General features: G+C 32.9%; 4 protein-coding genes and 1 non-coding gene across 6 annotated transcripts in view; 2 read left to right on the top strand and 3 right to left on the bottom strand.

The window, feature by feature from the left end:
• The window catches only part of LOC128188599 (iroquois-class homeodomain protein IRX-6-like), a 5,128-nt gene extending 222 nt beyond the window's left edge, over positions 1-4,906 (bottom strand). The window contains exons 1-5 of the mRNA XM_052859749.1: positions 4,586-4,906; positions 4,086-4,316; positions 3,552-3,670; positions 2,213-2,562; positions 1-561 (exon numbers count right to left, since the gene is read on the bottom strand). The exon at positions 1-561 is cut by the window's left edge and continues 222 nt beyond it. Coding sequence (XP_052715709.1) covers positions 1-561; positions 2,213-2,562; positions 3,552-3,670; positions 4,086-4,316; positions 4,586-4,639 — 1,315 coding nt within the window. The 5' untranslated portion in view covers positions 4,640-4,906. The remainder of the gene's footprint in view (positions 562-2,212; positions 2,563-3,551; positions 3,671-4,085; positions 4,317-4,585) is intronic.
• Positions 4,907-43,625: 38,719 nt separating this feature from the next.
• LOC128189103 (5-oxoprolinase-like) lies at positions 43,626-77,926 on the bottom strand. The gene is made up of 35 exons (XM_052860566.1): positions 77,809-77,926; positions 73,572-73,738; positions 70,108-70,299; positions 69,865-69,990; positions 69,650-69,756; positions 69,371-69,486; positions 69,068-69,147; positions 67,575-67,627; positions 67,190-67,302; positions 66,412-66,500; positions 64,940-65,057; positions 62,482-62,624; positions 61,854-61,979; positions 61,147-61,259; positions 60,735-60,823; positions 58,051-58,132; positions 57,442-57,579; positions 56,372-56,510; positions 55,452-55,564; positions 55,076-55,139; positions 53,703-53,803; positions 52,949-52,985; positions 51,617-51,727; positions 50,881-50,982; positions 50,162-50,336; positions 49,849-49,958; positions 49,472-49,546; positions 49,192-49,338; positions 48,354-48,488; positions 47,852-48,001; positions 47,499-47,573; positions 46,794-46,876; positions 46,195-46,355; positions 45,201-45,298; positions 43,626-44,445 (listed from the first exon to the last, which is right to left on the bottom strand). The coding sequence occupies exons 2-35, from the start codon at positions 73,731-73,733 to the stop codon at positions 44,266-44,268; spliced, it is 3,903 nt and encodes a 1,300-aa protein (XP_052716526.1). The 5' UTR covers positions 73,734-73,738; positions 77,809-77,926; the 3' UTR covers positions 43,626-44,265.
• Trnat-ggu (transfer RNA threonine (anticodon GGU)) lies at positions 71,065-71,137 on the top strand. Its single transcript has one exon. It is a non-coding gene; the product is annotated as a tRNA-Thr (tRNA).
• Positions 77,927-78,118: 192 nt separating the features above from the next.
• Positions 78,119-102,097, top strand: LOC128190350 (zip homologous protein 2-like). Of its 2 annotated transcripts, XM_052862373.1 has the most exons (19): positions 78,119-78,196; positions 78,347-78,458; positions 81,291-81,355; positions 84,612-84,686; positions 86,523-86,579; positions 86,810-86,877; positions 87,761-87,818; positions 89,846-89,886; positions 91,309-91,363; positions 91,462-91,516; positions 93,233-93,314; positions 94,459-94,501; positions 95,301-95,358; positions 97,309-97,363; positions 97,749-97,781; positions 97,983-98,031; positions 98,865-98,892; positions 100,855-100,885; positions 101,988-102,097. In XM_052862373.1, exons 2-19 carry the CDS (start codon positions 78,347-78,349, stop codon positions 102,013-102,015), a joined length of 993 nt encoding a protein of 330 aa, XP_052718333.1. In that variant the 5' UTR covers positions 78,119-78,196; the 3' UTR covers positions 102,016-102,097. The 2 variants fall into 2 exon arrangements, with proteins under 2 accessions (XP_052718333.1, XP_052718332.1); XM_052862372.1 differs by lacking the exon at positions 98,865-98,892.
• Positions 102,098-104,152: 2,055 nt separating this feature from the next.
• LOC128190085 (GTP-binding protein GEM-like) lies at positions 104,153-105,785 on the bottom strand. Its single transcript, XM_052861993.1, has 4 exons — positions 105,257-105,785; positions 105,069-105,154; positions 104,775-104,958; positions 104,153-104,626 (listed from the first exon to the last, which is right to left on the bottom strand). Exons 1-4 carry the CDS (start codon positions 105,759-105,761, stop codon positions 104,433-104,435), a joined length of 969 nt encoding a protein of 322 aa, XP_052717953.1. The 5' UTR covers positions 105,762-105,785; the 3' UTR covers positions 104,153-104,432.
• Positions 105,786-144,179: the final 38,394 nt, after the last annotated feature.

Genomic DNA, 144,179 nt, shown 5'->3' with positions numbered 1-144,179 from the left:
GAGAGGACAGGATGTAAGGGTACGACAATGGCGGATGTGCCAACGACAAAGCACTGGGGTAAGGGCCAAAACCGCCGTACCGGCCGGCCCTCATCATGTGACTAGCTGTGGAGGTAAGGTAATACAAGTCCGAAGCACTATGAGGGACAAGGGAGCCTCGACTTGACATCGATGACGTCACAATAGGTTTTTTCACTTCTTCGTCCTTTTCGTCATCGGATGAGGACGAATTATTCAGAAACTGGGTCACAGACCAAATTTTGGATCGATTGTCCTGATTTTGGGTAGAATTTGTGTCAGTTTTAATAGGTTGGGGTGAACACGTGACAGCGCTGGAGCACCGAGGAGAGGCCAAGTCGCTACATCTTGAATCTTCGCCAATGCTGAGATTTGGAGAAGGCGCATCTGCTTCCCTTCGAAGAATTTTATTCGATAAACTTTCGCTTTCTGAGCTCAGGGAATCCACTCTTTGTCGCGTGTCTCTCTCTTCAAAACTCAGATTAGAATCTTCATCTTCGTCCACGCTGATAATTTTCTCATTTAGTTCTCGATCTTCACAGTCTGTAAAAATAAAATAAATTTTGATTAAGAAAAAAAATATTTCAACTTTTCAATATTATAAGATTTTATTTTTCCTTCTTAACTGTTTTAATTTTTTTAAATTTAGACCCTTTCATTGAATGAAGTCCTGCTTTAATGCTTATAAATATCAGGTCAACGTGTCGAAGTAATTTTATTCCTGCACAAAATATTGTGTAAGTTAGAGCAACGTATAAATTGCTGTTTTGGGGTCGTTAAGGGTTGTCTGAAAATTTGTAAAATGAGTAATTATTGAGTGTAACCTCTACACTCACACTAAAAACTTGAATTATAAAGTTAATTAGTCTTTACATAGAAATATCTTGTTACTCATTAAAGCTTCTGTCATCGCATATTAATGATGAAATAAACTTGAAGTTAATTGTATTCAAAATATTATTATACATGTTCTACAACAGATATTTGCATAATGTGGTTACAAAGTTTAATGCAGTGTCGAATAAAAATAGAAAAGAGACTTGCTTTTTTTTTAAATTTCTGACATTTTTTATGCTTTTTGAATACAGATTAGAAATGAAATTTTTGTGGATTAAACTAAATTTTCCGATTGACAGAAATCGTTAATTAATATACATAAATAAAAATTTTCTGTAGGAAAAATATTTCAGAATATTTTAGAGTCATTGGGATGTTATAAATAAACGCGATTGAATTTATTTTATAACGACTGATTAGTATATATAAACAAAGATATCAATTGTTATCCTGGAGGATAAACCCTTTAACGGATTTAACTCTCACTTCATTAACATCAATACTAATGATAGTCAAAATTTCCTTCGGGGCATCTCTGATTTAAATCGGATAATACATAGGCACATAACGTGGAAAAATTATCATTGGAAAAAATCTCCCTTTCAAACTTAAAAGTCTCGTTGGAGGAAAAAAAAAAATATCAACTTTATAAATCTGGGATTTTTGTCTCTTTATTTAGGCTCCTATCTTATTTTGATCGGCTTTTATTGTTCTAACTAAGAGACTTTATGAATTATGTATTTTTCTGACAGAGACTCCGTGAAGCCGTCTGTTCAAAAGGAACTCTACATTATTCATAATCCAGGTGAATTTCATGGACCGGCTCGAGTAACTCCTACTTGGCCATCATCATAGATCATTATAATCGAAAAGAATCGTCATTTGGAGAAATAAACAAAGGATGTGAAAAAAAGCTTAAAACTCCATTATTTTTATTTTTTTTTTATTTTAAAGGGAAATTACTTTTTTTGATTAATCCATTGCTCATTTATTTAAAAGAACATTATCTGGTCGTTAAACCAGCTATAAAGTTGACTTTAAAAATGTTTCTTTAGGGAATGGGTGAGGTTTTCTGAATGGTCGGTTTATAGAGTCAGTGCATTAATATTGTCTGCCTGTGGTTTTAAAAAGATCATTTTATATTTAGAAAAACATTTGTTTAATGTCAAATTATTTTGTATAATACACCTGAGTAAATGCTTACGTTAATTAATTAAACTATTTATCTTCTATATATGCAATTCTGCATTCAAATATTATAACGATTTCGGGGGTTTTGGTTTTCTTTTGATTTTCTCCATTTATTTAACATTGTTCTTCGTCAAAAAAAATGAATTTTAATATTAACTTCAATTACCTTTTGACGACTCTTCAATTTTGTTGCTGGATTCTTTTTTATCGACGATACAGTCGTTTTTCCGCAACAAATCGTCCTCCTCATCATTGTCCAGATCATCGTCTGCATCGTCCTCAGATCTATTTCGCGGGGACCACGTCATCTTATTTTCCTTCTTCAGTCTTCTTCTGGCGTTAGCGAACCAGGTGGAGACCTGTGTCAGAGTCATTTTGGTGATGATGGCCAGCATGATTTTCTCGCCCTTTGTGGGGTAGGGATTTTTTCGGTGTTCATACAACCAGGCTTTTAATGTATTCGTGGTTTCACGTGTGGCGTTTTTGCGTCGTGCGTTTAGGTCAATTCCACCATATCTGTAATTTTTAAAAAAAATCGTGAAATAAAACATAGGGAAAAACATTCATTGTTTTGTTTCTTTGAATAATAATTATATATGAATGATAATTCTTTGTTTAAGAATAGTTATTATTTTTTTTAACAAAATATAGCAGACATTGAAGGGAAAATCGAAAAGGACACATTGTGATTTTCTTTCCTCTGGCGATTTTAGTGGAAATTGATATTCACCGATTGTCTTTCTCATCCGAATCATAACATTGAAAGGTTGATAAATAAAATTTAATCAAGCGAACGCGGGCCATTCTCTGCTTTCAAATCTAGATTATCAGGCTTAACGCCCGGTTTAACATTGTGGTTATGAAGACATCAGCCGTCGTGTTAAACTAAATGGGAAGCGCCGATGAAGCGTACAGAGCCAGTCTTTATGAATAAAGAATAGCAATCACCCAGGTCTTAATCACTTGATTTATCTTTACAATTAAACTCACGAAAAAGGCGATAATTGAATATGATACATAAAAATATCATCATTTAAAGGATAAAAAATAATAAAGATTGATGGCATGAAAAATATGCAGGAGAAAAAAAATACTTGAGAGAGAGAAGAAAAGAAAAAAATGAAATGAATGCAAAATACTTGAAATTATTCTGGGCTTGTTTTTCACACCATATCACCCGATGAAATACAAAGCACATTTTTTAGAGGGACAATTGTGGCTCAGTTATCACGACCGCACATAGGAAAAGAAATCTAATCTTGACCGAGATATCGACAGATACAGGTGTGCAGTTTAGGCTCTGTCAACGATTACACCCTGTTTCACCTAGTGCATTGTTATCCAGAGCTGTACATTTTTTTCTTTATATTTTTTTTTTTATATAATTTTTTAAAAGATAGATAATAGACATCCAATTTTACCATGAGCATTTTTATCTAGAGTTTTTTTCTCTAGATTTTTTAAAAGTATTTTTATTTAATTTTTGAAAGATAAATAAAACCTACCCAGGGCCATAAGGGTACACTGACATGGTAGGGTCGTACGGGAAACAAGCCCCGGGTTGAGCTGCAGCGAGGCTTCTCCAAGCCTCCGTAGCTTCCTTAATATCATAGGGACCACTGGTCTACAAAGGAAGAAAAATATTATAAAAATTTAACATCAATATATATTTGCATATTTTTTTTATTTTTTGACTACATGCCTTAGAGATAAAAGGGATTTTATTGAGTAGGTTATTAGAATTTGTACACTCAAATTATTGCCAAATCAGCATTATAATTATCTCTTTTTCCTATTACATATAATGCTTTTAAGAACTGGTTTTTTTTTCCTCCTGTTCTTTGATTTTAAACTCTGGTTCAGATACCTACACTTTCGTTGAAATCAACATTTAAGATATTTAATTCTTATTCAAACTAGATGGACATTTTTGTTCAAAATCTCAAAGTGAAATTGAAATAAAAACATATCTATTTCAAGCCCCTAAACTATTGGTGACAATTTTTCTAATTATTCGAATATTTTTGCAGAATACTTACAAGAGGAGAATAAAAAGCAGATCCTTCCGAAGCAAAAGGGACTAATCCTTGGGCAGTGTAGGCAGGGCTTCCATAGACGCCCTCGGGAAGTCCAGCCAGCCTGGAGTAGCCCAGGAGGGCTGGGTTGTACTGGCATGAGCAGATCGTCTGTCCAGTGTGAGGGTCTGCCATGATGGGCCGACCATTCTCACAGCAGCTCCTGCTGGAAGTTGGACTAGGGGTCTTGGTCATCTGAGAAAAAAAATATTCCCAAAATATTTCAAAATTCCCAATTTTTATATAATTTCATATACTGGGTGAAAGTATAAGTTTGAACTAATTAGTCGTTAAATAACTGATTATACAAGGAGAACGTTAGCTTTCCTTCATCTTGGATGAAGATGAGGATGAAATATTTACACTTCGTCCAGAGATGAAACCGCGGTGCAACAACAACATCAAAAGATAAAAGATAACAATATGAATGAGAGAAAGAGAAAAAAAAATCAAAACGTATTTACCTGTGTTGAAGTTCCAGTAGGAATTGGAAAAGGAACAACTTGGGAAATAGACATAGTCAAATAATAATAACAAACTCGTCCGCTTGAATGGACTGGCAAGTCAGGTTTATACAACTCTTGACTTTTCAAGATAATCACTAGATAGAAAATGAATTTGTATCCCAGCTCAGCACTGAACTATCCGCCAACAAACTAACACATATTTACATCCGCTCCGACTTGTCATATATGCAGGTGATAGAGTCGGACATAGGGCTTTATGGATTTTTTGCTGTAAAAGTTTTTGACCCATAAACACTTTGTAAACCTGCTAACTTCCGTCTCATTTGACTATACTTTTGAAGAAATTTGAACCGTGATTGGTCTTTGTTTCACTTAGCATCAACCCTCCTCCTCATTTAAATATGAAGCCCCGCCCACTTTTGTTGATCAATGAAAGACGGGCGTTGCGAGTCGCCGCCCACATCGTTAGTATCATTTAACATTTTCACACCTCGGTTTGAACAGCCGTGTTGCGTTTTTAATAATATTACAATATTTTCTACACTTTTTTCATGAAGATTATTATTGTTGTGAGATGTGCTTATACTTTTAACGTTTGGACTTAAGTTTTTTATTGGTTTTATTAATTTTCCCATTTTTTTCAACAACAAAGACTTGTAATCGTACATTACTGTTAAGAGTTTAACGATAAACATTATAAATGTTTTTATTTCATAAATATACTTGTGGAGGTATAAATGAAATGTATTATAGATCGGAATAATTTGTTTCATTTTTGCAATGATAAAAACTAACGTGGAGATGAATAGAAATCACCGATAGTCTCGTCATTTTTCTCTCTCTCTTTTTTTTAATCCCAGGTAAGCCTCGCTTGTCTCTCGTTTACTCTCGCCATTTTTAGCTGTTTGCATCTCATTAAACCATTCTTTAACAAATGGGAAGCGACACATTGAATATGTAATTATGTAATTACATGACAAAATATAAAGTCATAAATTCCGAAGGTAAAAGTACAACGACGATGTCATGCATGCGAAGCCATTATGAATGACTGTTGGGTTATGATGGTTCTGGTTTGGCGCACGGTACTATTTTTTAATGACCACCAGTTTAAGACTTCATCATCATCTAAAGAGAGAGAAAAATGTTGTAAAAATCTAAAATTAACATACTATGATTTCTTGATATTGCACTGAAATAACTTTTGAATTTATTTCAAAATAGAAACAATTATTCTCAGAGAGAGAGAGAGAGAGAGAGAGAGAGAGAGAGAGAGAGAGAGAGAGAGAGAGAGAGAGAGAGAGAGAGAGAGAGAGAGAATGTTTGCATAACTTACCGGTTTTACATAGATTTAAGTATTTTATTATTCCAGGTTTGTGGATGAAAAGGAAAACATTAGACTTATTATTGTTATAAATTTAAAATGCGCTGGGCTCTTAGAATTTTTATGGCTACTGCTGAGTAAAACATTCCATGCTATTAGTCATTATGGAAAAAATTCTTGTTTAAAAAAAAAGACATATTATACATTTCGAGAGAGGTGTTATTGTGTTAATTTTGACCTATAAATTCTTTAGTATGATTTTCTAAGTAACTTTTTGGTAACTATTTTATTAATTCATTTACATGTATAAGAATGTATGTATGTATTATTCAAAGAAACGGGGGTGTTTTTATATGGAGGCAAAAGTTCTTTGATTATAATGAAGAAAAAAAATCCCTCTACTTCTTTTATGTATCTAATCGAGTAGACATAAATGCATCTTGGATGTTCATTGATTCTGATTGAACCTGAAAAACATTCACAGGTGTGCGAAAAGAGATTGACGGGAGGGGATGATTGATATAAAATATAGAATTATACATAAAAAGGTCGATACTTCGTTTGTCATTTTTATCTCCAAAACAATTATTTCTTTTAATTTACATCAATCAACATTTTTTCAAAGATAATCCATGCATCTGAGGCTGAAAGACGAATTTAGATATTCAATGTTTCAAAATATATTCTCAATCGGATTTTTTTTTTCAAATTCATATAACAATTTTTTTTTACCTGAATTAATAAATCTTCATTCATTACGTAAATGGTAAATATTATTTGACTATTCTACATTTTTTTTTCAGCAGTTTTTTTTTTTAAATAACAATTTAAATTGCTTTCCTTTATCGCTTCGCCCTTCTATGATTTAACATTTCCTTAAAACAAAGGTTAGGCACACTTGTATGGAGCATTTTAAATGATGTTTGATTTTTCTATCAATATTTTTATTGTTTTCCAGTATGTTAATCGATGCACATTAAAAGATCCGGTGTTGTGGGCGGAATGACATTGAGATAAAGGTAAAGAACAAGGTTACACATTTACAACAAATAAACATTAATCAGCTAATTTTTGATTTGTAATGTTGCATATATTAGAAGATTCCACAGTTAACGCTATATCTGAAAACAAAGGAACATTGTATTCATTTAAAAGAAGCTGTCATCTACAAGCCATGATATGTTTACTAGTACTTATTTACATCAAATCAAGCCAGCTTAGGTACATGTATTTATTCCTCCTCTCTATTCTTCTCCAGACCAAACTTCTCAGCATGGTAGTCATTTTTTCGGCCCAATGTTGAAACAATTGTTACTCTGTAAGCAAAGTTGTATCAGTTATTTTAATTTAACTTTCTGTTTTATAAAAAAGAATTAAATAATTCCCTTTTCTATCGTTTTTTTTCTTCATATGTTTGTTGATATCTGTTAAGTAATACTCAACACCCACTGAGAGGTAATATAAAATTCATATATAGATGGATTCTGAAAACAAAGAGAAATAGATCAAAAGTTTAAAAGGCAGATAAGTTTGTGAAGAAGAAAAGAATTGAAAGTGATCCGGAAACATTTTGATGATCTTGACTCTTGATACTAAACAGAAATCGGTGACGTAATCAGAAGTGTCGTCCTGTGCGGCAGAAGCTTGTAAAACGGAAGTAACACAATGCTACGTGCGCTGAAAGACAATAATACTCTGCAAAAAAGTGTCAGCATCCATAAACAGGCGTCATAGGCCTATTTCAAAGTCAAAGTTAATTTCCGGTTGAACCTAATCACAAATTTTATTTCTCATAAACTATTCCAAAGTGAGAACTGATGTTTTCTGGGATGGGTAATACACTACGCATGTCTATATGATTGTTTTGCCGGTGAGGATGCGAAAGACTTGCGCATCAATGCATCTCTATAATTGAATGGAATATCTGTTCAAAAGCAGCCAGTTTCCATGTACTGACTTCTTTGTTGTGTCTTATCAAGATCGATCTTTCCTTTTTAAAAAAAAATGAGGCAGAACAAACAAGAAATCTGCGCAGTGCTTGTTTAAGTCTTAGAAGAAAAGAAAAGGGAAAAAAAAGATTGTCAATGTCATTTGCAATGCAGAAAAAAAAATATAAATGAGCTCCTCGTCACTAGAATGGAAGGACAAAACATGGGCGATTCACATCTGTTTACTTGTCAATTAGATACATATTTTTCTCGCCTATTAATGACGAATTAATTTATTTTTTTGACATATCAAATTGAACAAATATGAGACGTGCACATGCCCCATAACAAAGTCACGCGTTTTTTTCTCACGAGTCCTAAACCAAAACTGACAAAATCTCGTTGTATGTACATGACTCTGTTCAATCAAATCATATTTAATGCTTGATTAAGGTTGACGGAAACAAATCGACAGAAAAAATATGACATGTCAAAACCCCACTCTTTGATATAATTAACAAATGCTTCTTTTTGACAAGTATGTCATGAATATTGCTAGTCAAGACTCCAATTCTTTCTTTTTTTTTTCAATAAAACATTTCGACAGGTGTAAGACCATGGTCCCTCGTGGAACCAAATAAAACATCGTTTAAAGTATAAGGGAGGAATTCAACAACGAAAGAAATGGTTAATATGAATCACCCTAGGAGTGCAGCTGTATATATATATGTGTGTGTGTGAGAGAGAGAGAGAGAGAGAGAGAGAGAGAGAGAGAGAGAGAGAGAGAGAGAGAGAGAGAGAGAGAGAGATTTGACTGGTATTCTTCCACAGTAGGCCCTATAGGACATAGGGTACATGTATATTCAATCAACGAAAGAAATCTATTAATTTTTTTTTACTTATGTTAGAAACAAAGGTACTATCTTTACTGCTTTGTAGATTTAATAGTCGCATTGAAAAATTTCTTATAACATATGTAACGATAATAAAATGATGCATATGCGAAGTATGTTAACAATTGTTTTATATCGGTATCAATGCATGCAAAAGTTGAGAGAATATACCATTTTCATATATTTTACCGTTCCCTTCATTTATGTCCATTGAAACACGTAGGCTGGCCAACATACATACATAGGCAATTTAGTCACATATGATTCTTATGTGTATTGCCTTTCATATGAGAATCATATGCGTATCATATGTGCATGTATATCGAATCATATGAGTATCATACATGTAGATGGCGAAGTTGGCTGTGTACAAAATTCAATGAAAAAGAACGGAAAATTTGAACTGTGATCGATGTCACGTACGTTTGCTGCATGTAAATGATAAATACATGTACATGTACATATACTATAACATTTCCGAGATTGCATTGCACATTTTACCTACGGAAAAAAACCCAACTGTTACAAACAATTCTGATAACTGTTTTAAATTTATACAAAATGTTGATGGCAAAAATCTTACACAGAAGTGGCTAAAATTATGGAATCGGATTTTATTTATATTCATTTATTTATTGAAATGTAAGGACAAATCTATTCTATGTACAATTTCGTCCCAGTATTTACTCACATGTATAAAATACGGAATGTGATAATTGTCTTCCAATGTCTTTATCGCTTGTCTTACATGTATGGGAATTAATTAACTTGAATTTAGAAATATAAAACTCCAGACATATGGGGTCGTAAATTTGAAAGATACGCGGATGTAGGTTAAATTCTAGATGTGAACGTCGTAATAAGACTGCAGAATGCTGTGGTTATTAATAAGTATTTCAAAATGATGGGCTGATTGGTTTCAATTTGATTTAGTTCGGTTGCTGCACGTTTAGAACGCCCATGGCATTTCTTACATTTCTACACGATGAAAAATACCAATCGTAAATTTCAATCAGCGGAAATGTAACGTGAAAAACCTTCAGTTAAGTCTCAAATGGTAATGCAAAATATTGTATAAACTATTCATTAATGAAGGTATCTTTTAATATATAAATGAAATATTACGTAAAAGCATATTTATAGTTATGGCCTTGGCTAGGCTATAAATATATATATTAGTACTTTAAACAAAGGTCATTCATAAAAAAAATTTAAGACACTGCTGTATAGACAATGAAACTATTTCATTCATTCAAAAAAAAATCTTCATGGAATTCCAATTATACATGTCGATAGTTAGATAGTGGTGACGAAATGCCCGATGTCTCCAATAGAAAACCTCGTCTGAACGAGGTGGAACCTAGAAAATTGGAGCGTAAATCACCGAGCCTGATTTATTATTATAGCGTTTTAGCAAATTGCATTCTTAATAAAGTGATGGGATCAAGTCCAATCGTAATTTAGTGACTTATTAATAGTATGCACAATTTCATTTACGTTAACATAAGTATTCTTTGGTTGTTTTTTTTAATGTTTTTTTTTATTTTACATTGACAGACGACTGTTTCCTGATCCCCGGGATAGTCATCCATCTTGCTGGATTTTGCAAACTCATGTGATTTGCGGTATCACTGGTATATTGACATTGAATTGACATCAAATCAATCAGATCTCTGCTAGAACAAATTGGACTACCATTTTCTCAAAACAAAAATCAATTATGACGACATTTTCTTCCAGATTGTACCATTACAAAAGGGTTACATTTGTATTAATGATGTTATATAAGTTATTAAAGTCCTTTAATTTCAAATAGTGTTTTGGAATTCCTTTATCGATTTCAACGCGTAATAATTTTGTTGAAAAGAATACAGAATTTATGAAACATTAATTCGATTAACATTTATTATAATTAATTCCACAATATCAGTTTTAGAAATAAACAAATAAATGTACATTACAATGTCGAAACATCACATTTCACAGGGGAAAAAAATGTAAATTTCCAAATTTCAAGGATGGTTTCTTTTTTAATGATACTTCAAACCATTGTGCTACAGAAAGAAAAAATAAATATTTCTTAAACAAATGATTATTTTTGAATTTCATTTGATGATCCATATTATTTTTGGCCAACCTTCAAACGTCTTTGTAGCTGTAAAGGTGTTTGAGCTTTTTTTTTATATGTTGTCCAATGTAAACATGTCACACGACCTTTTCCACCATGTTTCATTCATCAAACACGACGCCTTCACAATATGCAGTTAAGCGGTTTACTCGTCAAAATGACGGCCTAATGCACGTTAATAAGCACCCTAGTAGCGCGATACCATCATTAGCGGATAATTTAGCGGAGACTGTGTAAACATTGACGGCGCGATTCCTGCTACAAGGCAGCTCTGTAGCTAAGCGCATGGCGGCCACTGAGGATACAAAAGACAACGACATGCAACAAACAAAAACAAACGAAAAACCAAAATCAAAGCCCGAACGAACGGACGGAAGGACATTGATTCGCTTCTGTGCTGAAAGCGTCGTCAATCAGGAAAATCGACACTCGGTAATCTCCCCTGATTGAGAACTTGATACGTGTCGGCTAATCCCTGGGTGTTCGCGTGGACAGTTGGAGGTGCGAGGATTTCGATTTATTTCTTGTGAAGACAATTAACATATCAAGTTTGTCGTCGTCAAGTGACGTTAAACTCGACAAAAATTCTGTTTCATTTGTCCACTGTGCTAATTACCATTGCAATCTTCTCCATATTTGTCTGGACAATACCAGAACGACAATCCGTGACCTTTTGACATTAATATGCCTTTTCCCGCTGTGGCGGTTTGGTATTATAGGTGTATCCTGAATGTCAAAAGTACCACACTGCAAATACTACATGAACATCGTTGTCGTAATACTAATTATTAATAAACCATTTTTTTTTTTACAAGAAGGAAGTTTTGCAATGCATCAATTAATTTTTATTAATTGTTTCTCATAAACACAAGCAATTAAATCAATTCCTTATATGGTCAACCACAGCCTAGGCACAACAGAAGTTGTGACGTTGCAGGAGTGATTTGAAGATTTCATTTAGACATGCATGTTGAAACAAAGTATTGAAAGTACTTTTAACACTATCACCCCCCTCGCAACGATGAATACATGTATTTAATTTATCGGAGGCTGTGGAAACATGTTTCTATTTGAGTGGTATATGTGTAAATTCTTTCTACATGTTTCAAGAACAATAGCAGTTCATTGTCCTTAGTTTCAGCTTCAAGACAAAAGTTTGATTCAGAATTACAAGTAAAGAACGATCTCCTTAATTTGTGACAGAAGAAGACAAGATCCCAAATGAAATGCCTCCCATAAAAGGTCGTTTGTTTTTATTTATGCGCGCTGTCAAAGGGTCTCTGGACTTGTCAATTTCTAGATTGGGTGTAACATCCAAGCCCGTCTTGAGGGACTGAATTCAAAAGCAATAATAGAGGGAACTTGCGCAAATCTAATGGAAGGTGTAAAAACTTCATATCGTATTCGCGACTAATTAGCATAGCCATTTCGGTCTTACTATCCGAATTGGATTAAGAAACACAGTTATTTTATCATCTGGGAATTTGGTCTTGCAAATATCCGTGGATTGTTCCAGCACTCCAGCAATAAGAACATGATGTCGGACAATTAGAAAAATTGTAAAACCTCAATTTGTCAAACTTGTCAGACCTTATTGAAAACTAATATTGAAAAAACTTAAACTGTCCCCCCTCCTTTCGAGAGTTTAATTGTCAAGAGAAATAAGGATTATTAAAAGCTAATGAAATACATGAAAAATTCATGAGTTCCTAAATATGGCCTTATTGATAACAAACACAATGAGGGAACGAATTAAAAAAAACTTGGCACAGAAGGAAAATTAATGAGATTGTGTTTAATTCCTTATCTCCATACACCTTTTTTTCTTTTCTCTTTTTTTTTGGGGGGGGGGGATTCATTATATCGTTGTTTCATACTTACCTCAGCCACGAAACCAATTAAAAAACTGGGAACGGTGTCACTATAATAATTTAACAAGTACATATATGTCTTATTAACTTGTGCATCTCTAATTACAATGTAGCATTCAAATTCAATTTAAGATCAACAATGCATCGATAAATTTCAAATATGGAGATTCGACCATCAAGAGAATATGCAACGTGTTCTACTGGCGAAAGCCCCGAAAGACTATAAAAATTATAAAATAACATGAAGCTTTGCTAAACATATGTCTGTTAAAGTCTTTCTTTGAGACCTTGGCCCCTGTACATTGTACGGTTTTTTTAGAATAATATTGTCTGATAAAGATCTTTATATATATTTTTAATATTTCAATAATTGTGATGACCACTTAACCTAATAAATTAGATATGTAAGACTTTGACAGATTTGCAAATGTTAATGCATAATTTGTCAAAAAGAAATCCCACAGTGAAGGTAGTACTTTTTAGTCATGTTGTCAAACCTGGTACGTATTTGTGTGTTAAGACCTCAAGAATGCTTCGATATTTTTTAAAGCATATTGTTACTGATTTCAGAAAACCAAGCTGGTTAATCTGTACAAAAGTGTCATCGATAAACATCAGATATAACCTCCGCTGATGTTTCCTCGTTGTAAAACCATGCCATATTCGACATGAAATATACTTTAAAAGTTGTACTTTAATTTATTGATTTTTTAAAATCTTTTATTTTATAAAATGATAGGATCAACTGCAATTAAAACAGAAAAAATGCATAATTATAACAACGATTTCCAAGTCCACATTGCTTATAAAATACTAGTATAATGGGTTAACAAAAATAAACAAACGAGCCCCGTATCGATAAACAAATATGTATATTTACATACCCTTTTAATGTGTTTATCATATAATGTACTGAATGTTACATATTTTTTTTTAGGATTAAAATTAGAAATATCGAAATACAATTTTTCATAATATTAGAGATACATGTACAATATGACAAACTGAAAAGGAAGGTTGATGAAATTTTCCTCATCAAATGATTTTAAAGCCTTAGAAAATCAATTTGAAAGAAAAATTTCACATCATACCAGAAAATTTTAACCTGCATTTAAAGATGCTTGTATACTGCATTAATAATATCAAAAGAATTTTTAATGAAGAGTCTTCTGCAAGTCGTATTTTACCATTCCAGAAAATCCCCTTAACTTAAGACAATCTATTGTAATTTGAAGACAGCTCAATTCTTGGTATGCAAATCTTTCAATTGGTATTAACTTTTTTTTATTTATCGGTAGCTATTATATTTTATGCCATGAAGTACAACTGTGAAGTACTGTTTTCAAAACATCCCCATTATCACTGATTAAATACATATATATGACATACTATTTAAGCATTTTTTCAACATCATAAAACCCCAGAAAATATTATATTCATCAATTTAATTTTCTTGTCACGAGTATATTGAATAAAGGATACGAGGAAGTGTGAATGTTTTAAAGATCTTTCTTTATTTGAAAAAAAAAATTGGACAACCCCTGCTTTCAGACAAGCTTCAAACTGGCGAAAATATTTCCAGTATTTTTCGATGGCATTAATTATTCAGGAAACAAAAGCGATTTCCTCATCTTGATTCTATCGGCCTGTGGCATCCATCCTATATGTTAGTATTTAAGCCATCATAAATCTGTTAAACGTCAAATACAATATTTCATAGCTTTTGTTTTTCTTTTGCTGAAATCCGGCACTTTCGTAGACAATCGCTGAAAGAAAAAAAATTTGACATCCATGCATGTGGTTATTGCTTTACAATGCACCACATGTTAAGATGTTTTAGATCACATTCATTTATTATTTTGGAATTCATGATACGTTTCCACAAATATACAAATTATATATCTAAAGACTAAAGAATTCAACGAGAGATATGCACATTTTTTCTTCTGTATCAAAAGAGGAAATAAGAGAAAGGACAAGCACGTAGCATCGGTTTTTTGAAAGGGGACAAACCTCCCCCAGATCTTGACAAGCAAAATTTTAAAAGACAAAACAAACAAACAAATACCCAAACAAACAAAACAAACTTACGTGCATGAATCTATCTTTAAAATTCTAATAATTCATTCGGGGAGGGGGTACGTTGTATTTAACAATTTCCATCTAGTTTTAGTTTTCCAATAAATTTAAACTCTGTCCAAAAACGTAGATGGCCGGTTATTCAAAATTCTTGTTAATTTAAGTAAGATGTTTGTTTTGAAAAAAAAATGGGATGGGACCAGCCTTCCCCCTCCCCTTCCGAGGCTTTTTTATTTTTAACCCCTCGGTAATTTACATGTACTACACACATTTTAAAATTTTATTATTGAAATGCGATCTATCGTTTTAACATTAATTTATTAGTTAAAATTCAAACTGGTAGGTTATATTTCAATTACGTTATTCAAGAAGAATCATTTCTGATACATCACTTTATCATTTTTATGATGAATAATCAACAATTATATCCATGCCAAGTAGATATACAGGCAGGAAATGGTTGATGAAAACTAAAAGCCAAAAGTACAGCTGGTCTAATTTTTGGACTTCAAAATCATTTTTTTAATCACTCGCTTTGATTTAAATGTATTATGTTCTCCTTTGTAGACGGTTTCAAGCCAAACATTTCACCTTTCATTTAGTCATATAACACACACCTGTTAATTATTCCATAACCATAATCAAGTAATGAATAAGAACAGAATTTAAAACGTTTTTTTTATATTGACGGAATCACATATACATAACATATCGCCACTCTACCTTATCGATAGATTTTTTTCATTATACATAGTATAGTTCCGAAGCTACATCACATAAAATCCAAATTTCTTAAAAAATTTTCAGTTATTAAACAATAACTACATCACATATATCCTCGAGTTACTTTTCCTGCATGTTAAACATTCCTGTCATGTGATGACAGTCATTCTGTTAAAAACAAGTTCATATGATTTGGAATGCCTGTATGTTTAACAAATATAAGTGATTAATGTGTACCAATTTTGAATTATTGATAGTTGCTGCTTAAACATCCAGTTGAGCACAATTTGTTGCAGACATTTTTTAAAGCAGGCCGAACTACATTTATACCAGGTATATATTAAGTCCCATTTCGTTTTATTTTAATTTCAAAATATCTATACGCTCTAATATTACATTAAAACAATTAGTACATTTATTTTGTACATGTACTTCAAAGATATTACTAGTAATATAATGTATGTTGTCAAAATTACTTTGATTATTATATGAACTTTTTAAAATTCCATTTGTAAATAATATGGAACCAAATATTTATATAAAGAAACCATTTCAGTGAGTGGGTTTTTTTTTACAGGTATTCTGCAGAGGCAGCATTGGATCCATATCGTGCTGTCACCTACTGCAGGACGGACATTGCGCTCGGTGCCATGTTCCAGTCGCCTTAGCTGCAACTACAAAACCAAAGTGACACTATAATTACTGTCTGGAATTGAAACCACAAATTTAATGGTTTTGATAAGACAAATGTACCAGATAATAAAGGTATCGTTGACATTCAAATGTATTCACCATCAAAATGATTATATATATATACATGTATGTTATATATACAATTATGTTCTTAATTGCTTATCACAATGCACAATATATATAAAATTGATGACCGGTGTTCGCAACACCTACCATTAATTTTGTTCCAGTACATTCAACAAGCAAACAAGAGATGGTTCTTGAATGATCTTTCTTTTTTATGAATATTTTCGTTATTTTATTCAATCATTTTGTGGGTTTTTTTCATAACTTCAAATGTTACTCAACAGTATGCACTGTTCAGTATAGTTTATGTATTCATTCCGTTCTGATTTGGTCTTTGGCATTTAAGTCTAGGTTTTGTCAATGGGAACATTGACCTAAGTTTTTAAATTACAATTAAAAAAGTTGATATGGAGTCAGTATAATTACTTTGTAATTATCCTAGAAGCTACATCTCCTTTTGTTTTCCTTTTTCTCTTATATTCTGTACATTTTTTATAATCTCTTTGATATGAACACCTTTTTAACATATGCATAGAAAAATCAAACAGTTAATGTCGTCTGCCATTGGCAAAAATTATATAGAAGTTTTGACATGAATGAAGCATACAAAAACTATGTAACGAAAATGATATCATGTTCTAATTATTTTCTGAATTAAGCGTCATTTTGCTAATTCTTTATGCATAAAAAAGGAAAAGGTGATTGACAATTATGGGCCAATTAAGCAATTCATACCTATTTCTAGATGCATATTGCATTTAGACGAGCGCTTTTAATTCTGGCTGGATATTAATGTTTGTTTTTTGGCATTGAAACATTTAATTGATATGTATTCTATCACGACTCTTAAGCTGGTCTGGGAGAGGAGAGTATAGGGCATTTTTAATCCTTGAAATATTCCTTTTTCGTGTGTATTGCTTTTTTTAAAACTTAAGTCACAGAATCTTTGGTAGCCTGTGAATTGCCCAGACAGTTGAACACGACTATGACAAAGTAGAGGAAATTGTAAGATTACGCAAAATAATATTGGTCAGATCGTAACATACAATTTCAAATTGTCAACAATTATGTTAATTAAATGCTTTATAATATGTTAAAAGTTACGTGAAAGTGAGATTTCAAACTTTAATGATTAAGAATCTTTTAACAAGTAACTCGCAGAAAAATATATAGCCAAAATTTCTTGTTTGGATGGAACCAACGTAAATTCATTTCCCTTATTTTTATGTATAGTGTGTCATTGCTCCTACTTGGCCTTTGTTGATCAAATTTGTTGTGTTTCATCAGAATAGACCTGTAACAAAAGTTAGATTGTAGAACCATTCTATAAAATGCATGTAAAAGGCATAGTCCTGCGATTGAAATATTTTTGGATGCGTAGACAAGCATCATACTGTTGCAAGAGTTAAAATGACATGTATTTACATGCTAAAAATTGACATTTTTAAAAAAGTATCGTTATTTAAGAAATATTAAGAAATATAAGTTCATTGTTGATATTTTTTATTTTTTCTGTTTCTTATCCGCTCCACTACAGGCATTTTACCCGTCTTGTTCGCCCATCTTCTTTATGTAAGATGAAATTAAACTGATATATTATATGTAGCAACTCCTGGTTAATGTTATGCTGGTAAGAAGTACCTTAAATTGAAAGAGAACCATATTGAACTTTATCTGTGTGTTGCAAAGCTAATGTATTCATAAGATTTTGTAGCAATTTAATGAAATCATAAAAAATCATAAAATTGAGCTCTGGGTTTAACAATTATCGCCAGTGGTTCATGAAAAACAAAACAAAACCAAGTAAGAAAACATTTTTATTCATCGAAGAGTAAAAATGGAAAATGAAAGCTGTGTACCATACTAAGGAAAGAATGTGGTCCATTCTCAAACAAGATGGTGGTCCGGGTACCCACTCTACTACTGCACCTAATTCTATTTGTGTTGACTGTTACAAAAATTTAACGTATTGCTTCAACGAGCAAAATCATTTCAATTTCATGTCCAGTTGCATATCCATTCATGTGAAAAATTAATTAAATGAAGCAATACGGATTTGAAACACCAACAACGATCCAGATTTGAAACTACAGCCACTATACGTACATGGAGCCGAAAACCTTAGTCCTCTTTGTGCTGGTCGGAAACTCAGACCGTCACTAGAGACTCCCATGTTGGTCTGTCTTGTATCCTCCCCTTTTCTCTACTGATCTCCTCCGGCTATATGTCTCCTTTGCTCTTCCTCTCATCTTTCTCAAAACTACCAATGGGATGAATTTCGGGTGTATTTACAAACGTGTCATATTAACAGCATCTCTTTTGAATTATTTTGGATAAAGGGTGGTGTTAGGTACAGTTCTTTCATTCGATATGGAATTTGGCCTGAAAATGTTTAGTAATTTGCAAAGACAACGTATCTAGCTTGTTTGAACTTTGTTTCGCCTTTGTCATTTCCAAGATTCAGCACCATATACGAAGACCTTAAGCATTTGAAAATCTCTTATAAATTGAATATTTTTATTTATAGAACATAGTTTGTCTTGTGTTAATTTGATGGCAGATTGGTACAAAATTATGTCAAAGTGATTTAATATATACAAAGTATTTTCCTTGATATATATAGTAACTTAATTATATTGTGTTAAGATGTAAAGAAAAAAAATGTTAATCTGATAAAAAAGACTCGTACTTTGTACGTCATTAGTATATTTGTTAATTACTTTTTAATACTAGAAACCTTAAATTTTCATTAAATGTGAATTAAAGTAATAGTTTAAACATGCAATTTCAATGACTGCATGTCTAATTGACGAATGAATTTTTTCATAATGCCCTACATAAAAACAAACCTAAGACCCAAATTTTCAATGTGAAGTATAATTATAGGTACATGTATTTCCTTTTCAAAAACAGTAACTGTTTCTATTACACTTCGCTCAGAATACTTTACCAGATTTCCTAAAGGTGAATGACCAATGCTATCGATAATCATTTTTTTAAAACGTTGGTTAAAAAATATATTGTAGTTTCTTTAAATTATTTCATTGTTCCAATTCTTTTTCTTTCGTTCCGTTCATTCATAGTTCCAATATTGTAACGTAGACAAGTGAACATATAGGTTACAATTCAAATGTGCTTATTTGACTTTGATTCGTCGGTTCATGTTTATCTTTATAGTCTCAGAACTTTCATATTTCTTTGTTATAAAATCGTCATGTTTAAGAGCTAGGGCTCGATGATCGTGGCTATTTTTAGACTGTAATGATCTCCTTTATAAGAAGAGCTCTATATAAAAAAAATATAAGAGAATAGCCAAATTTGAAAGTTAAAATATCCGGATTTTTTCTTTGCCAAAAAAAAAGTTTATAGCTAAACAAGTAATATCGTAAAATAATAAATCTGATGGTTAGTTTGTTGACCGCCGAGCCTTCTTAATTGAAATTAGATCAAAAAAAATATTAAAATACTTTCTCTCTGATTAGTACCAATTTTAAGTTCCCACTAACCAAAATACTATTGCAGGTAAATAATTAAAACCTTTTACAATCCATTACCATTAATCTGATAAAAACAAAAAAAAATCTGTGATTAATGGCAAGGCGTAACTGTTATAAATGAAGACAACCAATTTGTGCCTTTGCCGCGTGACGTTATATCATACAATAACATGTATATATTTATTTAATATGAAGGGTCTAACATAATAACAATATCAAAATATGAATTAAATTTTCAATTGTTAATCATCCCTCTTTTTGAAATAAAATGCAAATGGGCCTTATTCATCGCCACTTGCATTGGGTCGGGTATGGGTGTCCACCTCACGGAAAACAGACGAGACGCCCATAGTGCTGAACAGCTAGCGACCGTGCCCTGTCTCTTGTTGCAGGAAGTCTGTGAGCTGTTTTGCATGATTTTTCAATCAATCTTGTAAAATTGAGATGATTTAAGGGCCATAAATCTCCTATTCTGAATACTTTTATAAGCTAACAGACAGATTGAGGGGGAGTATTCAACATGCTGTCACTTTGCCTTGTTGCTTACAATAGTCATATGAATTCATTACAGTATGTTAACGCTTAAAGGTCTTTCGTTTGTGGTTTGTCGTTGTTGGGGAAATTCACATCAAGTTTCCCATTGAATACTTATCGCTTTCAGTTTTTTTGTCATAAGGACTTTGAAAGTTCTTTTTATTATCTTACACTTTTCAAACTGAAAGTTGCAATTGATTGGTGATTGTTAATTAATAAAATTACATAATTATATCTTTAGATTATCGTTACGGTAATCAAAATGCATGAAAATCAAATCACCAACAGACAGTGTCTGTTTGGCCAGTGATACCAATTGATGGCCGACAAAGGGTAATCACAAAGTAGTTATTGCGAGCAGACGACACTTTCACGATAATCAGACTCCGTTATTTGATTTACTTAAGATTTTCATTGGCATCAAGGTTTTACTGAAAAGGATATGAGTTTCATGCCAAGCCGGTCGGCTTTGTCTTGCAAATGTTCAATTTGTTGATTAGTGATAGAATTAATACCATCTAAATTCTATTTCTGTTAACTCCTGTTCCCGTCCTCGTGCTCGGGATGACAAATGCGTACTACACGTGCCGGTAAATGTAATCACACAATGATGCCGTCGCTGCAAGAAGTCCAAATCCAATTAAGCAGAAACTGTACATGTCTCAATCGAAGCAACGTGATTAGCCAGCAAAGACAATTTTGAGCCAAACGGACGAAAATTTCAATAAATTAACGCAAACATACAGCCGAGTTCTGTATGGAGATGTAAATCGACCAGATTGGGGGAAATCTTTTATTTTTTAATGAAATTCATTTGTTCGTAGAACACCCAAATACAGAGTTCATATTCTTGGTGATTTTAATGTTTTGGGTGATTTTTTTTACCCGGGGACGAGTTTGTGTTAGTTTGTACGCCCTCTTTTAATCAAGCAATGTATGTGTATAATTTTATCGGTACAAGAAATGTACGGTAATGCATGTACTATGAACATCTTAGAAACATCTAGAAATTTTTCATTTGAATGTATTTCATCATTTACTATTTTCAAAATGATGCTTAATGTTTTATTTCCTTGATGTTATTATCTATTTACATGTATTAATTTTTATATATTTTTTTTTTTTTGGGGGGGGGTTATTTTTTGCTTTTATTTGGTCGAAATATTATCTTCGTATTTTTTTTACTACCAGCCACACATCAAATGAAACCGCTAAACTGCATGTTTGATTTAGCAATAAAAAATACACGGTATAATATATTAGACTGGTATCTCTCACCTCACAAAGAATATTGCAGAGCATAAAATAATGATATTTTTATCTTACAGAGCCTCTGTGATCTGGATGTATGATTTTCACATTTAGCACGTGCCTACAGGCGTATGAGCTTTGAAGTCTTAACTCCCCGTGAACGCTGAATTAATTTCTTGATTGGTCATGACAGGGGTTTGACCCTGAATGACCTTTCAACCAATAATATTGGCACAGTTTTCATAAACTTTCCTTAATGAACAGCGTATCGAATCGAAGCCTTTCATGCCATATGGAAATGATTTGATAGAGGGGATTTCATTGGGGAAACAGCGGTAATCTATACTCCAGTATTGGTGTAATTATCTAGTTATGTTAATAGACAAAACTCCCTCCTTTTTTTAACGATGAACATTATGTATTAATTGATTATCAAATCACAGAGAGCAAAACCATGAAACATTTAAAAAAAACTCATTGGTCATAAATAAATCGAACTTTGTACATGTATTTTAACAATATTTAGAAGATCGGGCTTGAAGTTCTAAATCTATCAGCCTTCTAAATTTTGTTTTTTCTGACAGGCTTTTTAAATATATAAGCATGGGCGGCTAAACTCTGAGTTTAACATGTACCGGGTTGAGATTAAATCATCTGACAATTCTATGAATAATGTTTTCAATCTTTGAGAATTTGTTATTTTTTGTATATTCAAAATTCTAAGATTATGTATATTGCAGTTAAGTATGACACTTTTCATTTTTCGTAGCTTTTAACATGAAATAAAAGTCAATGTTTTGATGTCTTGTACTTGATGTTAAATTTTAATAAAGTCATAAATAAGTCATAAATAAGAAAAAAGAAGTTTAATACAAATGCATGGGCTTTAAATTCAATCTCTTGACACTCTTAACAAATCTTTCAACATCTTAAGAAATATAAATAGAAAAGTTTCTAATGGTTTTGTGTTTGAATTGTCTTTCATCCTATATTATAATACTTGATTTATGTCGCAAGGACATGTACACTTGAAATATTATCCCCCGTGTATTAAATAGGTCTTAGCAACTTGTATGCGTTTTTCTGTTTTCGGAAAATTTTTAATTGGTCCTCATGCATTGCAAATGCAGTTGTAACATTCAGTCATTTATAGCACGATTTAATGAAATATATTTGAGGGTCAATGACAAACATGCATAGAAATTCACCTCTTAAAGGAAGATAGTGAACTTTTATTTTATTTCAAATGCCCTAGCTTCTGGAGAAAATAATATGAGAAAGGGTATAAAAAGGGCATAAGGATCTTTAAAAGGGACACTTCGTTTTAGAAAAAGAAATAATTTTTAAACTTACCAAATTACATACATGTGTATATATATACACACATATTAGTACTTTTTAAAGTAATAAGTATGGCGAAGTTGGCCATTATTCAAGCTCATGTGTAATTAACTCTTATAATGGAAATGTATTCGTATAAAAACGTGGTACCCCACGCATAATGTTTATAGTAACTTATATGTTGATGGACCATACTCTTGTACACGTGTTTTCCAATAGGTTAATACAAAAATGATGAGAGTAAAAATTTGTGATTTTAATGAATTAACATGAATGGAAAAGCCACAACTACATGTGGACAGGATATTCTGACATTTATGATGTCTTTTATGTAAAAACGGCAGTTATAACTGTTGGTGATATTATTTACTTTTTTATATGCAGCAGCATCTTTTAAAAAATTATACAAATTCAAGAATCTCTGGTGGTGAAATTTATTAAGAAACATGACATTCATATTCATTATCTTAAACTTCATGTTTGAACAAGTAATTTGGAGGCTAACTACCGTTTTGGTGTATATAAATGGAGATGTGTTGTACGTGAAATGGTATGGTGTAAATTTCAGAAGAGTGTTGGATTAATGAGCAAAGAAGGTGTATATACTTTAGGAAATAATAGATTCTGGCATATATACATTTTTAAACAATGCAGAAACATCTTCCACCAAAGCATCAATATAAGCATCGTTTAACCCCCAGCCTCCCCAAGCTAAACTATATAAAAAAAAATGCATAGAGGAAGGTTACCTCACATGAAGCATCAAATTGTATATTATATAATGTGTATTATATTCCGGTTTTGGTGTAGAACTGATATGCTTATTCAGAAGGCATTACAGCCACTCAGTATATATACTATAGTTCGTTGGGGCCAATTTTCGTTGTTTGTGGGTTTTTCCCTTTATTTGTGGGGATCTAATTTCGTAAATGCGTCGGTTTCCAGTTAAATTCAGAAAACTTACTCTTTCAAAATTTGTATTCGCCGAGTATATAAATTCGTAGGGGAGGGCCACTCACGAAAACCACTATAATTGAGCTATTACGAATTATAATGATTTCACAGAAATAATTATTACTCTATGTTACAAATGTACAATATTTAAACTCCCTTGAGGTGTTGGTGGGGGTGGGGGGTTAACCCTTGGTCTCCAATATCTGTGTGATAGATCTAGGCACAATTCATAAGTAATTTTTTTTTGTGCAACAAACAATTATATACATGTTTAGATAGCCCCCCCCCCCCTCCCCGAAAAAAACATGTTCACAACTTCCCCTAAATTGAATCAATTGACTGTCTTCTTTCAATGAAATATTTAATGAAAATAAGTCAAACGACCAAGAAAACTCTAAACCATTTTTTATTTGCGAATAATTTATTTTGAGATTTACGATTGACAAAAATGATTTGCGGTGGCGGATTTTTAGCGACCAACCCAACGTTTACCATCTTTTAAACAAAAACAATTGTTAATCGTGACGACCAAGAGTCCGTCGTGGTTCTGGAAATATTTTCTTGCACTGTTTTCAATATATTGGTTTTCAGGATGAGTTTATTTTTTTTTTCTTCACGTTACCTTATCTGGGGGAATCAAACATTTTTCTTCTAAACGCCACAGTTGTATGTGATTACTTTTGTTTGATTTATTATTTTTTAACGTTATCAAATCACCATATGTGCTGCCTTTATTTTCAGCTGTCTTATAAGACTGCAAAGAAAGAATTGAATATAGAGTTTATTTATGGTCTATTAAGAACTGCAGTCCCTGTATTTTTTGTTTGTTTAATTGGTAGCAGAAGGATATATTTTCCATAATGCTTGAAAAGCGACTTCTAATTAACTCTAAAGGACATATTTTCATTAAAATATGGACACTTTAATGCATAGCAATGCTAATGTTTGACAAACATTGTAAAACAAAGTCTTGTTAATTATATATAGGACAGCTGATAAAAACAAAATGTTCATATTGAAATGATGTTGAAGATATGTCTTTATTAACATTTATACTCTATAAATTGTTTTTCCATGTTATGACATCTAAATTCAAAATATATTCTTGCTCTCTAAGCGTGATGTTAGTTTTTATTTCAAAGAATTTTTTATTTCAATACAAATTATTATTTAATACGAATTTACTATAAATGCATGCGTTGCGTATCTTTTGCGTCTTTGCTTTTTTTCTTTTGAGAGTGATTGGTGGAGGGTTAAGTAAGAATGGATTATTTACTTCGACTTAATATTTTCTTTGCTTTTTTCAATTAAAGACAAATAAGCAGTTTTGTACGTGAAATAAAAACCGAAATATAACCAGTTTGATCAATGATAAATTAAGAGCAATATTCCGCTAACGTGGGCTACGTATTTTTTCCTGCAATGCTTACTACATTCATACCCGCATAAACAAAAAAAACCCATTATATTGTTTTGATGGTCATAAAATAGTTGACGGAAAAATATGTTTAATCTTAAACCTTTAAGTGAGAGCATTATTCCGCTAACGTGAGCTACGTATTTTTTCCTGCAATGCTTACTACATTCATACCCTCATAACCAAAAAAAACCCATTATATTGTTTTGATGGTCATAAAATAGTTGACGGTAAAAATATGTTTAATCTTAAACCTTTAAGTGAGAGCAATATTCCGCTAACGTGGGCTACGTATTTTTTCCTGCAATGCTTACTACATTCATACCCGCATAAACAAAAACAGAAAAAACATTATATTGTTTGGATGGTCATAAAATAGTTGACGGTAAAAATATGTTCAATCTTAAACCTTTAAGTGATAAACATGTTAGATTGTATGAATTTTCTAAAGGGTAGGTATTTATAAATCAGAAGATTGTCAAAATAAAAACAATGTTGCAGCTTGTTGTTTTTTAATGTGATGAAATTTTGAGAAACGAGACAAATGAATAGATGTAGTTATTGGGATGCCGTAGATGATTCCATCGACGACGACAACGACGATGATGATGGCGGGTTTCTGTGCATTGCATCAATGCGTGAAGAGAATAGTATTGCATAATAACACATGCAACTAACTTGGAGAAAATACACATAAATTTTACGTTTCTTATGATCGCAAAATTTCACAAAGTTTAAATGGTTAACCAAAAAGCCTTTAAATACACAAAGTGAATGCAACATAATCTTTGTGAACTCAACGTGTTATTATCGAGACTTATTTGTTATCTAGCTAGAAATGTTGGTCATGAAAACACATTTATTCGCACAAAGAGTAGAAGCAATATCTCGAAGAAAGAGTGGAGCAATATCTGTCATCTGCATCCCGATCCCGACATTTGTTACCCCTCGAACACGTGTTAAAGAACTGACACTGCAGCTATTTTGCTGTGCCATAGTGTTTCTGTTCTAATCCTCTGCGACGTTTAAATCCCTTTCTGCGACCTTCTCCTCCACGTAACCTTAATCTCTAGCGCTACAACAAGCCCGCAAACACTGTGAACACGTCTTTGGGACAAGATATTTGGTACTGATATTGTAGCTGTGGGATGTGTTGCACACATTGCTGAACAACTTGTCAAACCGCCAAATAACTGAGCGTGTACTGACATGTTTGGAGGGGGTTATTTGTCGTGTAAATCGGCCTCTTCTGTCTCCAGTCATCAAGATCAATCTCCATCCGAAAAGGTTTAGCTTTGGGAACTTGTACATGTAATTCTTATATGAATGCATGCTCTGATGGTTCTCATGTAGTATGCATCTTTTTACTACAATGTATTTTTGATTGCAACCATACAGTGTGTATTTATATACAGAAATTGACCTTATTTATACGATTCCGTTTGCCCAAAATTATAATGACAACCTTCTTGTTTAAGAGACTGTCATTTTTGAGACAGTATAAATTTATCTCATTTGTACTTGTGTTATTGCGTCCTTGAAATAATCGTATTAAAAACACAAAAATATTCACGTAAAAGACATCGTCGTTTTAATTATAAAGTCGAACGGCGACAAAAAAATGCCAGAGAAATATGCCGTGCTCGAGTGCAGTCAAGACATCAAGCAATTCTGAATCTACTTGTGCGAAGTCCAACTTTCAGTGTTCTCGCCACATGTAACATTTTCTCCTAATTAACTGACCCCCAGACTAGTTGTCGACTGCCCTGTCACAAACAACACTGGTGTCCACAACAATTACTATATTTTCCACACAGAGTGGCCTCTGCAATGAACTTGCACCAAAACATGCACTTTTGGCGAAAATAGAATCTTGACTTAGGTTAGTAAAAACATCATGCGAGCTTTCAGCAAAACACGGAGATGTGTAGATATTATTTAAATTGATATTGTCAGGCACCTTTGTCTTATTCTTTTTTTAAAAAATTTTTTAAATATCAGAATAAAAACAGCGTTATTTTCTTAATGCAAAATATATACATAGGAATCAATATACAAGAGTCTTGTGACATAAGTATTCATACCAAATATCATAGCATATGCTTTTTCCTATAAAAATAAATACTAAGAATTCATGTAAAAAAAAATAATGTCATGTTCGTTAGTTTCATTAAGCACCAATAAAAAAAAATTGGTCTACTGGCAAAAACTGGAGATAATCCGAGATATGTATTTTGGAACACCAAGAGAAATATTTAAACTTCATGGTTGAAGACGAAATAAATCTTACGACACATTTATACATGTATCATTAATTTTTTTTCTTCATTTAAACATGCTAAATAATATTTTATTATTGAATAGCAAATGAAAGGTCAAATGAAATCCAATTTAAAGATGATCTTGAATTATATTATCACATCACAAGAGGACAATTGCAGTACATGAACCGATTAAAAATGTCCTACACAAGTCAAATGAATTCTTAGCAAACTTTTGAAAATAAACTTTCATAGATTACCTCGTTCTTAGACTTGTTAATAATCTTTATTGATTCGTACAAAAAAAACTAAATAAAGATGTTTAAAAATATCCGATCGTTCTTCAACATATATCGGATACACAAGTACATGTACACATGACTGTATAAAACAATATAACCTTTTGTTCCAATATACTTGTTACAATGAAGATATTTTGCAAGGTCAGACAACTTTGGAAATATCGTTCTTATACAATTTTCGAAGCTACATGTATATCAATAAATCCCAAGTTTTTAAATTTGATGATATGATACTTTTCACCTTTTAAAAAAAATAAGTTTTCAATAAAACTAAGTGAACGGCAATCTTGAAAAAGAATCTCTCTCTCTCTCTCTCTCTCTCTCTCTCTCTCTCTCTCTCTCTCTCTCTCTCTCTCTCTCTCTCTCTCTCTCTCTCTCTCGTAACAATCATCATAGTATCAGTGACTGGCAAAGGTTGGGGTTTTTTTGTAACGAAATTCTGTAAAAAGCAACATAAACATGCTTGCAGATTACACTATACTTATTATGTAATTATTCATATGATTCATATCTGAATACAATAAAAGTTGTTTAGACACAGATGTTAGCTTGTAATAAAGATCAATTTAAACATTTCACCATGCTAATAGTGATGAATTATGTTTCACTGACTTATCAAGTGTGCTCCAGCTTTAACAGCTTCTCTCTTTAGCCTTGCATGCTTTTTGTAGCATTTAACTAATTATCCCAGTGTCATTTTCTTGAATGGATCAGATCTGAACATCATCTTGCTTTTACTGCGATGTAATTTACGCGCGAGCCGACAAATGTTACCGGAAGTGGAATCGCTGTTTGTGAAACGCTTTGTCTCTCATTTTCCTCCCTGTGACAGATGCGTTTGTGACAATTTATCAAAGAATGAATCCAATTTGGCTGATATTAAAAGTAAAGACGTGTTTTTTGCTTAGTGTAGTCAAAAGCTCTTTTGACCATATCTCGTAAATACGAAAATATAAACGTATGATCTATGGAGAAAAACGTTTACGATGAAATGCGTTGTTACATTATTTAAAACTACAAAAAATCTGAATTTACAAACTGCTTGAACAGTTTCTCAGAGAGATGCAAAACTTTTAAAAATAAAATAGATACTATAAAGCTTTATTAATAAATTGGTGTAAAATATTTCCTTAATACACATAAGCAAGATGGATATTATTTATTACAATAGCATTTAAAAATGATATTTAACAAGCAAACCCATGTGTTGCGTCATTCAAGGTAATCATTTTTGTCTGTTTCTTTCTTCAGCAAATGGCCTAACATACTTCATAGATATAATGATGCGTTTCAAAACCTCAAAAGTTGCAGTTTAGATCGTTAATTATTTGATAAATTAATTTTACCAACAGTCATTTGGATTCATTATCCAAACAATTGTAAAAGTTATGTTACTTTTTCGTTTAAAAGAATCGAGATTTTTTTCTTCAGTATGTTAAATATTAAACATTCATTTATTTTTTTATCAATAATTTTTGCGATACTTCCTTTATAAATCAGTTTTATTTTAAAACTCATGATTTTTTTTCAACAAAAAATAATTTCTACATGCGTAAGCTGATGGTTATAAATTATTAATCATTTAAAAGGAGGAATTTTCTTTGCATGATAACAATTACTTAATGCATTGCATAATTATATTTGAAAATATACATATATTACATGTAAAAAAAAAACAAGCTTATCGATACTTGCTACATTTCAACATATAAAAAAGTATAAAAAGAAATCCGATATGAAAAATAAAATCGACGAAAAAAAAAGCATATGACAGTAATTAAGAGAAGAAATACACAGCTAAGTAATTATAATTGGATATTGATGTTATCTGCCCTACCTCGTAGAAACATACTGACTTTTACTGCTTCCGGTTAAGACAACTGTTTCCTGTGTTTTTACACAATTTTTTTTTGACAGCAGAACACCCGCTTTGGAAGGAATTCTGGCACGATTCCCTGGGACGGAATGAAGGTATATCATCGGAATAAAATAGTTGTATAATCCGTTGCAATACTCGCGATAATCCTCACAAGGATTATCCAAAAGTCAAACAATTCACGGAATCAGATGTCAGTTGTACAATATTTTTCATCTGAGATGGTTGTCTTGTTGTTGCTATTACAATTGTACAGCACTGAATAAGCTAGCTACTTTTAATGGCCTGTCAAAAATAGTTTTTAAAGAAATTCTAACGATATTCATTATCGTTATCGAGAAATGCGCGCAATTTAATGATTGTTTTTTAACGTGCAAAAATGAATCCTATCAACTCATTGTGTTTTGAATAATGAGCAATTAACTGACCTAGAAAATCTCCATGCAAATATTTGCTTTTCTTGCTAATGTAAAAAGCATTAAAATTGAAATAATTGTATGCAACAGACTTGTTGACTTTATAAACTTTTTTTTTTTTCTCATTTTATATCGTTTACTAATCATTTCTATGGTGTGAATAATGAATCTATATAGACTTCAACCTTGGGGTACTTATTTGTTTCCAATTAACTTTAAAATACTGTTAGAATTTTGATTTTTTATGTTTGTTTCAGAAAGGAATGACCTTTTTCTTTATTCTCCTAAATGTAGTACTTTGTTTTGTGGTTTGATATCGCTAGTGCTAGTTTTAAGTCAATTTTGATTGTATTTTCAACAACAGAACTCTTATAAAAGCACACATACTTGTATATACATGTATATATATATAATAGAGGGATTTAAGCGATCGAGGTTTTGGACAATACGGTCATTCCAAGAAAAGAAACAGATGTTTTATTATCTCCATGGTTCTTTGTTCTGTCAGTCACGTTTTATAGACAAACTCAAACAACAACTGTCTGATATTCGGGAGATTCCTCCGATTGGTTTATGGCACATTTCTTTATAATATTGCAAGGAAACTGGTCAGCACTATCCCAGTCTCGGACAACTTTCAAACGTTTTGTATCTAGCAATAAATGACTTCTTTCTAAACAAATCATCTATTCTTTCTTTCCTAAGAGTTTTTTTCTACTTTTTTTCCACATAATGTATGTGTCTGACAAGATACAAAGGACCAAACTATTTTTATTCGTCCATTAATTCTTTGAAAGATTCTATCCATGCATGTTTTCAAACGTGCACAGATTTCCCATTTTATAAGATCTGATAATAAATTGTGTGCAAATGCATAGACATTATCTAAAAGAAGAAAAAAATACACAAAGCAGATTGTCTTATAATTTCTTGCAAAAGAGTTTGTTATAATTACAGTGTTGTCTTATTTATTTTTTACTTCGTATCAGTTCGAGACTTGAAAAGAAAACCATGGAATATTCATCGAGCATCCAAAATAGAAAATGGAAAATATTTAGGAATTCTTAATTAAAAATTCTTTTTTAATTCATCGTCCATTTAAGAGGACATGAAGCATCAAGTTGTTTGACAAGGGACGACCTCTTGTTTTTCACTTAGACTGAGAATGATAAAGACAAGGTATTTGATTAGTTGGAAGAGGACTTCTAAAAGATGCGTTGTTTTGTAATTTATGCTAATGAGGCCAAACATTTTTTGATTATTAGTTGCATGTAGATTTGACTACAGTGTTAATCACGTAATCAAAATATCTAAATGACGTATATTTGTGGTGAAGAAAAAAAAAGTGAGACACTTTTGTAAGAATGAGTCAAGCTGAAGCTTTAAAACGATTAGGTTTCATCGTCGAATTTAGGGTTATGTAACATTGACATTGAAAATGATTAAGAACTGATTGAGTAATGTATAGGTTCGATTGATTTACATATTAGGCGTATGAAGCACGTAGCAAACTGAAAGATTATGAAAAAAAGTCAATAGTACAAGACACCTTTCCACACTGAAGATTTACACAAGGTTTTCAGAAATAGAGTTAAATTAAGTGTGCTCTGAATAACAGCTCACCATACTGATTTCATGCTAGAAATTTCTCATTCTCAAAATATATGAATTCATTTAAGGTTATGTAATCTATAAGTAGACACGTGGATTTCCTCATATAAAGAACACACTCAAGCAGAATAGTTTTCTCTATAAAATCCAAGAGAGTGTTTATATGTTAGCAATGCAAAAAGAATATACTTAGTTCTTAATAATCATTGTTCTTTTTTAAAATTCAAAATAGCACTTTTCTCTGATTCGTTGTTAAGTATTCTGAAAACAGAATGTTAAAGGTTATTCAAAGACCAAACTGACTCAGTTGTCTAATGTAATTGTCGTCACTAACCAATTCATCAACTCTTACAAAATGAGAATTAGGGTTATAAGTATAGAAAGTCTTCTCTATTCTTTGTAAGAAAAGGTTGCGAACAGTTTCATCAGTTCATGATATAGTATGATAGCATGATGTACTTTTAGTATGGTCATGAAGTATTTGATGATAATTGCACATTTATTTAGCTGCGATTGGATTGAAAACAAAACTTTTTTAAAGAATAAATCTTGACTCTCGGCATGTATTGTCTCCAAAACCACAACATTGTACCACCATATGATGAATTCTATCTGTAAATCAGGCTTACGACAAAACAGCAAAAAATGAAATGCATGAAAGTGTCAAATTAAAGGATGTTGAATATGATGCAATGAAACCCATCTATCAAAATCTTTCCGCTATGGTGGTACCATGTTGCACTGTTAAAAAAAGCAAAGATGATCGTTCTTATTTCAAGAGAAGGTTGCGGTATAAAAAAAATTAAATTTCTTGAATCATTCTGTATATTTCTCTAACTTATTTTCATTGCATTGCTCAGTATTAGCTTATTGAAGGAAACTATGTTAGGCATGATTTCATCAAATTATGCGTTTATCGGGTTAAGGTAAAAAATCTCTTTTAACGAGTCTTAGATGATCAACAAATTAACCATCAGATCTACTAGTACCTAAGATTCCAAAATATATTTAACATTTAGCTGTAAATAACATTTAGAAAAGAAAAAATCCAACTATTTAACCTTTTAAATTTGAATATTTTCCTATATTTTTAGATAAAGCTCTCCTCTAAAAGGAGATCAAAACAGTCTTAAAAATTGCCACGACCATCGAGCCCTCTTAAGTCCCTGTCACATCGTCACGGTTTATACTGCGATTGCCAACGAATTACTAAAAGTGAAAAAAAAATCGCAATTGTTCGTCTGGCTATTCTTGCAATAAATCTACTTACGGTGGGCATTTTTTCGAATCTACAATCTAATACGACACGACTTCAATGTCACTCGGCTTTGCACGATCTTTTGTGCGATGACACGACGAGTTGTGGCGATTCATGTACGAATGTGGAAGATTAAGTAACGAACGCTTTGAGATCTCCTTACGAGCAAGTAAGATGGAAGACGATTTTCATACGATGCATTTAATTAATAGTTCGGAGTTTTGGTTATTAATAAAATTATGCAACATTAGAAAAAGAATGCAATCGGAGTAATATTCCTCTAGAATATAATAAGTATATGAAAACGTCTACAGGGAGATGTTTATATGTGGGTAAAGACGAATCACGAAACCCATATTGTGACTATGTTTGCAACTGGGAATAAAAATTGTTTTAATAATTTGCTAAAGGGCGTTTATTATGATTGTAAATATATCATAAACGAATAATCATAATATTATTAACAAACAAGAAGATAGTATTATTGTTTTAGTTCATAAATCAAATAAACATGAAACCAACAGCAATAATTATGTTTTATATATTCCCTGGATAAAGATGGTCAATAAGTAAACAAATTTCAGCTTTTTAAGAATAGAGAAATTACAAATGAATGTAAACTTTCAAAAGAAAAGGTTTTGTCGAGTAAATGTAAAGTAAATGTAAACAGAAGAGTACTACATGTATTGCAAAACACTAACCACTCTTGTATTATTTTCGTACCACCTCGTAGTTCACTAGCAAAATTCTTGCCCCTAATCGCCTGTTTTCGTATTGTATTCGCATCAAATCAAACTACATCCTACTTATCTGCAGGACATGCACTCGATGAAGACTCGAGAAACAATCGTTACCCGTAGGATATTGGGGTAGATTATAAGATATTTGTAGAATCTCCTATAAACATTTCTTTTCTTCGTTCGAATATTTCGTTCGTATGGATTAGTATCTCGTTCGTAAGATCAAGCTAGTACCTCGTACATAAGACTTGATGTAATATCTCTTAATTACGACATATTTTCTCGTTACAATAACTTAGAACCATTTTAACAAGACTTTCAGTAGGGCGTAACTATCTACTGATTGCGTCAAAACATTAAAAATGACGCGGTTTTAAACGAAATATGCATCGATTGCGTAGTCTTAGCTCAAAAGCCAGGCAAATCTTGTTGATTTCAAAGAGCCATGACTGAGTGGCTAGCAATGAAATAGACAGGCTACGTCACATTGCTGCTTGACACAACTACCCAAAGTCCAAGCTCTTGTTAAAATGGTTCTAAATTGCGGATTTTGAGAGGGAGCTTATCCGCTTTTGTGTTCATAATTTTAAATAATGATTAGTAGTACTCGGACAAAGAATGTCAAATCAATTTGCTGTAATTTATCAATCTTATAGTTTGTTAATTATAGCTAGAATAGAACTTAAAAATGTCCTAACAGCCTAAACCTAGGATATCTAGGGAGCTTCGTGTATACAGGACGACAAGAATGTAATTTATTTCAGTCATTTTATTACTAAATGAAATTTTCACATTAATTTCCGACATTAAAATTATATCTCTTTATTGCACCACTTTAAATCTCGATTTTATTTTTCTATTTACTAGTATTTGTTTTACGTATTCTTACCAAAACTAGATACAAATTAATTGTCTGTCATATCAAGAGATTGACAATAGTGTTGTGTTGTTTTTTTACCTGTAATGCATTTAGTTTTTAATATTATACAACGAAGGTCTTTTTTTATGGTTCGCTTATTAACGTAATATGAATCAGATAAAACATCCGTAGATTTTTTAGATGGTTTGATTAGTAATCTGGATCATGTTTTAGAGCAAATAGAAATGAAAAAAAGAATCCGTTCGTGATTTGTTTAATAATTATCTATTGTGCATGCTGCGTCATTTCTTTAGGAAGTTGAAATATTATCGACGGCATTGTCTTAAACTTTTTTTGTTTTGTTTTTTAGATTATGACCTTTAGAAGAACTATATAACCAAAAATCACAATCTCTTTATCTATCAAATTTTTAAAAACTTTTATGATGTCAAATGAAGAGGGGATTTTATTTTGCAAAGAATGGGACTCGAAAGTTGACTATCTGGAAGTCTGATGCTGTACTTTTAGGGCTGGCGTGAAACTTTGATGATTTTTTTTTGTCAATGAATAAATAAAGATCAATATACAGGTGTGTCTGCAATTGTTATATCATTGGTAGTTCTTGCTCAATAATATTCATGTTTTTTTCTCTGAGTAGAACAATATTTCATGTTAATTTTGATAAAAACTGTTTTTCTCAAGTCAAATTGTTATTAAAAAATCATCAAAAACTTTTTTTTCGTTGGACGCTTTTATACTTCTACTGCATTTTCGAGGAGATCGGAAACTGCCGACATACATGTATAGAATTACATATATGATGTCCGGTAACATTGAATCTCGTGTAAATAAAATAGAAAACAATCTCTGTAAAATTCTCTGTAGATAATGTTAATTTGAAGAAAATTATTGAAAACCTTTTGAAGTATTTTATAAGCTATGTAAGAGGTAAAATAAAAGAGTACAGAATTTCAGTATCTAGTATTGTTTTTATTTTTAATTTAGTACACTGAATTTTATCGAAACAGAAAATCGTGTGTGTATACTATTAATTCCTTAACCATATAATGTGAAAATGGGCTAAATGTATGTTATGGCTGGTATGGCGTACACCAGTCAAGATATGGATATAATATATAGAATAACAAGAGGCCCATGGGCCACATCGCTCACCTGAGCAACACTAGGAATGATAAAATCAACTTAATGGAGTCATAATAAAAAATATGTGGACAACGTGGTATATTACATGTAGAAGCTGTATAAATAAAAGTCCATCCCTCCTGGATATTCTTGTGTTTATGATCCAGTTCCAGATGATTTTATAGTCATATCACATGTTGAGCATTGCAGTTCTCAAAACGATCCAAAACAATTGTTTATAAACAGGATATAAAGCTACATCACACTCTGAACCCCTTGTGAGGCCCAAGAATCGTCCAGGGGCTTAAGTCTAAACAATGTTAAAGAATCAGCAATATGTAAAAATGCTTGCATATAAGTAAAACCATACATGATAACATTTCAGTTTTTGTGAATAATTATGATGTTTTCCTTTGTACAACTAGATCCCCAATGTGGCCCCACCCTACTCCTAAAAGATTTGATGTTAACGAATTTGAATCCACATTATCTGAAGTTGCTTTCACCTAAGTTACAGCTTTTCTAAGCAAATGGTTTTTAGAAGATTTTAAGATTTTTCTTTATGTATTCCTATGTAAAAATTTGTCCCACCTCTCTTGTGGCCCCATCATACCCCCGGAGTCATGATTTTCACAACTTTCAATCTACACTACCTGTGGATGTTTCCATATAAGTTTCAGCTTTTCTGGCCGAATGGTTCATGAGAAGAAGAAGATTTTTAAAGATTTACTCTGCATATTCCTTTGTAAAATTCGACCCCCCCCCCCCCCATTGTAGGCCTGCACTACCCCCGGATGTCATGATTTTCACAACTTTGAATCTACACTCCACATAAGTTTCAGCTTTCCTGGCTGATTGGTTTCTGAGAAGAAGAATTTTGAGGACTTACTCTGAATATTCCTATGTAAAAATTTGAACACCCCCCCCCCCATTGTAGACCCGTCCTACCCCTGGTAGTCATGATTTTCACAACTTTGAATCTACAATACTTTAGGGTGTCTCCATATAAGTTTCAACTTTCCTGGCTGATTGGTTTTTGAGAAGAAGATTTTTAAGGATTTACTCTATTTTTTCCTATGTAAAAATTTGACCCCCCCCCCCGAATTGTGGCCCCACCCTACCCCTGGGGGTCATAATTCTCACAACTTTGAATCTACACTACCTGAGGATGCTTCCACAAAAGTTTCAGCTTTTCTGGCCAAATGGTTCTTGAGAAGAAGATTTTTAAAGATTTCTCAAAATTTTCAATAATACCTATCTCCCCATGTAAAAAGGTGTTATCCTTAATTTTCACAACTTTGAATCTCCTTTGCCTTTGGGTACATTGTGCCAAGTTTGGTTGAAATTGGTCCGGCGGTTCTTGGGAAGATGTTGAAAATTTGAAAAGTTTACGGACAGACGGACAGACAGACGACAAACAAATTGTTATCAGAATAGCTCACTTGAGCTTTCATCTCAGGTGAGCTTAAAATAGACACCCGGTGAGAATTGGTGTTATCAATGCCACAGTCAACTGGAGGTTTATGTAGATCTGCCAAATGCACAGTACATTTCCCTATCAAGAAATATTTTCGTTAAATTAGATTTTTTTTCTTTCATAATCGATATTATTAATTGCTATATGTCATTCTAGATCATGATCATTATCACATACACTTTTCCTGGAAATATTATTAATTATAGCTTGCACATAAGCCCTAGGATATTCTAAAAGTGCAACTATTCTAAATCATTTTATGACACATATTTCACACGCGCATGTACATCAAAAATTGCAGTCAATTTCATTACCCAAAAAATAGTACTGTCAATGAATTTGAGTTACGTAACTGCACAAGCGTCAAAATTGTAAACCACATTTTGATGGCGAAATCAAAAGTGCCAATAACTGGTCGTTGTTCTATTTCTGACGAAGGTAGGTCGTCATCTTATACGCCCATTTATTGTCGTCTGCTATGGTCGTCTGCTCGAGACAAACCCAGGCCTGGCGCGGCCCGGGAGAGACATGCCATCGATACAACAATACATCAAACCCAAATCTTACCCTTCACACATCTCCACTGCTAAATACAGTTTTCAGAAAATGTACAGACAAAGGCAATATGTCATGATCATACCGATTATAAAAAGACTATTTGTGTGAGGCTTGTTGACTGAATTGTTCACTTTTCACATGTCTCAATTTCTCAGGAGAGAGAAAAGAAAAAGACAGACAGACAGACAAAAGAGAGGGGGGGGAGAATCGATGCTTCGCGTCTTGGCCAATACAACAATGTTATTTTTGGTCACACCAATGCAAGTTTTATCCAATGACAATGCTTTTGTACATTGTTTTGTATATTGTACTTATTTTGTCTAATCATGAGTATTTGAACTCAATGGTCCATGGCCGTGTTCTTTTATTACTGTAACATAAAAAGGCACGGTGGTAAATAATAGTAATGCTTAAAAAATGATAATATGACTTTACTATCAATGAACTATTCTTTCGTATATAGAGACCCCTTTTGATTACGTCTTAGACTTTGTGTAGTTGCGTCAAAAAGCAATGTGACGTATGCCTATTCATTTCATTGCTGGCCACTCATCCATGGCTCTTTGAAATCAACAAGATTTGTCTGGCATTTATGCATCTTCATTTTTCACTCGGTTTGATGCAATGAATAGATTGATTTATTATACCGAATATCCAAGATCTTGTTAAAATGGCTCTAAATATACTATGCGCATCTTCCTGTCCAAGAGGTAAGAAAAACGACAGTAAAACCTTTCTAGAGATGAGTTTACCTCATTGTAATGAATGATGCTTGGTCAATAATAACAAATGATAACAACTTTTTACTGATACTTTGGGTAATAATTACAAAAACTCTTCACTTCTGACAATGTACAGTAGACAGAACTGACAGATTGTTCCATTTTAAATGTAATTAGGTTCATGAAAGTATTTCACTCTTAAAACACGGTAAAAATCTTTTTATAGTTCCTATCATTAAAGACAAGGTTAATATTTACAGTTTGACCATGGTTGAAAATTTACAAAAATAATGCATCTTTTCATTTATTTTTTTTTTTTGAAAATGTAAAATTACATGGGTACATGTAAGTCTCTATACCATAAAAGTCTCGAAGTCAGATCAAAAAGAAATTGTTGTGTCTCTAATTCGATAGGGACACCGAATAAAATTAATTTTTCGTGTAAAGAATACAATTTACAGCTTTTTTCTGTCGATGACAATTAGATAATTAGATGAGCGTTTAGCGATAACCCAACCAAGATTTTGTATTGAAGAATGAAAAAAAAAATATTTTCATCCGGTAAGAACCACCCACCCCCCAAAATGAAATTAAAAAAAATCTTGATAAACAACTTACTTATTTTTAAGGTCTTCCGTTTCCAACGGAAGACCTTATAGTTTTCGTACTGTTTCTTATTATTATTATTTTTTTTTCCAAATTTTGTGCACGCGATTTCTCGAAAACTATTCGGCCGATTTCAGCCATTTTTTCACAGATGATGAGTCATGATCTGAATTTTATATGTTTTTGAAATTGTTGTTGTCGTCACTTCCGGTACCGATTTTTCGGCCATTTTGTAGTTTTTTTTACGACCTATTTTGTGCAGAGCTGATCTCCGAAACTATCAGAGATATGACTATGAAATTTTCAGGATAGGTAGTCTATAGTCTGAAGTTGTGCACTATTATTTTGTTTTACGCCAGTGGCGCCATTTCTTGGAGCTCGCTTAGGCACGAAAATTGGGTACGAATTTTTATTCAAAATTTTCATACGTTTTGATCTGTATCTTTTTATCAGTTGATATTTTGTTAAGACATATATAACAAAAGTGGTAGATAATCAAAAGTTCTTTCCAACAAATTCAAGAAAAAGGGGCTGTCCCCTTTATTTAGGGGCCAAGGCACTTGTAAACTCTATTACAAATAACTTAAAAACGATACATATTTTGTAATGCATTATAGAAGCAAAGTTGTTGACCGTAACAATATCTATCAGGAAAAATCATGGCCACGCCCATTTATTACGTAATTAGGGATTTTTAGGGGCCAAAGTACTGAAACTTTGACGTAATATATCTAGAGAAGGAGACATATTTTGTTAAGCTTTGTAGGAGAGAAAATGCTTGCGTTGATGATTCTAATCAATTCCATCAATCAAAACACCAAGGTCTGTCCCCATTAAGGATCTAGAGGGCAGGCCCCTAAAATATTCAATAATTTGTATCTAAAAAATGAACAACAATTGTGGATACGTGTAAGAACAAAATATGTTAGAATTTGTGAGACCTTTTGAATGAACTCAAGAAAAAGGGGCTGGACCCTTACATTAGGGGCCAAGACACTCGTAAAGTCTTTTACATATTTCTTAAAAACGATAAAGATTTTGTTATGCATTATAGAAACAAAGTTGTTGATCGTAACAATGTCAGTTTGTGAAACTCATTGCAACACCCATTGATGACATAATTAGGGATTTTAGGGGACTAACATCTTAAATCTTCAATGTTTTGTATGTGAAAAAGCAAAACACTTTGTCAAGCATTTGAAAGGATATTGACAATCGTATACATTATCAGGAAATGGATCGGGGGGGGGGGGGGGTTCTGAAATTCCATTGATATTTTAATCGTATCGTTTAAAAATTGAACGGAAGACCTACTCGTTACTCGTAACGAGATCGTATCTAGTTTTTTAATATTTTTCTCGAATTGATGAAAAAAAATACATTCTATTTTTTTAATATATACATATACACACATTAATTATCATAATGTACATGATCTCTAGCACAGTATACATAACGTAGATGATTGTTTGTTCTGACAGCTCACCGTTATTTGTCTTTTCTCCTCATCTAGCACTAAGATGTCATTTAATGTGTAAATGTGTAAATGTATCCTTCTAAATGTCTCCACATTTGTCATAAATTATATCTTTAAAGTGCGACTGGCCATTATTTTAAATGGAATATGGGCCATTAAAAAGTAGAATTGAATGGCTGGGATCAATGAACTCCATGTTTAATTTTTTTTTTTAAACATTTTTTATATACATTTTGTCGCAAATAAATGTCTCGTAGGCAATTGTTTTTCTTTCGCTGGCAAAAGAATCCAAGTTATGCATTAATTAATTCAAATTATATCATACAATATTAAAACTACTGCTGTTCTGACGGACCGGGCCATGGCTACATCAATTTTTCATCTCGAAGACGGATATATAAATACTAATTCATATAATAATAAATATTTTAAAAGGTTGCCTTTAGTTTTAGTCTTCAGTATTGTAAATTGAAACTCAAAGCGGAAAGAAAAAGTAATACGGTTAAATTAGCATTAAAGATACGACCGCATCTTTCAAGTTTTTATATACAAATTACAAAGGAAATTACTTTCATCTACTGTGTCTACATTAAAGTTAATTTCTTTTACTTATCAATTGCCATATTCATCGAGTACATGTATTTGGTTTGTCAAGTAAGTTGGTTTATCTATCCGCGTGTAATTTCTAGTCAAAAATCAAACGTTCTACACTTCAAAAGAAAAGAATCCCCAGCTAAAGATAACTATAACTTAATATAGGATTATTTTATTAAAATATGATTAATAATAGATTCATCGTGAATATTAAAGTAAAATCAATTCTAACAATTATTTCTAACATTGAACCCCAGTGAATGTCTCTCTTTAATACAGCAAAAGTAATTTTGACTTTGCTTTTTTTACCCTTATTTTTTTTAAAATTTCAACTAATTGCATGCCGGAAATATATATTTCATGGTCGTTTATTTTATGCAATATACATACTTGCAACGTCAACCGATTTATTTCATGGATATTTACGTCAAGTGAATTTCAACTGCACCAAAAACCTGTGCTTTTTTGCCTTTTTGCAAGTTCAGATAGTTTAAAACGTTTATATGAAGGGCAAGCATGGAACTAATTTCAAGGTTTATGCACGTGTATTTCTACTTCATCTCTTTTATTACAATGAATAACAAACTTTCAAGAAGATGCTTTCTAAAATACATAAACCGTTTTTGAGAGTAAATATCCTTATTGATTTGTTAAACTTGGTCATCTCTTTGAAGATTTGAGTTTCAGATGCTCGAGAGATTTTTAGGCCGGGAGGCGAGAAGAGAAACACTTGGAATATTTATCCCCACAATAATAAAAAAGAAGAAGAAATATCACAAAATCTAGAGGAAAACATGCTTTGAAAATAATTCTAGTATGAACACGTGTAACTGCGTCAAGAAACCCCTGTTTGACATAAAAACACCGTAGAGAAATAACCATCCCCTCGGCTGGGGTCTGTTTATTTAGGTGTTTGCCCAAAGTTTTATCCAAATTTCACAAGATATAGAGCCGATAGAGTTGCCGGCAACTTCGCAAAATTATATTAATTAGAAAGAAAAATATCTCAGAACTTGGCGTTTGATGGGAATTCAATATAAACTTATCGTGGAAACTTCACTTAGTTTGTATGTAAGGCAGGCTCAAACAACAGGTGTCAACACGGAAAGACAGGGTCTAGCAAACTTAATTCGTGTTCAAACAGTTTTTCTTGATTACTTAAAATAACATCATCTGGTTAAGTTTCATTGTGTTGTACTTTTAGTTTTTTACCGAAATAAAGCCCTGCACTTTCTGGAGTATCAAATTTTCTTCTTAGTTAAACAAATTCTTATCTATGAGCGATTTTAAGATTTCAAACGAAAGCTGTCAGTTTAAACCAAAAAATTCCACCAATTTAAGAGACTTATCATTCATTTGTTGGTAGGTTTGGGTTTCAATTGATTTTTTTTTTCTTCAATGGCATTGCTATTGCGCATTTTGCATTAGTCAGTGTTAGGGAAATAAAAACGTTGATTCAAAGAGAATGTTCAAAATTAGTTCAGTATTGATTTTTTTTTCGTGTTTCATCAAAATGTAACTTAATCACACATTTTTGCACAAAACGTTTAGTATAGATCCAAAAGTTTGCTGATTATAATATCTTATGTCAAAGTTTGAATCGAACTTTGACAATTATATGGAAAGCAGACCCAATCCATAATTTAGTAATCTTTACATGTACTATTTTTTCAGGTATTAAACTTATGACAGCGCTTTAAATCGATGTTTAGTGAAATAAATATCATATAAAGAAATATTCAACATATTGGTAATTTCAAATTTCAAGTCGAGAAAAAAAACCCTTGACTTGACGGAAAAGGCCGAGTGATGCTCCGATGGACGGAAAAGGCCGAGTGATGTTCCGATGGGTATACCACAGTGTATTGCACACCTTAGACACATCGGAGAGAATCAAATCACAGCATATAATCAGATTGCAATTTCAAATACTTATGGTTGTCAATTTACATATTGTCAGAAGTAGAGCTGTCCTACTGTCCTTACAAAAAAATAAGATTATTTGTACATGACAATAAAGTAGTCATAATGCATATTTTTCTTGTTAAAATTTAAAAGATGTCAAAAGAACAGTGTCGTTTCATAATATTGATACAGTTTAACTCCATCGCTTTTATATGTGCCTCATGAAAGAACCATTCATCGATTTTATGACGTCACAAAGAAGTAAAATAGTCTAAACAGGACGCAGATCAACAAACATCGATAAGATTCTGTTATTTGATCAACATTTTTGGCAGTAACTGTTATTTTCATGACAGAGTACTAAAATTTATTCTATGTACTTATAGTGTAGTTAACAGTAAGAGTGTTGCTAAACAGAGTACTAGTTTTCAAAGGAACAGGATAAGTACTAAGTTATCATGGATCCACGTGTTTTACGCTGTGTTGATCAGGCTATCAAGACAGGACAAAAGAAAGACAACTCCATTATCGGGAATATGAATTTTATTTTTCATAAAAACATAATAATGTTATTTATCATTTGATAACATGGAAGACTATATAAAAATGCATATAACATTGGTTTATGGTCTCTCTTGGGTAGAAACTGGTTAAAGGAACCCTAAGAAGAAGCTATACATGGATAAATATTTTCATCAGTAACAAATAACTATACAAAAGCACATTCAAACATTAACAACTTTGTAAATCTCTACATGTATCTACTACACGTACCCTATCTCCATATTAGAGTTACAATAATATAGCACCTGCTTTTAACTGTTGATATATAAAATGCTTGATAAATTAGATTATACTAGATCCTAGAAAAATCAAGGAGAAGGAATAAAAGATTGAAAAAAATCAAGTAAGCCAATTGTAAATGACAAAAAAAATAAAAATAATAATGTCTAAATCTAATGCTGCGTGTATACATTAAAAATTCCCCACACCTTTTGTTTTCACCCAGTTCACCCCTCATTGTCTGAAGGTATATACAACATCGGGCAACATAATAACATTGATAATTTGATATCTTCATTGTGATTGGTTGAAACTAACACCATTCCCATAATATTATGCTGGAACAATGTCTAATTAAATCGTCTGATTAATTCAGTAATTTTCTTTAATCTATGCAGATTCTTGAGACTTCTTGTATTCGAAAACACTCCCTCGACCCACCAGTGAGTGACCTTTTTTGGCCTTTGACCCTTCCTCACTTGACCTCTGTTTTCGCTTCCTGGTTTCAGTTTTCAATTCCTGTTCACTCCCATACCCTCCACCCCCAGGAGTTTGAAGATAAAACACATCCTGAAAAGATAGTCAATATAAATCTTAATTAAATTATGAAATGTATAATGCCAGGTGTACATGTACTATTTGTCATCTTCCAAAATATAAGGATTTCAATGTCTCAAAGTGAAAGCTATTTTTTGCATGATTGTGTTAAGTGAATGTTTCTATGGAAAAGAAATGTTTGAATATTAAATGAAATTAACTAGTAAATGATCTGCAAATGACAAAAATTGCTTCAACTGATACATAATTTTTTAATTTCAAGAAAAGCTGGAATAAAAAACTTTTCTGAAAATGAACCTGAAAACACTTTAGACAACATTAAAGACATGTAACTAATTGAGTATGTTAATTATATGTACTTTTAAATCTGTAAAATGAGTTTGCCATTAATGAGTTTGTACTGAGAAAGACAACTTGATCTTCATTTAAACGATTAAACATGTTCAAAGAAAAAACAACACATAAAGTAAGTGGAAAACCTTGGAAGTTTTAAAAGTCTAATTAGCTAATTAAGGTCATAAAATATACCTTATAAAGTCTAATTAGCTTATTGATGTACTAAAATATACTGTTCCTACTTGTACATTACAAAATGATCTTAAAATAAATTTGAAATTAAATACCCGGCAATGAAAAACAAATGCTAAAGTGACTTTTATTAATGAACATGCATATAGTTATGTGAATCTCTTTTTCCCTCTAAATCCAAAGATGTAAGTTTGAGTGAGGGTGAGGAAGGGGGGGGGGGGGGGGGGGGTTACACATACCCCTGCGTGGCATTTAATTGAAGTCTTTGAACCCAAGAACACCACTCTCCCATCCTTGTAATAGATGAGGTTAACTCCCTTAGATCCACATTCTCCACCTTAAAGCAAGAAAAGCACAAATATTAAGGTATTCAATGTATAATGAAGGGATATTGAACAATTTTGAATCATTTTCAACTAGTTAAATATGTGTTGCTAGATAACTATAAAAGTGAAATGAACCAAATTCACATGACAGACAACATATTAGGAACAGGTCATTTTGCACTTTAAGATTTTTTAAAGAGTTATCTCCCCTTGATGAAAAAAAGAAAATTTTAATTTCGTCAAAATATCTGCGGTAAATTATTAATTTTATTTCATATTTTAATAAAGAGACAGTTTATGCAGGTAATAACCAAAAGAGTTTTGCAAATTTTAAGTTACTTTTTACAATATCTTAATAAAACATATGTTGCCCATAGACTTCAATGCAAAATTCAAGCTTTAATTAGTTCGATCATAATCAAAATTTTGAAAATTCCTTTGGTGGAGTATTTTATTTTGATAACACCTTCAAAATGATATCATGATGAAGAATATCGGACCATTCATTTATTAGGTACAAAATGTGGTCGTTATACATCGAATACCTTAAAACAAGTATATCTCTATCTGAAAGTCACCTGGCATTCAAAACACATTTTATGAAAATAATTCTTTACTTCTGCATTAAATTAAAAAAATAAATTTATTGTATAAATGACAAGTTTGCCATCATTTTTAGGTACTGTAGACTCCTTATTTTCTGTGAGATTTTAAAATCTGCAAGATGTGCTTCTCACGACTTTATGAGGACATTAATCCCCCAAGCTTAACTAAACATCTACAGTACTCCTCAATGACTCTAATAAACTCTTAAAAAATATAAACTCAACTGCATGAAAAACAGAAAAATGGAGACAGATTTTACTGGTAAATAAATGTTAAAATCATAGACACAAGGAGAAAGTACCATTTAATCCATAAGGGGAGAAAACCCTCCTCTCTGTGAGAATAGAGAGTGTGAGATCTTTCCGGAACAAATACTCTCGGATGATTCCGTCCCCTCCCTTGTGTTGGCCGTGTCCTCCTGTCCCGGGATTCAGATGGAACTTCTTCAGAATCACAGGATACCTGACGTATCAAGATGCATGAAAAATTTGAATTTTTGGGGGTGGGGGGTTAATTTCCGTAGAATAATCAAAACGTTCAATTAAACAAAACTGATTCTTGACTTCGATCGTCACATCAATGATATTCATTCATTCCCAATCTTCTAAAGATTTGACAAAAAAGGGATTCTCAATTACTATACAAGAACTGATTTGTTGGCTTTTTAATTTCAATTTCGTCTTATATTCATAATTATTGTAATTGAAATACAATGCTTTTCCTAATCATGAACTTTAGATTAGAACTCATGCATTGTTACAATATTCTCTATTATATGCCCTGAAGAAAACCCCAGAAAATAATTTTGGTCGAATGTAGTTTTTTTTTTGTGTACATTGAACTACATTGTTTTATTAAACATGAATTTGTTACCGAAGTGTTAGCAGACAATTACCATACCTCCTCTCCAGTATTTCTGGGTCGGTGATTCTAGTATTAGTCATGTGACTGTGCACACCACTTCTGCCGTTCCATGTTGGGCCCTGTCAACAACACAAAATTTCACCCTTATAAGGAAAACTGTGAAATTGTTATCGTAATTTTTGTGGGCTCGAATTTTCATGGATTGGACATTTTTCCGCGATTCATGGGGATTAATTTTGTGGATTTACTTAAAATATTAATGGATGTGTGTTTCATAAATTGTTAAGGATACTTTTATGATTTATGAGTTAAAACTGTTTTTTATAATTCATTGTGGATGTTATGGGTAATTTATGATTGAGTAGGACCTTTGAAATCCATGAAAACTGAGCCATTGTGATTTTTCTACATTTCCACAAAATCTACGAATTGCTGCATTATCAATAGATACTTATACATAATTGTGCTATATATATATATATATATATATATATATATATATAGCACAAGCATGAGATATCAACTAAATTGTATTTCAAATTCAAATTAAATCGAGATACAGTTGAACTTCTATATGCTGAACACTAATATCTCGAATACAATGGATATGTCGAAGTGATTTGTAAGTCCCAACCACTTATTTTTTAAGTATTTAACCCTCGATATCTCGAATACTAGGATATCTCGAAGTTTTTAAACAGTCCCATCTAGTTCAAGATAACGAAGTGTGACTGTACTTACTGCTCCAGCTCCGCCTGCCACTGTCTCGTAATGACCAAAGGCGTCGTCTCCAAAAGTGATATTGTTCATGCAACCCTACAAAAGAAATAAAAACCCACTCGAACTACAATTTGTCTCATCTTTGTTGAAATTCTAGAATCATTATTTAACTACCTACTGAAAATATGGAAAATATAGTGAATTTGATTTCACTACATGTTCCCTACTCAGGAATTTTCCAAGAATGTTAAGGGTAAAGCCCTTTTGAAGATTGTTTCACATTGGAATAGTTAATTGATTCAGTTAAATCATGAATTTAAAATAAGAGAGTGGTGATCATCCAGCTCCTCTAGCCCCCTCTGTGTGTGTTGTACCTGAGAGGCAGCACAGACTTGGAAGGCTCGGAAGATGACGTCCACGACTCTCTGGGAGGTCAGGACATTCCCTCCCACCACCGCTGCATTCTCCGACGGGTCCAGGATGCTCCCCTTGGGAATAATGGCAGTCACAGGCTTCAAACATCCCTGCAAGGTACATCAATTTTTAAAGAATAAAATGCAATTGGTATGTTAACAATCTACAACAGATTAAATGAAGGCAAAGAAACACAAAGTATAATTGCAAGAATGTCTATTGACATCAACATTATTTATTCTATGCAATCATTGAGTATAATATATAGTCTCAACTGAGCAAGCAAATTCTTTTGACAAATGTGTAAACACCTTAAAACAATACAGCAGTTCATATAGCAGACAAAATTCCTTTAAAAATCAAAAGAACAGCAATATAACATAAAGTAGTATGTACACCTGAGACAATGAATTTTCTCTCAAAAGTTAATCAAACATCTATTTTCTATCTTGTATTGCTTACCTGATTGAGTGGCACATCATGTCCAACCATGCACCTCAGACAATAGATCAGAGCAGATAGAGTTACTGCCCTTGGTGCATTACAATTGCCGTACACTTCACAGGTTGAACCAGTAAAATCTACCACAGCCGTTCCCTGTAATTAATAAATAAATCTTGATCTTTATGCATTCATTGTCATTAATGTTTTAATATCTAGGGAAAATTATGACACAGTGATCGATATACAAATGTGTGATACAATGCCCATGTCAAAAAAATAGTGCTTAGTTCTTAGAGCACCTTGAGTACATATACACTTGGATGAACATGTATCTGAAGAACTGGAGCTCAACAGAGATTTTACCCAATCAAATTTTCCCATATAGATACAGTTCTGCAGCTAGATCTTAATGAAAGTTCTCCGAATTGATTCCTTAAAAATCAGAGATGAATTTCACTGATTATGTAGAGTTTGTGCTAATAACAGTTAAAAATAAATACGAGTTTGAACATGCACTACCAAAAAAGAACTACATGTATTAAAGCAATTTTGCACGTAGTCCAAATTGTTCGACACGATGGTAATGTAATACGGTATACAGGGAAATATTCGTCCCTGTTTTATTTTTGCCTGTTTTGCCCTATTTGCCAATGGGGGAATTAAAGACTGGGCAAATTCCCATGCCTCATATTATCTCCCTTTAACACAACCTTGGCTGGGCAAATTCAAGATGGGACAAAACCATTTGCAAGTGTAGAAAGGTGAAAATAACACGGGGCGAAAATAACTCAGTATACAGCAGTTTCCTAAAAAAAACATATGCTCAAGAAAAAAATTTGAGATCATTGACCATTACCTTTTCCTCATCAATATTGACCGTCAAACAGAGCTTAGCTCCATCATCCATGTAATCTTCTGCTGACAGCTGAGTAGTGCCAGTTCTCTCCCTTGTGCGACGGGCTATTTCCTTTAACATTTCTTGAACAGCAATCTCAGCATTATCCTAAAAACACCAAAATTTTACTAGGCCTAAGATTTCTAAATTAACTTTAGCTTTGGGGTTATTTATGTTTATTAATAAACTTAATTCAATTTGTGACTAAAATATATCTCTTAAGAGATACAACTGTAGTTACCTGTATGTGAGTCATATAGGCTATCACCACATCCAATCCATATTCCTCAATCAGCTCTTTGATAAGTTTTATGCCCTGAAATGATACATATTTATCACCCAGAACCTCAGCATTTTTATCTATTTCGTCTATATGCATATTCATGTATAAAAAAACATTGGATAAATAAATCTTTTTTAATGGTGTAGGTGCTTCTTCAAAACAACCTCTACATAAGAAATATTGTTTGTACTTTTTTCCCATGTTCAATAGTATTCTAAACGACTATAATTCTTGATCTTGGAAATAAATCAAAAGTCCTATAACTCAGTTGCAAACTTTTTTAATCATTGATGTCTTTGCAATTTCACAGTAGCTTAAATTAAAGTTGCAAGTACCTTCTGATTGGCTGCAACCTGTGCTTTAAGGTCACTGAGGTTATCGCTAAGGTTACGTGTTCCACTACTACCTGGATATTTTCCGGGCTCCATAAAAGCCTGGGTGACAGCTTAATCAAAATCAAACATTGCCTGCTTTACTGAAATACTATTGAATTCAACAACTATATAACATTATAAATTGTGTAAAATATCTATATGTATGAACATTTTAAAGAATAGAAGTATTTGGGTAATTTAAGGTACATGTAAACAGAATACACATTTACATGAAGATAAAGGTGCATCGCATCAGTGAATGTGTAATTGTTACCTTCCTCTTGGAATATGCCCTGTTCCACCAGCTTAAAAGATTTGAACACAGCACCCTCTTCTTGGATACACTTGGAATGTGGGGGCATGGATCCAGGAGTTATCCCCCCTATATCAGCGTGGTGGCCTCGACTGGCCACAAAAAACACTGGTTTGGATTCACCGGGCCAAAACACCTACCAGTATAAATAGAATTGCGCTCACTTCATGCTACAGAAACTGAGCATTTGGTTAAAATCCACCATGTGATAGATGAAGAGACAAATGTACATCTTAAGGAGGCTCGATGGACAACAAATTAACCATCAGATCTACCATAAACTTTCAGAAATAATTTTTTTATGGTACCTATAAACTATTATTTAGAAATGTAAAAAACCCATAAATTTTAAATTTCAAATTTTGGTATTTTCCAAATGTTTATATGGTCTTTTGGAGCTCTTCTTTAAAAGGAGATCAATTCAGTCTAAAAATAACCATGACCACGGACCATCGAGACCTCTTAATGTGTTCTATCCAAAACCTTGAACTTCTTGCATATGTTTTCATCCTTTTATACAAGATAGGTGAAATAAACTGTACCATTGTTCACCATCTCAATTTAACCAAAGACACCATACCAAGTAATGAATCAGGAAAAAAGAACATGTCGACATTGAAATAAAATGAAAGAAAATTTTAAAGAGATACGTGTATTAGGAGAGGAGGAAAAGTCTGTACCGGTGTGATGACAGTAAGGTCTGGGAGATGACTCCCTCCTGCCTGCGGGTGGTTGGCCAAAATCACATCTCCTTCTCTAAAGTCCTTGCCTCTCTGCGTCATCTACAGAATCAAAGCATGAAATAAACAATATCAATGAAATATAGCTATAATATATTGCATAATTTATCTATGATCACTCAATAGGATAAGCATCAGCAACTTATCTGATAGTCATGGGTTCAAAACTCAGTGGGGCTTTGAAAATTTTACATTTCGAACAATTTTCATGCTGCATCCTATGGTCAAATATTTAACAATTTAAAAATATCTTAAAGCGATGCAAATATTGATCAATCTTGATTATAATGTACTTTCATCAATGTTATTATCTCAAAGTGCCCCATACCACCAAGAAAAAAATTAATTCAGTGTAGGGAGAGTAAAATTTCAAAACTTTTATGAGGCCTAAAAAAAAAAGTTGTGTGTTTCGGGTAACCCGACCTAACCTACAATAATGGCCCGATCCTACCATTTTTAGTAAATAGATGTCTGATTTTATCCGATTGTGAATTTTATCTTATTTCCAATAAAATATACATTTTTAAATATGAAACAAAAACACATTCTTAGGATTGATACAAAAAAAATATGATAAAATAAAAAAAAATCCCTACCTACCTAACCTAATTTTTTCATCAGTGTTACCCTAAACACACAATTTTTTTTTTTAGGCCTGATCAGAATATACAAGTACCTGGAACTGGACAGTCTCCTGCATGGCTCCGAGATGGACAGGGATGTGAGGGGCATTGGCCACGAGTCCCCCGTCAGGACCAAACATTGCACACGAGAAATCAAGACGTTCCTGTGTTCAATTAAATGAGAAAACACATAATTGACCATGACCATTCAAGATGAGTGTTGAAAACACGATAACTGATTGTGTATTTATAAATAGATGAAAAACATATGTTCGAATGAAATCCCTTAACTACCTTTTGTTTCAGAATAATTATAATGTTGAAGTATCATCATAATGATTATAACTTTAAAGCATCAGCATGTAATGAAGAACTATCAGCATATGATGATAAATTTAGTATCATCATAAAGTAAAGATCGAAGTATCATCGCGGCATTAGTATCATCCACATACAGCAGTTGAGGTGTTCCATGTTTTAATATTTGTTTTCCCTCGGACTGGAATATGTCACTGTTTCATTGGTTTAAACATAGCATACCACTGCCTGATATATTTCTATATCTCTTTGGTGAGAATTAATATTCGGCAATATGGTCATCATTGGCCGAAGCTTCGCTTCACCATCTATGAGACTAGTCAACCCGATATATTTTTGTAGTCAGACAGTAACAAACCTAATAAGTAATATTGTTTTCCCTCGGACTGAAATGTCACATTTTCATTGGATTAAACATGGCACGTGATTGCCTCATATATCTCTATGTAGGTTCTTTGAGGATTAATATTAGGCAATATGGCCGTCATTGGCCGCCGCCGCACCTACTCATCTCGATATTTCATATTATTTAACACAGAAATCGTGTTCAGTAAGTCATTAAAATATTTAGAGTAGTGGCCCTTTGAAATTATTTTTAAATTAGAGTAGTTGCCCTTTGAATATTGACGTCACATTGTTGTGTCTGGAGCAGAACAAAATGGCAGCGTCTAGGCCTAAATTTGCTCAAATCTCTGCAGAGGTTTAAAATTGAATAGCAACAAAACATTGTAAGTAATATGGATGAAGCGAAGATTTTTAAAGCGCATTTGAAAGGTGGTATTGATAATTTTGAAGAGTTTAAATGAGTTTAATTGGACGAGATATAAGGCATCTTGTATACATGGCTTTGCGTAGATCACCGCTATTTGTGAATGAATATGTCGCTTGATAGTCCTCGGGAAAACAAAACACTTATTAGGTTAGTTACTGACTCACTACGGAAATATATTGGGTTGATCAATCTCATAGACGGCTCGGCTTCGCCTCGCCATCTATGAGATTGATCAACCCAATATATTTCCGTAGTGAGTCAGTAACTAACCTAATAAGTAATAATATTTTCTTACTTTAATATTTGTTGATATAGCTGTTCTTTGTAAAACTCTGAAAAAAAATGAAATATATTTTTGTGTAATAGTATAAAAAAATAATATCACATTTTTTTCATGGCATAAACATCACCAGCTCCAATATTTCTTTTTTTTCTGGTGACAAAGATAAACACTAACATTTCAAGTTGTATTATTAATCAATGCTTTGAAATCTTATTATCCTTTTAAAAGTAGAAATGATTATAATATACAGCATTAAGGTCAGACAACACATTCCTCAATTTTATTTAACTTTTTCATGTATTTGTTATTGATTTAATACTACTTTGACAAGCTTTCTTGCAAAAAATTAGGATACATTACCACACGTTTGTGGAAGATTACTAGAGTATGCAATTTCCTATATGATCTTAATGAATATACACTTGAATTGCTGATATAAAAAATTTTGGTATAACTATATACACTTTTTAATGATAATAAACAATAAATAATCATTTTATATGGTTTATAATCAGGACGTTGAAAATTTAAAAAAATAATTATCATTTTTCGAGGAATGTGTCGTCTGACCTTAAGTACTTCTTGTCGAGAATAACGTCTTGGAAAGAATTTTTTGAAATTAAAAAATTAAGACAAATCACAATTTGCAACCTTTACAGTGCAGCGCAATCAACACCTAGCTGCTATTACGTACTCAGAATAAAAAATGAATGTCGAACAAAAAATGTATTTTAAAAAAAAAGTAATGCTCTACATGTTGACATACCTTCCCATCTGCTCAGCAATGCTCATAAACCTGTGGGAGAATATGGAGAGCTGGATGGCATCAAGATCTGGACCCACTCGCTGAGTGCTGCCACTTCCTACCTACAGAAATAATGATATCTATCCTTACACTACTCAAGTGGTGTTGTCTGCAAATTAAGGACTTTTGTCCAGGGCTACTGTAATACAGGGTTATTTTCGCCCCATGCTTTTATTTACCCTTCTACATTTTCACCTATTCTTTTTTTAGCATGGTTAATAAATATTCTGGTTTTAATATAATAAATCAGGTAAGCAAAATTGTGAGTCAGAATTGTCATTTAAGCATTGAATGCTTATACTCATATTCTTGAGATGAAGATTTTTAAACATTTTCCCTATATACTTTGAACCACTATTGGGATTCTTTGAGGATGCTTGCATAGTAATATCAGATATTGCAGCATAGTATTTTTTAAGAAGATTTTGAAACATTTCGTTAGATATTTTTATATTAAATTTTGCACCCCTGTTGGGGGCCCCAGTATTAGTACAGGGGTCATGATTTTAATTAATAGAATTTACACTATTTGAGGATGCTTGCATAGTATTCTCACAAATTTTATCATTGAAGTTCTTGAGAAAACAAGTTTTTAAACATTTTTCCTAAATATCTCTATGTTAAAATTAAACCTTTTGGGGCCCCAGTTTTAGTCCTTGGTCACTATTTTAAATTAACAATTTATTTATTTAATCTACATTATATGAGGATGCTTGCATAGTCATATCACATATTGTAGCATTGTACTTCTTGAAAAGATTTTTAAACATTTTCCTATATACATTTATGTTAAACTCTGAACCCCTCTTGGGGCTACAGTTTTAGTCCTGGGGTCATGATTACTATAAAAACAAGCTTTGGTGTAAATTTGGCATTTCTGGTACAGTGGTTCTTGAGAAGAAGATTTTTAAAGACATGCAACCTATTTGCACTGTTTTACAATTGTCTCCCCTTTAGAAAAGGTTGAGTCCTAAATAATTTAGAATCCACTTACCATAAGGATGATTTGTACCAAGTTATGTTAAATTTGGCCCAGTGGTTTTAGAAAAGAAGTAAAAAATGTGAAAAGTTTAGAGACGGACAGATAGACGGCGGACAACGGGTGATCGGAAAGCTCACTTCAACCTTCGGTTCAGGTGAGCTAAAAACCTCAATGTTTGAAGGAATGGGTGACGCAATCATATACAGAAAATCTTTAATTGGATTTTTTAGCAATTGCAAGTTATTGGCGCCAATTTTTTACGTTTAGAGGATTCATTCTTTAGTTGCACAAGTTAAAACAAATATACAAATCTGAAAATGCAAATACGATAAAAATATGAAATTTTCATTACCTGTATCTCTATATCTCCACACTTGGTTATAGAGGCTGTACAGTTTGGCTCTACTAAAATTGTACTGAAAGACATCAAAAAATAAATTTCATGTAATTCATTCTAATGAATATGAAAAGTATTTGCAGTCCCAGTGTTAAAACCATTTTCTTGTCCGTTTTTGGACTTTCTAAAAAATTTGAACAGCGCATTTCATTGTGACTAAGGATGAAATTGTAAGAAATAATTTTCAAAAAAGGTGGTATATAATCTAACATTCACTTTTTTTTTTGTCCATGCAAGACCTTGTGTGCTGGATTTTATGGTAATAAAAAAGTTCGTACTGAACTTCTGTACAATTATCAAGATATTAGCAGCTTATTATTACATTTCTCACCTATTGCCATTCATTATGATAGCCGGGCCTTCCACAGAATGACCAAAGGACAGATTTTCCAGCAGGTACACGTTAGTTTCTCTGTAACCTTTATCAAAATAGCAGTTGGCTGTCTGTTATAAAAAAAAGGTTCTAATTAAAGATTTTGATTATTAAAGGTTTTACTCACACCTGGGACACAAACTGTGAATTTCTAATCATCATACTCTTTACAGTCTGAAGAATCAATGATTTTTTTTTTAACAATGCTTATTGTTATTTTTAAAGATCTAAAGATTGTGTGCACTTTGGTTTTTGAGACCTCTCTACATTTGTTACAGCTAGACTTCATTGAGATGGAGACCATCTCTAAGGGCCCTGCTTAATAAATGATAAAAAGATGAAGAGAATGCAGAGGACTTTGCTTGTCCTTATTCTCTTAATCAGAAATTAAGTTCTAGATCTTAATATACCATGATACAGGCACTATAAAGTTACACCAACATAAGATAAAATACACCTTAATTTACCATTTTTACTCTCTCTTTCTCTCTCATTTCAGTCATGAGCGGTAAAGTGTCAATTTTGCCTACTACGATCTGACTGGACAAGGGTCAGTCAAAACAATACATTTTTTTGGAGTTATTAATAATAGCTTCAGTGAGAAAGAAATTTCAAAACTCTTCAAAGTCACATCAATATAGGATATAACAGACCTTAGTTTATTTGCCGGTTTTGACGCGCTCTCTCTCTCTCTCTCTCTCTCTCTCTCTCTCTCTCTCATCATGAGTGGTGATGCCTCAACTCTGCCTACTTTGATCCGATTGAACATGGGTAAGTAAAACAATTGTGTTAAAATTTTTCTAGAATTAATGCCTATTAAAGTCTTCTACGTGCACGTTGTTCACTATATGGTAAAACAAACATATAAATGTACCTACCAAAGTTGCTACAGGGGGAGAGCTCGTTGCAGGGACCTCCTTTTCTTCACGGACCAGCGCCTTCCCCACCCCACGGACTCTGATGTCATCAACTAAAATTGGTCGATCAGGAATGGTGAATCCAAATTCCGTCTGGTATCTTCATGCAATACAAAAATTTCTTATTACATCAAATTAAAGCATATGATAGTATTACTTTATATGAATCACAGTTAGCTACTATAGATAGATTCATTTAATTTATACAATTCTAGCTAAAAGTGTTTGGGTTTTTTTCACTATAATACTGTACAATTAATATGTCCACAAAAAGCTTAAAAATGGACACTGCAAGTGCAAAGACATATATTTCAAGGTAAACATGAAAATCAGAAGTGAAATGACTCAATATTTCACTCTTTTGTGGTTTACATTAATAACACATAAAGAAATCTCATTCCAATTCTAATATTTACATTCAGTGTATGTTTCCCCTTATGTTTGTATTGGAAATCTACAACGTTCAATTTTCTGTGAATATACTTAGCCAATTCATGCACCAAAAATATTGACCTCATCACCCATTTTGAGTATAACTAATATTGTAAGATGACATAAAATATTCAAACTAATATAACCAATTTGATATGTACTTATAGAAAATAATCGCCATGTCTACGGTATTCGTCAATAAAAAAGATTTTTTCGACGAAGTTTCTAGCTGGCACTATATTTTTAGTAATGGAAGCAAACTTTATAACATGTTAATATGGCTTTTCCATGTATGTTTCATAACCCTGACTAAGAGCGTACATAATGGCTTTAAAGCGATGATACAAAAATATTCCATAAAAATAAATATTTTCACGAATATAAATAAAATCAGTGAATGCTTATTTTGGACGTCATTGGTCCTTTAACACACCAAGCGTTGCAGACAAATTATCATATTGCGCTAATGTGCGGCATTCAATCTGTCTGCGCTGCTTGGTGTGTTATAGGACCAATGATATCCAAAAATAAGCATTCAATGCTTTATTATAATGCTACAATGTTACAGGTACTTGTATGTTTCTGGTTATATCCATTACCTCTCCTGGAATGCGGATTTGAAATCACCAGATCTGCAGGAGTTCTGGTTGGCAGGGTGGTTATCGGGTGAAATCATTAATGCGCAATCTGTTCTGTCATACCGCATGTGTAGAAAGGGCTGTGTCTCTATCTGCTCTCTTTAAATTAAAACACAAAAATTCAAACATCAACAAAAAGTTTTAAAGAAACACATCTGCCACCAATACTGATATTTGTCAACTTTTTCATAAGGTACTATCATTTTATGTCTGGAGTTACTGTTAATAGTAAACCAACAGGAGTTTTCCATTTCTTAAAAATTACCACTGTGCAAAGTTTTATGCCTTTGAAGCAAAGAGTTCTCAAGAATTTGCAATTTGACCCTTGACCCTAAAAATCAATAATCTGCCAAAATTCCTTTGGAAGTACATGTACTTGTGTACCAAATTTAAAGTCGACTTTTAGATTAAGTTAGAGTAGATCCAGTGTTCTGTGACGTCATACGTACTTTATTGTAAAACTTTAAATTCTTTAAACTTTGTTCGAGATAGTTTTATATATTTTATGTGAATAGAATCACATGGAAGTAACTAGCTATAATTTAATTCAATTGTATTTTATCATGTTACCTTTGAAACCCTTGTTTCATCAGTTCTTCCCTACATTTGTTTTGAAGATCAGCAATGTGTTGGTCAAAATAATCATAGAAATCTAAAATAACCAACAAAACAAAAATAGTTTATTTTTCCACATCATAATTAGCTTTATAAATAAATTCTTGATCCCATGGCCACATTGCTCACATGAGCAACAATGTCTTTTGACCCTAGTATACTGGTTACTGAAATACTTTATCAAATACTGTAAAACAAGAAAATGTGGTGCACTACAAATGTTAGCGCCTTTGATGCAACTGCCCCTGAGCGCTAAATTCAGCAGTGCTCCAACATTTTCCAATAAGTATTAAATTTCGTCAAATTAAAAAACAATTACTTCAGTCCTTTTTAAATACTAGATGAGTGTACTTACATAATTTCAGATGGTCGATTCTGTTTTCTACACAGCAGGGTTGCAAATAACATTTTTAAACCCAGGGGCCATGTGGGCTCCCAACTTTTCAAAGTATACAAGGCCACAATAATTTTTAGGGCCCCACTGATATTCACATTGAAGTTAGTTTATAAAATAATCTATATAGAACAAGAGGCCCATGGGGCCACATCGCTCACCTGAGCAACAATAGGCGTTCAAAAGATATTGTGCCATATGGTCCCTCGGTAGAATAACAAGAAATAAATATTGTAAAGTATTCGAATTTTACACTTATTTTTGCATACATTTTTGACATTGTACCTTCATGAAATACTATTTATTACCAGAATAAGAAAATCCCACGCAAGATATAAAACTAAACATTTGGTAGGGGTACACTGTTCAGTTGTTAACTTCCAATTCCCTATATTTTCATTTCCCCCCCCCCCCCCCACCCTTTGTAAAGCGATCAAAATCTATGAGACCATATAGGTACATTTTTTTCATCAACTATATTAATAGTGGTGTGCAACCTTTGGAAGTATCAAATACGAATCTTGGTAAAATGGGTATGCTAACCCGGGCCGTGGCAAAATAAAAGCCGGGGCAGATCGGCAATCGTCAATTCCAAATACGCATTATTTTGCAGCAATAATTACAGCGAATACAAATATACAGGTCGATTAAATATCCTGAAATTTTAATAAGATTGGCAGATTAATGACTGCCAATCTTTTGTTTTGCCCAGGCCAAGTCTTGCCTACCCATTTTACCGGATGCCGAACCCGATGCTATTAAACTGATTGAAACACGCCTTTCCTTTATTATTATTTTCATAATAACTCAGATTTGAAACAGACTTATCACTTAATTTTTGCAATTTATATTTTCCTTCCAATAAGGATAATTTATGCTAAACTACGTTGAATTGTACCCAGTAGTTCTTGAGAAGAAGATTTTTAAAAATGCACCCCCTTTTTCTACAGTTTCAAGGTTTTCTCCGCTTTGAATATAGATTGGGCTTTTTTTTCTGCAATTTATATTCGCCCTCCCATAAGGATGCTTTGTGCCAAATTTGGTTGAAATTGGATAAGCGGTTTTAGAAAAGAAGTTCAAAATGTAAAAAGTTTACAGACGGACAGACAGACAGACAGACGGACGACGGACAAAATGTGATCAGAATAGCTCACTTGAGCTTTCAGCTCAGGTGAGCTAATGAAAACTGTTAAGTGCCAATATTAATTTAAATTAGATCCAATTTATTTAATTTAATTTTTAGGGGGTATTTTTTAAATAAATTTTATAGATCAAATAATTGTAATTGTGTTAGCTAAATGACAAATAAAATCAGTCTCTGTATTTCTGTGTATTTTGGAGGTACATGTATTAGTCCAACCCTCTGACCCAATTACAATTGTTATGTACATGTTAATGATCTTATTTACTGTAAACAAACAGTTTTATTATTATTTAAGCATTAATTTGGCAAATTTATTCACTTATTACAAGTAACCAAATAATCTTAATATCAACACAAAAAGTAATAAACATCAGTTGCACAGTATGTGGTTGCTGGTTGCATCGATATCACCCGTATTTATAACCCCTAAAGATAAGACAATCTTGAGTTGTTATTTACAACATGGGTTAACTGAGGCTGTGAAAACATCTTCAGAATTAGATAATTATCATTTGATTGTCTTCGGGGTTAATTTACACGACTTTGAAGTCATAATACAGGGTGACTTCAACTTCTCTTTCGTAGAAAATTCCAGTGAAGTTATAGATTAAAAAGCGACTACCGTATTTCGCCCATGTCACCCTCTAGGGCCAATAAAATTTACACTCACCATGTGGGCAATTAAATCTTTGAGAAAAAGTCACCCACAGTAAGAATTACTCGCATTTGCGAGTGGGCGAGTGGTTATTTGCAACCCTGACACAGGAAAAACATTAAAGGTCACTGAGTAAGTTCTGCCAAACATGGTTTAAATAGTTCAGTTCCATTGCCTATTAGTATCTATCATTAGCACCTCCAAAATTGGGCTTCTCTCCATGTCAATTCCATTTAGCACCTCAAGGTGAAAATGAGATCAAGAGTTGAGATTCTCCATGCTAACAAATTTCAAGCTGTCTCATTAGCAGACATATAAAATGGCAATTACAGCAATGGTGCCAATGACAGAAAATAGATGAAAACTTGATAAGAAAAACTCACCAAAGTCTTTGGTTCAGGTGAGATAAAAAGTAACAGAATTTTGTGTGTAAGGTCCTGCATTACCTGGGTTGTATACTTTTGCACATGGTTCTTGTGCTTCATACACCACATCAGCCAGAGCCATCCCATAGGCAGAAAGGATGCCAGCATATCTACCAAACACACACGTTTGAGTGAGAGTGAGTTTGGTGCAGTGTTTTTAGCTCAAAGAGCAAGTTCATAAATTATTCCATTAAATTTGCTCTCTGTTGCCATTTCTTATTAATTGTTATCAATAGTTGTTTATTTAGAGAAGTATACTGAAATTTTCGGTAACAATTAGTTTACGTTAGAACCGAATCTCAAAATTCAAAGAAATATGAGATTAAAATCTGCAAGCTTGTGGTTACAAAGTAATCAAAGACGACATACCAAGGTTACCAAAATTTCTGTAGAATTTGTACACTTATGTATGTTGTTTTCCTCTTAAAAATACCTGTGCACAAAGACCTTTGACATTCCTAAGGACCGTGCTATAGCACAAGCGTGCTGTCCTCCAGCACCACCAAAGCATGCCAGCACATGTTTGGAGGTGTCATATCCTTTTGCCTATATGAAATTAAAAAAAAACAATCCTTTGAAATATTTGGTAAGGGCCATCTCAATTGATTGTAGAACACCATGTTACACATAACAAAATCTTCTACTATACTCTGTCCCGAGTTTTTGCTTCCACCACTTTTTGCTTGATATTTCAATAATAGTATATACCTTTGTGTTCAAACTACGTTCATCCACTAATATGAAAAATGTCCAGATTATCTGTTTTGAAATGCCCCCTCTACCGCTTCAGGTTTCAATACACATCCAAAAATTGAAAGTCTACGGATAATTTGCATTGCATCGACCATTAAAATGTTAAAAAATTGCTCGATGTATTCCGAGTGTATTCCGAATGGAGAAAAGATGTAAACATTTGCCATTACAAACCTCCGTTAAGAAAATTGTTTTCGTTCCTGTGAAATTTTATGAGTGAAAAGGGATATTTGTTCAATGAAGATATCTTGGATATATTCCCTTTCATTGATTTCAATTGTATTTCTTTCACAGGTATGTGTATTTTTATTAAAAATCATCAAAAATTGATGGAAGCAATAACTTGGGACAGACTATAATTGGTGTTACACACATGAATTGTCTGACCTGTGTAAGGGCTCTAATTGGTCGACACATGGCCTCATTGGCCACTTGTATAAACCCCATGGCTACCTCCTCAGTCGTCATCTTCTGCTTAGCTGTGCCCTCTTGAGAGGACAAAAACTCATTGACCTGAAAATCATTTCCATTTTTCTTTAAGAACAAAAAATAGCTGAAAAGTGTCATATAGCTCTGACTATCACCACTTAGGAAGATAATTAGACATAAAACCTTTGTATTAAAGCCAAAAGTTCAAAAAACATTGTATGGAAGCTAAAATTTCAAATAAGATTATGGATGATCACGTTACTCTTGAACAGTGACTGTAGTTGATGATACATGTATTTCATCAGATACCAGTAGGTAACAGACAAGGCTATGCTTTATATGAAGTTGACAATTATCAAGCAAATAGTTCAATAAAAACTTGTCAGACAAGATACATACTGTCTACAGACTAACTAGCTGATTTAAATGAGCAAAATTATTATAAGTATGCTAAATTATGTGAAAGATAACATTTTTATTAGAGATACTGTATGTACATATGTAAATGAATCATTTAGGAATGTGATATGGTGATATCCATGCAACTCCCCTCCAACCCAAAACTTCAACCTTGTAGCATTCTTACCTCTCTTGTAAGTTTCTTGAAATATTTATCAGTTGCAGCTTTGTCTAAAGGACTTTTTTGATTTTTGCCAAATATTTTTGGAAAATACTCTGGAAGAAGCCTTCCCAGGCAAAGGTTGGCATCAGTAATTGTTAGAGGACCCCCTGAAAGAATTTTAAAATAATAGTAATAAACAATTGATTCAAATTATTAGATCTATCAAATGTGTAAAAAAATTCACCTTGACTATAGTCAAATTCTATACTGAAAATGTTATTAAAACATCAGACATGTCTATGTATGTTGGAGATATACAGTACTGTAGATATCTAATTAAACCTGTAGAATTAATATCCTCGTAAAATCGCGAGAAGGACATCTTGCGGATTTTATAACCTCACTTTTATTTTTTGGACACATGTAAACTAAGTGGAACTATAATAAGAATTTGGTGTTCGCAATTTCATTATCTGGCAATATGATGCAAAACGGTTGAATCCAAGAATTAAGTACTCGCGTTAAATAGTGAATTTACAGTATTGGATTGTTAAAATTTGAGGACTTTTCTTAAGCATTCTATAGTTCTGGATGGTCAAAAAATTAACCATCAGATCTACCTAATACGATATGATTTGTTAAGCCATACATTATCATTAAGAGAAGAAAAAATCCTTATATTTTATCTTTTAAATCTAGGTATTTTCCTATTTTTTTTAAATATAGAACTCTTTTTCTAATGGAGATCAATAGTCTAAAAATAAATTGACACCATCATCAAGCCCTGTTAAGTATTTAATCTTGCAATTAACCTGAACTGGTTAATAGCAACTACTTTTTCGTATTATAATAATCAAACCTTAGTGTTTAAAATTTAAATTACCCGGTAAATACAAGAGATATTTAAGAACAATCCAGGTTCACTAAAGCAAAAAATATTTGCAAGTTATTAAAAATATCAAGACAACAAAAATAAAATTCTGTTTGTAGAACTGAATTGAAATGAGCTTAGATCCAGGGTAAAGTTCTTTGGTTTTTGAGTCATTGCTTCTCTTATGCTCCAAAATGAAATCAACTGAACCCTTCTAGATATATATATATATTAGAGATAGAGAGAGAGGGAGAGAGAGAGAGAGAGAGAGAGAGAGAGAGAGAGAGGGAGGGAGAGAGAAATAAAATCTACTGAAAATTGCAACAGAGTAATTAATGTTTCAGAAAATCCCAATAAATTCTTGAGCTATTTACTGTTGGATATACTGTTGCTCAACTTCTATTCACTATGAATTTACACTGAAAAAAAACTGGCTCATGGCGACTTATTTTCTTGACCAAGATTTATTTTGAGAAAATAATAAACCAGAGACAAAATGTATACAGGAGAACTCTTTCTTGGCAAGAAATATACACAATGACGACAAGCCTCTCATAAATCTCACAAAATTTTCTCGCATGCAAATAAAAGTGCTCTATAGTATACATTCACGATTAAGGTAGGATTGATACACGATACAATATGATACAATGTAATATATTAATATGCTGCTTGTATGAACTTTTGATACTTAAAAATTATTTAGGTCAGATCTAACTTATGAGGATCTGGTTGCCAAATATCAATCGTCATTAAATTATAAAACTATAAGGACTAGAAAAATGATTCATGCTCATAAAGCTTAAGTCAGACTTTTACATCATCGATGGGCTAAATACATTCAAATAAAAGAAAATGAGACATAGTACGGCAGGAGACAAGGAATCAATATGCTGAACATCATTCTACGTCATTTTCTTCACTTTTTTTAATAGTACATATATTACCGTACTAAGTATAGGCCATACACCTTACATTCTTCTTTTTATATAAGTGTCACAAAATTTGTGAAAATGGGTTAAATACATGTACATGTACGTAAACTTTATATTTGTGTCAGTCATTTATTGTATGTGATTCAAAGGTTTCTAACAGCATCAATATTGGATATAATTTCTGGCTATTGTATTTTGAGTGATCGCGAAAAAAATGAAAATTAGATCATCATGAAAATAAATGGATACATGGTACAGGGCCCGCAATGTTACTTTTCACAATGCTATCCTATCGTATCGTGTATCGTGAATCAATCCTACCGTTATCGTGGATGTATACTGTCCTATCGTGCGTGAATCCTCTCCTATCATTTATCTTGTAAATAATCACATTGCAAGTACTGTAAATATGTAACTTTTTAAAATATCAAATAACATTTTTTTGGCAATACATCTTATTTAATGAATGACAAACACAGAATAGACATTACCGTAGGCTAAATTATGTTGGTTAAAGACAATTTAATTTAATTCTAGTACATGTATATACACATCTAGAACCATAATGCCTTTACATACACAGAATTATACCAGCATAGTACATGTACATGAAATACATGTAAATTGAGAGTGCGTATATATGGCCTTGGCTATAAGGGTAGTGACAGGGGTATACCTTTCTTGTAGCATGCAGGGCCAGGGTCGGCTCCTGCTGATTCAGGGCCAACCACAAACATCCCCGCCCGGAAAAAAAGCATGGATCCACCTCCAGCTGCCACTGTATTTATGTCCAGCTAAAAAAAGGGCAAGTTAAAGAGCTATAGTTCATGTGACTTTATATATCATACATGTGTTCACTTTCGACTATAAGAAAACATTTATATTTGTTGATGAAACTGTGATCCAAAAATATATGTATAACATAACATATTATCTATCAATGTATCAACTGAAAATACCTGTAGTATTCAAAACGATTTGCAACAAAAAATTGTATGGAAGGTATGAGTTACAGTCAATTAGTTGTTGAAATCATTGATTCTGTTTTTCAATCCATTTCATGCACTGTGCAAAATATCCCTCAACAGTAAAACTCGATCATTTAGTACCATATAACTCGGATACAGTCAAATCAAAGATACAGGTAAATAATGTTTTGTGGGGTCTTAATTTACAAAAAATTCTGAAACTTAAAAAAATTAACACGATGTATGAATTATTGGGTCAACAATACTTGTTCACAGCCTTTGATTTGTAACTTATTTAATACCTTTACCCAAAATATCCAACAATTTCTCAGTTTGTACAAAATCTAGGTAAAAACAAGAATATCCATGCAAACATGCTAATGTAAACATGACTATGCAATATTCAAAAATTTTTCTACAGTTAAAGATTATTACAGTGAACATATACGCCTAAAAAATGTACACTAACCAGTACACTGAGGTCAATAACATTCCCCTTTTCCTCAAAGTTTACTACACTCTTGAAGTTATTTTGAATTGTGTTAGCAACAATTCAAATCAATACATCCCTTGGCATTGGCTTTTAACCATGTTTTACTTATATTCCTTTCTAATTTCAAATTTTCCATGTCACTCAGTCAAAATTGACTAAATGGAACCTCAAATCATATTTTTCATGAATACAGATATTAAGGTTTATTTTTTGAAGGAGACTATATTGTTTCAATTTTCTTTTACTACCTAGCTGCAGTCACATGTACATGCAGTAAAAAATGTGCATGTCAAAGAGGCTGGATGGTCAACAGATTACCAATCAGATATGGCTTAATTAATAATTAAGAGGGCTTGATGGTTGTGGCCATTTTTAGATTGTTTTGATCTCCTTGAGAAAAAGAGTTCTATATAAAATGTAGGAAAATACTCAAAAAAAGAAATATTTATGAAATTTTTCTTTATTAAATATAAGATTACAGCTAAACAAATTTTAGGTTGATCGGATGGTCCTTAAAATGGTATATGTGATATTTTTGGCCATTTCCTATTAGCTAGTAAAGGAAAATCTCAAATCTCTTCGACTCAGATTCTGAATAATCTTTAATATAGCGTTCTTCATCTAAAGGAGATTGATAAAGTCTGAAAATGGCCATGATCATCCAGCCCTTTTAAACTGGGGTCAAACCTGAGGGGCCTGAATGGTCACTCCTGCGGTGGTGGTCTCAAACACGTGCTCGTACTGACCAGCATATCGGCTCACGTCTGTAGAAGTACCTACAATGAACACGCCAGTCTCTGTCTCAATCAAAGGTCAGTAAACATTGAAGCCAGCAACTGAATTTTTAATCAAAGTGTCATGACTATCAAAGTAACCTACTGTTTACCCTCGCCTGAACTAAATTATTTGTTGTCAGAGTTAAGTGATCTAGTTTGATAACAAAGCAATCAATACGTCCACAAAAAAAGTTTCATAACTGCATGTCAACAATTTCCTAAAAATTATTCATGATTAGAATTTTATGGGTTTTTGGATTTATACCCGAGTGTCTAAAAAGTCCTTGCTTATATGATATTCTAAAGTATAGTTTAAAATACAAGTTTATGGTTGAAAATTCGAATACAATAATTATGAAGTGTGTTAGATAAATAAGTTATCAATATTTTTGAAAAAGTTTGAAAAGTCATACCCTGAATTTCTTCTGCAATGTTTTTATATAATTCCAAACATATAATTCTCTAATGTAGATCTTGTTAAATTAAATAGAATTAGATAGAGCTAAAAATTGGAAGAGCTATTGAAAATAGCATAGTTTTAATTCATTTACTTAATTGATCGGAAAAAAGGCACAAAATTGGGTCTAGCATGTAAATATTTCTATATTTTTTAATAAATTCAAGACAGGACTGGTATAACATGATAGCATTCCAATGCAATCTTCAATATCAACTAATCAATTATATACCTCCCATGTCAAAACCAATGACAGCCTGTTTGGTGTCCTGGTTATATGTTGTCAGAGCATAGCCTACCACGCCTCCCGCTGGACCAGACAGAATTGCTCTGGAGCCATTAAACCTGGAAAAATTATTTTAGGTGCACGTAAAGGCCATGTAGATCAGAAAGAGGTAAAGGGCGGATCTGGAGCCATTAAATCTGGAAAAATTAATCGTTCATGCACTCAATGGCCTGAAGATCAGAGAGAAGGAGAAGGGGGGGGGGGGGGGGGTAGATGTAAGTTTTTGGTTCATATTGGTGATGGTATTAATTAAGGTAACTAATATAGAGTATAATAAATTGGAGATTTGTGCAACAGAAAACAGTAAGCAAAATACGAATTAATAACTCACTTATTCACAGGTGTTAGGCCTCCATCTGATTGCATGAATAGAACAGATGTGTTCTGAAATTATATATACAGGAAAATTTTCTGAAAAAACATTCTCAGTTATTGTTAGTTCCTTATTTTAAGCGAGTACTTATTTACACAATTCCGCCATTTTGTATCAAATCGCGAGAATATAAAATCGCGATCACCAGTTTTTGTTATAATTTCCTATAGTTTACAACTGTCTAAAATATAAAAGCCAGATTTTAATATTTGCGAGGTTTGCCTCTCGCGATTTTACGCGGAAATTAATTCCTTGTGTTTAATTAGGAATTTACAGTATCTTTAATTTTTATCACAAAGAATGAAGTACATGTATTTCAAAACATTGCCGATCAATTTTTAAGTCTTTTTTTTCCCATTCTCCATTAACTTATCATGCTCAACGGTGTGAATGTTGGGGCCAGATTGTTATAGATAAGTTTAAAAATCTTTGATTTTAAACTTTTAATATAACAGGTTAACGATTTAAAATTTACAAGCTGCTATTAGAACTTAAGTTTAATTTTTTTTCTCTCAGATTAATTACGCAATTGAGTTTGTAACAAAAAAAGAGGAAATAACCAAACAAACGGAGATGCTTTCATTTGACAAAAATGTTAATCCTCTTGACGCTAGTCTTTGATATCTTCTTAAGTTGATCTCCAGGCAAATTAAATAATTGTTGGACAATAGAAGTGTGAAATTATCGTAACAGCTATATGTGTGAATGTTTACTTTTCTGGCATGCCATTACTATCCCTTTGTCATAAAAAAGCAATGCCTGTCAAAAAAAAAAATAATTGTAAAAGAGAATGGTTTAAGATCTGGAAGAGAACGGTTGAGCTAGCTGTGCTGGAACCCCGCACGTTAGCATAAAGTGATATGTTGGGCTAACTGTGCTGGAACCCCGCACGTTAGTGGAGTGTGTGTGATATCGGGCTAGCTGTGCTGGATTTCCGCACGTTAGTGTCGATTTTGTACAAAGAATTATATCGGACTGTCCGTGCTGGAATCTCCGCACGTTATCAGGTTGTTATCTCGGAACTCCGAGAATCGGTTTTCATTGGAATACCATATACCGTTATTTCATCAACTTGAATACAACTTGTTGAACTTTTGTTTCGTTTTGGAGTTTTTATTCAGCGTAAACTTGAGCGAGTGTAACGAATTGAGCTTTCCCCTGAATTCACCATATGGATTTTAAGAACTTTTACATTACAATTTACAGTCTTGAATACAAATCAAATACAAGATACGTTCGTGAAAGTTGGGTAGTATTTTTAGTAGAAAGCCGATTGGCATGCTACCGGGCTAACCGCAACTTCACGGAAAATTCGCGATAGGAATTTTACACTTAAAATTCATTGGTGAAAATAGCACTAAGGGGGCTAGGTGGCATGTTGCGATGCTCACTTCGTCTGCCAATCACAGCAAAAGGAAAATCATTTAAATAATGAAAAAAAAAAATCTAACCTGAATGTTGTCTTTAAAACCAGAGGCAAATCCAGCTACATATTTCTTTATTTGTGGTGTTAAATAAGCATCAGCACAAGCTGAAATGTAAATATAGTAAATTTTAAAAAGTAAGGACTAGATAATATACCGTTATATACAAATGTATTGTCGACCATGTTTTTTGCCTTCAATCATCATTTTGTTTCGCATTTCATGCTTAAATATAAGTTGGTGTTGTGAGGGAAATAGAGGTTCCTAGAAATCTCGATGAGAGTTTTCAATTGATTATTTTTTAAGGATAATTACAGCCAGTGCATTTACCTGTGTAACCTCTGGGAACCACTCTCACCATAGACATGACTTCCGAGGACAGCGACACCTGATGGAAGCCCATCTCTAGTGCAATCCTGCCCACTTTTTTTTCATGCTCGGCATATCTGAAACACAGGAAAAATACACGTACTGGTCTATGTGTGAATTCCAATCAAAATTTTTAATTAACTACATCCTTTTTCTATCTTTCATAATTAATATGATTCATGGGTAGAGAGTAAGGTGTTCGTATCATGTAATGTCAATGAGGCATGCATACTAACTCACGTGTAAGAGTGAAGTAAAACTACAGCAAGGCTTTGGATTCCCTTGTCTAACAGCTTTTGTAAATCTTCTCTCAACTTTTCTGTGTTCACCTTCTCCCATATTTCCAACTGCAAAACAACAAGCAATGAACAGTCAATTGGTAGTCAAATCAATTTTTTTTTAAATTAATGAATATATGCATATCACTTTTTCCCAATATAATTTATTACCCTGACCTTTTCACCAGTGACCCCAGTGACCTGGTCACATGACTTGTTGATTTCACATTTGTCTTGCTTGAAGACTAATCTCTCTTCCACTTCTATTACTTCACTGTAGAGCTGATCAGGGGCTGAGATCTCCTGTTAAAAGGTTAAAAAGAGTACACAAAATTCCTTTAGAATTTTTATTTTGCTCTAAGACTTATATAGCTCAATGGAGAAGTAAAACAAAAATCTATATCATGAAAATGTACATACAAGATCAAATATCTGGGGTCTAGCTTGGTTCCCTATGTACAACAGATCCTTGAATCCCTTGGTGATAGCTAAAGCCATTGGTTCACCTTTTCGCTCCAACAGAGCATTGGTAGCAACTGTGGTGCCCATTCTTATCCAATCAATGTAGGATGTATCAATTGGTTTATCTGCACTCATCTTAATACCTGTTTCCTAATGATAAAAAAAGTACAAAAAATAAACCAGATAGTTCATATAATGTGCAAGTGAATATGTAGTAAGTTTATATCATTATACTCAGAGAGAGAGAGAGAGAGAGAGAGAGAGAGAGAGAGAGAGAGAGAGAGAGAGAGAGAGAGAGAGAGAGAGAGAGATGGAGAGAGAGAGACAGATGGAGGGAGAGAGAGAGACAGATGGAGGGAGAGAGAGAATTTTTTTCCTTTTTTTTGATCTAATTGAGATCAAAATGTAGATTCGTATATGGAACAAATTCACAAATATTCATTCCATTAAATACAATCAACTTATTATATGTAGCTCTTTATTCTGTGCCAAAATGAAAAGAAGCAAAACTTGCCAATGGGGTTTTTTTTCAGAGCACAGTTTGGGTAAGCAATGTTGGGTAAGTAATCCTCCAAAGTTAGAGGAAAAAAATCTAACCTCCAAAAATGGAGGTTACCTAGACCAGAAAGGGGGAGGTAAGTTGTTATGGTATTATAAAATTGCAAAACAGGCAATCTATACCTTTGCTGCAACTAGTATAAAAAAAATCTAGTCCTATTTTCAGTTTTTTCAGTCATGATTGGCTCATATAAAATTTTTGTTTTAGTTTTTTAGACTTAATTGTTTTCTTGATTCTTTGTATCTGTCTTATGACTATCATTTCTCTCCAAATTTAATATCTGCAGTCATGATTGAATAGATTCATAATTTATGTCACCGGGTTCACAGGTGTGTGACTGTCAGTCAATACATCGGGTCTCAATAGCTCAGTGGTTAGAGTGCTGGCATGGTACGCCAGAGGCCCTGGGTTTGAGTCCTGGTTGAGACTTGACTTTTAGTTTAGTTTAGTTTGAACATATTTTATTGTATAAACATATACAAATGGTTCGAACACAAGTTCTTACAACTTACGAGGTTCTTACCAAGTATAACAATTTACAACTGTATAGTAGTTTACAATGGAAAGTACATAGAAATGGATATTACTAATATAGTTAAGTTATTGAACAAACGTACATGTATAAAAAGTTCTGTTTAGGCAGTAAAATTGAAGTTACACGAATCTGCCACAATCTCTTATAAATCTCTGAACAGCTAAAAAAATATGTTGGTTTAAATTGACACTCAAAGATTCGTCTCCCCACAAAAGTAAATGACAATTAATAATATTAATTTGATTTAAGTTCAAAAGGTTTGAAAACAATTCATTTCGTGCATTGATATAATTTTTACAACCAAAAAACAAATGATAAGAATCTTCTGGTAATCCGCATTGGCAATTAGGGCTTTCAATAATATTTTTTCTGAAAAGGTCGAAGTTTAAGATACAGTTATGTCTAAGTTTTGTGTGTATGATGTTAAGTCGTCTCTTGCCGAAGCAAAAATAGGACGGAGGTTTAATTTGGTTTAATTGAATACTGCTTTTGAAACTTGTAAAGGAGGAATTGTTTCTGATAAGTAAACTTAAACTATTCCATTTATTGATCGTGTCAGGAACAAACGATTTCTTGAATATTTCTAGTCTACATTTTGGAATAGTATAGTCTTCTCTATTACGTGTATTGTAATTCGATTCTAAAGTCCTGATAGAAGGGAAGATTTCTTTTAAATAATCCGGTACCAAATTATTATGAATTTTATACATTGTGCTCAATTTAGTTAATTTTCGTCTCTCGGAAAGAGGCGTCCAACCTGTTTCTAAATAAAGGGACTCTCTTGAAGATAATATGGGTAAGCCAGTGATGATTCTTGCTGCACAGAGTTGAACTTTTTCTAATTTTTCGACATCTTGTAACGAACAACCATCCCAAACAACAGAGCAGTATTCAATTAAAGGTCGAATAAAAGTCATGTACATTTTTGATAAAGTATTTCTTCCTATGCTAAATTTGAGCTTCTTCAACAAGCCAAGTCTTTGGTATGCATTTTTAACAATATTATCGATATACTCTGACCAGCAAAGGTTCTGACAAAAAAGTAATCCTAAGTGTTTATGTGATGAAACATATTCTAATCGACTATTTTGGAATTGGAGTTTGGGAGAGTAAAAATTTGTTTTGAGTGTAAAAAATATTGCTTTTGTTTTGGATGGATTAAATTTTAACAGCCAAGTGGATGACCAGTTTTCTAGAACTTTCAGATCATGATTCAGGACATATTCAATATTGGCAACATTGTATGAAGAAGATTGTAAAGAGTTATCATCAGCGAACAGTCTACACAGTGAAAGCATATTTTCTGACACATCGTTAACATAAATCAAAAATAGAAGAGGGCCAAGAACTGAGCCCTGTGGTACACCAGCAATGACACCTCTACAGGAGGATAATATGTCCTTGTACATAACTTTTTGTTTACGATTACATAAGTAGCTTTCAAACCAATTAAGAATATTGCCACATATACCATATGTTTGTAATTTAAAAAGTAGACCTTTGTGCCACACTCTGTCAAAAGCTTTCGACAAATCCAAAAAAACCATGCAACAAAATTTCCCTTCATCTATAGCTTTAACAATACTGTGATATGTTTCTAGTAATTGATATAAAGTTGAGTGGCCAGGCAAAAAACCAGCTTGATATTTATAAAATAGGTTATTTTTAATAAAATAATTGTAGACATGTTTGAAAATAATTCTTTCCATAATTTTGCTAACACAGCTCAAAAGTGATACAGGTCTGTAGTTTGTTGCTACAGAAGGATCGTCCTTTTTAAAAAATGGTAAGACATGAGCAATTTTCCAATCATTTGGATACACATTATCAGTCAAAGATTTGTTGAATAACAAACATAGTGGTTTGGCGACAGATTGTAAAGTAGATTTTAACATTTTGTGACTTATTGCATCGGGACCAATGGCTTTGTTAACAGGGAGTATTTTTATTATATCAATAACTTCTTGCTCCTCAATGGTTACATTGTTTAATTTGTCATTACATATGTGATACAATTGAGGTAGTTGGCTTAAAGAGTCATCAACGTTTGAAACAGATGAAAAATATTTGTTTAATACATCAACTTTTTCTGTATCGGTAAAAGCAATATTAAATCCACCCGTATCAGACGTATACTGTATCGGTGGTATGTCTTTCGTTGGTTTTGCATGAAAAGCGTCTTTAATTAACTTCCAGTATAATTTGTTATTATTATTCGAGCTCGCGTCCGACAATTGTAAGTCAATACTATCATAATAATTACAAAGTGCATGTTTTTTTACATTGACTTGACTTTTCACCACCTGTGACATTTATAAAGAATTTTACCTGTTCTAAAATGCGTCTTATGCCTTCTCTAGGTGCATCTTTATAATTCTGAGGATCCACAGATAGAAGTTTCATGACTTTAATTTTCCCCCCTGGGCACCTTGCCCATATGTCTGTAAAAGTTCCTCCTCTGTCTATTGCAAACTGAAATTCTTCCTTCATTGTTCCTATGAAAAAGAGAATTGAAATCATATGATATAGATCGGCACACAAGTACCATACATAAAAATCTTATGATGTATGTCCTTATCGATAACATTAGGATTTAAAGCAATTTTATTTTGTAACAAAAGCAGGCTTTCTGACGTGCAATTGAATTCTGCAAGTAACTTAAACATTTATACGATAAATACCGGTACTAAAATTAATCATTAGATTTTAATTGTCTGAACTAATACATGTATATCTGTACTAAGGAATATGAAGCTAACCAATTTTGATACTGAACGACAATACTACACATTACATTTCGATTGGTGTTCTATTTAGCTCTTTTGGCTTCCACAAAGTAAATCAAGTATAATTCTACTAATTTGGGTAGTCAGAAATTCAAATCCATGGCAAAGAGAGGCTAAAACTAAATCAAGCATAATTCTGCTAAATAGGGTAGTCATAAATTCAAATCCATGCTAACTTGCTGAAAAATCAATTTCCACCCAATATCTTACATGCTAAAAAATATGTCAACTTAATGTATAATAATTCTAAAAGTATCGATCTCTTTGATTGGCCAACGTAGTCATGTGATAATTAGGTAAACCAAACCTCTTGTCTTACTGGTAATAGAATAAAAACTTGATTCATCTCAGTAGCTAGGATTTTTCCATATCCACACCCTGTTTCAGCATGATACCAATATTGGGTAGAAGCTGCCAATGGACATGCAATGATCAAGGGCTGCAGGGATATTTGTTATTAATTGTCATCCCTGAGACTGAAATGTCACACTTTCATTGGTTTAAATATGACACATGACTGCCAGATATCTCTGTGTCTGTCTAGTGAGAATAAACATTCAATAATATGGCCAACACTTTGCCCACTCATCTCGACATATTTCATATAAATTATACAAAAACCATTTTCTGCAAGTTCCTAAAATATTTGGAGTAGTTGCCCTTTGAAATTGTCGTACATGTACTTTTAATCAAAGTAGCTGCCCTTTGAATTGACTTCACATTGTTCTGTCTAGAGCAGAAAAATGTACCGGTAAACTGTATTTCGCTATTCACCAGTTCGCTGCAACTTATTTTCACAACCAAACCTAGCTTATTCACATGGTACACCCTTGATTTGACATGGATGATGAATATATTTCCTAAACCAGATAAATCTGTTTTGCCATGTCCAGTCAAGGGTTTATTACATACACTTTCAAGATATGCCATTTGCGCATTTAATGCATTGTGATGTCACAATTAACGCATTGTGATGTCATGGGTTTTTTTAACCTCTTGCTCAAGTCGGGTGTATGGAAATTTACTCCAAACTTATTAGCCAATCAAATTTTGTGTTACAAGCTACATAGGAAATAATGATATTTGTCTACCTGACTTATACCTAAGACAGTGGGTGCCTGTGTGATTTTAGTTTTATTACATACTTAATAAAAACAGGTTTTTGCATTTCAATATAGCTTAATATTACTTTACAATACTGATCCTAATTAAACGCAAGGAATTAGTATCCATGTAAAATCGCAAGAAGCACAACTCGCAGATTTTAAAAGCTCGCTAAATTAATGGAAACTAAATGAAACTATGATAAAAATTTATCGTAAATCCGCAGAAAAATATGTTTCAGGTATAGTGACCTGCAATTGCGGAAATTCCTTCAGATTCATTAATCAATTGTTGTAAATTTATTTGGGCAGTTATCATTCTGAATATTTGTTGACATATTACTGCATGAATGCATGTGCAATATTTTTTATCAATTCACACCCTCCCTCAACTTTCACATCAACCATGCTGCAGCGTAAATAATGAAAATAGCATGTCACAGATTGTGAAAATCTCCATCCCGAAAACGCTTAAACGCTTGATTTCTAAATTTGTTTCTCAGAGGGTCTGTAAATGTAAATTTTCGAATATCGTTTAATGATCAAAGACAGAAAGGCCTATAGTTCATGATCAATGTATTTATTAAGTTTTTTATGCTTAAATTTAAACAAGGTGACATAAAATATGCGAGTGACCCGGAATTGGAGACGACCCGGAATTGGCGATTTCACTGTCAATCGCAACTTCTCTGGCCTTTCCAGCAGGCTTGGAAAAACACCTCGAATGTATTAACATTACTGGATGTTAGAATCTTATACAAAATGGAGTCGCATCCCATTGAAATAAGTATTGGCAAAACAGCCTTAGAGCTTGTAAGTCGCTTCTGTGGTATAGTTTAGGGTATATCATTGACTTTAATGAAGTCACATGTCAATAGATTGTAAAATGTGTTGCATTTATATCAAGTTTTGGGGGGGTTGTCATAAAATGGGGGGTTGTCATGGACGCCTATGTAATACATTCGAGGAGTTTTTCCGAGCCTGCCGGCTGCCGGAAAGGCCGAGAAGTTGCGATTGCTTCACTGTATTTGGTCCTCTGGCTATAATATAGGATGCGAACTGGCAACGGATCTGTATCATTCTTTATAGCGAGCGCAGCTCGCCGGCTCACAGCCCCGGCGCGAAGCAAGCTCTACCGGCAAGGCGTGTGTGAATAGAAAATTCGAACTAGTTGCACATTCATTCAACGGATTTTTTTGGCGTCAGTAAATCGGACCAGTAATGCATTGTTTTAATCGTCCCAGTAGTTCCATGTAATCATGGCAATTTTCACCACTTCACACTCTCACGAGAATCAGCAAAACAATAAAAACAATAACAATGTATGACCCTACTTATACGACATACAGTCAACGGTACCTCTAAAGTTCACCTGAGTACTCTCTCGATCAAAGAGAATCGAGTGACGTCATAAAGGTTTACACATTGATCCGATAGATTTTTTCGGCGTCAGTAAATTTTGACCCACAATTCATAGTTCCAATGGTTTCCAACCTCACGTTCTCGCGAGAATCAAAGTACAACTTTTGAGAAGCATATATAAGATGTGTAATTTTAAAAACATCATGCTTTTTTAAGAAATAAAACAGTACACTTCGCATACTTTTATTTTTCAGGGGAGTTTTAAATTAAGAGTCAGGCGACACTTAACTAACGTCTAACGTCAGCTTTGACGTCACAATAAGCACTGATAAGGGGAAATTACTCTAATTGAAGTTATTGTAAATCTGCTGAAATGACCATAATCCTCTCAAAATCTTGCAAAGGCTAAGCTAAAGAACAGCTGAAGAATGAGGACATTTCTTCAGATACAGGAAACAGTTGTAAATTGCACTCATTTGGATGAATGCTCACATTTATTTTATTCACTATAAGTATGGTAAATTCCTGGAACGTACACGTAGCATCGCCATTTTTAAAAGGGAGTGGGTGGGTGGATGGCAGCCTCATCATCCAAAAAATCTTTGCAAGCAAAAAGGAAAAAAAAATCATGAAAATTCTAATCCTTCAGCTCTTTAGCAGTTCAATGGTTTCTTCATTTTCACTTCCATTTATAACAGGGGGGGGGGGGGGGGGGGCACCATGTTCTTTTAATATGATAAGCAAATATTTTTAAGTGTAAATTAAAAAAAAATTATCAAACATTAATTTTCTTTTTAAAAGTGGAGGGGGCAAATCCATGCTAAGTCGATTTTCTATGTGTAAATTGGGAAGAAATGAAATATTATTTTTTTTAACATTGGGGGGGGGGGGGGAGCTCTATGATAAGTCAAGTTTTATATGTAGGTTTAAGAAAAAATATCTTCTGCAAAAAAGGGGGATGAACTGACGTTACAGTGACTTTAAAAGAGGAGATACAGTGCAATGAATATTCATATATTAAAATCTTTATTATTCAACAACATTGTATCTAAGATTAAACTACTGTTCTACTTATAAATAAATAAATTATAACAAATCTTATAAACTATGAATAATGAAAATTTACCGAAAAATATGTATGTTTTATTTTTTTGCATTCAAATTTTACGTTGTTAATTTTATTTTTATTGATTTATTATAATTCATTGTTTGATCACATGCTGCGCTCACCCAAACGGTCGCACCGTAAAACATATTAAATGCTGCGCTTGCCCTAACGGTCGCACTAAAAGACATATCATATCTGAATCTGACCTGAGCGCCTCTCCTTCTATCCTATAAACAATGCGTTGTTATATATGCAAATGATTCTCAGTAGAATGAAGAATACTGGACTTTTCGTCCGTCACCAAATTAGCAGGATATAGCACACGGTCGGTAAATAGAACATTACGCTGTGTAATCTAAAATTTTCCGTAAAGTTTGATTCAAAAATATAAAATATAAATTAATGAAAGATAAATCATCTGATACAAGAAATAATTGTTTAATGAAAAAAAAATGGAAAAGAAAACAAACGTTACGCCCTATAACATTAACTACGAGTCGAATCAACTTGGTACAACTTGATTTTATTTAACAGCAGACGCTGGCGCGGGAATTTTTTAACTTTAGGTTAATTTTTCATCAAATATTTAGGAAGGTGATTTTCGTTATAATTAATTCTAAAATGAGATGTGATCTTACTGTACTTCTAAAATAAATGGGCAACAGTACGTTTTTTGTGCACCGTAAGTTACAGTTGTGTCGGCCTGTAGAAATTTTCTTATTGTTCTGCAATTCTGTTTTTCAGATGGGAGACTGGATTCATTGCAATAATTGTTTCTTACGACCAGGGACGGCTCCTGTTCAGTTTAGACTCACGACGTGTGGCCATATCTATTGTGATGCCTGTGTTGAGAATGGTAGGCTTTATGCAATTTCACTGAATATGCTATAGTCTAGTCAATCCCTAACGTTAGATAGAACAGCTGTAGAATGTTCTATCGTTAAAATAATAGATGTATTACGGACCCTGTTTAGCGGTAGAATTCGTCCCATATACCACAGGAGTCGGCGATTTTATCAATTTCTGGAAAATAAATGAGAAACAGGCACTAATCCTACCAGTGAGCTTCGTGAGCTTAGCGAAGCTCGCTACGCTCGCGAAGCTCACTGGTAGGATTTTGCTTGTTTCTCATTTATTTACAACAAATTGATAAAATCGCCGACTCCTGTGCATATACTCACTTTGTAGCAAATAAAAAAATTATATCGCACTGTATTTCCCTAAAATTTTCATATGATTGGTCACAAATACCTACATATTATGTACATGGTTGCTCTTTTATAACCCCATATTACCACATTAACTGTTTTTGCAATGAAATGGCTGCCACCTTTCACATCAGGTTTGAAAATTCCCTGTTTATGGTCGCCATGTAAAAGATAAAATCCAAGACATTCCAAGTGCGATTTCCGACAAAATGGCAGGCAACACATGATGAAGCTCTGCCATTCAGTCAACTGAATGTTAACTGAATGGTCTTGAAAGGTGACTAAATGGCATAGCTATACCAATCAATCACTTTTCAGCTATTACCTTTTAGTCACCTTTCAGTTGACTGAATGGCAGAGGTTCATCCTGTGCAAATTCAAACACATATTTTAACAAAATGCCTTGGTACGTCTCATTAAATGGATATTTTGTTAACTAAACTACATATGCATGTTAAAAAAGGTTTGTAATGTATAAAAATGTGTTTTTCCTCTGCATATTATATTAAACAATGCGAAGCTGATCCGCTTTGCGGCTGCTACATTGCAAGTATATGGGACGAATTCTTACTGTGACCTGAGCGTAGCCTGGTCACAGTAAGATTATTCTTTCTAGTCAATTCCAGGTCAAATTACCGTTTTCACTTTTTCATTTATTTCTTTAAGAAATACAGAGACCTTTGCAGGGAGAGTCACATACCTGTCAGGGAAAGTCAATTGAAATCAATTAATATATGGTTCAATTTCTAAGATTCTTCGTCTTTCATACATTCTCTCACTTAATTCTATATCCGGAGAAATTCACAGGTACGGAAATCAAATTTACATGTACATTTCTTATGGGAATTTGTAATGTGAAAATCTGACGTCCTTCGTTTGTTATTTAATTCTTTTAAATTCTCTACTGGTGTGCTGCCAGCTAGTTCTTGCCGAGTACCATTTCTTTCCAGTGCATTGCTACATGATTTTTTGTAAATAATTTGATGTGTTGATAAAATGACGAACACAGACTAGAAATGGTTGTGCGCCATTAGTGGCGGAATGTATCAATTAGGACACCAAGCTACTGGTATTTATAGTAATGAAATATTAAGCAAAACATGTTGGAGGGACAAACTTAAATTGGACAAAGTATAGGAATGTATAACGTTACATAATACAGTCATTCACACAGCAGCAGAAGGGACAAGAATACATTTTTGAATTAACAAAATCAGTCATTGGTGATTTACATTCAACAGTAAAAAATGATATCATCAATGTGTCTTAATGACTATATATTTATAATGCAAAACCAACTGTTTTCTTTGATATATGATATCCATGAATATAATTAAAATCAACCAATAGTATACTATACATGTATATTTAAGGAATCATTCCTTGACTTGAGTACCGGTATATTATGAGGGGATCAATATGGTCAAATCTATTGTATAAATGCCATTTAATTGGGCTTTTTTAGATTTGATCCAGGTGATCAGACCTATCATTAAGTCCTTCAGGCTTATTGGATTTGATTACACCTACCATTTTCAGCTTTTTAAAAATGGTCATCGATGAAATATATTGGACAAAATTACAATTACAGAATTGATTTATAGTGTTTTCTCAGGCAAAGATCCTGGAAATTGTAAATCACTAAAAATTGGAAAAGAAAAAAAAGTAAAATCAACAGAAATGGAAACAAACAGGCATCAATATGACCAAAATGAATTAGTGGCTGCATGAATGCACAAAAACAAGCACCAAGTGGCACTTTTAATTAGGAAGCAATATGAATATGCATGATTAGAATGATTATAAGTTTGGTACATGCAATGTTTTTGATATGTAAAAAAAAAATGACATTTTATTTTCTCCAAATTATTGGTATTAAAACACAAAAAATTGTGTCCATAATTTAATTAGTACAGGTAGTATAGATATAGCTTTTCTTTTTATATTCTTAACAGTTTAATTACATGTACTACCAGTACCTAGGTAGAGTTTTTTCATAATTCTAATTTCCAAGGACCCAGTCCAGTCTGATCCCATGCAGATTTTAAAAAGCCAGGAAAACTGCCCCAAAGCAATTCCCCATAATCCTTGGCATGTATCAGGCAATCTCAAATTTATTTAGTTATACAGTAGGAATGGGTCCCTAACGTCTACCAACCAAGTGAGTGCAAAAAGTATCAAATCATGACTCTTGATGACCCTTGATTAAGGGGCCAGTTCTTGTTCAAGAATGGGGCTTTATGGTATAAATTATTCAGCGTATTTATGCCTTATTTTCAAAATCTTTTAATCATAATTTCTTTCTCTTTATCATATACCTAGTACTCTTGTTGATTCCTTGTCAAGGTCCATGTGAACTGCCATACTTTCCCATATCCCATTCTGACAGATTCAAATTTCAGATATTCTTGCAACCATGTGACCTACACCTTGAAAAAATCATTATTTGTCAGATTTGATGTTTTTGTTCTAATTTGTAGCAACAAAGACAAAATGTCAGATGTGTGGCTCCACCAATGTTAATGTTATTCCACTTTCTGCAAAGGTGAGTGACATTTACTATAATTAACAACATGTAAAATAACCACCACCAAGAGTTGGATATCATATACCATTTATCTGGTAATTTTCGTGATGATCTAATTTTCACTTTTTGGGGGACCTCTCTTAAATCACAAATAATTAAATATGCAGAAATTATATCCTGTATCATTTTCTATTGGAAACTTTTCAAATCCCCCAAAAAGGACAGACGTAAATTTAAAATGTTATAGATTTCCCCCATTTTTCGCAAATTTTGTGACACGCAAAAAAACCCGGATATATGGTATGCTGAAAAAAACTGCTGTTCCTGAAATATTTAATACACACCCAAAAAATACAGAAATTTTCAATTGAGATTTTTATTAAATAAACATTTGTGACGGTCAACCAGTTCGAATACCAGCGCCAGATAGCTCAGTTGGTAGAGCACCAGACTAGAGATTCAGGGGGCCCGAGTTTGAATCCCGGGGGTCTGGTCCGTCATTATTTCTCCCTGGTCCCATCCTACATTACATTTAGTGCCGTGACCAACCCCTGGAACTGATAGGTTAACTCCTGCCAGGGGAAGTGCCTAGGATGATCTTCGAGGGCAAAGATCATTTAAGGGGGAGGAATGTGACGGTCAGACAGGTTCAAATACCGCTGCCAGAATAGCTCAGTTGGTAGAGCACCTGACTAGAGATTCAGGGGGCCTAAGTTCTAATCCCAGTCTGGTCTGTCATTATTTCTCGCATCCCAATACACATTACTATATCAAATATTGTCATCATCATGTTATACAAAGGATCAATCTATTTTAACAGCAATTACGTAAAACAATTATTGCATAAAGGGATACATAAAGAATACATTTTCAATGAAATCCTCATAATAGATCAACCTTCCTGCACTCAAATTAACTGTGATACGAGACAAGCATTTTTTATGGAATACGAGGTAACTTTATAAGTAATACCTAAACAACGTCCATAACATGCAATATCAGCAGTCTTACTCCCGTGGTATCCAGAATCACAGCCTGAAAAAGTGGGATAAAATTTTGTTCCTATATATACATATATGCACCCCCCACTTTTGGTCTAATTTTGGCTGAAAAAAGTGCGTACTATACGCTAGACTTTACATTATGTCCAAAAAAAAGAAGTTTATGTAACAAATGCAAACAAATAACAAGTACAGCAAAAATAGAAAAATATGGATGACGAAAAGTATATCATGATGAACAGATAAGTACCAGTACATTGGATTTTAAGATTATATAACGAACTAAAGTTATTATTCATAAAAGGTGTTTTATGCTGACATTAAAAAATTTGCTGAGTGTTAATATATTGAGTAACAGGTACTGTGATTTGTTAATTATAGTAAAATTTTAGGTTAACTTGTATATCACAGGTATTGTAAGATAAACATGTACAATGTATGATATTGCATGGAATTACTCATCACTTCCAAAAGGAGTGTTTGATAATTCGTATATAAAGTGGTCAAAGGTATAAATGATGCATGTACCGGCTGATAGATCTAAAAATTAATTAATATTTATGTCTTCCTGAATAAATATGTGGATGTAAAATAAAATTTAATTCTAAGTTTAAATTTAATAAATTTAATCATCCATCACAATGATATTTCTCCCCAGAATCCTTATTAAACATCATCTGCTGAAACACACAAGAAACTAGTAAATGTAAACTAGCTCTTTATAATACAATGTGCTGCTATGCTGATAAGTTATACTTGAACATGTAATACCATTAATTTTGCATTTCACAAAATATTTACCCATTTCTATAATTTCAAATGAAGTTTTAAAAAGGTTGAAAATCCGAAAAAGGTGAACACCCTGTGTATGCAAAACATTATTTGAATAAAAAAAATATTCACTGTCCTTAATGCACCTAGATTCCTTCCAAAATCCACACATCGAGCTTGTTTAGCATGTTAGTGAAATATAAAGTCTTCAAGCTCAAATAATAAGCTATTGATTTGTGTATCAAATCTAAGAAATGTATTCAGAATATTTCATAAAACTGTTTGAAGAACTTTTCACTGAGGATTCCTTATTTTATACGAGTACTTCTAAATTCCCTGATTCTGTCATTTTATTTCACACCCTGAAAATGCTGTTAATTTCTTATATTATGTAAGTCCCGCTGTTTTCTATCAAACCACGAGAGTATAAAAGTGTGTGCACCAATTTTTTTGTTACAATTTCATTTGATTCAAAATTGTCTGAAAAATGAAAGCGAGATTTTAAAATCCTGGAGGGTTGCTTCTCGCAATTTTACATATATATTAATACCTGAAGTTTAATTAGGAATATACAGTATTAGTATTTTTTAGAATGTTTTTTCTAAGATGAAATAAATCAGTAGGTGCTTAAAATTTTATTTAGATATTCAAATGTGAAATACATCGGTTATGTGAGCCCTGGATTGCAAAGGAAAAAATAACGTACCTCACTACACCTAAACTTATACTTTTTAAGACATTTTGTCACAAGACTGCAATTCAAATTTTTTGCTAAATTGTTAATTTCAATCGATTTTTAACAGTTGAAACAGTATATTTTCATTGCTCAGTGGTTAAAAGGATTGAGCTTGTGAAAGCACGTACTTCATGAGTTCAAATCTGCTTGGGGCTTTTGTTCCTAATTGACTGAACTATTAACTTTTTGAAAAAAGATCATATCTTTCATCTAAAATTGCAATTTATTTTGCCTATTTGACATACACTGTATATCCATCATGCTTTCCATTATATTACCCAGTGATTTTCTGCTGATTTGAGAAACTATTTCAAAGTGTAGTGAGGCACCTTAAGGGGGCTCTTATAATCAATAACGCCAGAGAGCGCAATCAAAACACAATGGTTTTGTTTTATGAAATTCGCACAAAAATCAAGAGAGGCTATTTCTCAGTTTGGCATAGGATTCATAAGGACCATTTTATGAATATTTATGTTGTTCAAACATTCTCCGAAATTCTTTTCACATGGAAATTTAATTACACAGCATATACCAGTATGCGTGCATTGCAGCTGTTTTTACAGTACTTCTTAACAGTTGAAAGAGTCATGTAATTCTATTCTGATAGCAAACTGCTGCATTGTGTTGCAGTTCAATGTAAAGTGTTTTTGACTGATTGTCTATTCCTGTGCAGTCTGAGGTTAGTGTGCATGTATTTACACTAGCCATTGTGTAATGAAATCATTGATATACTGACAATATTCTGTACTTTTTTGCATTTGATCAGATGGGGCCAGATGTTCAAATCTTTTTCACCAACATTGTTGAATTAGTGAAGAAAAACACCCAACAGATAATACAGGTAAAAGAATTTCATTACATAATATACTGGTAACTCTTGAAACCTCAAAATCTGTAATACCTGCAGTGATTAATCTTCAAGCTATCAAGAGTTCAGAATTTTTCGGGTTAAATTGACTGGATATAATGATTAAGTCATTTATTTTACACAGTGCCTCACAATTTTTTCCAGATGAATATTCATATATCTTTTTTAAACTGAATAAAATATATATTCATGATATTATTATTCTATGAAATACAAACATCATATTACACATTCACTTCATCATGAAAAACAACATGATATCATTAATATTGTACCAATGACAATGTATTGAATTTGATGTATCAAACATTGATCATTGATTGACACATTTTTAAAAAATAAATATTATATTACTGCTGCATAATATCTGCAGTTTCATGTCTTTAACGCTGACTCAAAGTTTGTGTGAGGTCATGCAGCTTCATCCCATAATTATTTCTCATTTTCAGGGCACCTCAATATTATTTTAGGATTTTAATTATTATTTATTTAAAGAGCATGTAACAATAGCATTAATCATCAATCAGTTATCCTCCAGCAGTACAATTAAAAGTAAGTGACACCTTAATTGGTATAACAGTCACGCTTCTAACGCATGGAGCCAATGAAATGCCCAGGTATAGGTATAGGTGTTGATTACGTAAAGTTTGCGTACACATCGCCACTATGAGGTGTCGAGGGTGAATTACAGTAGATTATGACATTAGATTAATATACATTTTGACTTTGAGAGAACAAGGGTTTCAGGAGATCAAGAGTAAATTTGCTCAGTTTTATAGGTGAAAATATTAGGATGGGAGACTCACATTGAGCCAGGAACTATGAGGGATCAAAGTATGAGCCATCAAGAGTAACCTGTAGTACATGCACTACTAGTACATTTGCTTGCCGGCATGCATATTAAAGTTAATACCAGTATTAACTTTCATATACATGAGGCCATCTTTTAAATACTGTTGCTTGCCCTCTCTCAACACTGTGGTTGAAGTATTAAAAAATTACCATTTTTAATGCTATAAAAAGAATTAATAATTCACCTAACAACTGTATTTCCAAAAAGAAAAGATGATGTTCCGAATTGGTATATAGTTTTTACATCAATTGGGCAACTGAGCAAAGGAGGCAATAAAACTTTTTTTTAACCAGTTTTCCAAAGGAAAATTCTAGTTATTGAAATAGTAAAAATGGTGGGCGGATGGTCAGGTGGGCGGCTGCAAAAAAGGTACCCCTATTGTGCAGATAACTCCTCCTACAGTTCTTTAGATAGGAAGTTGTGGTTTGCAGATAAATTGAACATATCAGAGATGTGCATATTACTTGGATTTTGATTTTTGATAATTTATGAAAAATATAAGCTATTGAAATTAGTTATTTTTTGGCAAAATATTGTATACTGTGTACCCCAATTCTCTGTATAGGTAGTGTTGATTAATTCAGGGTTTACAAATTGATAATGTTTACTAGCTGTTTTATACACAAAAGAAAACCTGGTTTGCTGTCACGTTGACTGCTTTTCTCATGTTTTATGTAATAAAATTTAATGTAGTACACAGATTTATTTTCATGCAAATATTGTTGTATAATAAATAATTGATTCATTTTGAATCTGCATGCCCACATTGACAATCTATAAAAAAAATCTATTATACATGTATATGTAAAGTGGTACATGTATCACACTTGTCTTTTGTTGTAAAACAATGCTGACATCATGCAAAGATGTGCATGGAAATGAAGGTTGGGTTTATGCTGAACTATAAAATAATATAGTTTTTTTTATTACATGAAACAAGGTTGGTATTTGTATAGGTATTGGAGTTTCAGAACAGTCACAGAAGAAGATACCTGTCATATCTTGCTGCTCAGGTGATAAACAATTTTTATTGAAAACATTTTTTTTTTTTTTTAACCATGAGTTACAAGTTGATAAGCCTAATCATAATTTACCATTTGATAAGGCTAATCATTTCTTACAAGTTGATAAAGCTAATCATACATGTAACTTACAAGCTGATAAGGCCAATCATAACTTACATGTTGATAAGGCTAATCATAACTTACAAGTTGATATGGCTACTCCTTGGAATTTTTTTTAGTTAAATAAGCTGAAGGAGTGTATGGAAAAGGCCCAAAAGCTATACAAATACAATCAAGAACTTGAGAAGTAAGTTATCCTGTCCCAAAATATTTGTAATAGTGTGTATTTAATACACAATAGATATAATAGACTTAGTACTGCCACGCTCCTACAAGCACTAGCTAGTGGGTTAACCCTTCTATAGCTCAGTCAGTAGAGCATTGGTTTTTAAACTGAACGGTCCTGAGGTCGAGCCTGGTGTAGATCATTCCTCCTCCTCTTTTACATATTTATGCAGCACATTTTGCTTTATTATTCGATATGTGTAAATACCTTAGGGTTCAAACATAGTTGCAGAACTTAGGCTCTACGGTAGATTTAGATCTGTCAACCAGATACCCATGCAGTGCAGCTACAGTATGAAAAAACCCCAAGATTTTTTTCTTTGAAACACTGCCTCTAGAGTGTGAGAATTCAATACACTGCTAAATAAAAAGGTCTACATGGATTTTGCATAAGATGATAATGTTGAAAAATTATGGGAGATATTCTAAGTTTCTTCTGGATGAGAAAAGATGTTAACATTTCTCATTATAAATATGTTTTCATTCCTGTCAATTTTTCCAAGTGAAAAATGTTAATGTGTAAATGAAGATATCTTGGATATTTTCCCTTTCATTGATTTCAATGGCACTTCTTTTACAGGTATGTGTATTTTTTTTTCTTTAAACTGTCCAAATGTGCTGCATACATATCTTGGGACAGACTATAATTGGAATGAATTTTTGAAAAGAAAAGTAAATGACATATATTTTTTTAACACAATGTAAAATTATACCAGACACTTTATTAAGTGAAAGGAAGGGGATATATATCAGTAAATAGATATGTCAAATTATTTCTGTGCATGTCTTCATTATTTTGGCTGAATTGAATATTTAAGTGATATATGTATTACCTCTTTTTCAAGAGAACTAACAAACTCCAAAGAGGAAATTGCTTATTTGAAAAGAGCTATAAAAGAACAGGTAATTATACATTATATATCATCACATAGCATTTTTAAAAGATTTTAAGCTATAAAGAAACTATAAGGAATGAAGGGTTAACAGTAACAGGTTTGTTGGCAAATAAGTAATTATGAATTTTAAAAGCAACATGAATTGTTTTATCTCACAATAAAATCTTACCAGATTGTGTCCTCCTTTATGTAGCATTTTGAATATCTAACAATGATTTTGCTCAACATTGCTTTTGTCAACAATGGCAGGAGTAGGCAAGTAGAAAAGGACTATATGTATATACAAAATAAATGTTAATTAAATGCTCTCACTATACCCCACACAACAAGTTGCAAGGGAACGTCACTTACGTTTTTAACCCGTCAGTCATGTTTTTTTTATAACCCCGCTCCGAAGGAGAGGGGGTATACTGTTTTACCCTTGTGTGTCTGTCTGTTTGTCTGTCCTTCAGTCTGTCTGTCTGTCCGTCCGTAACAAAAATTTCTGTCGCATTTATCTCAGCAACTATTTATCGCAGATGCTTGAAATTTGTGTTTGTTAAGGCATGCCATATCGTGGGATATATTTTTGTACCAATCGGACGTCAACTTCCTGTTAAATGACGACTTTGCTTATTTTTTAACCAAAATTTTCAAACAAATTTTCGTCAAAGATTTCTCAGCAACTATTTATCGCAGATGCTTTAAATTTTTACACAATATTTGTATAGGCATGCCATATCGTGGGATATATTTTTGTACCAATCGGGCGTCAACTTCCTGTTAAATGACGACTTTGTTTATTTTTAGCCAAAATTTTCAAACAAATTTTTGTCAAAGTATTCTCAGCAACTGTTTATCACAGATGCTTGAAATTTTTACACAGTATTTGTATAGGCATGCTATATGGTGGGATGTATTTTTGTACCAATCGGATGTCAACTTCCTGTTTAATGAGTACTTTGTTTATTTTTAGCCAAAATTTTCAAACAAATTTTCGTCAAAGATTTCTCAGCAACTATTTATCGCAGATGCTTGAAATTTTAATACACTATTTGTTTTGGCATGCCATATTGCTGGATGTATTTTTGTACCAAACGGATGTCAACTTCCTGTTAAATGAGTACTTTGTTTATTTAAGCCAAAATTTTCAAACAAATTTTCCTCAAAGATTTCTCAGCAGCTATTTATTGCAGATGCTTGAAATTTTAACACACTATTTGTTTAGGCATGCCATATTGTGGGATATATTTCTGTACCAATCGGATGCCAGCTTTCTGTTCAATGTCGACTTTGCTTATTTTGCATATTCACATCAGAGCGGGGGTATCACTAGTGAGCATTGGCTCACAGATATCTTGTTTCATCAGCGCAACTCCTCTTAAGCCATTTCATGGAATTATGTTAAACTTTGGAGGTATTTAGGACACATTGTGTAGATTTGCATATTACTAAGAAATTCTTATTCCATTTTTTCCTCGAAATTTGGGCCCTTTTGAACTGATTTTGTAAATGGTTACTATCATTCAGACAGGGTGATCGGTGAACCTTTTAGCAATTTCCATATCCCTAATTTTTAGCCAAGCTTATTGTGTAGGCAATGGCTTGGCTATAGCTATGGTGCATATTTCCTTGAACAAATATGTAAGGCATTTATTGATATTCATAATTTAGCAGAAGCCGATCTCCACCAAAATTACTAAATAGAATACATAGCCAGATATAAGAAGTTGACAGTATAGTTAACAAAAACTTTGTAAATGAAAAACATACTGTAAACCAACTTTTAGTAAGGTGCGAGAAATTTTTGTGAGGTTCGCGAGAGCCTCATTGTTGCGAATATTTCTCGCCGCAGACCAGTATTTGCCAAATAGTTGTAATAAAAAAGAAATAAGTGTAGATATATTAGGCTTAGTGTCAAAAATTATTTGCCGCAAATCAGTTCATCTCAGGTAAATTGTGAAATGTTGCGAATATAAGTTGGTTTAAAGTAAACAGTATGATACTTAATTTTTGTGCTTGTATGCTTGATTAATGATACTGTATTATTTAAAGAATATACAGCAACATAGTCTCATAGAAATCAGCTCGAACAAGTAAGGTTTAATTTCATTTTATTTGATTTCAGTGAAACTATTTGTTCTGCTTCATGCATGCAGTTTTTATATGGTATTCAAATTCATTTTTGGGAGTTGATTTTAATCAACTCTCCTATGCAGTTACTCTAGCAAACCGAAAGTGAAACAGTGTTTGGACCTAAGCACAAATCAATACCGCTGACAAGACCAAGTTCTTGAAAATAATAGAAAAAAAATTCAATGTAAAGTATGCTAAAGCATTGTTTTTCAACGAAACTTATCTATAAACACTTTGAAAATAGTCAAATTTTATATACTACGAACAATTTAGATATTTTTGTAGTCTCATGTATTCCTACGCCAGATTTAATATAGTCTCGTTCAACCAGATGCTCGGCTGTCTCTGGAAATCTGCGACAAGCAGAGAGGGGGCTCTCTTGCTTGTCGGATATTAACGGAGACAGCCGAGCGTCTAGTTAAACGAGACTAGAGTTCGATATCAATAGTGCTTGGATCCATACAATTTTTAAAACTGTTTCGATAACTAATACATACTAGTAGTTAAAATCTATCTTTAAATATTACACAACATGATTCACATGGGGTTTTTCAAAATTCTTGTCGAAAAAGTCTAAAAATTCATATATAAAAAAGTGCCTAATTCAAATACAAACTAGAAACTAATTGCCATGCAAGATAAATTGATTTTAAAATAAATGATAATCAATAAAATCAACTCCCGTCAGTACTTCAGTACTTTGATTATTAATTTGTAGTTGAATTTTTAACAACACTTACAATACAACTCTTCTTACTAGTTATTTGAGTTAAGTCTGTACATGTCTCAATAAGATTGCTCACATGCAAGATACATTACTATTAAGTATAAGTACTTTTAATTCAGAATTTGAATACTAGCATTGAAGTTGTCCATTATATAAATAGTGCCTGTTTGGAAGGGTAACTGTTGAAATTGACACCCCTCGAAAACCATTGTCAACCTCTGCTTCGCGTCGGTTGACAATGGTTTTCGAGGGGTGTCAATTTCAACAGTTACCCTTCCAAACAGGCACTATTTATTTTATTATACTGAATGTCTTAATTTTACTGCTTTTATATAGAAATGAACTGAATTCTACGGCGAACCGTACGCGCATAATTTACGCGCATGTAACAATTCGTTGTGTTACCCGTTGCCTAGTGTTTTGCTAACGCTGAGGGTAATAGAACAGATTACCAACTGCGTCTAAACCAATCAGATTTCAGTATTTAACATGAAAGTATAATAATATCCTTTGTCTTGCACATCTCTAGTTGGTAGAGATGATGGTGCATGTCTACCCAGAACTAAAACACTTTACAGTAATGAAGGTAGATTTGTTCACTATAAACATTTTGATAAATTGACAATGCATGTATATGAAATTAATATTATTACAGAAATTCTCCTCAAACTGCCTCCAGAAGTAGCACAACAATCATAGGCCCAAATTATGTAAGTGCCTTTGTTTAACATAAATTTGATTTACAAACATGTCAATTTAATTTTAATAACCACTTCATGTTTATCATTATTATATTTCAATTGTATAGGTGAATCCCAAGTATGGAATGAGAACTACTCCTCCATATCTTGACCGGCAAAACCGTAGGTATTAAATGATTATTTTATAGGTCAAATTAGCTTTTATTGATCTTATATATTTGATAATGACCTGGCTGCAAACTTCACATTCTTTCAGGAATGAATTTAACAGATACCCAGTTATACAAGTATAAACTGGGTGGGGACAGTTTATGCTTTATAAACCATGAAGTGGTATATATAAAAAGCATTACCGTAAAGTATCATCTATAATATGCACTCGTATATAATACGTACCCCCAAAGTTGACCAAAAAATGACAGGTCCTATGTATAATACGCATCCAATAAATGGTGAAATCAACAGCCGCCATTTCCCCCAAAATTATTAATGTTTCATGATAATTTTAAAATCTATGCGCAATTTCTTTAATTTTGCGATCTGAACATAGCACAGACGATGAAAATCGATGGCCGCCATTTTTCCAAATAACTATCGGTGTTTAATGATAATTTTATACCCAAGCGCAATTACTGTAATTTCCTGATCGGAAGTGTTATTAGAGTCAAAGTTCTTACAATTTTAATTTTAGTCAAACTCTTTGATTGTTGTTAAATAAACATTATGAAGAAACGTATGTATGTTGTACATCATCATTATCAAGTTGTGCAAATGATTGTTGTATTTTTAGCACAGTCTATGTAAAGCAATAATGTTTAACTGCATAACTGGACACGAAGTAATCAAGTTTAATAAAATCAGAATAATGCCAATCTTCATGCACTTAAAAACACCCTGTGAAGTCCGACACAAGAAAGGTGCATGCTTCTGGCACCGGAAATTATTGAACAAACATTGACCAAGCACCGAGTCAACAGGTGGCTGCTTACGTAATGGCGAATACACTGCAATATTTAAACTTGTTTGATGCAAGAAATAGTGTTTAGAGAAAATAAATATTTCAATACATGGAAATAAAACTAAGAATAAGAGTATTTCTGATACAGTAAATTTAGTAAACATTCATACAACTTGCATAACACGCTATATCGGCAGTCACTACTCCTGTGGTATCAAGAATTATGGCTTTAAAAAATGGGGTAAAATTTTAGGCATATTTCAACATAGTTCAACTTTTGATCAAATTTTGGCTGAAAAAAAAGTGTGTTTTATACACGCGACATTACGGTAACTGTTCCAGCTTAGATTATAGGAATATAAATTAAGTAGCTATATATTGACTATTGAGTTCATATCTTATGATTTAATTTTCCACTACATTGTATTACAAAATAAATTGTCAGTTTACAATTGTACCTTTAAAATGACATTAGGTGTTGTTCAAAGTCCAAATGTAAGATTAGGCTGATTAATTGATATCATTTTGACAGTAGTCTTAAATTACTGTGATGTAGGCAACATTGTGTGAGTTGCAGTAAAGCTTTGTGCATGGTTCTTAAGCTTCCAGTTGACATGTCTATATAAGGGGCTGATAAAACTATAATAATGGCCTGGAGAGAAAATGCTATGTATAAAGATGTAGAAAAAAGACAAATTTTGAACCTTAAATATTTTAATTTTTTGTTTACTGTATAGTTATGGCTAAAAATATTGAAAAGTTTGAAGTTAAACTGATGAGTAATTTGCCAGACATCTAGCCTCCTTTAAAATTCCTTAGAGTATAATTCTTTCACTATACATGTACCTACCAGTTTTTGATGTATAAATTTTGTCATTTTATTTCTTCTGGTTTTTTTTTTTTCATTATTATTATTATAGGAAATACTCCTCCATTTGGATCCAAAAGTTTCCTTGGAAAAACACCTCCATCAAGTCAAGAACTAAAACGGATATCACCAAGGTCTAACTTAATTCTAACAATCTTACTGTGGATGATTTGAAATTAGAGAGGTTTTTATTAAGTTATAATCTGAATATATGTACTTGATTACATTTTAGAACATTATGTGTATTGAAGTTGAAACTGTGTTCTGTAAACTGCACATCTATAAGCTATCAATTAGTTAAGGAACATGTACATTATTTGTGGAAATCAATGAGAAAAGTTTTTTACTTAATTCACCAAACAGAAATGATATATTGTGTTAAGGAAACGTTAATTAGTATAATGAATCATATACCAATCCCCAAGTCAGAAGACAAACTGCAATGAATGTGCCTCGAAAAAAAACCTAATTCATTAATAGGTACATTATTTACATTGAGCATTGTGTAAGCCTTCCGTCTTACGGATCCAATTGAGGGTCAGCTCAAACTTAGTGATGACAAGTCCAGTATTTCTTTCTCAAGCGGTTTTATTAAGCGTGATCGTATAGTTACAATTACATCAGCTAATAGCAGCCCAAATCAGGAGTCTGCACAATCTCATTTCATATGGGTATATATAAGGTTTTACTTATGATGGACAGTTTTGACTAGTTCGGCCCATATACGATGATCATGAGTGAACATTTAGTGTTCAAAATTAAGATTAATATTTTATTTCTAAATAAAGTAACAAAACCGTCAAAACTGCCAATCAAAGAGTCTGGGTGCAGGATGTGAGTCTCCGAGTCCTGGGTCTCGGAGTCCCCCACCTAGTATGAGGCATCACTTACTCATAATACGTTCATTCATACACGACATAAAAGGTTACGAAGGTTAATATATAGAATACACAATACATGACTCAATATAGAGTACTAGAGCTATCGTTACAGACACAGAATCGCCAAATATGACACTTGTTTTTAAACTCTCAATTTGGATATTATTATGCCCGTATTATGCACCTGGTTTCATAACATCATTTAGGAATACTACGCATTGCTACAAGAGTCACAGAGTTCATTCTGTTAATTATCATTAATACCATTCAGTGCGCAGTATTTAGGTACACATAAATATCATAGTGACCATTATGTAATACTAGCAATTCAAGGTCATAGCATGGCTATCTGTTTACAATTGCTTAATCATATTCGTTTTATTTTATTAATATACAGGGGTTCACCAGGAGTTCAAGATTGCTTTGGTAGTTACATGCAGGTAAACTTTCTGAACTTTCCATTTTATTCATCCTTTTGTGCTTGAAAAAGATAGTGAAAAATCTTTTTAAAAAATTTGTTTCCAAAACCAATTAGCCAATAAAGCTGTAAATTTAGTAAAAGCAATCTTATATAGTGTAGAAAATTCAAGTTTATCACTATCACAATCCTTGTGGGTAGGGTGGGGCCACAATGTGATGGGATGAAGGAGGGGGTCAAGTTTTCACATACATATATATAAAGAGAAGAAAAAATTAAAAAGCTGTCACTTTAATGAAAGCAACCTCAGATAGTGTTGATTCAAGTTTGTCAAAATCATATCTTTAGGGATAGGGTTGGGCCACTTTATGGTATCCAATTTAATTTACATAGGAATTTTACAAATTTTAATACTTTTTATACAGGGTCTATTCTACTACAATATTTGGATATTTTGTATGACTCCATAAAGCTGACTTAGTTTGCTATTTTGCTCAGCTGAGCAATATGGCCCATGGGCCTCTTGTTTTGTGTTTTAAGTTGCAAAAAATTTGATTGATTAAAAAACTGGTTAGACAAATTTGTGTAGATTTCAACTGCTCAGTGGATGCAAATATAGGAATTTATGCATAATTTCTGGGGGAGGGGTGTAATATGGAAGGATAAGAAATAAAATGCTGAGTAATTTGATAGCTTTATATTTTATTGGCTAAATCTCAATAAATTGCACTAAAAACAACAATAAATCAAGCCAAACTAAACTAAGCTATACTATAGACAAAACAGTTTTTTGCTGATTTTCTTATTCAACTGTTTTGCAGGTTGGTGTCAGACAAGGAAGAGGAGCTAGTCGGATTTCTCCATCTGTGGATTCTAGAGGTATAGTTAAGAAATGAATTGCAAGTTTATGTCCATGAGCAGGATAATCTCTTTGACCTTGAAATGTTGTTTTCTTTTTTCTTTTTTTTGAAAGAAAAAAGCTGAGGCATTAACTCATTTTTTGACAGAGTTATACCTGTTGGACTTGGAAAACTCCAATTATTTGCATTGTGTTTATTATTTCTGCATAAGTTAAACCCATTTATTACTGATAAATCATGACAAATGTCTTCTTGCAAAAGATGTAATGTAGGAGACTATTTCTTGAATGCTCTTAAATTGAGGTAGCGGAGACACAAGTCCATTGTCAATTACTGTATATTTATTTAAACTTATGATAATCTTAAGTAATGAAATAGTTTGAAATTCATGTGATCTAGATCGATATTTAAAAAAAACCATATGGAAAACACATCATATCATTAAGAAACATATTGTACAAGAAGCATATCATACTGTATGAAAGATGTACTGTACCTTGTGAAAATCGTGTTGCATCGTACAAGAAGTGTACCGTACTGTGCAAGAAAAGTACCATATCATACACACCGTATATTGTGTGAGAAGTGTGTGGGAAATGTACTGCTGATAAAGTAGTGTGTTTCAGGGTCTATACTGAAAGTCAGGCTCTGTTTCTTCACAAAAAAGTTCACATTGTAAGCACACAGTTTCAATTATCATTTCAGTTACCAAAAAATATCACACAGGATGCATTGTTTTCAATCCATTACTTCACATATTAAACTTCGAAATTTTTTTTTTGCTAATAATGCACAAAAACATTTGTCATTGCAAAATTATACACAAGAATCATGAATGTAATGGATTTACTTTGTCTTTCCTTTTCTTTTACTATTGACTCCTGACTTTAGGATGTTGTCAGTCCCAAGTGATTTTCCTTCCCCCATTTCATGAAATGATTATATGCAGGAGTAAAAAATTACATTTTGTAACGGTGTTTGTCTTTATGAAAGTCATCAGAGATTTGTAAACTTGTCACAACGATTTGAATAATAAAACAAAAAATAATTTTAACTGTTATCCCTAAATTCATTTTTGTGCAAAATCCTCAAAGATATATGGTTATTGATAAGGTAGTGTAGCTAGCACACTCTCCAACATTTTTGCATATAAACAGATTTTAGCTTTTTTGACATTTTGCAAAGCCTGGCTAAAAATTGGTCGTACTCGGCCCCAAATAAGACCACTCATTATGTATGCTTTATTATTCTTTCGTTTTGAAGGTGAGGGGGTGTACTGTTTTACCCTTGTGTGTCCGTCTGTCCATCTGTCTGTCTCCAAAACCAAAAATTATCTCACATTTTTCTCAGCAACTTTTCATTGCATGTGCTTGAAATTAAAATACTCTTTGTTTAGGTATGCCATATGGTGGGATTTTTTTTTTGTACCAATTGGACATCAACTTCCTGTTAAATGAAGACTTCCTGTTAATTTTAGCCTTAATTTTCAAACAAATCTTAGAAAAAGATTCCTCAGCAACTATTCATTGAAGATGCTTGAAATTTAAACTCACTCTTTGGTTAAGCATGCTATTTGTTGGGATTTATATTTGTGTACCAATCAGAAGTCAACTTCATGTTAAATGCCGACTTTGCTTATTTTGTATATTCACATCAGAGCCAGGGTATTACTAGTGAGCATTGGCTCACAAATATCTTGTTTAACTTAAAGAATTATTCAGTATAATGATTATCTTCTATTATGATAAGATTTTTTTTTTAAAAACACACGTACTCGCATACACAAAAGAGAGAGAGAGAGAGAGAGAGAGAGGAGAGAGAGATCTTCACCATGTTCTGAGTTCTGCAACCTATTGATGTTGGAAGACACCATACATGTATTCAGTTATTTCAGCTACATTAATATGACTATGAAATTGATTAGATTAGCATATGGAGAAAACTGCAATATATTGTTTCTCTCTTACAGAAACTCTCAGAAATTCTCCATCCCAGAGTCAAAGTTCAACAGAGATACAAAGAAGGTAATGTAAATACTAGGCCATATTTTCAGATGAAATTTCTACCAGATATTATTTTCCAATTATTTAAATTTTTCTGGTTTATGGGAACATATTTCTGTCAGTAGCAAGTTTTACTTTCAATTTGTAATTAAATACTATAAACAAATACTTGTATATACATTCGAGGGGATGTAAATTAATGTGCAAGGGTTACCCACGGAAGCCAAGGACATTGGTCCCCCACAAACAAAGATGATTCCACAGTACCTTCTGTCACTGGTTGTTGAACTGTTTGCAAAGATCAATATTGCAGGCCTTATGCAGAACATTGCAATATAAAATCTTAATGTTCTTAATCCCATCCCCTCCCTCTATAAAATGGTAAAATTAATACTTTGTGTTACAGTTCTGGTCATGCAAGAGCAGGAGTTCAAATCAGGTCAGTCTGCAACATAAGTAGCCGTCTTAATTTACTGTCAATCAAAATATACACTCATTAGTTTGCAAATAGTAGTGTTTGCAAATAGTAGTGTTTGCAAATACCAGAAAAATTTGAGTTGTTTTTTTTAAAGATAAGTGTTAATATTTTATTAGATGATATATAAGTAGTATTGTTGTCACATGATATCTTTCTTTTAAGACATTCTCCCATGGAGCATTCTGATAATCTTGGAATGTTACGAAATCAGGTAAGTTGAGAGTCTATTGAGTATTAAATATATCAAAAAAGTATAATCTTTAACATTCAGATTCTATTCTTAAGTAATTGATACTTATCATGTTGCTAATGATTATCCCAAAATGTTAACTTTAATAAGAAACGGGTTTTTTTTTTAAATTAGCAGTTTCTGTCTATGATATAGACCTTAATCTTAAAGGAATCATTGATGTGTCATTTTTCATTATTTCATTAATTTATGAAATATTAGAAAAATAATACCCAGTATAATCCATTTACTTTAATCAAAGCTAATATTAATTCATAAAAGCATTTGGGTGCCGTATCAGTGTCAATCGCTCCTCAACTGCCACTGGGGTATACATAACGATCAAAAAAGTTACAATCTGTTGCTTTCATGTCGCATGGATTTCTAAATTATTGAACTATACACATTGTAGTCATATGTTTATAAAAGATTAAAAAATTAACTACAATCAATAAAACATAAAGTTGGACACAAAGAGAAGTTTTGATCGAGAATTTTTTAAATGTATGTGCCTAGATTTCAGTCTGTTATGTTTCATATTTCATTTGATATTTTTCACCAGTGCAGTAGTTGTCATATCGGTTTTGTTCAAAATGAATTTCAACATACATGTATCTCTCCTTCCAATTTAGTATGCTCGGGTGAAAAAAAAATATGAATGCAATGAAGCATGAATAGTGCCCTTGGCCGTATTTAGGGTGTGTTGAGATGAGCGTAACAATCGGAATTAAAAACTTATATAGGGTTATTAGAAATGAAGGGGAACTAATGCATAATTACAAGTTCTTGTCAGCTTTAACATTTGTAAATTGTAGCACCAAACAACATCTTCTCAGGATAAAGGTAATTATTTGTTTACCATAAAGAAGCAATTACAATTTTAAACCATAGAATATAAAAAGAGCATTAGTGTTACTGCTTCGTCCTTTTATAATGGTTTGCATTTACATTGAATGTATTCCAGTTTTGGTTGGTGGTTATGCATTTTAAGGGGCATGGTCATGTACTGAAAAAAATATAATGATTCCTAATTTTATGTTTACAATGCTTTACTGAGGTGAATTCATACCAAACTTTGAATGTCAGATGAAAAAATATTTGAGATACATGTAATTCTTTGTTATTTAAACAAGGTTTTGCACCTTATTTCTGTTAATAGCGATTAAAGTTCTGTTTCAAAAAGAATTTTACTATTTGCTAGATTTGGGTCACAAATAAACAGTTCTTTGTGGGGTTTTTTTACAAAAAATTCATTCAAATTTGTTTTAAACCTGATATTTCGATTCCTCTCTTAAAATGTAAACAAAAAATGACCAACATGTTTTTAGATAATTGTGAGCTCTGAAACTCAATTTTAACTCAAAGACTTGCAATTAAATTTTAGTTGATTGTTGAAAATGTCTTTAGAAAATTCAAATTTTATTTTACTTCAAATTATGACCATGCCCATTTGAATTAAGAACTTATAAAGTTTGATATAAAAATGTATTTTCCAGGATGATCAATCTTTTCATTTTTGTTTTTTAATATTAATCTTTATTTAGAATGCCTTCTTTTTCTGCTATTGGCCAATTGGATTGCAATAATGTAAAACTTTAACATTGTTTCATGAATGTATCAGTATACTTACACACATTTTAACATTTTTCTCTAGTTCATATATATATCCATTATCTTTTTCTTTTGAAATACAATTTGATTGCAAATTTTACTGAAATAAAACTTGCAGAAAGTATAATTTAATTCCCAATTAAGATTTTTTTTTGTCCCCCGCCGAAACGCGGAGCGGGGACATAGAAATGCCGGGCGGGCGTCCGTCCGTGCGTCCGTCCGTCACACTTTTTTGTGAGCGCTCTCATGCCTACAAATTTTGACGGATTTAAATGAAATTTATACCAAATGTTTATACCACTAATACCTTGGTCAGGTTCCTAAATCAACCTTGGTCGATACTAGTATACTGCTTGACCGGCGGGGGACCCAGGAATTCTATTCTTGTTGAAAAGTAAAGTTTATATAACTTGATTACCCTTAGCCCATTAACTGTGTGAATATCAATTCATAAATATAGTTTAAAGGCCATGCAAAAGAATTGAGACGCATTTTAATCTGCAAGAGCAGATTAGATGCAAATGTTATCTAATCTGCTTTTGCTGATTAAAATGCGTCATAATTCTTTTGTTTGGCCTTTAAATTATAAACAAAAGAATAATGACGTATTTTTAATCAGCAAGAGGAGGTAAGATTATATTTGGATAATATGCATGTAACATGCAATTAGCAACTTCCAATTACCAGTAAAAATATGTATTTAAATAAGCGACGATTTCAAAAACTTATCAATACTGGTACATGCAGCCAAGGATGTACTAATGAAATGATCACAAAACAAATTATGTCGAGCCGAGTTGGTCCAAACGATTTTTAGATAATTCTTATATTTTTAGTTAATAACAAGAAATGTTTGTTAAAATTTTATTACTTGCATTATTCTATTGAAATATACCTGATTAATGTGCTAAATACATGTACTTTACGTCTAGTATCTGAAACATGATGTGTATTGTACACGTATTTGTCAATTGGTGTTCGATTCCTTAGTATTTGCCAATTGTTTAATTGGAAGAAGAGTGGCGAGCAAGCTAATAACTGTGTTGAAAATACAATGAAGTTGCAACAACCTTCTGCATATATCTGACCTTTCATGAGTTTGAAGAAAAGTATTGAATAAGCGTACATTGTATCAAGCATCCACACAAAATGTACGAGTATATATGTAAGGATCATATTCTTCTCTTTCACCAGATAAATTGTCCCCTGCACAAAGTTCACACAGGTAAGTATTATCTTCTATTATTGAAAAAAGTTCTTTTTAGTGAATAAACTGACTAACTCTTAAGATTTACGAAAGAATATACGCAAATTTGTGATAATGTATTAATGTACCTACTTAAAAACTACACTTGTCTAACATTGGTTGAGAGAAAAGTTTCATGGTAATGTTTAAGATTTAGTAGGCCGTGTTTTCTGTCTTTTAAGCTCATCAGAGCCGAAGGCTCATGTGAGCTTTTCTGATCAAAATTTGTCTGTTGTTTGTTGGTGGTGTCGTCTTTGTAGGTGTAAACTTTTCAAATATATGTCTTCTATTCCAAAACCACTGGGCTAATTTCAATCAAACTTGACACAAAGCTATTATATATTGCCTGAAGGGGATTTAAGTTTGTTCAAATGAAGGGTCAGGTCTTCATAGAATGGGAAATTATTTAAAATTATTTAAAAGTTGTTGGTATTAAACTTTCACAACTCATCTTTTCTAAAACTATATGACCGGAAAGTTGAAACTTGTGTGGAAGCATCATCAAGTAATGTATATTTAAGTTTTTTCAAATCATGGGATAAGGTTGGACCAGAATGGGGGTTATTTAATAGAAGAAAATCTTTAAACATCTTATTCCTAAACACTGAGACAACAAGAGGAGCCCAAATATTTTCCCTTAGAATATTTTTATAAAAATTCAAAGGCCTTGAAAATCAAAATAAACGCTCCTCTAAATTGAAACTTTGTATTTGATACTTTAAAGACAGTCTGAAGATTTTGTTGCTCAGATGAGCAATGTGGCTTCGTGTTTAAATAAAGGAACGCACGATACATGCACAACAGTGGGCTCTGATTTCGAAATTTACAAATATTTACAACATTTTATACTATTTACTTGTGAACCAAAAGCTATGAAAAGTTTAGCATGGCATTTTTCATGGTCTCGATGATAAAACCTGAAAATGTAGTTTTGACGAAAACACATTCTGTAGTAACTTCAAAAGACTTCATTATAAAAACATCACATTGCTATTTATTGAAATACTATCACATTGATATTAATTAAATGCTATCCAGACTTTACTTGTTAAAGCTGTCTGGTATTGTTCTTCTCTTTAAGATCGATGCCCCATCCCATCCCATTTTGAGCATGTTGATGAAGAATCAGAGAGATGCAGCTGTGATTGTTTTTCATTGTATCATTGAAGTGATGATTCAATAAATGTTATGCCTCGAATAATTTGTCGTTGCTTGGAGAGGGTCCCGACGCTGAGGTCAGAGATTCAATGACGTGATGGTTATACTATTGTACCGTGTAATCTCTGTGATTGGTGTGTCGGGTAACAATGGTGATAATACCTATATATATAATTATTATCATTATTTATTATGCCCCACCTTCAAAGAAGGGAGGGAATATTGCTCTGCTGCTGTCGGTCGGTGTACCAACTGTTTCCGTTCATTTTCTTCGCAAAGTATGCACAAAATGAAATGAAATTTAGTTTACAAAATAATATAGATCAAGTTCGATTTTGGGTGAGATCGAGCAATTTTCGAAAGAGTTGTGCCCCTTGGACGTAGAAAAATTCCAATTATTTGCAGTTTCCATTCATTTTTTTCGAAGAGGATGCACATATTGAAATGAAATTTGGTATACAGGTTTATCATAATAGTATCTAGGTCAACTTTGATTTTGAGTGCGAGGGAGCAATTTTCAACAGAGTTATGCCCCTTGGACGTAGAAAAATTCCAATTATTTGCAGTTTCCGTTCATTTTCTTTGCAGAGGATGCACATATTAAAATGAAATTTAGTATACAGGTTTATCATAATAATATCTAGGTCAACTTCGATTTTCGATACGATCGAGCAATTTTCGACAGAATTATGTGCCTTGGACTTAGAAAAATTCCAATTATTTGTAGATTCCGTTCATTTTCTTTGGAGATGTTTCCAAGGGAGGGGGGAGGTATAAGTGTTTTACAAACATACAAATATTTGACTTTTGTTCAACAATCGGGCGGCTGTTGAAATTGAAACAGCCGAATTTATGTTTTTTAAACCACCACTGTGCGCATTATTGGTGTTCTTATTTCAAAGAGATCTCGAATTCGTTGTCAATTTCATCCTCGAATGTTTCTAGGAAACTCATAAAGAGTCTTGAAACACAGGATCAAGCATAGAAACGAAGCAGCAAGTTGTTGCCAAGTGATGTCACCATTTTTAGAGGATCATTAAATTCAACTTGAGGATGTTGGCACCTGAAATAATAGTAATGCCAATCATCTAAAATCCACTTAGATATAAAGATGGGGACCTAAATGTTCATTTATTTCATTTGTGACCCATGTCAGATGCCATTTTTTAGATATAGGGCCCCAAACAGAAATGAATACTTTCCTGAAAATTTTGCTAAGATTTGACATAGAAACTAATAATTTGAAGAAATCAAATATTTATAAATTAAACTATTATTTAGTTATGATCTTAATACAGTATGAAGTTGAACACATGTGGTGACTATAAATGTAAAATCTAAGTCAAAGTTTAAAATTATTGCTTGACTGGCAGTACATAATGAACACAACAACAGATGTTACTAAAATTTGGAGTAATCAAATTGTAACGAAAACAAAAAAATTAATGTAATGTAATCTTTCCAAAACTTTGCATACAAATAGACATACATTTAATGTATCATTCAAAAGTAAAACAAGTAGTAGTCACACCTCAAAAATTTGAGATATAGCATGAATTAAGCAAATTTTAGACCAAAATTGGAGTTAATTTTTTATTAACTTCTATGAAATATAGGCTGAATATGCCAAAATACATCGATAGAAATATCAAAATATTGTTTGAATATGTTTTTCAGAATATCACGAATCTATCGTAATACACAAACTATCTAGAAGCTTGGTCTGCGCGGAAAATTAGGAAGCTAAAGTAACAGTACTCTAAAACATTGAGTTATGAAAATTGTTCGTTTCCTTCTTAAAAAACTTCCGCACCAAAATATAGTCCCTTACTAAACTCTGTAAAAATGTAATAAAGTTTATTTGGCTAACCAAAACCTAAGGAGTGAACCTCTTTAGGACGTCCTGATATTATGTGCAAACCATAATTGATTCCTCAAAGATGCATCAAAAGTAACATTAATTGTGTCATTTCTTTCCGGTAAAGAAAAATATATTTGATTTTAAAAATATGTTTCTTTTAATAAAAAAAATGTTTCACTATAGCATGGAATGATTTATTTTCTGTCACAAATTACTCTTATAGCTCGTTCAATGTTAAAATCCACTTATTAAAGACATTTTATTTGCGGCCGTTAATTTTACGACTGCGCTAGTATGATATGGTCACCTTTTTAATGAAGTAGTTTCTTTTAATAACAAAATACATGTTTCAACTTTAAGATACATATATTAAAAAGGATCATTGTACACCAGTTTTTCATCATTTATTGATATTTCCACATTGTATAAGAGTGTTAATATTTTTTCGTTTTTGGTTTTCAATTGACTTGGTCAGCAATTATCACACTTGAGAGCACGCAGCGTTTCTTATCTTGTGAAAGCACGCTGAAGTCTACGTCGGACAGCGTTGACAAATCCATGGAAACATTGTTTCTGTGTCTCTGCCACAGATTCGTCTACCTGCTTAATGATTTCTCTGAACAGTTCGTCCAAATTGTACTTCATCGTAAGAGAAGTTTCGAAATACTGGCAGTTGTGAATATCAGCTACTCGTATGGCTTCTGAAGGGGAAATATACGATGTGAATTTTTAAAAAATGTTAATTAAAAAAAACTCGGGCGTAACTTACATTATATGAATACAAAACTTGTAAATTTCATTTTTTTATGTAAAGGCCAGAACTTTGAAAAGAAGTCTGAAATAGCTTACCATTTGTTGATACCTTGCGATACCGAATCATGTCTGATTTGTTTGCCACAAGAAATATAGGAATGTTCTCTCGATGACTCTTCCTGATGTTCTGGACGCAGAGTTTCGCGAACTGAAATGAAGCTTTGTCCGAAACAGCGAACATGACGATACAAGCGTCTGCCTCTTCGTCCTCACTCGACGTCTGCAATTTTAAAAAAAAATATGATTAATTAGTCTAGTGTATATTTTTATCAGTTTGCATTTTGTCCGTTTGACATTATCATTGTAGGAAGCAATTTTCATATCACTTACTGTTTCGTAAAGAGCATCTTTTTTCTCAAAGGTAAAACACCTCAAGGAATCAGAATTTGTACACATGATGGTGGCGTATTGCTGACCTGAAATGCAGATACTGTACATTTGAAGAAAAAAATTCCTGTAAAAATTAAAAAAAAGTAATAAAAAAAACCCAAAAAACCTAAGATAAAAAGTCCTCCTACCTTTGCATGAAAGATTTTCTGATGACTGCAGAAGGTGAAGAAAACTTCTTCTTCCAACGTTGGATTTACCGTATACCTCAATAAGCTTGCCTACATTTTTTTCATCATACGGAATTGGCACCCAGTTAAAGTCATTTGCTGATTTTGAGGATGCAGATTTACACTTGAGTTTGCTTGGTCGCATTTCTTTTTGCACATCATTATTGTTTTTGAGAATTAGACCTCTGTTTCTAACTTGGAAGTTGATTTTATGCTTTACAAGGGCGTCTGAATGACTAAATCTTCGGTGGTCAATGATGAACCGTGTTTCAACACATGCAATCTTACGAGGGTTATTCACAGACAGTGAACGCACCTTGTCCTTGGTTCCTGTCAACGTGTGGCGATTTAGATTACTACAAGATTCCGAATTCTCTCTGTCATTCGTTAGCATTTTGTCTGCTGCTAAGCACACTATTCCTTTTCTAAGTGCTGAAATTCTTCTGTTTTCTTTTAAAATCGGCATTTCGTCGCTTTATTTGCAGCGTTCAGCTGTGTTTGGCTTTATATACCAGTGAGTGATCGTAGGCTTAACCGAGAAATACAAGTCTATTAACACTTTTCTCGCTGTTAAAAATATGTTTACGGATAGAAGACATTCATTAAATTTCTATAGTAAACAATTATACAATTTCGATTCAAAAACAAATTAATTGTAAACAGTTTCAAAATAAGGCGATTGTTTTGATTCCAAAACAAATCTAGGATTTTACAAAACTGAATATTATTTCTTCTGCTCATAGGTTTTATCATTTATGTACAATTTGTATTTTATATCAAATATGCACTTTGGTTAAACTTTTATACTTTATTTCGGAAGGCTAGTAAATGATTTACATTTAGTTAAAGAATAAGGAATCATTCTTTGAGTATTATGAGGTTATAATATCGGTCGAGGCGTGATGAAATCTATCATTATTGGATTTGATCATGCCCCGACCAAAAATGTCACCTAACAATATTCAAAGAAAGATTCCTTATTACTCACTGGTATATATATTTACCATTTAATATTAGAATATTAATTATTTCAACCCCGCTTGTGTCCCAGCAATACGTCATCTGCATCTATTTTACTGTACATTACAAAATCGATTCGAATAGTGTTATCACAAACAAAGTCATTGTAAATATTATAGAAAACAACAAGGAAGATCTGATTGGATATCAAGTATTTTAAGAAGTTGTTTATGAAAATTCAGTTATAGATTGGTTAAGAAAGAAAATTAAATTTTAATCCGACATCTTTTGCCGGAAATTTAAATTAATCAATCAGCTTATTTACAAAGATTGAAATGATATGAGGATGCCAGTGCAAGGCGGAAAGATTTTAAAGAGGTTCGCTCTTTAGGTTTTGATTAGCTATTTTGGGTCACCTCTAGTTTGAAAATTCTGTATCACATATTAATTCTAGTAGTATATTTATATTTTACAATGCCAAACAAATATTATTGAATAAAATTGGTTTTTTTTAGCTCACCTGAGTTGAAAGCTCAAGTGAGCTATTCTGATCACATTTTGTCTGTCGTCCGTCTGTCCATAAACTTTTCACATTTTCAACATCTTCTCAAGAACTACAGGACCAATTTCAACCAAACTTAGCACAAATCATATTTAGGCAAAGGGGATTCAAAGTTGTGAAAATTAAGGGTCACACCCGTTTTCAAAGGGAGATAATTAGAAATTAATGAAAAATTTCGAGAAATTTTTAAAAATCTTCTTCTCAAGAATCATAAAGTCAGGAAAGCTGAAACTTGTGTGAAGGTATCCTCAGGTAGTGTAGATTCAAAGTTGTGAAAATCATGACCCCGGGGGTAGGATGGGGCCACAATGGGGGCTCGAAGTTTTTCGAAGGAAAATATAGAGTAAATCTTTAAAAATCTTTTTCTCAAAAACTAATCAGCCAGGAAAGCTGAAACTTGTGTGGAAGCATCCTAAGGTAGTGTAGATTCAAAGTTGTGAAAATTGTGACCCCCGGGGGTAGGGTGGGGCCACAATGGGGGCTCAAGGTTTTACATAGGAATATATAGAGTAAATCTTTAAAAATCTTCTTCTAAAAAAATAATCAGACAGGAAAGCTGAAACTTGTGTGGAAGCATCCTTAAGAAGTGTAGATTTAAAGTTGCGAAAATCATGCCCCCGGGGTAGGGTGGAGTCACAATGGGGGGTCGAAGTTTTACATAGGAATATATAGAGTAAATTTTTAAAAATCTTCTTCTCAAAAACTAATCAGCCAGGAAAGCTGAAACTTGTGTGGAAGCATCCTTAAGTAGTGTAGATTCAAAGTTGTGAAAATCATGACCCCCGGGGGTAGGCTGGGGCCACCATAGTGGGTGTTAACGTTTCACATAGGAATATATAGACTAAATCTTTAAAAATCTTCTTTTCAGAAACTAATCAGCCAGGAAAGCTGAAACTTGTGTGGAAGCATCCTCAGGTAGTGTAGATTCTAAGTTGTGAAAATCATGACCCCCCGGGGTAGGGTGGGGTCACAATGGTGGGTCGAAGTTTTACATAGGAATATATAGAGTTAATTTTTAAAAATCCTCTTCTCAGAAACTAATTAGCCAGGAAAGCTGAAACTTGTGTGGGAGCATCCTCAGGTAGTGTAGATTCCAAGTTGTGAAAATCATGACCCCCGGGGTAGGGTGGGGTCACAATGGTGGGTCGAAGTTTTACATAGGAATATATAGAGTAAATTTTTAAAAATCCTCTTCTCAGAAACTAATCAGCCAGGAAAGCTGAAACTTGTGTGGAAGCATCCTTAAGTAGTGTAGATTCAAAGTTGTGAAAATCATGACCCCCGGGGGTAGGCTGGGGCCACCATAGTGGGTGTTAACGTTTCACAAAGGAATATATAGAGTAAATCTTTAAAAATCTTCTTCTCAGAAACTAATCAGCCAGGAAAGCTGAAACTTGTGTGGAAGCATCCTCTGGTAGTGTAGATTCAAAGTTGTGAAAATCATGACCCCGGGGGTAGGGTGGGGCCACAATTGGGGTCGAAGATTTGCATAGGAATATATAGAGAAAATTTTTAAAAATCCTCTTCTCAGAAACTAATCGGCCAGGAAAGCTGAAACTTGAGTAGAAGTATCCTTAGGTATTGTAGATTCAAAGTTGTGAAAATCATGACCCCGTTGGTAGGGTGGGGCCACCATAGTTGGTGTTAAAGTTTTACATAGGAATGTATAGAGTAAATCTTTTAAAATCTTCTTCTCAGAAACTAATCAGCCAGGAATGAAACTCATGACCCCGGGGGTAGGGTGGGGTCACAATGGGGGCTCGAAGTTTTACATAGGAATATATAGAGTAAATCTTTAAAAATCTTCTTCTCAGAAACTTATCAGCCAGGAAAGCTGAAACTTGACTGGAAGCATCCTCAGGTAGTGTAGATTCAAAGTTGTGAAAATCATGATCCCTGGGGGTAGGGTGGGGCCACATTTGGGGGGGGGTGTTAAAGTTTTACATAGGAATATATAGAGTAAATCTTCAAAAATATTCTTCTCAGAAACTAATCAGCCAGATGATTCTTTCTACTTGTTAAGACTTTGTCTCCAGGACAATTCTTCGGCCTCACAAGAAGGTTCAGAGTTTGATGTAGTTTTATATCCCATATATAAACAATTGTTAAGGATCTTTTTGAGAACTGCAATACTCTACATGTGATATGACTATAAAATCATCCTGTTAGAAAGGGGACTAATGATTATGAACATAAGAATATCCAGGGGGAAAATGGATTTTATTTATACAGGATCTACATGTATTATTGTACATTGTCCAGATTGTTTGTATTATGACTCCATCAAGCTGATTTTATCATACCTATTGTTCCTCAGGTGAGCGATGTGGCCCATGGGCCTCTTGTTAAAAAATTACATTTTTACAGGGTTTAGTGAGGGGCTATATTTTGTGCCAGAAGTTTTCAATAAGGAAATGAACAACTTTCAGAACTCACTAGTTTTAGAGTACTGTTACTTTAGCCTCCTAATTTTCAACGCAGACCAAACTTCTAGATAATTTGTGTATTACGATAGATTAATGATGTTCTAAAACATATTAAAGCAATATTTTAATATTTCTATCCGTTTATTTTGGCATATTTAGCTTATATTTCATAGAAGTTAATAAAAAATTAACTCCAATTTTGGCCTTAAATTAGCTTATTTCATGCTATACCTCAAATTTTTGAGATGTGACTCCAACTTGTTTAACTTTTAAATGAGACATTAAATATGTATAAATCTTTTTGTGTGCAAAGTTTTGGAAGGATGACAATACTCAATTTTTTTTTATTTGCGTTATAATTTGATTACTCCAAAATTTTGTTACATATCTTGTTGTGTTTCTTATGTACTGGCCTTTGAAGCCACCATTTAAGCAAGAATTTTTTTAAACTTTGACTTAGATTTCACTTTCGTAGTCAATACTTGTGTTCAACTTCATACTGTATAAAAATCATAACTAAATAATAGTTTAAACTGTAAATATTTGTTTGATTTCTTCAAATTATCAATTTCCATGTCAAATTTTAGCAAAACTTTCAGGAAAATTATCATTTCTGTTTGGGACCCCATATTTCAAAAAAATGGCATGTGACATAGGTCACAAATGAAATAAATGAACATTTAGGTTTCCATCTTTATATTCAAGTGGTTTTCGGATGCTTGGCATTACTATTATTTCAGGTGCCAACATCCTTGAGGCGATTCGAAAAATTCCACGAATAAATTAATTTTTTTAATGGAGTCGTCTTAGACTAACGAACGAATATAGATCAATGACAAGTTTACATGTAGAGTTTATCTTAGATCTAGATAAGTCACATTTGATTGTTCTTTCTTGAAATTTAATAATTGGTTTTCTTAAAGTTAAAAAAAAAAGAACGGATGTTTTTGTACGCCATTACATTGACATGAGATAATTCCATCCTAAAATTCCATCCTAAAATCTTGCAACAAGGACAATGAAACCTATAATCTTGGTGAAAACTGAAAAACTATGAAAATAGATTGCATGACCGAATATTGAAAAGATGCAAGACTGATAGAAAACAATGTTCCCATATTTGTTAACTTTCAAGATAGCTTTTATGTTTATATGTTTTCATAGATACACTCAAGATGGTTATTATACATGTTTTATTTAAAACAGAAGAATCCAATCGACTTATCAACATCAGGACATTATGGCCATTAATGAAAATACATGACTTTAACTCCCACATATGTGATAGTACAGAAAAAAGTATTAAATCAATACAATATTACTATGTGGCCAGATTGGCGCAGTTTTGGGGCCTGAATCCTTGTTCGAGGGACAATGAATTTCATTTTAGATGAAGGACTTGGTGGACATTATCATGTATTTATTTTTATCTCAAATATATGGGTGGAGTTTTTAAGGTCTAAAACATTTTACTATTTTGCTATAATAGAGCAATATAGTAGACAGGGGTCATGAATTTCACAATTTAGGTTGAGGGCTTCATGACATCATAACCATTCATTTAGTTGTTCTCAAATATTTAGGGGAGTAGAGAAGAAGGTTTTCTAAGATTTGTTTTATTTTTACTATATGACCATGTAAGCCCCACTCTACGGTCTGAACCCCTGACCCAGGGGCCATGAATTTCACAATTTTAGTAAGGGGCTTCATTACTATTCATTTAGTTTTCCCCATATGTGTGGTAGTAGGAAGAATTTTAGCTCACCTGACCTGAAAGCTCAAGTGAGCTATTCTGATCACATTTTTTTCTGTCGTCAGTCGTTCTGTCTGTCAGTCCGTTTGTCTGTAAACTTTTTACATTTTCGACATCTTCTCCGGAACCACTGGGCCAATTTCAACCAAACTTGGCACAAAGCATCCTGAGGCAAAGGGGATTCAAAGTTGTGAAAATCAAGGACCAAGGAAATTTCTTAGAAAAATCTTCACAAAACCCAATAGGCCAGATGAGCTGAAACTTGTGTGGAAGCATTTTCAGGTAATGTAGATTCAAACTTGTGAAAATCATGACCCCTGGGGTAGGGTGGGGTCACAATAGGGGTCGAATTTTTACATAGGAATATATATAGTAAATCTTTTAAGATCTTCTCAGAAACTAATCAGCCAGGAAAGCTGAAACTTGTGTGAAAGCATTCTAAGGTAGTGTAGATTTAAAGTTGTGAAAATCATGATCCCCCCGGGGGGGGGGGGGGGGGGGTAGGGGGACCACAATTGGGGGGGGGGGTCGAAATTTTACATAGGAATATATAGAGTAAATCTTTAAATATCTTTTTCTCAGAAACTAATTGGCTAAAAAAGATAAAAGTTAAGTCTATGAATTCTCAGGTAGGGTGATTCAAGTTTGTTTAAATCATGACCCCCGGGGATAGCACGGGGTCACAACGTTGCGAGGAGGGGGGGGGGGGGCAAAAATTAATATAGGAATATATCATGTATATTGGGAAAAATCATTTTGCCTAGAAAAGTTGTAACTTTAGTGAAAGTAACCTCAGATAAATCAATGTAGATTCAAATAGGTTCAAATTAAAAACTTGAGGAGTAAGGCGAGGCCACGTTGGAGATCCAATTTTACAAAGGAAAAAATTTAAATATTCACAAAAGCTGAAATGTTATAATATATGTTTTTACTTATATGCAATCATTTTCACCTTGGCTGATTCTTTAAAATTGTTTAGACCTTGGCCTCTGGACGATTCTTGGGCCCCTCAAGGGGTTCAGAGTTTTATGAAAGTGCATATCCCATATATACACAATTGTTTAGTATCTTTTTGAGAACTGCAATGCTCAACATCCAATATGACTATAAAATCATCATGTTAGAAACGGGACAAATGATAATAAAAATAAGAATATCCGGGGGGGGGGGGGTATGGATTTTTATTTATATAGGATCTACATGTATTCTACTACATTGTCCAGATATTTGTATTATGACTAAAATCATCCTGTTAGAAACGGGACAAATGACTCCATTAAGCTGCTTTTATCATGCCTTTTTTCCCTCAGGTGAGCGATATGGCCAATGGGCCTCTTGTTGAAAATTTGACCCTGCTTTTTGCACCCAGGGGTGGTAGAGCCATGAATTTCACAATTTAGATTCTCTTTCTATAGGACCGGGTCGCTTCACACCAAAATGTAATTAAAATTGTATTAAACATTAAATGAAACCAAATCAAGCCCTAAATCACACTGTTTGCAGTCGAAACAGTTTTCCAGTTTCACTGAAAAATTACAAAAAGTCATTTAGAATAATTGAAAACCGATATTGGTCTGTGTGTAAAAGACTTTTGAAAACAAAGATCCATCAAATAAAATGCTAGTGTGTCGAGGGACCTTATCCGATTGCTCTTGAAGATGTTGCATTCCCAGCTGTATTAGAAACAATTAGAACATGGAAAGTCATCATAGTGTATCAAAGATTCCTACATTGTAAAACATCTCATTCTTTCAATAATCTTTACTGTATTTTGTTCCTGTGTCTTTCTTAACGTGTGTGAATCAAAACTTTGTAAGAACTAAGATCCACACTTTTTGTTGTTTTGAAGTTGGCAAACTTCTATCCCAATTTAGTGTAACTCATTGATGTCGGGGTCGAAATAAATAATTCTAGCATTTTAGAATCTATATTATCATCGTAGTTCTTAAGAAGAAGATTTTTAAACATGTCCCCTGTATATAACTGTTAAAGTTTGAACCCCTTTTGGGGCCCCAGTATTAGTCCGGGGTCACGATTTTAACAATTTAAAATATTCACTATATTTACAAGCTTTAATAGTATCAAAACATGTTTTTGGATTTCTGGTGCATGGGTTCTTGAGAAGAAGAATTTTCTGAAACACGCACCTACCCTGTTTTTACTTTTTGCAATTATTCCCTTTTTAAAAGGGTATCGCCCTTTATTTTAACAATTTAGATTCCCCTTCCCATAAGAATGCTCTGTACTAAGTTTGGTTAAATTTGGCCCGGTTGTTCTGGAGAAGAAGTAAAAAGAATTGATAGTTTACAAACGGACAACTGGTGATTAAGAATATCCCACTTGAACTTTTATTTCAGGTGAGCTTATAAAGAGTGTGTTTACAAGTACCTGTGGTTACGTCACTGTCGTCTTTCATAATAACGCTGTTATTCATTTTCACTGAATATTGTTTACTTTGCTGATGATATTTCGTAAACATGTTTTTCTCAAAACAGAAGGACTAATATGATAATTTATTTAGGTTTGGGCACATCCATATTTGGTAAGGATTAAAGAAATATAAATCTGTATATCAACAGAAAGAGAAAGGGTTGGGGATAAAATAAACCAAAGAATCATTAGTCATACACTTGTGTAGCCGAAGTCAATGTACATGTTCTTTACATTTGCTATCAGTGGACAATAAGAGGTTTGTTTAAAAAATGGACATCGAAATAGAAAAAAATATTCGACACCTACAGATATGTTTATAAAACTATCCTAGGACTATGTTTTTTAAACTATCCTAGGACTTTGTTTATAAAACTATCCTAGGACTAGGTTTATAAAACTATACTTGGACTAGGTTTATAAAACTGTCCTAGGACTACGTTTAAAAAAACTATCCAAGGACTATGAAAAACATTGAGGAAAACGTAGGACACTTCCTAAGTCTACTGTAGTAAGTCCTGATCTCGAAATCATATGTATCCTAACTTAAGAATGCTCCTAATAAAATCTTAGGACATCCCGTTACTTATCAATTATGAAAAAAATGCTAATAATATTTTGTTTTAATTAGATATATGTACTGTATTGATTAAAAATCAGATAATTCTCATATATATTTTAATAAAACTAGTGTTTAAATTTTTTTTCCTTATCATATAACAACCGAGTGAGCTCTACCGGTAATCGGTTAATGCGTCTGGTGATAACTGTCAAAACGATGCGAAATCAAAATACTGTTTAATTCATTAGAAAAATCGAATTTGTTGTCAAGCCATTTAGAGTTATTGTTTAAAGCAATATGAGCTGCATTTTGCATGTAAAAATACATATGTTTCCCCTAATACGACGGACCTAATCAAATCCCGCCGACTGATTTGTTGAGTTTTTTTAACGAAATTGAAAAGAAAGATTTTTTTTAAGAAACCTAATTTTTCCCAAATTCCTTTTTAGGAGAACTATATCTTTTTCGTTCTAGAATAATTTTGTTAGCCTTGATCATCAACATGGGCGAAATACTCGCTTTATGATCGGTAACTTCGCCACCGGAATTTCCTCCGAAAGAGAAGTTAGAGTCGCCCTGAAGTTCACGAGTTCACGATCTTGTAAATTAACCCCATAGACACTAAAATAATAAGCATTTAATTCAAAATACGTTTCCACAGCCTTAGTTTATCACTGTTGTTAATAATAATGATTTGCAATTGTCTTATCTATAATGGGTTACAATTAATTCAGGTGATGCAACATTTACCCTACTATGTATTGAAAATTACTTCGATTAGTTAGTACCTTGTTATTAGTTAATAACTTTGCCAAATTAATGCTAAAATAATCACGAAACCATCTGTCTACAATTATCTTAAAAATTAAAATGATCCTCTACACAACGGTTGTAGTTGGGTCAAATGGTTGGACTAAATCCCTCCAAAATACACTGAAGTACAGAGACTGATTTTATTTGTCATTTAAGTAGCATATTTACAAAACATTTCATCTATAAAATGTATGAATACATTTAAATTAATTAAATTTAGTTGATTAATTCTTTAACTATTAGAAGTTGTTTTTTATTAACTTGCTTAAATTCTTATCCAATTTTAATTAAGGTTGAATCTGTGTATATCATCATTCCTGTATGCTATGCTGTATCAAATAATGACAGTCTCCCTGATATCTCAAACTTCTGCCCACTTTTCTGGTCGGGAGAAATAAGTCTCCCAAATTTTATGTTGAAACCTGGGATACATGAAAGACTCATCATGTTGTGAAAAATTTAAACAGTTCTTATAAATTTGTCAATTTTCAAATAGACCGAAACAAAAGAGTTGGTTTTGGTAATGACTATAATTAAAGTTAAATTGGGTGAATTTACAAAAATCTTTATCATTTACATTTTTTCTTTTCTGGCATTATGTTTCAAATTTGGGTTAATATTTCTTTGTATAGACACCTATTTCCTTGTTAAAGAAGGATGTTTTCTGCAAGTGTAGTGATTTTGTGTAAAATTGTTATTAGAGAATCATTAAATATGACTTAAATATGACTTAACAAACATTTACATTTATAACATTACCTTAAGTTTATCAAATATCATTGTTTTAAAATACTTTTAGACATTTTATAAACCAAATTTTAAAGAATTAATAGATACTTTGAAGTACGTACATTATCATTAAAATGATATTTCAATATAAGTTAACATGTACATCAACAAACAAATGATAATGAATCTATTCATGCACATCCAGTCATTGAATCAAACATCTTTAAATTTAAGATAAACAATATCAAATTATGAATTCGATATTGAATTTGTTTCACATTCCATTAGTACAAGTACATGTATGACAATTATTGATATTTTTCATTTTTTGAATTATAATGCATTTTCAATTATGCACTGGCAGAAAAAAAATTATTTACCTATCTACTCGTTATTAAAAAAATTTTTTCTCCACAAAGTAATTCGTCGATTTTTTTTTTGATTTTTTTTTTGGGGGGGGGGGGGGGGGTAATTATAATGAATTTTCAAGTATGCCCTGGCAGAAAAAATTATTTACTTATTTACCTACCCAACTTCAAAATCTAGGGTTGGGTTAGGGGTAACAATGATATATTTAATGATAGTAAATCATATCTACCCATTATTTAATAGTTTTTTTCTCCATAAAGTTGCTTGTACTATATTTCTTGGCGCGGAAGCGAACTATATAACATGTTAATAAGGCTGTTCCGTTATGTTTCATTTCCTGTCTAATAGCGTATAATGGCATTATATTGACGTTCCACATATATTTCATACAAATAGACATCAATATGAATATAAATAAAAGCAATGAATGCACCAGGCGGTGCAGATAAATTGAATATCGCGCGTTATGTTAATTTGTCTGCACCGCTTGGTGTGTTATATGACCGACAACATCCAAAAATATTAAGCATTCGATGCTAAACTAACACGAATTGTTCGTCGATCGAATCCTGTTTTGAAACTGCCGAAGACTTTATATCAGGTAATAAAATGTAATAATGTACATGTAGTAATTTCACGCTGTATTGTGTAACCTAAAATTATCTTATCACAATTAACGCTTACGCCATTCATCTGAATTGTTTTACTCTATATGATGTATAAAATTCATCCTATAAATGTATTTTTACATTAATTTTTTTGCAAAATTTATACACATCCAGTTGACTACAGGATTGCAGGATAGGATAGGATAGGTTAAGTAGAACATGAAATTACTAATACTACAAATAAAATACTTGTTACATAAATTACTATGAATATATCTCCTATTCACGAAAAAGAAACGTGTTTTTAGAAAGATTTCAATAGACTTCTACAAAAATTAACATTGTCATTTGTTACGACATATAAATGACTAGTAATACCACACTTGTATAAAAAGAAAATATTTAAAAACAAATTGATCAAATTGGTTGGCCTAATAACAATTGTTCTTAAACTTCAGCTTGACTTGTTAAAGCTTTTGAAAAATGACAACTTTTATGACAATATAAAAGACAAGCTAATAAAAAAAAAACACTTAACAGTGCATAAAGGGGATGCAGAAAAATTTATATTATTATTTATAATGATAAGGTTAGATAATCAAAATTCCTCAAAAGAATCAGTTAACCATACTGGATAAATTGCAAATATCAAATTGGATAATTTTGGATTCTGTGCGCGTTTTTGGTTTGTATAATTTTTTTTCTACGAATGCTTTGCTGATAGTTTCTTGACATTATTGAGGTTTAAACTAGCATCGCCTTTTGGCTGTTTGACTCGGGTTTTTACCTACACTTTGAAAAAATCACTAACTTTGAAAAAAAATGCGTTTAATTGGAACCAAATAAAGGCACTTTGAAAAAAAAATTCAAAGTGCATTGACTTGTTCCCAAAAATAACATACTTTGACAATTTTTTTTTTCATTTAATTGTAAACTTTTCTTTTTTTCAAAATTGTTCTTTTAGGCCAGAAATATTAGTTCACTCTAAATCACAGGAGTCTCTATGTTATGTTTCTACAATATCACATTTGCATGCTTAAACTTGGAAACGATAAACAAATGCGTAGTAATTTTTCATTGGAAATTTTTTTCTGTCCATCAAAGAAATTACGGGGGAAAACTCTAACACAGTGCATTTACTATAAAAAATCCCGAGAGTTTCGAATGTCAACATGGTGTGTAAATAAGTTGAATTCTGCAATTATAGAATAAACTTTTCGAAGAAAGGTATGTACAGCTTCAAAATGGTTTGTGATGAACAATTTGACTGTTATTTTCAATGCAACTTTATTAATTTCCTCCAAAATCGTTTTGGAGCAATTCTGCAATTTTCTGCTACATTACGGGTATATGGGAGGCATTTTAGCTATGGTGAAGGCCTTTTCCGAGACACAGATTATTCCAATTCAGCAGAGTGTTGTGAATTAAATAGCATTATTGTAGGCTTGAAGTTTGGTTATGCAAATGTCAACAATATACGATGTGTCGATGTATCTATTTTGTAAATGCTCATTATCATATCACTGGCGGATTTAAGGGGGGGGGGGCGTGGAGGGCGCATGCCCCCCCCCCCCCTAAAATTTTCAAAGTATGCATGACTGTAGATGATTTGATAAATTTTACATAGAAAAGTTAGCATTTTGTGTTTCACTTTATCTATAATTATGCCTGACTCAATGTTACACCTCACTGACACACTAGCTGTGCTATGCTGGCTTTATAAACATCTATAAACATCTGATCCTATTGCATGTTGACAGGTTCTGATAACAAACCAATTAAACTGTGTTTAAAACAAGCAGTGTTGGTCATTTCATTATGGTGGCTGCATCAAATTCCCCAGGGCCCTGAACTTGGGGCTTCGACCAAGAATCGACTGGAAATCCCAGCAGTTTTGTTTCAAGTGTAGACTGCGCTGTCATTTCCCTATTGCGATGCAGGCAAAAATTTCTGAATATTTAAAAGCTGGTCGAAGGTAAATATATAATTGTATTTAAAACCAGATGGTCTATGTGCAATTATTAATTAATTACTGTATATTTTTTGAAATTTTTTCTAGGTAAATAGACTGTTTTAATATAAGAATATTGATGATTTGATGCATCAGATATTTCTAACAGCTAATAGGGGTCGGATACTTTAACATTAGAATGTTGTAACTTTGATAACCTGGTTAATTTTGGGAGTTCATAAATGCCTAAAATATTTTGTTTTTAATCCAATACATGTATTAGGTATAAGTAACAATATGTGTCAAATTGTTAAATATATGTTATAGGCTTTTGTGTAAAGTGTACATAACTAAAAAAAAATACCACTATTTTGAGCCTGGTTTTACCTTCAAAATACACGAAAACCTCAGACCCCCTGCCTCAATAATTTTATCCACGCCCCCCCCCCCCCCAACTACAAATCCTGTATCCGCCCCTGCATATGCAATGTCAACCAGTGCACGCACGGGTCAAAGTCTAGTTGTAATTTTTCAACGGTGGTCATAAGTGCCGATTTCAATGGTATTAATACTTATTCTACGATGAAAAGGATATTTTTCCTACGTCAAATAACTAGCAATTGACGTCGTAAATAATCATTGGCAGGAGACTAGTGCAATGTTGAAGCCTTTCGAGACCACAGAGCCACACAAGGTTTTTAAAATATGCGCATTACGATGTGTTAGACAATTATATTAAGGTGACTTTTTCAACCACGTGCACGTAAACATATTAAATGTCAAATTCAGAAAAAAACCAGAAATTAATTTTCTTGGTTGTGGCAACTCTGTTCAGTTTTTGGATTTATGTGCAGAATTGTTGATTTGTTCATTTTGAAACATGTTGATATCAACGTTAATTCAAACTCACAATTAACTTAAGCCAGTTAATAGTTAATCTAAATTATTCCAATTGAAAAGTTAATTAATAAAAGTTTTTGATTTTGTGCGCGTAAACATACGGTTTTGCTTTAAATACACATGTATAACTTTTTTCAATACGATATTTCTTTTTTTACCGAATGTTTTGCAATAAAGTTTAATAAGAAGCTTTTAAATAAACACAGTTTTGTCTGTCTGTTCTACAAAAATATTGACCGACATTATATAAATAGTGCCTGTTTGGGAGGGTAACTGTTGAAATTGACACCCCGAGGAAACCATTGTCAACCGAAGCGAAGCGGAGGTTGACAATGGTTTTCGAGGGGTGTCAATTTCAATCGTATCCTTCCAAACAGGCACTATTTATTTTATTATACTAGAGATTTTTTACTGTTTTTATAAAGAAATGATGTGAATTCTACGGCGAACCGTACGCGCAAAATTTACGCGCATGTAACATTTTTTTGTGTTACCCGTTGCCAAGTGTGTTGCTAACGCGGAGGGTAATAGAACGGATTGTAAACTGCGTCTAAATCAATCAGATTCCAGTATTTAACATGAAAGTATAATAAATTGGCATTATCAAAGAAAATCAATCATTGGTAATACTACTCGATATAGTCTTCTCATAAACAAAATCAGTTTAACGTGATCGAGCAATAGGGATTATATAAAATATTTCAACATGTAGTTTATACCAATATGTTGTTTTGTTTAATGCCATTTTTTAAGTGGGGGTGGGGTCTCAAAACGCGAAAAAAAATATCTTTCTTTTTTTAAAAGAACCACCGTCTCAGTTAAAGACATTTCTCTTTGAAAAGAGAAAATTATCATTTTGATGATGGTGTTTCTTAGTTATCTCTCTAAGGTTTTGTTGGTTTTTTTTTATGGCAAGTTAAAAGTTTAAAAATGTGTCTTATAATATAGTTTCCATAATTTTTTTGAGATATAAATAAAATGCCTCATAACGATTAATTTGTTAATACAGCAAAACACACGGCACACAGCCCAAGGAAATGAGGCAGAGATGTATTTTTATTCAAATGTACAACCCTCTTATACACAAGAACAAAAAACAAACAGAACTTAAGTTAAATATGTTTTTTGATTAATTAAAATTAAAGTATTTGAAATGTGTTTTATACAATTTCCAAGAGTAATAAAAATAATTGATTACATTTATGAAAAAATGAATGAAAACAGGCATTGTATAAACATTTGGTTTCAATTATACTTTCAAAAGATAACATCATAAAACTGAAAAAGAAATTATGCAAGAAGTAATGATTACGGAATCTGAAAACATTTATATAAAGCTAATCACGTTGATATGCACATGACCGTTCATAAACATATATAATTTCTGAGATATATATATATATATATATATATATATATATATATATATATATATATATATATATATATATATATAAGAATAGAGAGAGAGAGAAAGAGAAAATTATCATTTTGATGATGATGGTGTTTCTTAGCAAAAGTTATCTCTGTAACATTTTGGTTTTTTTTATGCTAAGTTAAAAGTTTAAAAATGTGTCTAATGATAATGAAGTTTGCATAACTTTTTTGAGCAATAAATTAAATGCCTCATAACGATTAATTTGTTAATACAGCAAAACACACGGCACACTGCCCAAGGAAATGAGGCAAAGATGTAATTTCATTCAGATGTACAACCCTCTTATACACAAGAGCAAAAAACAAACAGAATTTAAGTTAAATATGTTTTTTAATTAGATTAAATTAAAGTAATTGAAATGTGTTCTATAACATTTGCAAGAGTAACTAAAAGTAATTGATTACATTTTTAAAAAAATGAATGAAATAAGAAAAAATGTATTTGAAAGATTGACCCCAAATCTGGAAAAGACCACCTGGGGTGGGGATGGTGGGTAAGCGTTCATACAAAACCTATCAAAATTGTCTAAAATATCGAAACGTCCATAGCATCGTTGTAGGATTTCTATCAAATTTAAAGAAAAGACCACCCGTGGACGAAGCTTGAACTGCGATCCGCCAATTATTTCATTGCATACCTCAATTTGGACGATTCAGTTTTTGTTCCAGATTTTTTAGATGTCTAAACATTTTCTAATTAAAAACAGCAATTGTATAAACATTTGGTTTCAATTATACTTTTTAAAGATAACATCATTAAACTGAAAAAGGAATTATGCAAGAAGTAATGATTACGGAATCTGAAACCATTTATATAAAGCCAGTCACGTTGATATACACATGACCGTTCATAAACATATTAAATAATTCATTTACATAATATATCATAGTAAAAATGCCCCGCCTTCCCTACCCCACCCCCTCGGGCACAATGAAGTGAAATTTTTGTTTATCCATTTTAGCTGACCTGAGTTGAAAGCTCCATTTTCCTTTCGGTGTTGTATAGCAGTTTTTCCCCCATAGTAGCTTTTCCCCCCGGAAAACCTACTATATAGTAGCCTTTTCCCCCGGGGGGAAAAGCTACTATATAGTAGCTTTTCCCCAATAGTAGGGTTTCTCCCTCACGTTTTTGGTTCAGATTTTATAAAAAATATTTATGGAAATCCAGTAAGGATTAAAATCAATGTTTCTACACTCCCAGGTTGCATACATGTATATCTGCATCCATCTGTACAGGTTAAGTTTCGTTTTGCCGATTTATTATAAATATTTTTATAGACAATGCTGAAAGTTGAACATGTGTGTAATGGAATTACACATAGAACTTAATTTAGGTAATTTATTGAAAAAAGTTTTACAACTTATACACTTATATGCATAATTTTATGTTCTGAAATTGTATTAAACGAGAATGTTTTAAGAATTTCTTGATAAATTTAACCGACTGTTTGTCTGTTTGTGAAAATTGCATCCAGGCTAAACCTCTGTTTCAGAGAAATTTTGTTTCTGATGTTTCAGAGCCCGATTTTTAAAATCCTATTATAATAATAATAGTGCATATTCTTTAGGGTCCAATGTCTCATAAACTAGAGATGACCATATCACCATATTTTTATAGTGTATATAGTTTACCACTTGAAGATGACTCTGAAAATTTCAGCCCTCAGGGTAGGGACCCTTGATGTTTCAGGGCCCGATGTTTAAAACCCCATTATAATGATTGAATAGTGTTCTATAAGTGGGGACCCGAATCTCAAATTCTAGAGATTACCAATTAACCATATTTTCACAGTGACAGTGGTATACCACAAGAAGATAACACCGAAAATTTAAGCCCCCATGCAAGGTAGGAGCCTTAGTTGTTTTCGAGCCCGATGTTTGAAATCCAATTATAAAGAATATATATTTTTAGGGGCCCATATCTCAAAAACTAAAGATGACCACATGAACATATTTGTACGGTCATTTAAAAGTAAAATCATCATTTAAAAATACACATTCACTTATATATTTCTTTATCAAAATGATTGAAAATTACGTTTAATTCTGCTGCTTTTTTTTAAATTTACGAACAATATCCTTTTAAAAAGGTACGCGGGTAAAATTCATTTATTTATTCTTCAAAACATTTCATCAATTCATGAGATGACTAATGATATAATAAATAATTAGATAAATAAATCAATGAACTTTTATTCATAAAAGGAGAAACCGAAAATCAAAAATAAATTATTATAACCAATCTAAGCGCATATACGACTTTTTTACTTGTTAGTTGATTAGAAGAACAAGCTTATATTTTAAAAAAAGTCAGCTCATCACAATATATGTGTTGGGGGTTTTTTTCGGGGGGGTGGGTGGGTTTGTTTTGTTTTTTTAATTACCCTTGTTTAATTGTTTGAAGAAATAATATGGTACACAAGTAAATCTTCATTGTAAAAATATGAAACAAATAGTATAAATTTTCTAGGTAATTGAATCGTATATCTTGATTTATATGGCATCGTTTTCAAACTCGTATATTTATAAATCACGTTGCGAAAATCAGCAAATAGTGACTGACAATATAAACATAAAGTTAGTTCAGGCTCCATTTCACATTTTCCAAAGTAACCAGCAAAGATACCGACATTGTTCTGGTTGTGAAGGCATTTCATTGTTTTTTAAAATGTTTACATCATAATATCAAATGTGCTTAACAATATGAATATGCGTGACTTTAAAACGAAATGGTTAACACTAACTTTACACATGCTTTTAATACATAACTAATATACCCCTTAACCATGATTTAGAACCCCATCAATCAAAGTAAAACTAAAACATATCAGTTTCTCATCATATCATTGCATCCTGTCTCCCGTTTGATATTTAGAGGAAGAAATATATAATTGTTTTTAAGATCGTAAATTCTAACGGTATTAATTTAAAATTGATAGCCTTTTGGACGAAGGGAGTAATACATTTCCACTTTTTATTCCCTTCCTCTACAAAATTAAGTCAAGATTGGTCAGTTAGTTCCCTGGGAGAAGCCTATGAATTGATGGTAATACATTGGAAAATTAAATTTCCAAACCGGCGTATTTTTACTCAAATGTGTTCTCACGTGTTCATAACGTCGAATTCAAAACTGTAGATAAGCATCGATTAGATGAAAAAGATTCGATGTATTCCGAAATCCATGTAAAAGGTGTTCCAAAAAGGGGTGAGAACAGGTGAAATAAACGATGATGACACATGCATGTTATGAAGGCGCATGCTTAGTTCATATTTGGGGTTGAAAAACCATGTATTTTATTCTATGTATTAATAAATGCCATAATTATCCTTTTTTTGTGAGAAATTAACATCATATCAGTTATAATTGCAAATTATTGTCACGAATGGTCCGCAATAAACGTGGCCGGAACGTAAAAATGGGGGAAAATCCACTATATAATAGGTTTTCCGTGGGGGTAATCTGGCTATAAAAAGAGGGAAAGCCCACTATATAGTCAGCTTTCAGTGGGGGAAAAACTGCTATATAGCCATTTTTCCGGGGGGAAGAGCTGCTACATAGCCATTTTTCCGGGGGGAAAGATGGCTAGGGGGAAAAGGCACTATATAACACCGGCCCATGCGTTGCCTGTCTGTGTTAAGTTTTGAAATTTTATCAAGATTGACTCATCTTCTGGTTGTGAAATGTCATAAATGTGAAAAGTTCCCAAACAAACATCAGCACTCAGCTGAGGTGAGCAAAAAAAAAAATAATGAAAGTAAAAATAAAAATTATCTTAAAACAGACACATCCTCGGCCCTGAATAAAACATTCCAAACAATAAAAATAAGCCAATTTTGATAATCACAAATTCATTAGTTTTTTTCCCCAAAGTAACAGAAGAGTAAGTTTAAGTATGTGATAGACAATTTATTGGATAGACATTCTAACCATGTGCATTTACACGTGTATCAGTTTTATTATTGTTGAACAATTTCAACATGAGCTTGACTACTGTTAATTCCTTAATTTACGCGAGTACTTTACTCGCGATTCCGCTATTTTGCTTTAAATCGCGAGAATATATAATCGCTATCACCAACTTTTTGTTATAATTTCCTATAGTTCAAAACTCTGAAAAAAGCGATATTTTAAAATTTACAAGAGTCGCTTCTCACGATTTTTCGCGGAAATTAATTCCTCACGTTTGGTTAGGAATCTACAACATGCATTGTCCTTCCCGAAAATATACCACCGAATATTTTTGAATTTAGGGCTCTTTTAAAATATCAAAACCAGATCGAATTTGACTATTCCAAATCTTTTACCAATAAAAATGTTCAATATATGAGCGTTAATAGGTGTTTGAAGTGCACTGATGAGTGAATGCTTATTTCAAAAATATTAACATATCGCCATCGGCTTAATTAAAAGTCTCAAATATACTAGTCTCTAAGGTGAAAAAATGAATCAAATTTGCATAACCAACAAGGTATTGAATTTACATTTTATTCAATATTCAATTTTGAAAGGGATTAGGCAGCAGGCTATTTAAGCCATCTTATTACATCAACTTGAAGGTCAAAATGAAAAAATTGAAATACCGGTATTTAATTGTTCAATATTAATTATACACTGCAGACTATAGAAAAGATACAAATAAAAAAGTAATTAAAAACAGAGAGGAAAAGTCACAAATGGTACCGGTTTGATAACGAAAAGATAAGACTAAATGTTGTTTTCATAAATAATTACAAAAAGGATTTTATTGCTGCAATGAAAGTATGTACTTCTTGTAATATTTGAACATTCATATTGATACATGGTATTGCGAACATACATCCCAAGATGTTAAACATACATCACACGATATTGAGCATAAATCACAAGGTAACGAAGATACAACACAAGATTTTGAACATGCACACAAGATTATAGAATTTTCATCACAAGAGATAGAATATACATCACAAGATATTCAAAATGCATTACAAGATTTTTGAACATACATCACAAGATATTGAACAAACATCACAAGATATTCATCATGCATTCCAATATTATAGAATATACATCACAAGATTTTGGACATATATCACAAGATTTTAGAATAAAGCAACGTTTTTACGCCATAGGGTGGTGTTGGGTTTGGGTTTTTTTGTTGTTTTTTTTGGGGGGGGGGGGGGGGGGGTCTTTTTGCGACTTTGACTGCAGCCTAGGATTCCTAGTAGGCAGGTTTATTTTAAAGGGCATGGTCATGTTTTTTGTCAAAGATCCTGGGGGGAATAAGCCGAGGCATATGCCCACAAGTGGCAACAACCCTATCACTGGTATGATTCAAATGACAACCACGCATTTAGTATGATATGTGTATTAACTTCAAATATTTTTATTCCTGTGAAATGCTTACATATCACCAGATAATTTATGATGTGCGTGTACATAGAATTAAGAATTCCAATCTTTTGTCTCAAAGTGCATAATGTGTACCCCCTCAACAAAGTAACATGTTTATTTTGAAAAACTTATTTAGCAAAAAACTATAAAATGATTATGTGCATGAGTTTGATGTTGATAACGCAATTTTACTAAAGTCTTCTTTTTTTACGTTAAATGAGTTACCGAATTTAAACATAGTAAAAAATATAAAATAAAATTTACAACACGACTCATAGGAATCGAACACCCATTTCAAAGTACTTATGTTCCAAAAAATCCTCGCTTACCGATACACCACGGAAACCCTTTTTTTTCTTTTTTTTTAAATAACAAACTCAATTTAGTATTGCGCAAACATAGTTCGGTCTTTGTCATTTTATGATCATCTTGAAAATTGAAGGAAGAAAACTTGCTTTTTACTATAAAGTGGGTCTTGGTTCCATTTTTTAAATTCAATAAGGATAGACTTTTACAGTTTTTATCAGTATACGATCTTTAAAAAATGGTATGATGACCAACTCTATAAAAACTGTAGTCTAAACATAAGATTTTATTAGCATTTTGTTGCTTAATTAGCATAATTTATACATATTTTGATGTCTTGATTTCATTTAAATTTGAAGTCAATGTTTGCAGGTTTCGGCAAAACTGAACGCAAATGTTTACAACTCACTAATAAATGTAACAAAAATGATATTTGTAAGAAAAGAATTTTGGGTTTTTCAAATGGACTTAAGTGGTTTTATGTCTCGGCTTATTCTCCCAGGTTCTTTTATTTTATATATTTATTTATTTATTTTTTTGTTTACAATGTTTGATAAATGAATTTTTTATGATCAGCGAAAATTTTGAGTGTCAGTCGTAGAGTTATAAGACTTAATTATATAAGATATTATGCGACACTGGGTATCAGATGCTGAACAAACTTATCCTTCTATAGACGTGCTGATTAAGGGCACACGTTTTATCAATGTAAGGAAAATGTCATTGACACTTTTTTACAATCAAATTAAAATAGTCTTATCGTCACTTTTCACTTGCCAAACCTAACCTTTTTTATTAGCACATACATGTTTTATACGTACTATGTGTAGTTCTTGAAAAAAGGCGCGGGTTACAATGTACTTTAAGAATCATCGCTGTCAGGGAGTCTCATATTTGCATGTTAAGCTTCATTTTGGAGTCTAAACCCTATTCTGAAACTTCTCTGACTGGCATTTCCTCTTATATTAGTTGCAGTTTGATTCTTAAAATTGAAAAGGGGGAGGGGCAAGAGTCGGAGGAATCTCGGATTATTTACACCCTAGCTCCGCTGGACAAAAAATTGATAACTTCAGATAAAAAAGATACAGCCTGGAATTTAATGGTAATTCATATATAATAGTAACTGTCTCTTTCTTATGCACACAACATGTGTACAATTTATTGGTACGAGCACATAATATAATTTAAAAAAAACACAAATTTATAATTTGATGTGGCCAATTGACAATTTCTTTGTTGTTTCAAAATGATGTTAACCCAAACCATACAAAATATACAACATTTTTATTCGATAAAAAATGTCAGATTATAGACAAAAAAGCTCTTGAATTAGGAAATTTCGAAATGTATTTTACGTCCTTCTCTTTTATCATGGAAGTATGTTATGATTTGTTTATTGACAATAAAATCTACATAATAAATACTAAATAAATAGACTTAACATAATATTAACCTAACTTTTAGATAAACTCTTTTTAAACTATCGTTAAACTTTTTTTCACAAAAACAAGCTTATATTTAAAATAAAAGTGAATAAGTAAGCGCAATATGATTTATATAATCAAACAAAAGGAAAAATGATGGTGTTTTTAATACTTTTGTTTTCACTATCTCTAAGACGTACGTAATAAAAACTGTAAATCCTTAGAATATGAAATTTAAAGTACACGTATAATCTTTTAATTAAAACTTTTCTAAAATTCTGAGACATGTTTAAATTACGCGTGTTGTATTTTCTGTACATGTCTGCTGAATGTTAATTACTAAATGGTTTATTACCAAACCACGTTGGTAATTTAAAAAATGCAGAATTAAGCTCAAACAAGCATGCAGTGAATAATAAATGTGAAGTATAGAAACTAGGGGGGGGGGGGGGCATACATGTATTTGTTTATTTTCCTAATAAATGAACTGAGTAGCTTTAATATATTCATTTCTAATCCAATCTTCCCCACTTGCCTTTTTGTTTTTGAGATTTTTAATTGATTTGTTAATTTCACCCTGAGATATGTACGCATTTAATTTGGCACATTTTAATTGCTAGGTTGTAGATTTGCAACATCTATATCAACCATGCTGTTGATTTAGTCACTGATTTGAGGGGGCTTGTTTAAATATCCGAAATAATTATACCGGTCATCAATGTCGATTGATGTTTGTTCCTGGCGTTTACTTATTTTATTTATTACTTTCGAGTATTTATTTTTTGGATTTTTAGTTCTTATATCTTTCAAATGTTTACTTATTTTGCTTTAATACTTTAAATGTTCATTATCAAGAATTTTTCTATATTTCTTCTTCATTATCTTTATAATTGTTGTAGGAATATTTGGTACGTTTTCAAAAAAAATGCTTTTTACTGTTACGATATTTAGCACGAGCAGCGTCTATGTAAATTTGATTTAGATTTTCAACAATTTCATTAATGGCATCCTCAGTAGCATTGTCTAAATTACAGCTCTGTAAGAGTGCCAGTATTTTATTGAATTAGTCATTATCATTAGATATTAAATACAATTGTTCTTTAATAGAGGGATCCCATGATTTAATATTTTGGACGTCAGAAAACAGGGTGCTTTGATCAAGTACTCGCATATTTGACACATATTTGTACATATAAAGTAATTTAAAGAAAATAATCGACTACGCTAGATTTTTCCGGTGGAATTGTCACCGATACGCCCATTTACAATTAACAGCTTTTTATTTTAGCACAATTCTATAAGGAGTTTTCAATATGTATTCTGTACTTTGTCCTCATTGTTTCTTAAACGATCGTTGCTTGTAAATGTTGGTTCGGTTTCCGTGGTTTGACAGATTTCACCAAATTGGTCTTTTCCTTCGATTTCAATATCGTAAAAATTGACAACAGTTCAAGCATTAAAGTCACCCGTTACTATAACATGCATATGTTTATCATCTGCCGACACCTCTTGCGTCTCTAGTTCGATCATATTAAATGAGTCTCTATACAGTTATATTTAGAATTTTCTGGAGGGATACATACTATTCCAACTAATAAATTTTTCTCTAATTTTGTAAACGTTTTTGAAATTTCAAACCAAAGTACAGTTTTGGAACCTGTTGCATGATCAGTTATGAATTCGCTTAAATTGCGTCTAAATGCTAGTTTTATTCCTCCAGAATTAACCCTTCCATATTTGATTCGATTTTTCATTATGATTTCAAAACCTTCAATATATATTTCATCTAAGTCATCAGTTTTTGTCTCTTGAAAGCACAAAATCATGTTCTTGAATAAGTTTCTGGAATTCTGGATAATTTATGTCTCTCTTTAATTATTCCACAACAATTTAATGAAATAATTATCAGGCCATAACACTGGGGTTTATCATTTGTTACACTCTTCGCTGAAAGTTCCTGTAGGTGGTCTGGGGTAGAGTTGACCCTCCGCCTTTTGAGAGGCATGTTCCTTGGTCTGCTTGGAGTACGTGTTATCTCTTGGTGGTTCCCTTCGCTCCACTTCTGACTCTGGGTAATAGGGTTCACCATTCACATACAGAATGTCTCAGACGATCGAGCTTCACTTTTTCCCCTTTTCGTTTCAGGTCTTTCATAATAGGGTTTAGACTCTTCCTCGCCTGTTCAATTTCCTCTAGAAATGGTCGGTTTATACGGTATGATTTACCTTTCCGGGGTTTTTTTTGCGCACAAAAGGACATGGTCGAGGTCATCTTGGTAAAAGAACTTCGCCACAATTGGTCTAGCTCTTTTTTTATTCCCCTCACCAAATCTGTAGTCTATTTCTAGATGTTCGGCTAGGAAATCACGCAGGACATTTTCTGTATTTTCTCTAGACTCTTCGTGAATAGCGTCGAAAATTAAGTTAGATGAAAAATCAGCACATTGCACATCTTTTAGAAATCCGGAAATAGAAAAGCTAACAGAGAAAAATGACGAACTAGCAGATCAAATCTTAGACCTAAAATGCAAATCCATGAAATATATTTCATTAAATTTTGCTTTCATTTCATTTAATTCTGTTTCAAGTGCCTGTGATTTTTCTCTCATTTCCACGACTTTCTCTTTCACTTCGTCAAAAACATTGCTCATACCGTCTAAATGATTTTCAAAACTCTGCACATGTTTGAACAAAATTGTTCAATCTTTCTTCAGCGGCACCGATTCGGTTTGTAAATTTTAGCCATATGTTTGTACACTTCTTCGATTCTTTTTTATTTTTTTACTTATTGGTTCATTGTATTTGAGGTGAAAATAACACACCTGGAGAAAGTCACTCAAATTAACAGGAAATTTTTTGATTATGAAAGATATAATGATAAATAACACACCTGAAGAAAGTCACTCAAATTAACAGGAAATGTTTTGATAATGAAAGATATAATGATAAATAAACTGTACAAATGTCAAATAAGCGAAAAATTTTCAGTTTGGGGATAAAAAATGAAAATATAAAATAATTATTTCAGTAAGTAACAGCAAAAGCCCCTGTGGGATTCGAACTCGGGATGTACGGATCACATGTCCGACACTTCATCCGCTCGGCTATGGAGTAAGTTACATATTATAGTTCATAAACTCCTTTTAATAAAACGAAATGTCATTTCGATCAGCGATCAGCCATTTTGTGATGATGTGTTATTCCACCTTAAACGTTCATTGATAGATGTGTCCATGTTCTGTCCATGTTCGTGAGACATATCACTCTGTCTCTTTGAAACTACACATAGAGTCCGAAAATTGAATAAGTAACTTTGTACGAAGTAAACCGTGAGAAAATATTACAAAACAGATGTTGAATTTAAAAAGTAAAAGTCAAAAATAAAGTTATTGAACAGTGAATTTTGCACAGTGATATAGATATCAAAGATGTCAAATGGGTTAACTTTTTTTGGCTAAATGAAAGAATCTCGGGGTTTTTTTCTTCAAACTATTACGTATATTAACTGAGTATAATATAAAACATGTTCTCATAAAACCTGGTACATTTTAAATCTATAACCTGTTACATTAAAAGTTTAAAATTAAAGATTTCTAAAAATATCTGTAACAATCTCTACATTAAAAGTTTAAAATTAAAGATTTCTAAAAATATCTCTAACAATCTCTACATTAAATTTTCTAAAATTAAAGATTTCTAAACTTATCTATAACAATCTCTCAGATTGTTATAGATAGGTTTAGAAATCATTGGGTTTATGAACTTTTAATGAAACAGTTTGTTGAACACAACAATTGTATACTTCAAAGACGTTATTTTATTTATTGTTATATGTTAACATCTACCGAATATGATTCCCTCTATTTCTTATTGAAACTTATTGATAATTCATAGCTCTTTAGAAACTGACAGACCAAAATCACAGCAACTGAAACTGGCTGGAAACTGACTGGACTGGAATCTACACGCTCCGTTTATCGATTGGTTGAAACTTACAAAGACCTAAGAAAAATCACGGACTGCACGAAATAATCATGATGATGTCAGACTCAATTTTCCCATAGGAGACGATTTGGCTGTTTCTTTTAGCTTGTACATTAGCAGTAATTTAGTTAATTTTACTTCATTTTTCATATACATTGCACATTTATTAATTTGTTAAAAACAAGATGTAAATATACCCAATAAAATGCTTTCTTTAGTGATCCATACGGGTTATGAAGGTAACCATTATTGCAGAAAAAATATTTCAATAACCTGCAAACGCAGGTTATTTTTACTGTAATGTCGCCACCTTCATATCCCGTACATGAATAACCAAAGAATGCTTTATTATTTAAATAAATAAACAATACAAAAGTGATAAGAAATTGGGTAAGCTCAGTTAGATATCATAACGCCTCCAATATTATTTTATAAAAGTCCACTAGGGGTTATATGGAGTGTTATGATATTTTATTTATATAGATCCTCGAGATCTTTGTTCTTCAAAAAATTATCTAATTATCTAAATCTTTCCTGAAAAAAGAGATGTTAGTAACGTTGGTTCATACGGTAAGGAATCATACCATACTTTAGCATGACTCTCTAAATAAAAAGGAAACGCATTAACCTTCTTGGAATCAGGTCAATCATGAAATTTGGCCCACTGCGTAAAACTTTGTAAGTATGCTTTGACATCTTGAGTACCATCTCCTTTAAATTTTTCTAATTTGATAATTGAAATAAATTTTATGTAAGTTGTATTTTTTACGGACTACTTCTTTTAGCGCAGTTATACAAGTAGTTGTTTGGTTGTAGTATATATAGAACCGATCAGGTATAGACAGGTCATCGAAAAGCAATCAACCCTTTCGAACACGATTTTTTGCTGGCCGTACTTATGACTGAGACGAGTTCAAGCCACGTGGGAGAAGAGCGGGCTTTTCATGCTGCGCCTAGAGGTTCACAACACGGGCCCATGCAAGATTCTATGGATGATTTTACGACCGCAAAGGCATTGGATATCTTTTCTGACAAGCTAGGGAGAGCGCTGAGAAGGCAGGAAGCCTTATGAGCGTAACAACCGTTCGTATTCTGGACAAGATTCGTAGGGACAATATAACTAATTTAGCCTTGATGGGGCATATGAACTGTTTAGCCTTGATGGGGCATTGTGTTTGATTTAGCCTTTATGGGGCACATTGACTTAATTGCCTTGATGGGGCATATACATGATTGATTTAGACTTGATGGGGCAATGTGTTTGATATAGCCTTGATGGGGCATTATGTTTGATATAGCCTTGATGGGGCATTGTGTTTGATTTAGCCTTGATGGGACAATGTATTTGATTTAGCCTATATGGGGCATTGTGTTTGATATAGCCTTGATGGGGCAATGTGTTTGATTTAGCCTTCATGGGGCATTGTGTTTGATATAGCCTTGATGGGGCAATGTGTTTGATTTAGCCTTGATGGGACAATGTATTTGATTTAGCCTTGAAGGGGCATTATGTTTAATTCAGCCTTGATGGGGCATTTTCGTTTTTGGCCTTAATTGGGCATTGTTATGTGTATTATGATAGTTTAATTAGTCTTTATGTGACTTTAGATAATATTATAATTGATGATGGGTTTTTTGACTTATGTATTAAACATTATTTAATTATATATATTTTCAGCTTACATGTACATTCTCACATGGAAAGAAATTAGAGAGATTCAAGATCCAAGACTATAAGAAACAGTTTTGGGAATGGGTAATATAGTACTGAACAGCCGATCTGAAAATACCTATAAAACGTATAGAACTTAATTATTTTCTGAGATTCAAGGCTTGGTGTAAAACATTTGATTTTCAGGATTTACCTGCTTAACCCTCTACAGTCGCAGTTTATTTATCTTATTTGATACAGATCAATTCTTCAGCAGCGATTATTGATGCAGCATACTATAGTATTCAATGGACTCATTGCATAAACCTGTATAACAATCCGTGCGATAACAGTTTTGTGAATTTAATTTTAGAAGGCGGAAAAAGATTAAGGTCCAAACCTATAGTTGAGAAGAAACCTATTACACCAGAAATTTTAGAAAAAATTATGGATACGTTTTCTCAGGTTGAAAATTTGTATCACTCCAGACTTGTTTGCATGGTACTATTGGGTTATGCTGGTTTTCTGAGGTACGATGAACTTGTACATATTAAGATGTGTGATATTAAGTTTCATCAATCTGGTTCACATATTGAAATCAAAATTGAAAAAAGTAAAACAGATGTGTTTATACAAGGTAACATAGTTGTTATAGCTAAAACAGGAAATAAACTCTGTCCTGTTAGTTATCTTGCAAAATATATATCGTACACTGGTCTTCTGTTTCAGTCTGAAGAATTTATTTTCAGAGATGTCAGATTTTTAAGAAAGAAAATGTTTAAAGCCTTTGACATACACTAGAGCGAGAGAACTTCTGTTAGATGCATTTAAAATTGTTGGAGTTGATTTCAAAGAATATGGTTTACATAGTTTGAGAAGTAGGGGAGCTACAACAGCAGCTAATAATAATGTTCCAGACAGACTCTTTAAAGTACATGGTAGATGGCGTTCAGAAAATGCAAAAGATGGATATGTTTGGACAGTCTTAACGTCAAGTTATCTGTTACTCTGAATCTTGGATTATAATATCTTTAATTTCTTAATTGCATAATTAGTATACATTTAGTGTCGAACTGGTTGATAGCTCACTCACTCTAACACCTGTGTTGTTGTTATTTATAAAATACTTAAAATAGAAATACTTTATGTTCGGATGAGTGAAACGAAGGAGAACATAAATAAATTTCTGTAAGTTGTATTTTTACGGACTACTTCTTTTAGCGCAGTTATACAAGTAGTTGTTAATAAAGGAAAAAATGCCACAAATCAGCACACCTACTCGGACAAGAAAACAATGGAAGACCACTCTGGTCAACATAATTCCACCCCAGACTCACGTTCCTTGTCGTCTGCAGTCCGTACTCGAGAATCTACCAACAAGAATACCGAAATACCCGGTTATCACAGTGATCGTAGTGATCTTGTTCACGCCAACAATGTTGCTAGAGACACGCGTACGCCATGTGCGGACGTAGCATCTCCAAACACTGTAACTCTTAAATCAACAAACGGCGCTGCAATGTCGCAAACAATCAACATCTCCAACGACAGACCTAAAAACGCTTCTGAACCGAAACGACTCTATTTTCCCAGAAAAGGTCAAGTTTCCGACTTGAAGCAAGCGCCTGCTTACCAACTTACCAACAATACTACAGGTGCCACAGAGGACGCTGACATATTTGAAGGCGTTACCCGCAGACGTAATGCACGTTTCTATATCTCTGGAATAAGTCCGCGGTCTACACAACTCGGTATGATAAACTTCCTGAAGGACAGAGGAATATCCGTTTCATTGTGTGTTCTCTTTAAACCTAAACGCGAAGGTGCACGACGGAACGCTAAAATCAATGTATCTCTGAAAGATGCGTTTACAATTGAGTCCGAAAATTTCTGGCCTAAAGGGATGCAGACCCTGGCTTAGCAACAAACAGTGGCAGGACAGAATTGCGCGTTCGGACAATGCCGAATCTGACGACGAAGACCAGGACCCTCAAAACCGCGATGTTGATTAAAGAGACATTTTTGTGTCTTTTTTTCTGTGTATCTTATCAATTGTTTTACATATGTCTCATAACCTCAGCATCCTCGCATGGAATGTAAGAGGCATCATGTCCTCTTCATTATGTTTGTCAAATATGCTTGATCTTGTTAAATGTGATATTGCTATATCTGAGCACAAACTTAAGTGTGACAATGTTTCATATCTGGACTCTGTCCACCCAGACTACCTTAGTTATGTTTGTATAGAACCTACTGGTAACAATACATCTATACAGTGCTCACGCTATTTGGGTAAAGGGGGCATTGCTATTATGTACAAAAAGGAGCTTGAATTGTCTATATGTCTGTTAACAGATTTAGATTCTACTCGCATCATTGGAATAGAACTCAAAACGTCATGTGACCGATCTTTGTTCATTTTTGGGGTTTATCTCCCCTCTGATAGTGCTATTCAGCCATATGCATCAGAACTGAACCTTTTGGAAGATCTTGTAGCTCATTACTCATTACTTGGTGATGTAGTAATTGGGGGTGATTTCAATGCTAGCTCTTATGAAGAAGACCTTCAGCATACAAATTTGTACAAATCAAAATTGTTAAAGGGATTTCTCACACGTAACAATATAGGACGTCCTCGTGCTGATTTTAGTACATCTGGTTCATGCTATACATTTACCTCAACACAGACTACTCTAGATTTTATATTTTGTAGTAGTTCTCTTTGTAAGCACGTTAATTCGTACCATGTGTATGAGGAAGGTTCATTTAGCTGTACATCAGATCACCTCCCAGTTGCAATTAATATTGATATTCATGTTAAAAATCGTATTTTACATAAATCGTTTAAGCGCTTACCTGCATGGCACAAAGCTGAATCTTGTAAACTTGAACAATACCAAGAGCATGTTTCTAGAGAGTCTGCTTGGTTATTAGATAGACATCTTGATTGTGTTAATGACATTGAAAACTTTTGTTCTGATCTAAATTATATGTTACATGACGCTGCGTCCACAACAATTCAAACTTCCAAATATAGACCATACTTGAAACCCGAATGGACACCGAAAGTCAAGCATCTCCATGCCCTAGAACGTCAAAAACGCAGAATATGGATAAGTGAAGGACGGCCCCGTGGCATGTGTCATGAATCTTATAAAAACTACAAGCGTGCTAAAAGGGATTTTCGGAATGGACTCCAATCTGCACACGACGAATTTACGACAAAAGCGTTTAAGGACATTGACGAGGCTTCCGAATGCGACGTTCGACTCTTCTGGAAGTTGATCAAGCGCCAGCGACCTCGAAGCTCTCGCTCCTATCCAGAAATAGAACTCGGAGATGACACATTTACAGATCCTAGTGATATTGCTAACGCATTTGCACATCATTTTAAAGACGTTTACAACCCTAAGGACAACGACTCGTTCAACCCTGTGTTTTACCAATCTATTGAAACCCTGTACAAATCCTTAAAAACCGAAACGATGCTTAACAATTTTTTTCCTGGAGGTGACATCAGCATGGACGAAATCTCCACACTTATTCGTGATCTGAAACGTAGAAAAGCTCCAGGAAAAGATTTCATCCAAAACGAACACATCATTTATGGTGGCTCAGAACTGAAACTCTGTTTGCTTCATTTATTTAACTCTATTATTAAATCTGGCCAGATCCCAGATTCTTGGAAAAGGGACATTATTGTTCCCATACACAAAGGAGGTAATAAGCCAAAGAAATCCCCAGATAGCTATAGACCGATAGCTTTACTCCCTTGCCTTTTAAAACTGTTTGAAAAGATTTTACTTACCAGGATTAAAACCCATGTTCTATCCTCATCCGACTTTCCTAACGCCCAGCAACAGGGATTTCAACCCAAACTCGGCTGTCTCACTGCCTCTTTTAACCTTCAAGAAACCATTTTTCACAGCATTGAACGTGGAAGCCCGGTATACGTTGCATTCCTCGATACTCAAAAAGCATTTGATACTGTCTGGAGGCACGGTCTAATGTACAAGCTTCATCGTCTTGGAGTTTCTGGGCGGTTATGGACTTTAATTGACGACTGCCATACTGGTACATCTTGCTCTGTCGTGGTGAACTACACTAACTCTGGTTCCCTGTCTCACAAGGAGTTCGCCAAGGAGGCATACTCTCAACTTTTCTCTATCTTGTGTTCATCAATGACCTTCTCCAAGAAATTCAAAGTCAATGTTCAAATACAGGAATCTACAACATCGCTAGCTCCAACCCCACGCTTGCAGACGATATATCTTGCATCGCCCTGACGCCTGAAGTCATCCAAAACATCCTTACCACCGCATATAAGTACTCCACAAATTGGAGATTCAAATTCAATGCAGATAAATCAAGCGTTCTTAGATTCTTCTCTTCATCAATTCGAAACCAGTCGAATCTCTCATGGCTTCTCGGAAAAGAATCTGTCGAATTATTGGAATCATACAATCACCTAGGAATCCTCCTGCAATCTAAACTGGTCCATACCGAAAAAATCGAAAACGGATGTAGAAAAGGGAGACAAGCGTACTTCGGTATCAAAATACGGGATCATCTTAATCCCGACACTTTATCCCGACTGTATAAAAAAGTTGTCCTTCCATCTATTCTCTACGGATGCGAACTCTGGTGCGACCTTCGGCAACGAGATCTCCAAGCACTCAGCACGCTCCAACATTTCATATGCAAAAACGCTATGGGCCTTCCAAGAACAACGAGATCGGACATTTGTGAATCCCTCTTCGGACTTCTTCCATATCATCCGAAATTGATAAAAGAAAACTTCTTTTTTTCGGTCGATTATGTGATCTAGACACTAAAACCCTTACCAAACAGATATTTCTACATCGACTGTTCTCCTATCTACAATCCCCCGAACGCAAACAACTTGGCTTTATTCACGACGTCATTGCTCTCATGCTTAAGTACAATCTCCTTCAATACCTCACAGTTTATCTTCAAGTTGGCTATTTTCTCCCGAAACTTCTATGGAAAAAATCCGTAAAAGAAGCAGTAACGAACTCTCATATTGACTCAAGACGCCATCGGATGTTTTCTGACCCAGATTTTTACCTTTTCAGTAAGATAAACGCAGGAAGACCACCTTCTGCTATATGGAAAATCCCATCCAATGTTTTCGAAATAGAACTTTGTAAATTTATTGTTAAACTACGGACACTTCCTGAAATTTCACCGGAAATTTGTCTTATGTGCAGCAACAATTTTACCAACGTCTTTGAGCACATCTCCACCGTTTGTCCAGGGACGTCTGCATTTCGAGAAGCTTGGTGGGATACAGTTATCGAAAACTTCGACATCTCTCTTAGTGCTGAACTCAGTGGTCTCTGTACACGTGACCTCTACCTCTTTTTGCTCTTTTGCTCGGGTCGAGACTTATCTCCAACATTACAGCTAACTTTGATTTACGCACCTTGCACATCCTCAACTTCCGCTTCTTGAGGGACACCGCAGCATGGTACAACCGATACCTGTGTTCTATTCAAAACACAACGTAAATAGTCAAGAATAGTCAAGATACTTTTATACACTGTGCACATTGTTATAGTTGTAGTTTACATCAAGTCATACTCAAATGGACATCCCCATGTATATATGTTTCTGTTTTTGTTTTCTTTGTCATTTTTTTTCTTCGATGCCAAGTGGCAATAGGGTAATATAGTTTTTCTTTTCTTGTTTGTGTGTGTGTGTGTGTGTGTGTGTGTGTGTGTGTGTGTGTGTGTATAATGATTTTTGTATATTGTTCTTTGTAAAATTTCATGCCACAATCTCCTAAGGGAGGAAATAAAGAAAGAATGAATGTGGATATGATGAAGTATTCTTGATATGTATTTATATACGAAATTTACATTGTATTTTGTAGATATATTTGGAAGTATACAATTATTGGGCCTAATTCCAGTTCATCGCTATTAAACGTCGCGTGCTGATTGTATATTACGGCGAATAAAATGGTTGATAGCTCACTCACTCTAACACCTGTGATGTTGTTATTTATAAAATACTTAGAATAGAAATACTTTATGTTCGGATGAGTGAAACGAAGGAGAACATAAGACATTTTAAAAGGTAGACAAAAAACAGTTTCAACCTGCTGTTTTCACTGTATTATATAGTTCTTGTTGCTACACATTCCTAGATAATGCGAGGGGGTTTCTAGGACTTTGTTAATATCCGGGACTTGGTGTGCGTTCGGGGCGTTGTATCCGTCCGCGCTGATGTGTTGTAAGCGTTGATTACGTCTAGGGAATCGCTTCGGTCACGAGCGTTGAGGAGCATCCCGGGCGTCGTTAGCGTCCTACGTAATGATCAGACAATGCTGTGGAGGCGGTGTTGCTTTACGTTTGTTGCCGAATCGTGTTCGTTATGTCGTTGATGGTTCCTCCGTGGCGTGGCTAGGACAAGTTGGAAACCCGGATTCCAACATTATATCATAACGCCTCTGATACTATTTTATAAAAGTCCACTAGGGGTTATATTGTGTGTTATGATATTTAATTTATATAGATCCTCGAGATCTTTGTTCCAACATGCCCACACCTGGCGGGTGCCCTAGCCAATGTGTTTCCGGAATATCTCCTCCTCTACATGGGGAGTAGCCCGTGTCCCAGTCTGTATAAAAAGAGGAGGCAGGAAGACAGCTTCCAAATGACTACTCTTTTATTAATTTAATATGACAATTTAACAATAAATATCAATATTAATTATAATAAAATTTATCAACATTAATATTCATTACAAACTTACAACTTCCGGTTTGGTGCGCGCCGAAAATGGCATGAATTTTTCGGGGGAAGAAAGGTGAGGTTTATTTCGATGACAAATATGTTTAAAACGTGTGGGACTCAACAGAAACTTTGCTAAGCAATCATAAATGACATTCCAGTAATAATTCATGGTCTTGGGGGTTCCAAAGCGTACATGTATATAGTATATTCGAAACTGGCAGAGGAAATTCGAAATGGGACGCACGAAGAGCGATAAAGAGAAAGAGAAAGACGTTAGTCCTAAGGCAGCACAGGAGGTAGATGACAGTGAGGAGGTGTCTAACAAGGACTTAAAAACGCTGTTTACGAAGCTTATTAAGAAGTTGGAAACGTCCATGAATGCAAACCTCGAGTCTCTAGGGGAAAAGATATTAAATGTAAGCACGAAATTGTCAGAAGTAGAGAAAGCCCTAGATGACCAGAACCTGAGAATCACTGACCTCGAACAGATGAAGTCTGAGAAAATAGGGCCACAAGAGGAAAAAACTACAGAGTTGGAGAATCAAGTAGAAGAGCTGCAAAGATATATAGACCAACAAGAAAATCGTTCGAGGAAATATAACTTGCTGTTCTATGGCCTACCCAAAGTGGATAAAGAAGATACAACTGAAGTTGTCCTCAATTGTCCGGAGTCAACTCTTGGGGTTTCGGAAGCCAAGGATATCATAATACAGAATTCGCATAGGATTCCAAAGAACCCATCTAATACGTATAAACCGAGTGCGCCGGAGGCAATCATTGTGAAATTCGCAAAAATGGCAGATCCTCCATCTCGCCAGGGTTACAACTCTTCCGAAAGGTATGGCAATTCGGACAGACCTCGTAAATCACCTGAAAAAAAAACGTAGCGAGCTAGCCAGCAAAGCATACAAACTGAGGAGGGAAAAAAACTTGAAGACTCGGATCTTGAAACAAAAGACGATGTAATTCTCCAGTGCCGTAGAAAGAGTGAAGACAAATGGATCCCCTACCAAGGATGACTGAGTATAGTTAACATAGTGATAGATCATTATTATTAATGAGTCCTACAGGTACATATAGTTACATAGTATAGTTAACATAGTGATAGACCATTATTATTAATGAGTCCTACAGGTAGCCTTATTAGCCTATTTTCCGTATATATGTAACACAAAAGGTTTTTTGTGGCTATACAAAGCTTATTATAAACCTACCTCACATTCTTGTTTGAAACTTTTCAATTTTTTTTTGTTTTTTGTTTTGGTGTAAGTAGATGCACAACCCGGAAGCTTTTGGTTTTTTAAGCATGAATGTTGTGTGTGTATATGTAGCATGTTCAAACACAAACTTAACAACTTTATATTATGTCATATTTTAGTATAACGTCTGTAAACTGCAGGGGGCTAAATGATAGTAAGAAAAGAAAGGATGTTTTTAATTACCTTAGAGATTTAAAATCTTCCATTTATTGTCTCCAAGATACCCATTGTACAGAGAATGAAAAGAGTTCAGTATATGCCCAGTGGGGACATGATATTTTGATGAGTGCAGGTAGAACAGATGCTAGAGGAACACTAATACTTATGAACAATAATGTAGAAGTTAAAATATCTTCAACAAAATCTGATTCCAATGGAAACTTTATTATTACCAATATGTTAGTAGATAATAAATATAATATAACTTTGGTTAATTTATATGGACCAAATAGAGATGATCAAGATTTTTACTCAAATGTTGGAAATATTATAGAAGAATTTGGTAACGAATTTGTTATTTTATGTGGAGACTGGAATGTAGTTCAAGATTTTATGTTAGATTGCCATAATTATGTCAAAGAAAACAACCCCAAAAATAGGATAGAAATACAAAATCTTAAAAATAAATTCAATCTTGTAGACCCCTGGAGAGTAAATAACCCAACTTCAAAAATATTTACCTGGACTCGTCGAAACCCACAAAACAAGCTCGATTAGACTATTTTCTCATATCTGAAGAGTTAATGTCAATTTTAGGAAATGTTAAGATTATTCCAGGTTATAGAACAGATCACTCAATAATTAATATTGAATTTAAGATTAATGACTTCGAACGAGGTAGAGGATTCTGGAGATTCAATAACTCTTTGTTAAGAGACAAAGAATATATATTGAAAATCAAAGAAATTATTAATGACACAGTTTTTGAATATACAAGGCCTCCGTACGTGCCAGGGCCTGATGCGGAATTATATATCCGCAAAGATTTATTCTTAGATGTATTGCTAATGAAAATCAGAAGCTTATCCATATATTATTCATCACTTAAAGCTAAAGAAAGAAAAGATAAGAAAAAAGATTCTATCATTCAGATTAAAGCTCTACAAGAAATGTATGACATGTGCCCTTCACAACTTTATTCAGATTTATTAAATGAACTTCAAACAGAGTTGGAAGATATAAGAAAATATGAACTTAATGGACTACTAATAAGAAGTCATTGCAAATGGATAGAGGAAGGAGAAAAACCTACTAAATATTTTGCTGCACTTGAAAAAAGAAACTATATAAATAAAAACATATCTAGGCTAATAAATGACCAAGGAGTAGAGATCAATAATCAAAATGAAATCTTACATGAAGTAAAAAATTTTTATAAGTCATTGTATGAGAATAAAGATCATTTACTTGAGGAGGTAAATCTTCAAGAAGTAATTATGGAAAAGGATGTAAAAAAAGTTACAGAAACTATGAGAAATAAAGTAGAATTAGAAATAACTAAAAAGGAAATATTAGAGGCATTAAAACTATTTAAAAATGATAAATCACCAGGAACAGATGGATTTACAGCAGAATTTTTTAAATTTTTTTGGTCTGATATTGGATCTTATATATTTAATTCCTTTAAATGTAGTCTTGATTCTGGTATCCTTTCTCACTCACAAACACAAGGAATCATTTCAATCCTACCAAAAGGACAAAAACCCAGAGAATATCTTAAAAATTGGAGGCCAATTTCACTTCTTAATGTAACCTATAAGTTATTATCAAGTGTCCTGGCTAGCCGTATGAAGCCCATTCTTGTTGACATAATCCACGAAAATCAAAAAGGTTTTTTAGCAGGGAGATATATCGGGGAGAATTCCAGACTACTTTATGATATTATACATTACTGCAATGAAACTAATACCCCAGGTCTAATTCTCATACTTGATTTTGAAAAGGCATTTGACTCAGTCTCTTGGAAATTTATTTCTAAAGTTTTAACATTTTTTAATTTTGGTGAGAATTTCCAAAATGCAATAAGAACTTTATTTAATAATGCAAAACTTTGTGTGATACAAAATGGTATATTTTCAGAATTTTTTAATATGGGCAGGGGATGTAGACAAGGGGACCCAATATCACCATATATCTTTATACTTTGTGCGGAAATAATGGGCCTTATGATAAGAAACAACATATTAATTGAAGGGATTAGTGTAATGAACAAAGAATATAAATTACTACAATACGCAGATGACACAGTGTTATTATTAAAAGGTTCGAAAAATTCAATTAAGACAGCACTTTCTTTAGTTAATGAATATGCAAAATACTCAGGACTAAAACCTAATTATGATAAAACTAAGTGTGTAAAAATAGGACCCTTATCAAACAAATCAAATGAATATTTCAAGGATTTTGAAAAAGTTAACTGGTCTCAGGAACCATTTACAGTTTTAGGCATTACTTATTGTGTAAACTTAGATAATACATATATGTACGAGTTAAACTTTAAACCAAAAATCAATGAAATGAAACTATCAATAAGTGCATGGTCTAGAAGAATGCTATCTACAGCAGGACGTATCACAGTAATTAAAAATTTGATTCTTCCAAAAATTACGCATCTCTTAATAAGTCT

Source organism: Crassostrea angulata, chromosome 6 (assembly GCF_025612915.1).
Source record: "Crassostrea angulata isolate pt1a10 chromosome 6, ASM2561291v2, whole genome shotgun sequence".
Taxonomy (NCBI): Eukaryota; Metazoa; Mollusca; class Bivalvia; order Ostreida; family Ostreidae; genus Magallana; species Magallana angulata.
Note: the sequence above shows the minus strand (reverse complement) of the source record. Positions and strands in the feature narration are given on the sequence as shown.

Excerpts from the sequence above, each read along its gene's own strand:
- LOC128190350 (XM_052862372.1), top strand. The coding sequence starts at position 78,347 with ATGGGAGACTGGATTCATTGCAATAATTGTTTCTTACGACCAGGGACG. Across the intron at positions 86,580-86,809 it reads TGTCATATCTTGCTGCTCAG|TTAAATAAGCTGAAGGAGTG; the intron begins GTGATAAACAAT and ends AATTTTTTTTAG. Across the intron at positions 86,878-87,760 it reads TACAATCAAGAACTTGAGAA|AGAACTAACAAACTCCAAAG; the intron begins GTAAGTTATCCT and ends CTCTTTTTCAAG.
- LOC128190085 (XM_052861993.1), bottom strand. The coding sequence starts at position 105,761 with ATGCCGATTTTAAAAGAAAACAGAAGAATTTCAGCACTTAGAAAAGGA. Across the intron at positions 105,155-105,256 it reads AGAAAATCTTTCATGCAAAG|GTCAGCAATACGCCACCATC; the intron begins GTAGGAGGACTT and ends TCTGCATTTCAG. Across the intron at positions 104,959-105,068 it reads AAGATGCTCTTTACGAAACA|ACGTCGAGTGAGGACGAAGA; the intron begins GTAAGTGATATG and ends TTAAAATTGCAG.
- LOC128189103 (XM_052860566.1), bottom strand. The coding sequence starts at position 73,733 with ATGAAGGAAGAATTTCAGTTTGCAATAGACAGAGGAGGAACTTTTACA. Across the intron at positions 67,628-69,067 it reads GTTTTAAAGACAACATTCAG|AACACATCTGTTCTATTCAT; the intron begins GTTAGATTTTTT and ends ATATAATTTCAG. Across the intron at positions 49,959-50,161 it reads GGGCATATTCCAAGAGGAAG|CTGTCACCCAGGCTTTTATG; the intron begins GTAACAATTACA and ends ATTTTGATTAAG.